The sequence below is a fragment of the Gymnodraco acuticeps genome, unplaced genomic scaffold (genome assembly GCF_902827175.1).
Source record: "Gymnodraco acuticeps unplaced genomic scaffold, fGymAcu1.1, whole genome shotgun sequence".
Taxonomy (NCBI): Eukaryota; Metazoa; Chordata; class Actinopteri; order Perciformes; family Bathydraconidae; genus Gymnodraco; species Gymnodraco acuticeps.
This window is the reverse complement of record NW_022992074.1, coordinates 1-127,709: the sequence shown is the minus strand read 5'-3', so window position 1 is coordinate 127,709 and position 127,709 is coordinate 1. Positions and strand designations below refer to the sequence as shown.

Genomic DNA, 127,709 nt, shown 5'->3' with positions numbered 1-127,709 from the left:
TGAATACCACCCTCATGTTTGCACGATAACTATAAATCCGCCAGTTAGCTTAGCACAAAGACTGTCAACAAGGGGAGAACAGCTAGCCTGTCTCTGTCCCAAAGTGTATTTCCCAAAATTGCAGACTGTGACTAAAACATTTACATATCCTAACATGTGTGTTTTATTCAAAGCAGGAATTGTTTGGAACAAATGGCATCCACACATGTAAAGTATGCATTTAAGATCAAATAAGAAGATATCTTTTGATCCACATATGGGAAATGCAAGTGTCTTAGCATCAACAGCAACAAGGGGGGAAAAGCACAGGATTGGACCAGCCTTTTAATTCACACAAGGATATGAATATGAATATGAATAGTAATAGAAGTAAATAAATGTAATGAAGTGTAAAAACAATTACAGTATAACTTAAAATGAAGGTGTTTATATATATATACAGACATGTTTAATTATGGGTGTGTTCAATATATGTACATTTAAATTTGGATGTGTGAGTCCAGGTAGTTACATTATGGTGCACATACAGTGCAGGTTGTCAAGAGTTCATGGATTTCAATGATGGGGTCAAGCCATTATTGTGGAAAACATTTTTGAAAAAAATGTATGCAGTGTGTATGATTAAGAGCTAAAACGTCTCAAATCACTGGTTGGCTCTTTAAATGTTCACCCACACCAAATCATGGCATCATATCACCCCGGTCCTCAAAGAACTCCACTGGCTCCCCGTTTCACACCGCATCCACTACAAACTCCTGGTCCTTACAAAGCCCTCCACCATCTGGCCCCCCCTACCTCACTGACCTCCTCATCCATCTACCCAACCCCCTCGTTCCCTCAGATCCACCTTCAGCCGGTTTGCTTTCCATCCCCAAGGCCCAAACTCCGGAGCTTCGGGGATAGAGCCTTCTCTGTGGCAGCCCCGAAGCTCTGGAACTCCACTCCCCCAAGACCCTCCGTGAGTCTGAGTCCCTCACCCTGTTCCAGTCCCGCCTCAAGACTCATCTCTTCAACTCTGTCTATCCATAAGCGCGCGTGCCCCCCACCGCAATCAACTTCCTCCTGACTGCCCTTTCTGTTTATCTTATTTTATCAGTTTTATTCATTTATTGTTTTGTGTTTTTGCCTGTCCTTGTCTGTATACCCTCCCCCAGACTGTAACGCATCTTTGAGTTAGAGAAAAGCGCTATAGAAATATAATTTATTATTATTAAATGGTTACCTTCTCAAAACAAAGGCAGTAGTGTCTTTGAAATTATCTTTCTCAAGTGCAAACATCTCTTTCCAAAGTGGATTAACAGGAAGGGGATTCAACTCTATTTTGGGAACTGTCCTTTGTGTCTTTGAAGCAAAACATATCAAGATGGATGTCTGACAATATTGTGGAATAGAAAGCTGGAAGAAAATGCAATTTCATAGATTAACTCCCAACTGCTGAATTTTCTTCTCTATTAGCGTGCTGGAACAGATGACTCCACCCTGATGAGGATTATGGTGTCGAGGAGCGAGATAGACATGTTGGACATCAGGACCTGCTTCAAAAAGAAATATGGAACGTCTCTTTACACCACCATCCAGGTACTGAAGTTATTATCAACCTTTTTAGGGTTTCTACACGTTCTAAAAGATCCAAACCTTCAGAAGAAAGTAAATATATTTCTCCAAGACGTCCACTCTCTTCACAGTTTTCCCCTGATGCTTTAAAATTGCCCATCGTTCCCTCTGCATGATTTAAAACAGCAGCTGGGTGTTCTACCGTTCTGCTGCTAATACACCATTCATGTCAGTGCAGTGATGGAGTAAAGATTAGTCATTTACTTTAAATGCCTTGTGCAGCGTGATGAGACTGAGATGAGATGCTATTCACAAGAGCTGAAGAGAAATTAATCAATTCTCCCGGGGCCAGATGTTCCTGCAATTGTGAAGAATGATTTCCATCCTCCTCTAGCAGCAGCAAAGACTACAAAAATAATGTCCATTTTATTATAGCAATTATTACTTCAAGTATTCCTTTCATTTTTCACAAGTAGTCATATTTGATAGAGGTATTACTCCCAATGATGCCATTTCATTCATTTCTTATGATTTGCGTCTAATCTCACTGCTTATATTTTAAAATGTAATTCAGGTGTAACTAATAACTGTGGCTGCGCTTCATTTATATTTCACAACCATGGTGCAGTGCATGATGGTTTTCTGCAATTGCACGCTGGCTCCTTGAAATGAGTCATTATTAATGTATTAGTTGCACCTGTGCTTTTCATTCTGTGATGAGGTACCATATTAACACACATCCTATTTGTTAAACGCTTTCACATAAACTAACTATGCTGAGTGCCTGGAAAAAGAGAACGTGTGTAAGCCAAAGTCTGTCGTTTGATGTAATTTAACCCACATTACTAATACTTTACATCCAACATGACATGAGCGCAGAATAACACAAATGTCTGCTTTGAACAGAAACCCTTGTTTTCACCAATTCCTGCTTCCTTACTCTCCACCCACTTGACTGCCAGCTTCTTCCAGATACAATAAGCTTAGAGAAGGAAACCAATCTTCTTCCATTCATAATTATGTCAAATAATTCATAACAATATTACCAGCTGCTGAGTGGGAAAACCAGGCCCCGTCACATCATGTAGGGTTTGTGGGAGAGACACTGAGATTTTAGCCTTTTCAGACCATTTACATCAGGGGTGTCAAACTCAATTTCATCGCGAGCTACATTAGCATTATGGTTGCACTCAAAGGGCTGGTTGTAACTATATTAATATATATAAAATAATGTATTATATTACATTATTGCCTCTGAATTGGATTATTATCGGATAGGGTAATTACTAACTACATTTGAAAGCAGAAGTCCAGGGCAAATAATTGCAAGTCCCTTCAGTGCGCATGTCACAAAACGAGATGCATTGTGGGACATGTAGTTTATGGGCAACCTGCTTCTGTAAAGTGGCATGTAACCGTATAATAAACGTTTATTAAATTATATTCTTTGCAAGCTCTTGCGGGCCACATAAAATGAAGTCACGGGCCGGAGTTTGACACTCCTGATTTACATGGACACAAACCCACTACACACTACAGGGACGGGAACATCTCAAAAGGTATAATATGATATCCGGTATAATATCAGACATTTGCATTCGATTGACCGAATTTAGAAGAACCTAGGTTTGGTTTTGAATCTGGTTAAACACAAACTTCTTAATGAGCTAGTTAGCTACATATTGTTAGCATTTACTGAGCCTGCGTGGGGGCTGTGATGGTTTGAAGGGCGAGGGATTCAGAGATGTGTGACAAAAACATTAATTATTTATATTCATTTGTCAGACACATTTGTGAAAAGCTACAATGACAATTTGAGAAATGTGAGATTCAGTGTCTCAGTCAAGGACACTTTGACATGTGGGGAGGAGGAGCAGACGATCCAAACACCTGAGACACAAACGCCCACACACAGAAAGAGACATTGTGGGCATGGAGGTGTCATTGAAAAAATACCCAAAGAGCATTTAAACAAAAAAGTAAACAAAAAGATTTACTAATACTAAGAAATACTTTATTTATTCATGATTTTGAAACTAACATGTACATGTTGTACATTGCACAAGAGTCAACAAATAAAATGTATTAAAAAAATATATAACGTAAAAAAAATAACAATCAGTAAATGCATCAACAGTAGAACAATTCATATCTATAGAATAAACCAAATAAGTGAGAATAAACTAATAGACCAACATTTTACTCTTTATTAGGATACTACAATATTATATCTTTATTAAACAAGGACCACGCACAAAACTACTTTAATCTCAGAGAGAAAGATTACATGCCAGATTACATTTCCTTCTGCAGTCCCTGAAATTGCACCTATATAGTTTACTTACATTACACAGGTGCCAAAAACTCAAATTAGATTGAAAATAACATGTGATATATTGATCCTGAGTTGATTTAGTAAGTTGAGAGGAACCTTCAGAATTGTATAACATGCATAGTAATCAGAGGTGGGAAATAGTAGAGTACAAATACTTTGTTACTGTACTTCAGTACATTTTTCTGGTATCAGTATTTTACTCTTACTTATTTTTCTGACGACTTTTTACTTTTACTTATATTGTTAACACAAATACCTGTACTTTCTACTTACATCTTCAAAACAGGCTGGTTACTTTAGTTTTAATCTGTTTGGTGGCGGGATCATTATTCTTTAGAGTCATTGCGTGCCTATTGATTTGAACACGATCCGTGTATCCATCATTTCCTGGTCTTCTCTAAAGAAGAGGGACCAATGAAAACGTTGCCGTTGTTCAGCATGGAAACATTCATTAGCTAACAATTACATTATTGTTCTATTAATATAAAGGGAGGTCAGGTACTCTTTAAAACAGATGGTACTTTTCACTTAAAGGTCACATGTCATGGCCATTTCCACTGATCATAATTCCATTGTTGAGGTCTACTAAAATAGAAAAATACTGTGCAATTTTCCAAACTCACATTGGTTTCGCATACAGCATCTCTGTAAAGTATGTGTATTCACTTTCTCCACTAAACAGCTTGTTGCAGCTCTCCACTCCCCCCCCCCCCCCCCCCCCCCCCCCCCCCCCCCCCCCCCCCGTGAGCCCAGTGTGCTCCGATTGGTCAGCTCGGCCCCTCTGTTCTGATTAGTCAACCACCAGAGAGGCTCCGCCCATGTCTAACAGTGCTTTTTCGGCTGTGTAAAAAAAGTTTACTGTCTGAGTATACTGTCTATGAGTATGTTGTGTGTGAATGCAGACATTCTCCTGCTATGAGATACATGTAAGGCATCTGCTGACATTGGAGTTGATATACAGTATGGAAACGCTAGCAACTTAGTTAGCCCTGTTAGCACTGTGTCAATGGCTTAGCAGCCAGAAAAACGTTTATCCATTTACACAGTCGTGGTAGATATACCTTGTTTGTTTTAAACATCATAAATACACAAACAACAATAAATACTTACAGGTTGTGTACCCGAATCTCCCGCTGGTCCAAACAAAGTAGGAACAGCATCGTCCTTCAGTAACCTACGCTGTACATATCCGGTATGAATCGCTCCATGTTTTGTGAAGCTATGCTCCGTGAAATGCCGCGCACACAGTAAAATACCGGCTCGAACATCTGAAGGAACAGTGTTAAAAAGGAATGTCAACCACTGACTTTGTCGTGGTTCTGCCTTCGGTAAGGCATGCATTGAACATTTCCCCTCACAAGACAGGAAACAGACCCTCGTTGGCATGACTGGATACAGTTTTGAACTGAACCTGAGATTCCAACAGTATATGCTAGGCTGGCAGAGGGTGCGGCCATAGCTCTGGGCGTGGCTACTGGGTGCTTCTACGACACAGCACCCAGGAAGTAAACAATGGACAATGACGTTTCACCAACGAGGCGTTTTGGGGAGGTATTTTCTGTTTTAGAGTTTTACTCGCTACAGGGTGTACTTTGAGGATTTTGACTCTGCAGACCGTTTACATGCATAAAAACCTTCATAACACACAAGGGGACGGGTAATAACCGGAAAAGCATGACATGTGTCCTTAAGTACATTTCGAAGCCCATACTTTACTTTTACTTGAGTAAAGAAGTTTAGTCAGTACTTTTTTATAAACACAAGTATCTGTACTTCTACTTGAGTAAAGGATGTGTGTACTTTGCCATCTCTGATAATAATGTGTTGTTTTGCAGGAGGACACAGATGGGGACTACCAGAAGGCTCTACTGTACCTCTGTGGTGGGAATGATTAATGGTGTTTTATGTAGTCTAGCAGCACTGAATGATGAGCTGCTGCTGCTGCAGGACAAAGATACACATGTGATGAGGTTATTGATCTGGAGTTGTTGATTCTTTCTGACGTTGGCTTGCTATTGAATTAGTGTGAATTACCCCCTTGACGTTTTTGAATTATGACAATATACGTAAATCTTCATGAACTGCAGTTAAAGTCTTACATTTGCTTTTGGTTTGACACATACAGAAAATGGCTCAATGTCGTGTAAAGGCTTTGTTTTGAATATAGTCAATAAAGGTAGCTATGTTGAAAAATATAAATATTTGCTCATTTTTTCAACACTTCCTCCTGTTTTTGAATAAAAATGTACAGTTGTTTGTAATACTCACAGCGTGTGTAAAATGCAGCTTACAAAACACAATACTGATGCTGAATTATTAAACGTGACATTTCCACAGCTCTCCTGCTTTCATTAATTACAAATGAACTGCTGACTTGGATTACAATATCGCTGTCAGTGATCAATAAATAATGTGAGACTTTTGGATATTTGTTGAGCCATATAAAGACATCCACTGCCTCGATGTCTTTCTGCATGAAAAGGCTCGATGTCAAACAAATTGGTTCTTTAGAGCAATAGATTTTGTTGGAGTTGAACCACAGGATGGCAGCAAAGTCTGCATTTAACTTAATTCACAGGGACTAAAGACTATAATACCACCTAATTGAATTATGTTTTGTATGTTGCATTTTTGTTTGTCTCTCAATGTCACGTTCTGCTATTTCGAAAAACATATTTTAAAACTTGTTATATAGAAGAAAGAGACGGTTACTGTTAATCTGTGTGGTTCTTCCCGCGTCCAGGAAAGAGATGCTTAAAAAGGAGACTAAATGGAGTCTCTGAGATTGTTTCAAAATTGGTACTTTAATTAATAAAAAGCGTGGTAAAGTCACAAACAGGATATTGTTCGACAGAAAAGCAGCTGTCCCTGGCTCTCGCTAGCAGAAAAAGAGGCCGAACCCCTCAGGTCCGGTTGTTTATATATTCTCTACTGGCTCCTCCCTGCGGGCCGGCTCTCCAACGTTTTAATGTCCGTTGTTACGCATATCAGAGGTACGTACGGAAGAGGATTAGGGCCACATAAAAAAAAAATTTGTGAGGATTTGAAAAAAATATTATTATTTTTTGTTCTGAGAAAAAAGTCAGAATTCTGACTTTAATCTCAGAATTCTGACTTTAATCTCAGAATTCTGACTTTTTTCTCAGAACAAAAAAAAAAAAAATTATTTGGGAGAAAAAAGTCAGAAATACCGGTAACTGTCGAACCAGCTTCACTGCGATTTACACATTGCAGTAGGCAACAATGGAGGACGTGAGTGAATTTCTGCGAGCCAGAGGGGTCCAAGAGGAAACCATATTGCAAATGGAAGAACAAAAGGTGAGTTATAAATATATAAGTGTGTTTTGGGCGTTCGTAAAAACAACGAAAAGGCGTTAGAATATGAAATGCAGACATTGATGAGCTAGCAGCAAGTGCATTAGCTTATATGCTATGGCTCCCCCCATCTAATTCAGTAAATAATGGTTTAGTTCGTTGACACGCAAGTTTGTGCTTGTTGGAACAGTGGCGACTAACCAAGAGCAACAGCCTGGTGGTTTTCATGTTTCTGTAGAGAAGATTTCATTAAGTGTGTTTAACAAGGCAGCTAGCAGCTAGCTGAGAGCCTGACAGCTACCGCTCACCAGCCTGGCGGGGAAAAACCATGGGAAATACATATCGCCCAAACTTCTTTTTGTTTGCCATCATTACTTCAAATTATTTTTGCCTGTAACAGTTTAGAGATCAGTGGTCAAAGTACAACGCAAGGAGGCAGTTGCTAATTATATTCCCAAAATTCGCCCAGTAAAACCCCTCTCGGTACTGTAGCATTGTTACCACAGGGGTTTGGGCCATTGTCCTTGTATCCCACAATCACAGAATTATCAGCATATGAATATGAATCCTGCTGTACTGTCTGAAGGAGATTAAAACAGCAGGACAGTGTTGGTAATTGTATCTAGTATCGCTGCGTATCATGTCAGTCTCTAACGTTAACGTTACTGAAAGCTGCCGTTGGTGGGCCGCTGGCTCTGGCATAGGTGGGCCGTGGACTTTCACAGCGCCGGTACCGCATCCGCCGCCGCAAACACCCGCCGTTGCGAGGCTCTGGTGGCTCCGGCAGGTCCGGTGCAGCGGTGCTGTGAAAGTCCACCGCCGTTGCGAGTCTCCGGCTGTAATAATCCACTTTAAAAACACTTTTAAGGGTTATACTTATGTGAAGGTTATAAACTTTAGGGTAACCAGGGAAACTAGTAGTTTCTGTTTTTTTCTAATAAAGTGACAACAGTACCATCATGGCAAAAACTGGCTTTTTAAGGGTTAATATTCTGAAAATTAATGAATGTTTTGTATTATGAACAGGACTGATTTGGTCTGCGAAATGGCAAAATAGTATATATCTATATATAACGATGTACAAGGGTTGACAATAGTTATACAATGTGCACAAACTTCATTGTGTTTTCTTTTCTTTCTTCTTTGCAGATTGACAGCGACGTCATTGGTCTTATGGATGATGCCACTCTTCAAAAATACATCCCCTCCTACGGAGACCGAATAGCCATCTTTAATCATTGTAGAAGTAAAAGGCCCACATCAAAGCGAAAAAAAGGCCTTTATGAAAGACTGAGGGAAAAAATGACAGTGAGATCGGAAAGTTCTCAAGGAAACGCATCAGGTACAGAAACAAGAAAAACACAGACAAAGAAGCTGAAAGCCACAAGAAATATTGAAATAGGCTGGATTCACAATGACACTAACACAACCAAACAAGTAAGGGCAAAACAAGGAGGTGGCACTAGAAAAATTAAACTATCAACTAATGCTGGTTTGAATGAAATCCTTGAAACAGGAAAGACACTATTTTTTCCTGATGGAATATCACCTAAAGGACCTGAATCAGAGTTCGACTTTGAGGTGTGGGATTTTAAACAAAACTGCCTTACAGCTGAAACATGCCCTTCAATTAGCACAATGTACGAAACTGTGCAAATGACAATGTTGCGATTTTACATTGCCACAAAGCGAAAACCTTCTGCAAACGCTGACAGCGACACAGTTGAAGAGACTTCTGAGTTTAATCTTGTCTCGGGTGAAAAATGACGACTACACAGATGTCATTATTGTTTTGGACGACATACAGCGATCACTAAACATTTCTAGTGATCCTGAAATCACCTTTGGTCCTCATTTCGGCATCGAGGAAGATGAAGAAGACACACTCATATTTGAGAATGTTCCTGTCCCCGCCAGTCCACTTGAGGCAGAGAAACAACTAACAATCACTGTACATCATGCAAACACCCTAGCTGACATGATTACTGCCTTTTCTGATGCAGAGATTTTAAACAAATCATTGAATGTGAGGCGCATTCTCCCAGATAACAAGGAAGAAGCAGGCAGTGGTTCTGGGGTACTGAGGGATGTTCTCAGCTGCTTCTGGCAAGAATTCTATGAGAGATGCACACTTGGGACAACAGTTAAAGTGCCCTACATTCGCCATGATTTTCCTGCTGAAACATGGAAGGCAATTGGAAGAATCCTTTTGAAAGGTTACCAAGATTGTGAATATTTCCCAAACAAACTTTCACTGCCTTTCCTTGAACAGGTGCTGTTTGATAATGTGTACAGTGACCTCAAAGCATATTTTATGCAATTTGTGAGCAGCCAAGAACGTGAAGTTTTGATGCAAGCGCTGACTGATTTCACTGCAGTTGACACTGATGACCTTTTGGAGGTTCTCGACAGCTATGGCTGTAGAAGGAAAGTCAGCGCAGAGAATCTTCCTAAAATAATTGAAGAAATTGCCCACAAAGAGATGGTCCAAAAACCAATGTTCGTTATTGACTGCTGGAGGGAGATTAACCATCAACATCTCAACCTCAGTCCAGAGGCACTGACTAAGTTGTTGTCTGACCTGCAACCCACCACAAAAAAGTCTGCAAACTACTGAAATTTGATGTTGATTTGACTACAAACCAAAAAGAGGTAGCAAATCATCTGAAAAGATTCATCAGAGAGCTAGATGAGAGTAAACTTCAGAAGTTTCTACGGTTCTGCACAGGATCTGATCTCATTGTGACAGACAGCATCTACGTGGGATTTGAGAAAATGACAGAGTTCACAAGAAGACCGATTGCACACACATGTGGGAATATTCTGCACATAGCTGACAGCTATGAGAACTTCCCAGATTTCCGTTCAGAATTCAATGCAGTTCTTGAGAGCAATGTGTGGGTTATGGACATTGTTTAGACTCCAACAACAATAACCAAACCAATCCAAACTGTTAAGAGTTTTTCATGTTCGAAGTAGTTGTGCAGAATTGCAAGTAATGGTGTGCTATACTGTATATTTGGGAAGCACTTCACCAGGACCTTTAATAGTTATAGAGAAGTCCAGCTGGCCAGAAGGGAGCCCATCTTTCACTACACAAACTTGGTGGTGTGTTCACAAACTACAACAAACTTGCATATTGACTATTATTCTCCAGTTGCAGAACACAATCCTGACTTGACAGAAATGTAATTTGTTCATGTAATTCAAGACCTTTTAATACTGCTAAGATGTTTAAGGATTCAAACAAGAACAGTGGCATGCTTCATTGTTCTTATATGGAAACAGACAGTTGTAAAATACAATGTACTGTTTGCTCCCTCTTACTTTTTGTGTACATTGTAAAATGATATGCCACTTACCCAGGTGAATAACTTGTGTAAAAGCATGAATGTGTAACTAACCCCTTATCTGACCATTGACTGGAATATAAAGTTGCAAAGCAAGTGCCTTGTTCAAAGCATACTTGTTTATTTAGAACATATTTTATACTAGTGTAAAAAGTAATTAAGACATGTGCCAGTGCAATAACAATTATTAAAGTATCCAAAAATAAAAGATAGGTTTTGTTGCACACAACAATGCCTGCAAAACAGATGTTGAGACTTAATACAATTTACCTTCAGAATGTCTTTCAGTATCAAAGCAATACTTGCAATCTTAGTAAAAAGCAAACAATTGTAATCATAACTTCTCATAACTAAGATAACTGGTAGAAGACTAGTTCAGTCTGTTTATATGCACATCTGAGAGGTGTGTGTGTGTGTGTGTGTGTGTGTGTGTGTGTGTGTGTGTGTGTGTGTGTGTGTGTGTGTGTGTGTGTGTGTGTGTGTGTGTGTGTGTGTGTGTGTGTGTGTGTCTACTTGTTTAGAAGAACCAACCAGTCCACCACTTGAAACTTTAACAAGACATTTGGAATCAAGGCAATGTGACACCTGAGGAAACATTTGATCATACAACATTTTAAGCATTATTTTTAAGATATTTGTTCCGTTTCTATATTTCACATCTTGTTTATTTAGAACATATTTTATACTAGTGTAAAAAGTAATTAAGACATAATCTTAAAATAATGCTTAAAATGTTGTATGATCAAATGTTTCCTCAGGTGTCACATTGCCTTGATTCCAAATGTCTTGTTAAAGTTTCAAGTGGTGGACTGGTTGGTTCTTCTAAACAAGTAGATACACATACACACTTTCCCTATACACACACACACACACACACACACACACACACACCTCAGATGTGCATATAAACAGACTGAACTAGTCTTCTACCAGTTATCTCAGTTATGAGAAGTTATGATTACAATTGTTTGCTTTTTACTAAGATTGCAAGTATTGCTTTGATACTGAAAGACATTCTGAAGGTAAATTGTATTAAGTCTCAACATCTGTTTTGCAGGCATTGTTGTGTGCAACAAAACCTATCTTTTATTTTTGGATACTTTAATAATTGTTATTGCACTGGCACATTACAGGCAGATATTTGTTCCGTTTCTATATTTCACATCTTGTGGATCAACCAATAATTTAAAAAAAAAAGCAAAGCAAAAGGGCTGTAATTTTCCGGTCATCCTTGTGCGGAATTCTCATGTTTTGTTAAATGTTACTTTTAACATTGAAATGTAAGTTAAGGTTACATTGTGAATCAAATGTATTTTCTTACACCACATTTGTATGCAGGCCTTCAATTGAATGTTGATAAAGTTTCCTATTCTTATGGGTATAAAGTGATTGAATAAATAAGCTTTACAATAGTTGTTCCAAGACTTCTCTAAAATATCTTATAGTAATTCATATTTGACACTAATGTGAGAATTTAATTAGTCATGTGGCATTAAAAACAATGATAAAATAATTGAAAATTCATTAAGAACACTACCATTCTGTTTATCTATGCTTTGAGTTCTTGATGCCTTTTTTACAAATGTGTATTTAATTGTCTAGAAATGGTATCCTTTATTGTCTTAATAAAGTTAATTGTTTATTTTTGCCAACACTAGGTTGTAATGTTATGGTGATACAGGTAAAAGACTGATGTATATCAATACTGAGAACATATGATGAATACTGCACTGACATACTCATTGTATCAGCATTGGATCAAATGTGCTCCTATTAGTATGAACTCACAACCAAGCTTCCCAAAGTCTGTTCACCTCAAGTTATTACGGCTAAATTGTTTCATTGAGTTCCGAGAATACATAAATGTAACCACATTTTGAAATATAAGTAATTGAAATAAATAAAATGTGTTACTGCATAAAGACAATCTGATCCATTTAATTAATGTGTTATGCAAAAAGGTGTGAACGATGTATCTATTGCTTAAATCATTCAATTTGTGCTTACACTTTTGCAAGAATGTGATCAGACATTTTTAGTAAAAACAATGGAGTTATACTGAAAAATTAACATGTTCATTATTGTATGCATGTGGCAATCAATAAGTCATTCTAAAGTGATGTTTGTATTCACCAATAAAAGGCACTAGCAGGTTTGTTATGTCAGCGAATGGCGTTGTTATCCTTTCTTAAAGGAGGAAGTTTGTCCAGTGTAAGCAAGGCCTTCTCAGTTGCAGCAAACTACATGGCAATATTCATGACTGGTCCCTTACTGTTTTTAGAGCGCACATGAAATAATCTGGCAACTGAGTGAAAATTAGCAATCAGTTGTTACCATTGTGTAACACATGGTACATTATTTGTGTATACAATGTAGAAACATGTAACAAAGATTTGGCCCATACATACAGTAGGCTACCATTAAAAAAAAACTGTTGAAAAGCTGTAAAGAAAAATGAAAATAGTGTTGAGAGACAAACATTTAAGGAATACATGAAATACCATTGACTATGATTTTTATTGATACATTTTTGACTAAATAATTACTTATTTTTTAAGGTCAGTTTTGTCCTGAACAGTATTTTGTGTTTTGCATAATGACATGTACGCTACATGTACCATTAATCAAATACTTGTCGTCGTATTTCATCTCGTAACAGGATGTATAGATCAGCTGCAGCAAATGGATCTGCTGGATCATCCCATCCGTTTTCCGCCATGAGTAGACAACACAGTTCAAAAACAGTTTCATCGCACGGAAACTGGCCTTTGGGAGTACACTCTAACATACACAAATTGACCTCCTCCATGGCAATAGGTTTGAGTCTATCCTCAGCACTGTGCAACTCTGGGAATGAGTACATAATCACTGGCCGACCAGATGCTGTGTCATCAGTTGATCTTGGTCTGATTTTGTGGGAATTCCAGGTGTTGACCACTTCATCAAGTTCATCCTGCATAGAAAAAAAGCACAGTAAATGTAGACGACATGTCTTAAGAAGCTTTCGGACATAACTTCTACCTGTCTAGATGGAGGCTGAGGTTGCTGCAATGTCCACGAACATAGTGAATTATAATATTATTATTACTCATACTACTTTTATTAATGACTAATCTCAGAAATAAATAAAATATTTTACCTGAACAAGATTAAGGTAACAGAATTGGATAAGACTTTTGTCCAAAAAGTCTCCTGTGAAGTGGCCATCTTCCTGGAGAGTTTGGAACAGGTTCATCCAGAACTGCGCACTCTGTTTGCGGAGTATACCCCACCATCCTTCAATGCGCTGGTTTGCTGTGCTTCTTCCATAAAGGAAACTTCTCTCCCCAGCAAAACTGTCTGGGTGGTTCCTTCGCAAAAACATCTGCATTTCTTCAACAGAAACATTTTCCGTGCCCCTGTCTGCACGAATCCTCTCTGGACATCCACCTATACCTGAAACTGTTTTGATAAAGTAACTTGCAACTACTTTAGGATCACTGTTTGTGATATAGGCTTCCATCCATAACACATAGCGGCTAAAACCATCTATACAGCCGTTGATGGCAATGCCATAGGGCTTTAGTTTATCATAACCATCCATGTGCCAAAGTGCATTTGGCCCTCTGCATCTGTACTGACGTCTTCTCAAGCGGTGGGCTCGTCTTAATTCCACACCTTGTGGATCAACCAGTTTGATGATGCGTCTTATGCTATCTTGTGACACAACAAGGCCCTGTTGAATTGCACGGAGATGAAGCCAACGGTATCCCTGCATCTGTCCATTAGTCATGATCTCATGCTGTACAAAAGCTAGCACTTCCTCCAAGTCAGACTGGTTCTTCCTCCTGAACAGGTTAAGTCTTTTACAAATTCTCTTTAATGTTCGGACACTAATTACAATGTGATTAGTGTGTGCCAAAATAGCAAGTATTTCTTTGTTACTTAGGGAAAGTCTGAAGTATAGTTTAATTAAGTCATCCAAATCTGGCTCTGCAGGCATTGTTGTGAGCAGCGCAGCAAACTGATGTAATGCAGAATATAAAGAGGACAATTTGGTATTCGTAGGAGGGGTTGTAATATGGCAGTTGAATTGTACATCAGACAATAACGTTGCTTTTAATCTGCAAAAAAGAAAAGAAAATATATTGTTTAAATATTGTAAGGTTAAGACTCTTCTTCCTATTTTACACAGTATATGCTCAGTAAAAGTGTCCATTACGGAGTACGGATCTTATTTATCAGGAACACTTTATATGCAGGAACACAAATCCTACCTTTAATTTAAAGCCAGAAAGTGTTAAACATTCTTACTGTTAACCTCACTAACTTGTTTCATAAAATGCGTATATATAGGCATTGTAAAAAAATACGCATTTTATGAAACAAGTCTAGAATGGAGTAAGACAGTTGTGGTTGTGGGCCACAACCACAACTGTCTTACTCCATTCTAGACGAGATGATGTTTGAGATGTTGATCATTTTGATGGTTAATAGCCTTCTGATTGTCAGCTAGCTGCCTTGTTAAACACACTTAATGAAATCTTCTCTACAGAAACATGAAAACCACCAGGCTGTTGCTCTTGGTTAGTCGCCACTGTTCCAACAAGCACAAACTTGCGTGTCAACTAAAAAACTAAACCATTATTTACTGAATTAGATGGGGGGGGAGCCATAGCATATAAGCTAATGCACTTGCTGCTAGCTCATCAATGTCTGCATTTCATATTCTAACGCCTTTTCGTTGTTTTTACGAACGCCCAAAACACACTTATATATTTATAACTCACCTTTTGTTCTTCCATTTGCAATATGGTTTCCTCTTGGACTCCTCTGGCGCGCAGAAATTCACTCACGTCCTCCATTGTTGCCTACTGCAATGTGTAAATCGCAGTGAAGCTGGTTCGACAGTTACCGGTATTTCTGACTTTTTTCTCCCAAATAATTTATTTTTTTTTTGTTCTGAGAAAAAAGTCAGAATTCTGAGAAAAAAGTCAGAATTCTGAGATTAAAGTCAGAATTCTGACTTTTTTTCTCCCAAAAAAATAATTTTTTTTTTCCCCGAGAAAAAAGTCAGAATTCTGAGATTAAAGTCAGAATTCTGAGATTAAAGTCAGAATTCTGACTTTTTTCTCAGAACAAAAAATAATAATATTTTTTTCAAATCCTCACAAAAAAATGTTTTATGTGGCCCTAATCCTCTTCCGTATCTTCCGTACAGAGGATACAGACATTGTACATTCAATATATATTTAAACACGCCTTTTTTCCTCCTTAACTCTTTCATGACTTTTCATTTAACACATTCTAAACGCTGTAATCAATACTCCAAAAATACAGGAAATACTTCACAGCAGTTTGGTTTTCAGTCGTTCCAAATGTTGTCGCATGCAACCCACATCTGTAAACAATAACGTACTCAAATAAACTGTACCTTCATTTAATATCCAACAATAATATCTCGACGTCTATAGTTGTAGTGTTGAAATCAGTAGGTTTCGGTGTGCAACATCATATCGCTGCTAAATTCACCTCTATAGGAAATGGTATATTAGCCTCATGCTAAATGCTAACCGGAGATGAAGGATTTTCAGAATAAAAGCTTAACAACTGGTTGTGCACAAGAATTTCTGGTTTTTCAGTATAAAACAGCATTTAAACTGAAGGTACATTTAAGGTACATTATGCCATCAAAACATTGATTTTAATTTCTAACATTACCAAAGTAATACAAAACAATTAAAAGGGATAACTTTCGAATGTTTCCTTTTGGAAACCTTTCAATCGGAGCTGTAATTTCAAATAAAGTTCTGGGTTTCAGAAGTAATTGTCTTAACAGGACATCTTAGTTTTAAGACATTAAATAAGAAGCTATTATTTAATCTCTGGCTCTAAGTGTATTTACCTACCACACTCTTAACGAATATGGAAATCTAGGCCTGGTTTTATCCTTATAATGACTTGGGGCCCCGTTTACACGGGAACGCAAATGAAACGCAAACAAACCGAATTCAATATCAAAAAAGTCTTCCGTTCACGTGTAATCGGCTAAATAAACGTGTACGTTCACACGAGACCGCTCTACCCGCTGGAGGCGCTGTAGTACATATGCCAGGCCTGTAAGTGGCGCTGTACTTCCGCCACAAAATACACCAAAAGCAGTGAAGAAGACCCCCGAGCATGGTTGCCCGGTTGCCCTTCTGTTTATTCTCCGCAGTGGATTAAGCAACATGTAGTTCTCCATGTCCACTTGTTGCTGATGGTTGTGGTAGAGGAGCTGTAGATTTCGCACTAACGGCCCGTCCACACAGCGGCGTGCGTTGAAGCTTCCAACGCTTCTGCCCATTCACTTTGAATGGGGTGACGTCACTTTTAGCCGAACTGCATCGTGGGAAGCGACGCGGAGCGTGGCTCGCTGCAAAAGTTGAGCAATGTTCAACTTTTGACGCCTCGGCAGAAGCGTCAGCCAATCGAATAATATGCCAGTACAAGCTCTAGCCAATCAAACCGCTGCTTGTGTGTCAGGGGCGGGAGATTCATGTGATTGGTTGTTGGTCGAGTGTCAGACACACCCGCCGGCAAGCGTAAACGCACGCCGTTGTGTGGACGGGCCGTCATATCTGTAGCATGGTCAGTAGCAGCAGCTACTGACCATGTTACAGCAGAGGTGGGGAGAGGCAGGGCTATGGCTTCATCGTTATCAGGAAATGATCGTATAGGGCGTACACACAGAGCCGTTTGGCCCCCCAGAGCGTTCCGTCCGCAGATCTATCCAGCTTGGGACCCGTTATCGTTTTAGCGGTCAATTTCCGCTGTTCCATTACGGCCTCGTGTGAACGAACGGGCTATACGAAAGAGAAAAGTAGCGGATACAACCCGTTTCGTTCCCGTGTAAACAGCACCTTAAACACAGGCCTATATGTCAGAAAAATTAACCTGCATGGGTATTTATAGATGTCTCTGTGATTTATAAGCCTCTCATTATGTTCATTAAATCTCTGCCTGCCAGACGTTGTGCTCCGTATTCAAAAACCACCTGAAGGTTCATTTGGAAAATGTTTTCATGTGTTGGCATGTTTTCCCTCAGAGGCTCATGTGCCCTTTTGCAGACATGTATTCCCTCAAATCTTACTGCAAAATGATGTTACCTTTACTCTGTAGTTATAGGCATTCTGGTAAGGAGCTTTTTTATTGCAGCTAAGCTCGTGTGTTTTTATTTCATTATGAGGCACAACATGAGAATGATGTTTTGCAATTAATGCATGTATATGGCAAAATCAACAAACAAGTATTCTGAAATGTATTTAAACCAAACTGCAATCCAGTTAAAAAAAGAGAAAGATGTATGTTAACATTAATTAGTCTTAAAAAAAAAGGCAAATTAACTTTTACATGTGCTTTTAACGTGTCTATTCATAAAGGACTTCCAGAAATGTCCACAACATTGATACAGGAAAAAAAACCCTCATGAATATTTAAGTTTTAATTTATGTATTTACTGTTGGGTGCTGATAGCAGTCCTGTAATTGAAATTAGCTTAACCTGCTGAGTCAAGCCATTCCTGTTTTTAATGCTTCCTGATTGGACACATTTCAGTCATTCTTAATGAGCAACTTGATCAGAACCAATAACAGTGTTTATTGGTTCCTGCAGAAATTCCTATCTTTTTATTGAATCAAAAAAATAATAAAAACGGATATTACTTGATAAGTATAGCTTTCAGCGGGAGCAATAGTCAGGATCTGAACGGTGCTGTAATTCAAAATCCCTATAATAAGTCTGCAATATCGCTTGTTGTTGCAGTTGTTTAATCGATGAGGATGACTCAGGGTTTATGTGGCCAGCAGCTGTCTGTCATAAATCACTTTGTGCTCATTTCCACTGCAGGAAGATGCTGTAATCCAGCCTCCAGAGTCACATTTAATTCTCAAATAGAAGATAAAGATGAAGTAGTATCCTATTACTGAGTTAAGAAATGTTTTATGACTTTGTAAACTACAAAAGACAAAACTAAAGTCAAACGGTCCCTTCAATCGTGGACTGTAGTTGGCCTCTGTGGACTATTTTCATCTAAAATGTGTAAAGATGTATACTTTAAATACATTTTGAGTGGCCTTTGCCAGTTTGGGGATATTACTCCACAACTTTGCAACATATAGACAAAAAAAAAATTGCTTCTACTCCTCATTATAGAACTAATGATGTTAAAACATTTTTTACTTCTTCAAAGAGTTTGAGGTGATTTTCTGCTCTCTTCTCTTCTGGTTGCTTGGGCTATACCAGCCACCAGCTTCACACGCTTATCAGTCTCACGTCACGCTAACAATGTAGCCTAACATTTGGGGTGTTTCATTAATTCTCTTCAGTTTGTAATCTTGGCTCCAAAGAGAGTAAAGCTCTTTATGAACCAAATGCCCTTTCACTCTCGTACAAAGCATTCATAGTAAGCTTGGTTGTACACACATACAAATCTCCTTAGTGTCAGTAGTGCCGGATTGTGTTGACCAATGCCCACCTTTCTCAGCCAATCAGGAGCCACAGGCGGTCAGGCCACCAACATCACCAGAGGAAGGATGCTTTGACCAGAAAATAGGGCATGGAGAGGTTTTTAGTGGCATAAATTGCAACATTTGAAAAAATAGCACTTTGTGCAAACTGGGATATAGAAATAACAATTACATGTTGGATACTTCACTTATTCACAGAGGGCTTTTTATGATTGCTGGTACTCTTGAGTGCTCTTTGGAATTGAAACAGGAACAGCTGCTCATGTTAATCAACGTGATTTGTCCCTTCTTTAGTAAAAAAAAGAAAGAAGACACAATACAATTTTTACCAGGTATTTTAGATACACACATTTTAGGATAACATATCTACATTGCAACTTTAATAGTTTTGAGGATTTTATAAGCACTGATAAATCTCAATGCAGTAACCATGCTTCGCCACCTGTTGGCAGCAGTACAAGTAGTTTTAGTGGCACACACAGCCACTTAGAAAATACATACATACTTATAGAATGCTACAGTTATTAATATTTTTATAAATTGGACTAATAGCTTTTAAAGTTAGCTTTTTAAATTGTGTTTTAAGTGTGCTTGACAGGTCGCTACATTCACAACGAAAGTACGCTCAGTGTTGCGCATGCGCAGAGAGCCTGGTGCTCTGCTGAATTCTGATTGGCTGTTGACGAGGACTGTTGTTACTTCTCATAGGCCTGACGTTGGAGTTTCTTTTGAAGCGGATAATGACGGCGGTCACCAACACTACGAGTTGGATTATGTTCTACAACACATGTTTTTAAGTCTATTTTAAAATATATTTTAAATCAAACCCTGCCGTGGGAATTTGTCCTTTATGAACCAAACTCCTGATAAAAAGAACTAGATTTAACGTGTAGTGTTTCTCCAGGACGAAGTGGCTAACTGCTAGCTTGCATGTGAGGGCTAACATAGCATTAGCATTGCTTCCCGTGTGTTTTATTCCAGAACAACGCTTTCAAGACCTCGGACACCGAGAGGATTACCAAATATGAAAACAGAAGGACAACGCGGTAAAAATGACCTTTCTTCCACATTGGAGACTCAAATGAAATGGAGCAGTTAAGTGAGACAGGTGAGTGCTCATTCGAATTGTCACCTGTGGTAAAGTGTGGTTAAAATGTAACCAAGTTTATTAACTCAAGTAGTGTGCTTAAGGGCTATCATGAGATACTTGAACTTTGCATAAAGGTCCCATGTCATGGCCATTTCTACTAATCATAATTCCATTGTTGAGGTCTACTAAAATACATTTATATTGTGCAATTTTCCAAACTCACATTGGTTTCTCAGCATCTCTGTAGCATGTGTATTCACTCTCTGTTTTATAAGCCTAACCCTAAGCGGCTTGTTGGAGCTCCTGCCCCCCCTCCCTGTGAGCCCAGCGGCCGTCTGCGAGACAGCGAAACCCAGCCCGAATACACACACCCGCAGCCTGGCTGGGCGTTTGAGTGTGTGCTCACCAAGCGGCAAACTGTGGGGTAGAGCCGGGAAGCCAATACGGAAGTGCCACACACTGCAGTTCATACATGGGCCGCTAGGGACTGGCTGCAGAAAGGAGCAATTTCCATAGACCCCATGTTAAAATGCCCAACTTTACAGCAGAAAAAAACATGTTTCTACCCATGGATGCAATACATATTATTATCGATATAGTTAGATTCCACCTTCATGATTATGAATCTGTGAGTGAATTGTTTTCTAACACGACCCTTTTATTTATATGAGGTCTTAAAGGTTTTTCATAAATTAGGGCGTGGTCACTTTGATGGCACTGTCAGCCAACAGCAACTTGTCCACTCTGCTAGGCTACAACCATAGAGGCTACAACGTTAGTTAGTCATAGTACTGTACTTGACCCTTTAGCTTTAGCCGTGTTCGTGGTGATTGTGCCTTTTAGGGAATATTGTTACAAATACCAGACAATTAAAATGTCGTGCTGTGCGCTTGAATGTACTAACAGAACTTCCAAGAAGTCTAAAATGATAATATTATACATGTTAACCCCGTTCGCAGGTGTTTGTGTGCTTGGTAGCTTAGCTTGTTACTTATTAGCCAGCTAAGGATGTAACCCTTTATGCATACATATACATTTTAGTTTATGATTCAGCCTTGGGTAAGACTTTTATAGTCTATGGCTATGACGCTCATAATGCTAAACGGGAGCAAATGTTAAATGGGGACCCGATTATCCCAGTGGTGGCCGCCGGAGCTAACGGAGCCGCAGGGGGCTAGCTCCAGCCGGCGTCCCGGAGCTAGCCCACTGCGGCTCCGTTAGGTCCGGGCGGTGGAGTCCGTCTTTTCTCAACGTGTGAATGACAAGCATTAAGAATAATAAAATATAGCTAATTCTCTTGCAGATTGTCTCATTTGATTATGAATGTAACGTTTATATAGGGGTACTACACTGTTAGCAGTAACTTGGTATGCATGTATTTCATGTTAGCTTAGCTTCTTAGCCTGAGCTAGCTCTGTTTACTTCCAGTTCGGAGGCAGCAGGTCCCGCCTCGGCTCCGCCTCTTTGCCCTTATTTGGAGCAGGCGGGATTAGACTCTGACGTCACAGTCGAGCCATTAGTGGCCGACTCCGCCTACTAAGGGCTTCACGGCAACTCTGCAGAATCCTATGGGTGACGTCACGGACACTACGTCCATTTATATATACAGTCTATGGTGCTCACACACCGACTCACAGCCTCGCCGTGTCCCGCCGTCTCAGGGAGGAGAAATCGGCGGAGCTGCAGCTGAGAAAAGATCGAGTGTGTGGACGTGAGGAAGTCCGCGGATTGGTCCATTTGCACCAATCCACGGACTTAATGTAACGGCTCCGCGTAACAAAACGGCTCCACGGATTGGTCCATTTGGGTATGGGCACGTCACTGTACCCAGGAAGAAAAAGAGAAATCTCCAACGAGGCGTTCTGGGGTAGCATAGACAGGTATTTTCTGTGTTAGAGTTTTACTCGCTACAAGGTGTACTTTGAGGGTTTGTGACTTTGCAGACCGTTTACATGCAGAACAACCTTCATAACACACAAGGGGACTTGTAATAACCGGAAAAGCATGACATGGGATCTTTAAGTATTTCTATATTATGCTTCTACTGCACTAAATAAAAAACAAAACAATATACTTTGTACTGTGGTAGAACATTACAGGACATAATTCACTGTGATAAAGTGTGTGTTGCACCACGGACCTGTTAGAGAGTGTACCAGGTGGTTGTTATCATTCTAGCCTGAGTAGCGTGCCGTCTATGCAAAGTATTCTACCCTGCTGTAAACTTAAATGGAAAATAAAGTGTGGAGTTCCATACTCAACATGCCGCCTCCGACTCCCATTCATCGGCTCTACAGTACTCCCTTTTATCCACTTACTGAGGCATGCAGAATGTGGACCGAGGGAATAACAATAGCTGCTCATTCAAATGTCACTGAAATTGGTCCGAGGCATTCAAATGATTGCATATTAAATGTATTTAGTACATTTTTATTCCCATTAACATCCCTAATAATATAGTTTTTTCTCGGTTTACTTGCGTTTGAAAAGGACAGTTGGCCCCTAATGTGAAATGATTTCAATAGATTTGAACACTGACTTCAGTCCTGTTGTTTAATCAATTTATAGTTGTTAACATAATAACTAATAGGGTTTTTTCTGTCTTTTTGATGGGATGTGTATTTACTAATAGTCTGCTTTGCCTCACATTTCACAAGCTGACCCACAGAATCAAAGTCTTGTGTTTTCAGTTGCTGCTGCTGCTGCTCAAAGTCATGCTTGAAAAGAAAACTCATTCCTTTAGTTCCTCGCATTCCTGCATATATTTTACGACTGCCCTCTAATTGACTTTTGGTTGCAGCCACATTGCTGCCTCATGTCCCCATTAAGGGATTGTATACATGGCCCAGAATGCAACCTGCTGAGAGTCTTTGGATTTTGATGGATTTCGGCTGTTGGTAGTGCATTATGATGGATGAAGCTAAAATCATCAAGAATGAGTCATTCCCCTTTCTCAAATCACAGCACGTCCCCGAGGCTGCTCTGTTCTGGTCTGTTGGAGCTGTGGGTGGAGAAAGTATGTCAGCCGCTTCCCTAAAAATGTCTCTCTGTGATCTCTGAAGTGAACATTTGTACTGACACTTGTCTGATTTAGCGAGATCTGATATCACATTTTGTTCTTTTAACTTCAGGACTTTTTTTTCTTGTTTCTTGCCCTTATTTTCCCCACCAATGATAGAAATAAGACTCATACACATGGGATACATTTCATTCTGAAGGCTAACTCAAATTAAGGGACAAGAGAGTATTGCTACACCTTTTCGAAGTAACCCTTAGGTCACGAACAAGTCTGATGGTACAAATAAGATGAAGTCACACATGAATAGCTGATGCAAGTGAATCTTAACCCCTGAACAAATGAATGAATCTACTTTATCATTGTCAGAGATGGAAAGTAACTAAGCACATTATTCAAGGACTGTACTTAAGTAACATTTTGCAATACTCCACAATATTAATAATAATAATAATAATAATATATATTTGTATAGCGCCTTTCAGGAAACCCAAGGTCGCTTTACAAGTCGGGTAGGGGGGGGGGAGTAGGGGAAAAAAGGCAGACAGGTTAAGGGGGTGGGGGGGGGAAGTAGCGGAAAAATAAACCTATTAAACTAACTATACAGTGGCGAAAGCCTTGGTAAAAAGGTGCGTTTTGAGGGCTTTTTTGAAAAAAAATATGATATTGATTTGATATCTTTACTCAGTTATATCTAAGAGCGATAGTGTCTCTTATTATTATTTTAAATTCAAAAGATATAATACGTTTATGAAACTGAATCCATTGTTACAAAATAAACTACAAAGGCTTTAACGTAGCATAGTTATTAACATTTGACTAATGCAGAAATATTTAAGTACTGCTGCTTACACATTATTGAATTGATAATACTGATCCGGTTATATAATATAATGATGCTGACCGTAGCCACGCTGCATTATGAGTACTTTTACTTTTGATACTCTTAATAGATTTGGTTGCTATTGCAATTTTAGGAAAGACATGTCACATTTACTGTATTTTTCTCAAATGTAAAATGCAGTGGAAATGTTATAATTGCCAACCTTGAGTTGGATTTGCCAAATCTCTATTATTGTTATCATTATCTAATCCAAGAACCTGCTGCCCTTTGACCTTGATTTAGCAAGTTGAGCGTGTGGGAATTCAGAGGCTTGTCAGTGCCAAAGTATGCAGGCCACGGCTTTCTAAAAAATCTCACTCCCTCTGGTTAAATTACTGTGTAAATACCCAACACGCACAACCTTCTAATCTCCCACAAGTACGTTCAGCAGGACTCTGCACACGCATTTGGAAAAAAGAGACAAGAGCTTGGATAGACGCAGAGTTGAAATGAAATGGGTATGCTGGGAAACACATGTATTTGTATGTAATTAGATTAAAGGTATCACCTAGAGATCGTCTCAGTGTTCATTCAACTATTTTCTGGATTATTTGATTAATAGTTTGGTCTTCAATTGTCAGGAAATGGTTTGTCTAAGACCAAAGACTTTACTACGCTTTAAAAACAGACGAGCATTACACCTCAAAGGTAGAGGGGCTCAGAACAGCATTGTTTTGTAATTCTGCTCTAATTGTTGCAGCTGAAAAGGACAAGATGAGGCTCTTTTGACTAAGACATTTTTTGAATGAAGGATACAGTTGGTATGATGGAACATACATTCCTTTAAAAATGAAATGACATACACATCTGATGTTTAGAAACAAAACTTGCCATAGTAATCAGAACTGTAGATTTCTCCCAAATTGACCAGATCCCAGAACAAACATTAGAGAATACTAGAAAAGTGTTTATTGAGGGATAGAACATGTGGAGAAATATGTCTATACAAGCAGCAATGATCTATAAAGAATGTTTAATAGAGACAGGTCTTAACGTGATTGCATATATAGCTGAATCTATTTTAGGTCCTCACTTTCTCAGCAATCAATATCCTGCACCATAGTGAAGAAGAATGTGCAGAAACTCGACCAGGAGTCGTTGCAGTGCTCCTCCGCCAGCTTCTTGTGACGGGGCTGACAGGATTTGACAGCTTTGGGTTCTGTTGGCCGTGATTCTGAAGGCTTGTCAGTCTTCCTCGGGGTGTTATAGATTCTGAAATGAGCCTCTCGGGGAGCTCGTTTGCACAAACCTGTCCTGATCAATGAACTACTGTCCTTGCACAGAGTCTTCTGCTTCTTCAGCGACCGGGCGATCTGCTTCCAGTAAAGTTTGACATTTGAAACGTACTCTGGACAGACGGTCGGATTGGCGACATATTCACAGCTGAAGCTCCGGCCCCCCTTCTTGCAGCTGACACCGAGGATGAAGACCTCCTCACCCGTTGCTGCCCAGGTGCACTCAGACTTGTCTTTGGTCACCATTTTCCCCTTGATGGGCTGTGTAGGGACAGATTTAGTTTGGCGGCTGACCTTCAGCTTGTCCTTGTGTTGTCCTCGCTCGGTTTCCCTTCCCCGCCGTCCATGGCTTTTCTGGCAGCTGCTCAACATCAGCTGATGGGAAATACAAGCCAGGACCAGCAGGATGGCGACATTGGTGAGGAGAGCCATGAAAGCAGCACACACAGTCCTGCAAGAGGATCAATTAGGATTTAGATACGACCACAATCCCTTACTTTCCCTTTGTTAATAATAATCTTTATAACCCTCTATTAGACCCTTGTGCTACGCGGAAATAAGCAGGTTTCCCTCCTAAGTTTTGTTCGAGAATAGCATATTTTTAGGCAATTTAAGACGATGAAATGCATTAGGAAAGACATAATAAAAACATGAAGCAATATAAGTCTCATATTGGATTTTGGATACAAATAAAATGGAAAACAAAAATAAGCTATTAAGGAATACATTTGAATAATAATGAAAAGTATCAGTGCAAGAAATATAAATGAATAAAGAGATTGAATCCTTGATTTTTAGGATGAAACAATCTGAACAACATGTGACTTGAATTTAGTGATTGTTTAGAAAGTCAATACTACAACTACTCTTAGTGCACCAACACACCGCTTATAGTGATTATAATGAGACATGGATTTGTATTGTAGCATATAGAGCATTTTAAATCACCGTCGTGTTATAAGAAGAAGCACGCACTATAAATCCTAATACTATACTAATTCCAAAGAGATTAGTAATCAGGGATCATTACAGAGTGAGCTCAGATAAAAACTGATGGCTAAACTTACCTGAAGTTTTCAGAGTAAACTTGAGTTTAAAGTTCCAACACCTGAGAGCTGAGAGTCTCCTCTGCTTAATGTACCTGCAGCCACAGTACACTGCTGCGGAATCAGCCCTCCCCTTCACACACTATGCATGATTGGACGGCTTGAGTTCAGTCATCTAATGAAAGGGTGGTCCTTTAGAGATATCCTGCTATTCTGATAAAGCTTGACTGTGTTACCCCAAACCATTATCAAAGCTTCTTATGCAGATTTTGTAACATGTTGATTTAATCAAATAATGGAAATTGTTCACTTTAAAAGAAGCTCCAAATCAGATCCTGCTTTGCAACCAATCTGTGTCAGAGTAGACTACATGTCCTCACTGTTTAATGACATCTAATTTCTGTCTGTCTTCGTTCTTCATCGAGCACATTCAAGACTTACAACTTTTGGAGACACCTACCAGCGTTATGTGAGATTTCAAGACTTAAAATGATCTGTTTTTGTAGATTGTGCTGCCTGCTTTAAGAAGTCCCAGCTGCTTTTACGATAACTTCACTTTTAAGGCAAGCAAATGAACTCTTGAGTCGTTTCAAACTGTAACTCCGCCATCTGTTAGAACAGTTTACTAAAGATGAATACTGGAAATATCTTGAAAGAACCAGATGTTTTCTGTAGGAGAAAATCACTGATTGAATTTAGTGATCAGTTTAACTGAAGCAACGGTGACATCTAATGGTCAAATGTGGTGTTGCATGAGGATGAAGATATTTTAAAGGTCCCATGTCATGCTTTTCTGGTTAGCTCCAACAAGCCGTTTAGGACAGAGAGAATGCACATACTATACAGAGATGCTGTGAGAAACCAATGTGAGTTTAGAAAATTACACAATATAAATGTATTCTAGTCGACCTCAACAATGGAATTATGATCAGTAGAAATGGCCATGACATGGGACCTTTAAGACATTATGATATATATATCACATACAGTGTATAGCAGCTGTTTTCAATATTGACACTCTTTTGAAATCAAATCTCACACATTTTTCATCAAAATAAGCAAGAAAAAAAGTTGATCAACACAGAATAATGGATCATAATATTTATTTATTTAATAAAGATATTTTCACATTCATTATATATTCCCTCAAATACAACAGTACATAAATCACTATCTTATCAGACCTCTGCTCTTTCCCAACAATATAATATTAAGTGATGCACGTAGATTATACGTAGGTAACCGGCTTACAAACGAATGAGTGAAACCAGTAAGGCAAATGTGTTGTTGAGAATGTTTTTGCAGCAGGAGGAACCTTCTCACAAGTCAAACTTTACATTTCATACTTAACATATATAACCATAAACAACAGCAGTACCGTCTCTTGCTCTGGAGAGGGCGCTACAGTTCTTCCACAATTTCAACCAGACTGCTGCTCGGGTTTTCCCTCCAATGATGGCTGGTATAATCAGACAGTTGAAGTTATCTTCATTGTAAATCTGTGAATGTAACAGAGGGGAGAAATGCATATAAAATTGCAATCATTTGATGCTTTCAGTTGTACATTATTTGGATCAGTAGTGTACTCTCTCTTTAGTCAAAAAACAACATATAAGTTTGGGTTATTGAAGGGACCCGGACTAATGCTGCTTACCTTCCTCAGTTTTTCCGAACCAAGCCAATAAAGTAGGAGCAGATGCCTCGAAGCGACCTCCAGCAGTACTGCTGAGCCAGCCTCTTAGCGTTGCTCTCCACAGGTGGTGTCAGAGGTTGTGAATCGGTTCTCGCTGTGGGCTTTGCTTTGGGTTGCCTTGCAGAATCGGGTCTTATTGGTTGAGGTTGAGGTTGAGGTCTGGCAGGCTGTGCGGCTGGTTTTGCCCTCGTTGGAGCCTCCGGCGATGTTCTGGAGAAGGAACCGGTTGAGAAGACCATTTGAGACTCATCGCCTGCCTTCCTGCACATGTGGGGTTTGATCTGCCTCGGCCCCAGGCAGGCGTTGTGCAGTTTTCTGAGGCCCCACATCATCTGCACGAAGTAGTGGCGAGGGTTCTTGTTGTAGCTGCCGCAGGTGTGAGGCTGTCCAATGTACTCGCACCAGTAGGAGCGCTGCCGGCTCTGGCACATCAGCCTCAGCCGTGTGTAATCCCCCTGACCCGTGATGGTCATGGTGCACTGGTCCTTGGCCTTGGTGTTGAATTGAATGGGATTGTTCCAGATGCTTTGTCTGTTCGCAGTCTGAGCCTCGGCTGACCAAAGGCAGCAGGCGAGCGGGAGCAGCAGAGCGCTGACCTGGGTCCACATGGTGTGAGACTGATGCGGAGTGTAAGAGGAGGAGAGATTGACTGCTCGAGCTGACAGTCCCTCCTGCTATTTATTGGCCGAGCAAGGAATTCATGTTGCGAAAAAAAGTGGACTAAACAAAACATATATGGGAAGAGGAGGAGGCTCCATCAGCTGTCTGGAGGAGGAGGAGGCTCCATCAGCTGTCTGGAGGAGGAGGAGGAGGCTCCATCAGCTCTCTGGAGGAGGAGGAGGCTCCATCAGCTCTCTGGAGGAGGAGGAGGCTCCATCAGCTCTCTGGAGGAGGAGGAGGCTCCATCAGCTGTCTGGAGGAGGAGGAGGCTCCATCAGCTGTCTGGAGGAGGAGGAGGCTCCATCAGCTCTCTGGAGGAGGAGGGGGCTCCATCAGCTGTCTGGAGGAGGAGGAGGCTCCATCAGCTCTCTGGAGGAGGAGGGGCTCCATCAGCTGTCTGGAGGGAGGAGGAGGCTCCATCAGCTCTCTGGAGGAGGAGGGGCTCCATCAGCTGTCTGGAGGAGGAGGAGGCTCCATCAGCTCTCTGGAGGAGGAGGGGGCTCCATCAGCTGTCTGGAGGAGGAGGAGGCTCTATCAGCTGTCTGGAGGAGGAGGAGGAGGCTCCATCAGCTGTCTGGAGGAGGAGGGAGGCGGGCTCCATCAGCTGTCTGGAGGAGGAGGAGGAGGCTCCATCAGCTGTCTGGAGGAGGAGGCTCCATCAGCTGTCTGGAGGAGGAGGAGGAGGCTCCATCAGCTGTCTGGAGGAGGAGGAGGAGGCTCCATCAGCTGTCTGGAGGAGGAGGAGGCTCCATCAGCTGTCTGGAGGAGGAGGAGGGGGCTCCATCAGCTGTCTGGAGGAGGAGGAGGAGGCTCCATCAGCTCTGGAGGAGGAGGAGGCTCCAGCAGCTGTCTGGAGGAGGAGGGAGGCTCCATCAGCTGTCTGGAGGAGGAGGAGGCTCCATCAGCTGTCTGGAGGGGGAGGAGGCTCCATCAGCTGTCTGGAGGAGGAGGAGGGGGCTCCATCAGCTGTCTGGAGGAGGAGGAGGCGCCATCAGCTCTGGAGGAGGAGGAGGCTCCATCAGTTGTCTGGAGGAGGAGGAGGCTCCATCAGCTGTCTGGAGGAGGAGGAGGGCTCCATCAGCTGTCTGGAGGAGGAGGAGGCTCCATCAGCTGTCTGGAGGAGGAGGACTCCATCAGCTGTCTGGAGGAGGAGGGGCTCCATCAGCTGTCTGGAGGAGGAGGAGGCTCCATCAGCTGTCTGGAGGAGGAGGGGGGCTCCATCAGCTGTCTGGAGGAGGAGGGGGCTCCATCAGCTGTCTGGAGGAGGAGGAGGGGGCTCCATCAGCTGTCTGGAGGAGGAGGAGGGGGCTCCATCAGCTGTCTGGAGGAGGAGGGGGCTCCATCAGCTGTCTGGAGGAGGAGGAGGGGGCTCCATCAGCTGTCTGGAGGAGGAGGAGGCTCCATCAGCTGTCTGGAGGAGGAGGAGGCTCCATCAGCTGTCTGGAGGAGGAGGAGGGCTCCATCAGCTGATCTGGAGATGAGGATGAGGAGGCCTCCACTCAGCTGTCTGGAGCGAGGAGGGAAGGGCTCCATCCGATGTCTGGAGAGGAGGAGGCTCTATCAGCTGTTCTGGAGGAGGCGGGGAAGAGGCTTCCATTCAGGCTGTCTGGAGGAAGGAGGAGGAGGCTCCAATCAGCATGTATGGAGGAGGAAGGTTTAGGAGGTAGGAGGCTCTATTCAGCTGTATGGAGGAGGAGGAGGGGCCTCCATCAGCTGTCTGAAGGAGGAGGCTCTATCAGCTGTTCTGGAGGAGGAGGAGGAGGCTTCCATCAGCTGTCGGGAGGAGGAGATGGAGGAGGCTCCATCAGCTGTCCGGAGGAGGCAGGGACCACAAACTGTTTACAGTAATGCTCGTGTTCACCATGGTGATACGTCATCAAATTACCAACCTGTCCCACATAAAGAAAAACAAATGATGTCAATTTCATCTTATAGACCATTTTTCTTCTCTGCACACAGTATAGTTTTCAGAAATGTTCCCATGTCTGCTGAGTACATCTCATTTAGAAAGTAATGTCTGGAAGTGCGCTCATGTAAACGAGCCTTCAAGTTCCTGTTTTTAAAAGGCAGTTCTAGCTCACAACCATGCTGGGTACCCTATCATTTCCTTCCCAAATATAAACACAACCACAAAGTAACGTGTGTGGAAGTCACAATGGCAGACTAAATTCAGTGTGGAGCGTGCAAAGTCATTTTGTCAATTGAGAAATAACAAGAAATGTCTGTAAAAGACCAGGGGTTTAGCGTGTGTGTGCGGTTGGGTATGCTATGTATAACGTTGCTTTTTTCATTTCCATATAGAGAGAAAGGTCCCATTGTGAGACATGAGTGAAAACTAATTGTAGCGTAGGCCGACCATGAGTAAATTAATGTTTATGGATATACAGTAAAACCAAACAAAAACAATGACAACCTTTTCTTACTATACAGTACATTCATTTACTTATGTAAACATAGTAAGTAGTCTTCCATTCAATACTGTATTTATGTAAAATGCATGGTTTTTTACAGCTTGGAAAGAGGGGGGTAAACATCACAATGGTTCCTTCTGAAATGCACACGTATAAGAGTGGCACAAAACATGTAAATACTCAATGAAAAGCATTTCAAAATGATGTGTATTTATTTGCCCCATAGTGAATTTCACCATCAGGAGTGTTATCACCATTATAGGATGAAGTTTTTCCTTTTTTTTCTGATATAAAATTCTTAAGCTCCCATCTTTTTCTAAATACAGAATCAGCAGTGTTTCTCATTACTCTTCTGTAACCTACCCCCTGAGAGTTTTGTGTTCTCCTGCATATTCACCGCACACTTTATCCGATGCCTCTTATCTTCCATCCATCTTCTCCCGCTTATCCGTGGTCGGGTCGCGGGGGTAACTTTCTTTTCCCTGGCGACATCAACCAGCTCTGACTGGGGGATCCCAAGGCGCTCCCAGGCCAGCGAAGAGATATAATCCCTCCACCTGGTCCTAGGTCTACCCCTTGGTCTCCTCCCAGCTGGACGTGCCTGGAACACCTCCCTAGGGAGGCGCCCAGGTGGCATCCTAACTAGGTGCCCGAACCACCTCAACTGGCTCCTTTCGACGCGAAGGAGGAGCGGCTCAACTCCGAGTCCCTCCCTGATGACTGAACTTCTCACCTTATCTCTAAGGGAGACGCCAGCCACCCTGCGGAGAAAACCCATCTCGGCCGCTTGTATCCGCGATACCTTATCTTATTGAGTTTAAAACAGCTTCTATCTATTCCTGTAAGGCGCTGTTTTGTGTGGCTGCTCTTAACATAGGACAATAAGCTATGAAATAACAATACAAATATTAATAAAACAATAACAATCCTGAGAGTAGACGGTTTTGTGCTTTTTAATATGCGAGTACTTTTCTCCAGAGCCCATTATAGTGCACATTATTGTAGGAGCCATTGTATCCCTGCTCTTAGTGTAAAGCTCTACCAGTACAGAATCTCAGAAAACAAACATCGCCTATACCAAAATGTACAACTTGTTCTGAATTGCAAAAACAACCATTCTACCGTAATGTACAACTTGTGCAAACTGGGAAATAACCATTTTAAAAACAGTGACTGATGTGCAAGTAAACACATACAAAATAGAATTTTGTCTGAACCGCTGCTTCTGTTTTTGAATGTTTTTTTTGTTTGTTCCTTATGTGTGTTTTATACAAGCCTACTTAGAAGTAGGAATGTGGTTTTTCTGGTGGTGTTTATCCACACGCTGGCTGGTGCAGAAGGAAACCTCAGAACGAAGCCTATGGAAGAAGATAATCATCTCCTATTGAAAATAGCTGACCAGTAATGCAACCAGTGGGCTCTGGCCCGAAGTGGCAGCGCCACAGAAGAATGTGCAGGATTGTGTTAAAGTTTTAAAATACACTATGAGCAGGATGTCTCATTTTTCCAGTGCTGCAATGTGACTAAGAAGTACGTTTACTCAGGTCTTTAATTAGGTGTTAAGTAAACCCTGCTACTTTAAAACTGTCAAATAGTTTACTTTATACATCATTACATTTAATTGATTACTTTTATTTACTTTTCATTTTGATAAATCATTAACTAAAATACATCGTCAACAATTACATGATACATTTTTTGCATACACATTCGAGTCCCACTTATGATCAACTTCTTCCACCCCTTTCTCTGACTACTATACAGTCCCTTTAAATAGCTTATCACTATTTTAATTCATGTAGCCTTAAATATTTACAGTTTGCCAATCTTGCTTGTATTCAAGTGTGCTATGTTTTTTTTGGTACTTTTCCACAAATATTGCATTTCTTTTTTTATTTCCAAAAAACGCACTTCCCATTCAAGACACCACACTTGTTACGTTGACAGAACCAGTTTGGCATTGTTGTGAAGGCACTAAATGAAATAAAAACAAAACAATGATAGATTGAATTTCAAAGTTTATTCACAATTTATACACTCTCTCTTCGTCCCCCCCACATAAGAAGTTCCTCTTCAGTTGCTCCATCAGTGCCTAACTTTAGAGCATCACTGTTCAAACCTTTCTTTGATGTATCTGAAGGTTCAGATACACAATACCGAGTTTTAGCACTTAAAGTAAAATCACACCATTGATCTCCCAAGACGGGTCACATACAGATGCTATAGCGGACAAGAATGATGGCCTGTCAAAGTGAGCGCACTGGTATTTAAAAAATGTCCATCTTAATAAAGAAATAAGTAAAAACTGTCATCTAAAGACATGCTTTAGATTTTGAATGATCTTAGTAAGATTTTCACATTAAGACTACAGTATGCAGCATACTGCTTATGAATATTTAACGTATACAGTCGTGTATATGCAGTAGTTTATAAGTTACTGTATGTAGAACAAGAGAGCTAGCTAGATTTCTAGCTGTAGATACTGGGGGTGTTTCTCAATGTCGAGTACGCTTGCTTGGTAGCACATGTCTTCCGAGTCACTTGCTTCAGAAGCGAGGCAAGAATACTTCCTGGCATTCGGAAAACGAAGAGTGGAACAGGCGAGCAAGTGTGCGTCATATGAGAAGCCCCGCCTTACATTTTCCGCCACATATTTGGTGAAATTGGTCCTTGTGCAAAGCATTGTGGGGATTTTAAGACCGCGGAGTCTACACATGTGCCACTATTTCAAGGATGCTACGTCATCGAGTCCCGCCGAAGGACCAGGATGCTTGGAATTCTACAGAGGCCGGCGTCCTTCGTTGCGGGAAATATCGAGGCTGCACATGTGTATCCGCGGTCTTAAAATCCCCACAATGCTTTGCGCACGGACCAATTGCCAAAAATGTTGGCGGAAAATTTAAAGCAGGGCCTCTCATGACGCACACCTGCACACCTGTTAGCCTGTTCCGACCATTCTTCGTTTTCCGAGGCTAGGAAGGATTCTTGCCTCGCTTCTGAAGGACCTGACTCGGAAGACATGTCCTACCAAGGAAGCGTCCTCGACATTGAGAAACACCCACTAGCTACCTAATGTTAAGTATTGTGATGTCACAACTTTTATCCCAAATTATGAAACTTATTCCTTTGATAATTTAAACTAATGAATGAGTTAAATTAGTCAGCTGTCTTACGAATATTACCAAAATACAGTTTAAATATTAAATTGTTCGAATTAATTTCATGTTTTTCACAGTTTTTCTTTCCTTGGATAAACTTTAAATCATATTTTTTATATTTTAAACTCTTACATTTGGTACTCTTATGTAATCACTGTAGGTCGCTATTGTCTGGTTAGCGTATACAATTAGCTAGACCTGTACAATTCAAGCTTTCCATGTTAAGATGGATATTTCTTTTCGACAGTGTGCTTCGACACCATCCACCGAGTAAACCAGAAAGCATTCTTCTGGTTTTCTGATATTTGAATTGTCCCATGAATGGATTGTCTAAATCTAATGTGTAAACATTGCGGCGAGGATGTGACCACAGGACTGGCTTGTCTAATACGTTTTATCGATAAGAGTTCGGCATATTTCTCAACCAACATCATCAAGATATACAAAAATAAGAAATAGCTCTTGAATACATTCACTCGTACAGTATACTGTGAATGTATCCATAGCGACAGTGGGGTTTAAAAAGCACAAATAGAATATGCACATCATTTACTAAAGACTGAGACCTATGGTAAGAAAAATAATTTGGCTTGAGAAAGTATTTCTCCACTTTAAACATATCATCACTATGAAAGCAAGAAACATCTCAGTACAAGTGTCATGTTAGTGAACTCAACATGATAGCTTGTTAATCAATTCATCCGCTAGGGAACAATCTATAAGCCTGACACTTTGTAATATATATATAAACTAACTTTATGAATTAAAGGGAAAATCCACCTCAATGCTTACACTGTTGGTTAAATTATATTTAATGGTGCATTTTACCGAATTAGTTGAGTATCAATGGTACTCATTTCACTAATGCCCAAACCAGGATTTCTTAAATGGAGGTATGCTTTTCAGCTGTCTAAAAGTGTGGTACCAAATGGTCCCAAGCTAAACCTGAGGGGTCCCAAGATGATAAACATGTAACATTAAAAGCAAATGTTTCCCTCTACTGTGATGAATGAATGCATCTGAGCATGGAAATCCCTCTTTGGTCAAACTTCTGATATTAATATTGACATTTTCAGTGTAAGAGCATCCGTGGGTTCATTTTCCCTTTAAGAAAGGACCATATCTTTAAAAACAAAAACTGCATGAAACACACTTCTGAAAGGCAACCAGTCTTTTGCAAATCCCCACAACCAGCAGTGGTGTCTGGATGTTTTGTAATATTGTAAACATTTTGTTTTAAAGTCATGCTAAAGTCTTTCATATTAATCACAATATATATCCACCTGGGACCAACTTGTCTATTTTAACCGCCTTATTTCTATCATTCAGTTCTCACTCATAATGAAACACTCTGTGCCATTCTCAACTAAACACATTGGATTCATGTTAATTTGCACATTACATTATTAGAGATACGACGACTGTTCCCCTTTTTAGAATAAGCGTCTTTTGAATGTGATAGATCCATCCTAAGAGCAGGAGAACAAGTTCATCTAGCAGCTCGCCATGACCTTCAGATGACCTTTGAGTCCCTGTCTTCTTAAGCACAGACAAGTACATTACGATGACAGGCATCACCGTTATTGTCCACTCGCTGAATGTATTCTTCAGCTCAGTTTTATGTCTGAACAAATGTAAACGCAGACGCAGAAATCCATGGAACAAGCCTGGCTCAGATTGGTTAAGGAGACGTTTGATGTCCTGCAGGCAGTTTCTTTGAAGGGGAGCAGGCTTCTGTACCGAAGGCTGTGACCTGCTTGATTGAGGAGGTTGAGTTGATCACTAAAGATAACACAAAAAAACATTGTGTGTTCTTTTGTTGCAAGGAAACCAGCTTCGATTGAACTTCTTCTGGTCCGAGGCCTCGTGAAACAAACGGCTTGAAAAAAGAAGGAACAAAAGAAAGTTTTGATTAGTAAACAAAAAGATACCAATATATCCAGGCATTGCTCCACTTGTGTACCAAACGTTTTACTGCTTTGCGTAACTCTTCATGTCAGTAAATTAAAAACTTATGAGGTAATATCACTTTTTCTCAATAAAACACCTCGTCCCAGAGTTGTTCATGACTTTGGCAAGATTTAACACCTTTTATCTATTTTTATTTCTAAAATGTAATTAGTCAAACATACTTACTATGGTGTGTTTTAGTTCCAGTTTGTGATGGCACTAGAAAAACAAATATTTCCAAATAATTAATTAGATTCATAGAACATTTTTCTTTTTTTATTATGGAGGCTGTGGCGCAGTGGGTAGTGCGTTGGTGTTCGGATCAGGGGAGCACAGGTTCAAACCCCACTGCAGTCAGCATGTCATTGTCCCTGGGCAAGACACTTCACCCCAAATTGCTCCTGTGGGGATTGCCCACAGTATTGAGTATGTAAGTCGCTTTGGATAAAAGCGTCTAACAAGTCATGTAATGTAATTAGCATAACATTATTTTCTTTTGAATTAACCAGGAGATGAATGTAGCGTTGACTGTTTTGTGAAATAACAGACATACGAGTGCAGTCAGTCATTAGTCTTCACTAATGGTTAGAATTTAAATAACTGTGTGGTGCTTTTTGCAACTGAAGAAATGTAACCTTTATTATATTAGTCCTATACCACCTGCTGTCCTCTGGGGATAATGCATTTCCTTACAGATATTCAAATGTATGTATTAGAAATATTCCAAAATGTTTGGGAGTAACCTTGACATTATGCTATTTGACGTTCAGTAAAATAATAAAGCAGTTTTTAGAAGAAAACATACAGTATTTTCAACCAGCATCAAACAAGGCAAAGGCATTAATGGTTCATGAGTGATTCTAAAATTGGCAACCCTCACCATGATGGTTTTCCTGCAAAGTCACTGTTAGCAGAACAGCACTAAAACAAGCTGTGAAGAAGTGTTTAAGAGTTTGGTTAGAATAAGTACTAAAAATAACTAAGATTAAAAACAGGAGAGGGAAAGATGATGTGTTCATGACAGACGAACAGCGGGACGAGATGATGGCTGTGCAAAAGAAAGACTAAAGATTGGAAGGAAGGAATTACATTAACAAGTGCAAACAGAGGTCTGACGCAGGTTTCTGTACCTTTCAGGAGCCAGAGCCAGAGCCGGCTCTCTGTCACCAGTCGATGTGCCTCGGAGGAGCCGAGGCCCGCGGGAACCTGTTCATAGTGTCATAGGTAGGGATGCTACCAAAACACACACGGCAAAACATTAACAGCCACATCAAAAAACGTAACAACCGCTGCTTGGTTCTCTTCTTTCGAGAGAAGCAGAACGAGTGGTTGACGAGGCAGAGAGCAAAACAGCTTATGAACATCACGATGGATGAACTGTATCCTCACTTTAGGGGCAGTGAGTAGGGAGTTGTCTTAAAGTATACAATGAAGTTTACATTAGTGGGGTTTGTTGATCAATAGGGTTTACGAAAGGATCATTTAACCAGGTTCTACAAGTCTGGCTTCCAAAATGTTATTCACTCACTCCGGTTGTGTGAATGTGACCACTTAGCTTGTGTCTCTTTACAGGTTAATATCAAATATTAAGGAATACAAATGAATGGAGGGTGAAGTAAGTGTCAGTGTTTCAGTAGCAGCCGTTTTAACCTTAGCTCAAATGAGGTTGTGGATACATGGGGTATTTGTGGACAGTGATTCTTAATTGTCATTCCAACATCTTGTACTCATTTTAAGATTTTATATCTTTGAAATGTTTTACAAGTAAAGACCATAAAAATTGCCCAAAAACATTTTCTCTTTGGATTTTTGCCTTCCAGCTTTTGGAATGAAACCCAAGTTCAATGAGTTTAAAAGATTACGCTGAAGCGAAGATGTTTGGTCCAGCTGTTTTGCTCTCTCCCTATAGCTTCTGTTACAGTCGTCTCCTCGTCCAAATGCAACTTGAAAATACACAACATGCAGTTAGACCTTTTGTTAATAAAGGAGCAGCGTTTGCAGCATCACACCAAAGCTTGACATGCTTGCCTCTCTCTGAACAAAATGATCAGGTGTGCATTCGGTGGGTTTTGGCTCACTCTGAATGAGAAGAAACAGGAAGGTTTTTCATTCCACATGAACATACAGAGCATGCAGTAGGTTAGTAGATTCCCCCGAAAACAACACAGCAGAACATAGCGAAAGAAGATGAAGAGAAGTAATGGTAGCAAAAATATTACCATGAAGACTCGGTAAATAATTTACAACAGCAGATTCCTCTATTCTCATTGCTTTGCATTAAGTACGGACATGGCTAGCTTAGCTTAGCATAAAGACTGGCACAGAGAGTACATATCCCGGCTGTCTTAAGATAACAAATATGATTCCCGATGTTTTGTCTTGTTAATTCATCTCTGTTACTCTAACTGTATTTGCTAAATGTCAATATGCTAACATGCTCACAATGATAATGTTAACATGCTGATGTTTTAACGCGTTTACTATTTTCCCATCTTAGTTTAGTGTGTTAGCCAATACAGTGGCGGTTCTAGACGAATTTGACTGGGGGGGCCCACTGGGGGGCCAGTTATATCAGAGGTCAGTGTTAGAGGGGCACTGGCCCCCCTAGAACCGCCCCTGAGCCAATAAGTGTTGAGTATTTTGCGAGTTTAAAAGTCAAAAGACCATTAAAGTAATTACAATTCACCCTAATGTGTGCATTTCATGGATGACATTTCACTACAAACCACAAAATGTAACCGCATTGTTGCTATAGTTAAAAAAATCCACTTAAGAGAGGAAAGTAAATATGCATATTTCTGAAATTGTCTAAATATATATTTTTTATTCCTCACAAAATCTATTTAATTCTGAAAGTAAAGTAAAGTACTTTTTTTATGAAAATACTCTTAACGTCTTACATATATTATGTTTTTCTAATAAAAGCTACCATTACTTGTCAGCTTTGTTGTTATTGTCAATTAGCTGACCACCGCGCGTGTGTGTGTGTTGTACGTACGTGTGTGGTGTGCGTGCAATGAATCAACTCCCTCAAAGGCATGCACTCGTCCGTCATAATGCTTGTGAAGAATCCCACGTCCCCAGGCATGCCTCCACCTCCCATAGCATGCAGTAACAGGATTATTTTAAGGGTTACCTTGTCATCATAGGATTTGGGATACCTTGTGACCTCTCACTATGATAACCATTATTACCAATTTCCATACTGAAAACAAAATGTCGTATACAAAAAAAGGGATGAAAAATGTAATGTAAGAGACATGCCGATCAAAGCTTTGTAGTAGAAATGCCTATTTTCCAAGTCATCAAACTTTTCAAGAATGTTAAGAGATAAATATTTTTTGGAGTATAAACTATAGTGTTTTATTTACACTACAACTTACAAAAACAGGTGGACTTGTAAGGTAATGATTGCAAGAGCCCTTCTTTAAAAGGTAAGGGGCACTTCTCAAAGGTAGCACACGACAAGAAGCCACACCATCCACCCATAAGAGCAATTTCAAGCTTAAAAACGTAAAACCAGCACCAAGAATTTAGTAAACAAGTCTATTTACAAGATCCGGAGAAAAGCACAGAGTGAGAGAAGTTGAAAAGGAGAGGGAGGTGGTTTAAAAGTCTTACGTTTTCATGGGCATTGTCTCAATGCTATAAAGATACACAAAAAAACAACATAAACATTTGATTGAAATGTTGAGCGATGGAAATGCACCACAGACATGTGACCCGGCACAGATCACATGACAACTGATGGAGACATTGCGTGATGTTTGTGTGAAGCTGGGATTAAACGAGAGAACAGAAGGTGCACGAAGAAGAAATGTAAATTGACAAATGTGTCAATGTTTCTTTGTAAAGTGCCAAGTGCTTGACAGAGAGGGATGAAACAATAAAAAAAAAGATATGGAAATCGTAGAAATGGTTATCACAAAGTAAAATGCCAAGTCCCAGAAACAGAGGAACTACAAACGGGAGAAAAGGCAGAAGGAAATACATCAACGAAAACACATTATAGAAGTCACTGAATCCTAAACTCAAAAGTGTCTAGAGTGTGAAGAAGTGTAGATTTAAAAACGTGAATCAATTGAAGTTCAAATGATATTCAAATGATTAAGAATAGTGCGTCTATTATACAACTACACACTTAAAAGTAAAATTCCTCTTTCTGCAGCTTAGCTAGATATAACTTGCAGAAGGCGGGAAGAACATAAGAAGCTGGAGAGAAAGAACCATCCACAGCATATTCAATAATATCAATTGTAAAGACTAACACTGTCTTAACGAGATTCATCTTTTGCAGATTAAACTATAAAATAAATGTATGCAGCTGTAAAGGAGTAACACATATTCCTACTCACTCGTCGTAAACGTCCTCTGTGTCCATCCTGCGGTAGAACTTTGCTAGTTTCACAGCGAGGAGGATGCTGGGCAGCAGGAAGAGAGCGCTGCAGCCAGGCCCATCCAGAAGGTGTTCTGTGGAGAAACAACCAAACCAATAGTATGTATATACTCGCATTTTAGACTCTGTTACTAACTGTATATCTGTAGACTTGGTATGTCTTAAATGTCCGGTTAGGATGTATTAGAACGAAATCTAAAATGAAAATTGTAAATAAGCAATCTGTATGTAAAAAACCACCTGTATGTAAATTGTAAATAAGCCATCTGTATGTCAATGTCTTATATGTCTTAAATGATATGATGAATTAGAAATGGGGGACCCTGATGTAAACAAGACGAAAGTCTTTCTCTGGTCTGCATCCCCTTAACAATTGTATGTTTTGAGCTGTACTGTACTGTACCCAATAAGCTGTTAATACACTTTTCAATCAATCAATAGTCCAGGAATTTAATTGTGATAAGTTATAAATCAATCAAAGTCATTTACCCAGCAATTATGCCCAATTTCCCCTAGTTATAAGAACAGGATTTGCTTCTTTCTTTGTCGTTCGTGATGATTTAAATTCAATATTTTTAGGTTTCAGAAGTTTGTTTTGACAAAATAGTCATATGTATTGATGCTATATTAGGCCTACATGTTAGATGAAGTTTCAGTGCATAAAGAACATATCTCCAGAAGGATGCACGATCAATTAAATTGTTAGCTTCAAACAAACTGTTTTCAAATACAGATGTAAATTCACACTTTTGCCAACTTTGCATATTTTTGATCTACCTGATGTTAAATGTAGGATACACAAAAGAGTTATGGTGCACCACCCTGACCTCTTTAAACATCACATTTAAATGGTTCTTTCTCCCCGATATTATTACCATGGAGTCGACCACAAAACTGCAAGTAATGATCTCCGCCGTGTCCAGCATGTTGCTGAAAGGCTTGCACGGTGCGACCTCTAAGGCCAGCTGCAGGGAGAGAGATATAATCAGTCAACACAAACACATCAGACTCAGACTGTCTAATTCTGTTTGCAGCTTCAAAAGATCAAATCCTCTCTTGGTGCCATTCAGTACTTACGGAAAGTCTAGCTTCTCATTGCACAATAGGTCCGAGTAGGTCCTTGTACTTTAAGTGTTCTCACAAAACTACAAAAACATTGTGATTGAAATAAAAATGTCCTATTGACAGCTCTAAGGAAATACTCCAGGCTTCAAACGTGTCTTTCCTCTTGCTTTTTTACTTTGTTGTGAATTCCTAACTACGGCCAAAACGAATGAGCCACAAAGCAAATTCCTCCATTTATAGAGGTTGTAATTGTTATATTGGTCTTCTCTGAATTGACTCATGTACCATGCAAAGTGCATTTCTCTCTGTGTACTAACACTGTTCGGTTTTGACTAAGTCATATAATAATGTAATTCTTCAAGTATACACCTAAGATACGTTTATTTTGTATACTTAAATATGTTTTTGATAAACCTATAATGGGTTTCTACCTCACCTGCACATGTATTTGACTTTTCTTAGATTTAATTTTACTCTTCATGACCTTTTTGTGTTTTCAAAATGTGCAAATAAAGCTAACAAATCAACACGCAAACACTTACTGAGGTTTTGACCCACTCTATGTATTGATTGAAGTATCCAACAATGGTGGCTGTGTATTTTCCCGTTTCCTGTAATAGATCAAGACAAAATGTGAGGTGCAGATCAACAGAACATATGAACAAAGTAAGGTATCCATGCGTTACCTGATTGATTAATTGTGTTGCATTCTGGGAGATGAGGTACTGGGCCGCTTCAATCGCCTCCAGAACTGCTAAAACTTTGTTCTGCAGGGAAGAAATTACAGATTTAATCAGTTTTGACTTTAATTTAAGCCTGTATTTCTGATTTATACTGAAGAGCTTGTTGGCTTACTGGCAGGTCTGAAGCTGTTCTCTCCAGGAACCTCATACTCTGGTTCAATGCGCTCTTTAAAAAGACAAAGAAACAATTTAACACCAGAAACCTGAAAAGTCGGGGGAAACACTTAGGGGCCATTTACACCAGAGAAACACAAAGGGAGACCAGGTAATAACAACACTTGATGAACAATATTCTGCTTTTATAACAAGCATGCTGAAGATTTTTGTTCCAAAATTAAATATCCACATTGCAAAGAAAGAAATTATGAATATTTTCTTGATTTTCACAGAAATGATGGAGAACTGAGTTTTTATACCAAATGAATAACTGGATTAAACTAGCATTTCTTTTCTTAAAGTGGATATCACTGAATATTTTGGTACAAAACCATGATTAACACCATTGATTAGGATATGTTTATGTATATACAAACACAAGCACACACAATATCCCACAATACCACTCAGAATGAGATTTCTCAGATCTGTGAGATACAATATCTCTAAATGATCCATATAATGAATGGGGACACTAAATACATGGTATGGACACATTTCAGCTTACCCTCGCTCTAACATATTTCTTGAAGTGGAAAGTGGAAAAAGAAAAACACAAGAATCTGTTGTAAAAGTCGTGTTGAAGCGCGTCACTGTTTGAATGTCCAGTAGCTGTAAAACCCTGAAGTTATTCAATATTATAGTATTGACAGGGAAAATTACAAATGATATTTAATGTGTTTTTCACAACATGGGATGATTGAACGTGGCCTGAGGGTCAAAACACTCCACGTTTGATGATATGAATATGTTTGTCCAATATGTAATCATTCCCTTGAATTAGCATTAGCCCATGGATAACACATCAATGACTGGCCGTTTCTCAATGTCGAGTAAACCTGCTGCAGAGCCACTATTTCAAGTATACTACGTCATCGAGTGGCACCGAATGCTGGGCATTTAAACAGTCCTTCGGCGCCACTCAATGACGTAGTATACTTGAAATAGTGGCTCTGCAGCAGGTATACTCGACATTGAGAAACGGCCTCTGACTGCATTCTGAAGTCGAGTTTCTTTACGACTACTTGAATGAATTTTTGGGGCAGCTTTTGGCAGTGAAACAAGCTGTGAACACATCACTTTGTAAAATGTTTAGCTGCTAATTTACACACATTCAACATTAGCGATCATTTAGAGTTGTGTTTCTGGCCACCTGATGAATGTATATTAGTCCAAGTTCACTCTCTTGTTGCTCTGTTTTTGGCCCCCACCATCTCGCCGTACTATCATAATACTGCTGCTGTTAAGCCTGGACTGTTACATTACGTACATGCAATACTGTTTTCTACCTTTTTATTCTATGAACTTTGTCCTACACACGCACATCTTTATTTGATATATGTATACAGAGCTATAATTACAATTATAATAAGGCTTTGCTGTATTGTAACGTTACGGGCCCTAACACCAAAGCAATGAGCTCAAAGACATTAAAATGCTCCCTCCAAGCAATTCTCTGACTTTGTCGCTATCATTTTTATATAAACAATAGTCATTTGATCTAGTTTTTATATAGATATATTTATATTATTATCAATATTATTTAAATTCTATTTTTGATTTCAAATCTGTTGGGCAGGAGTTGGCAATTAATAAAACATATTTTTTCTTTTCCCAGTGTGTCCCCGAGCAACCCTCCAAGCTAAGAATTGTTAAGAACGTACAGCACTTGCCCTCACAGCAATAGTAGAACAAGAGCTGTACATTTTTGACAAGAAAAAGCATCCCTCAGTCGCACACAACATGCCCCGCGGCATTGCATTGCTCTCTGGTCTTTTAAGGCCACTGTGGTTAAGAAATGTGGTCCATTCCTCTTCAACACTGACTGCCAAACTCGACAACATTCTAACGAGAAAACTTCTAGGTTAGCAAATATTTTCTACCCTGATATCGTGCCAGTTCATTGTTTCCCCGTCGTAAAACAACTGATTTAAGCCACATATTTAGATGGAAAATACAATAAAAGCTGCTGTTTTTGCAACGTTTTTTAGCGATTTCAGTAGAAAAATAATAATGAGGCATTACCATGGCCTGCTCCATGGGGATGACCTGTTGAGCGTGGATCTGCCGCAGAGTGCCGATGTGACCTTTCAGAGAGCTCTGCAGACCGCCTCTGGGCTGAAACACACACACAGGCGGAGAACCAAGTTAATCTAATGATGTATCTCTAAAGAAACATGTGTGTATGTTAGCCTTAAAAGTGTCAGCTAAATGTAATGTAAAGTATAAAAGCACCAAGGTGTTCTTACCATGAGGTCTGTCTGCGCCTCCAGCTCTCTGGCATATGTGAGCAGGTCCATCACTGTAACTCCTTTGTTGACCTGAAGGTACGCGGGTATAAAGAGAGGAATAAATAATCTTCTTTCAATGGTAATTTTGGAGGGCAAAACACTTGGAGATATCATCCATTATTAGCTGCATACTGTAATAAAACACTTTTAAAAAATGACTTCATTTTGTTGCTTTTACATTTCAAAAATCCCACTGCTCCTTGGAATGACTGTTAACTTGAGACATAATTAGCCTGAGCTGCTGTAGTAAAAACACACATCAATAGGGCAACGTTGAATTTTAAAACCACTTCACTGCTCCAGTATTTCCTTTGGAAGCAAATGCTTAAGCACTAAACACTTATTAAACTCAGAGGCAATCCATGTACTCAGGAGGTACAAATAACTAGAAGGAATGAAAACATAGTAGTGGCTAAATATTAAATAAAAAGCCAACATGGTGCTATCACTACATTATGCACAAGATCAACTCAGTGTGTTTAGCAGCAGAGAAATGTTGTCTCTATGTACCAGTTTGTGATTAAAACCACAATATTTAAAAAAAGAAAGGAACTATTGATCATCTGAATAATACACAATCTCTTTTTTTTTAACCTCCCTACACTCAATTGTAATTAATTTGCCAAAAAGTAAAAGATTATTTAGATTAAATGTTCTATAGATATTGCAGGAAATGGCCAAGACAAGGGTTTTGGAAACTTGCATAATTGTAAGGATCCTCTCTGTAATATATTTCTACTAGAGTTGCTCTCATAATACACTATTATTATCTAAGTTTAAGAACCTCAAACCTCTCCTCCTGACTGTTGAGAGTGAGTTGTGAATCAGGACAGGTGGTGCACTTGAATGGAGTCCTTCAACCTCTTCTTTGCTCTCAGAAGAAATACATGCGAGTGAACCTGACAGGTAGTGTCGAAGAAGACGGGAGTGCCGAGTCCCGGCTTGTTCCTACGCTCTCTCTGCCTTGGCAGGAATACTTTTGGATAATCAGGCTTCAGTGATGCTCAACAGAACCCAGTGTACTGTGTCAGGTCACAGCTCCTATTGGGTAAAGCATGGCTGCCTGCTGTATGTTAACTGACAGCCAGGGAGGGGGGGGGGGTTTAACAGACCCTTAGGAACCATGCTATTTCTGGTAACAGTCCTTTAAAGTACATATACCATTATAGTATATGTATAGAACAATCTGTTATCAATATTTACCCTGGTCTTTCATTGAACTGGTATGTATAAAGAGATATCACTAATGAATTGACGTCAGAGCCTATAGTGGTAGAATGGAAGTACATTTACTCTTAGTACTTACAATTTGAGGTACTTTTACTTTACTTGAATATCTTCATTTAATGCTTCTTTATGCTTTTACTCCACTGCATATCACAGGGACAATGTTCTTTTTATATTTCACTTAAACTTGCTAATTACACAAAGGCATCAGTGAACAAATATTCTACTACTTTTCACAATGTGGTATATTGCTTCTTTTACTAAAGTAACGTTTCAGAATATTTCTTACATTTTATATTTGACTTTTACTTTGTAATTTCCAAACAGATCATATATAGTTATTATGTGAATGTATTTTTCTGTCTTCAGTTCATTTGTTCTGTATTTGATTTTGAATCATGCACAGTTTAAGTGTGATCTGTCTGGGATTATACTTATTACGTTTTTGAATTAGATAAATCTTTATTTCTCCTAAGAGAAATTGTGGTGCAGCAGTTCGATTACAAAGTAGCAAAAAGTTCATAATAAGAATCCAAAATGTAAGCATGGCAATTGTAGCAGTTAACGGTTATTAGGGGTGCGTAAAAAAATCGATTCACATACGAATCGCGATTCTATCTCTTTTCCGATTCAGAATCGATTCAGAAATTCCAAGAATCGATTCACATTTTTCAGTTTTGCCGCTACGCTGTTTTCCATTTTTTCTATGCCGTGAGCTCCGTAATGTCCCGCTAACATGGCACTTAGACTTTATGCAGCATCAAGGGAAACACACCAGGAAATCCTCTTCACTCTGTCCGCTCTTCATGCCTCACAGGGCAGACTCCTGAGCTATTTTGAATCACGAATCGATTGTGAATCAAATCGTGACCCCAAGAAATCGAATCGAATCGTGCACCCCTAATGGTTACGTTATGCATTATGTGTCACCTCTTCCAGGTAGTCTGCATAGTTGATTTCTGACAGCCCTGCGTCAGAGAAATCCACGAGGTTCTGCTTCCCCTCGGCCTCCAACAGGATTATTTCCCTCAGGTCGATCTTAACGCTCTCCAGCTGACTCACCACATCCTTAGTGAACTGTGAACAAAAAGGAACCGTTTTAACAGAGACTGCATGTAAAACACTACGGCTTGATTATGTTATTTTACATTTTGGATTCTCAAATAGTCTTAACATCTCACATCTCTCACCAAGGTTTCTATGTACGTCACAGTTTTAGTCTTTGAACAGGGTGAATACATACAAATTATTAACATAATGATAGGCCTACAAAAATGCTAAGCAACAACGTTAGTACTAGGGTGACAAACTATTTTAAAGATGTGGTTTGGATAGTATACCAGAATTACGTTTCTTGAGGTTGTTTGTGTGGACAAATCATTCTTGTAACTCTTAAAGGTGGGGTAGGTAAGTTTGAGAAACCGTCTCGAGATACACTTGTTATATTCCATGGAATGCTCTTAACATCCCGATAGCAATGAATATCTTAAGTGCTTTGACAGCCTTCCATCTGTGCACAAACTTATCTCGTGCCCTCATTGGTCATATGCGCGTTCGTGTGTGTTGGAGGAGGAAGTGGCAGATTTTTTCCGGCTATGTATTTTCAAATTCTAGCGCACTCGAGCTGGTTTCTCCGAAATTACCTACCCCACCTTTAATTGCAGTCCTTATTAATGCATAAAGCACTTTTGTTGAAAGTTGCTAAATGAATGAACAAATTGGAATGCATTTCTTACATTTCTTACCCAACCAAGTTATTCAACCAAGAGACGACATCTATTCCTGGGCAGACATGAAACAACATTTCTACAATGACCTTATGGGCCAATAAGGGTTTATTGTATTGTCGTTTATGAAAGCCATAACCATAAAGAGATCCATGGTGAAAAATATGATTTTCCAAAAGGCTTGAAAAGTAATATGTAATTTCAAGCTTTTTTATGGCACTTTGAAGAGAACACAACAAAGATGTTGGCAATGGAGATGTTTGTTTCCTAAAATGTTTCTCTTAACTTTACCCTTAAATGCCGAAACAGGAGTTTACCCCAAGGCTGACAATGGTTTGGATTTCTCAGAATAGTCATTGTACTGAGTTATTTTTTTCTTTAAAAGATGGAATTCATTTAAATGTGTTATCAGTTAATCAATTTAATTGGCAGATTAAGCTACACAAAGGGTAGTAAAGTCAGAACAACCTTAGGCCCCGTCCACACGGAGACGAAACGGGTACTTTATCGTATAGACGGTTCGTCCACACGAGGCCGACACAGAGCCGCGGAAACGGAGCCCTCAAACGATACACTTTGATAACGGTGGGTAGGTCTGGGGAAAAAAGGCTTGCGGCTCCGTGTGTACGCCCTATACGATCATAGCCCCGCCTCTCCCCACCTCTCCTGCTCACCCGCGCATCATTGCTGATGCCTTTCGCCAACAACAACAACAACAACAATGGCGGATCACGGGGTTGCGTTCGTGCTCCAGACGCTACTGACCATGATACAGATGTTAGTGCAAAATCTACAGCTCCTCTACCACAACCATCAGCAACAAGTGGACATGGAGAACCACATGAACTACATGTTGCTAAATCCACCGCGGAGAATAACCAGAAGGGCAACCAGGCAACCATGGCAACCATGCTCGGGGGGCTTATTGGCTGCTTTTGGTGTATTTTGTGGCGGAAGTACAGCGCCACTTACAGGCCCGGCATATGTACTGTATACTATTTTCAAAAGCTAAAAAGACACCAGAGACCACTTTGGATATTGTTACTACGCAAGGACAAGTACTTGAAGTGGTTGACTGTTATAAATACCTTGGTATCTGGCTTGACGATTGCCTCTCTTTTAAATTTCAGGTCGATAATCTGCTTAAAAAGCTGAGGTTGAAGCTAGGTTTCTTTTTCAGAAACAAGTCCTGTTTCTCACTTGAGGCCAGGAAAAGGCTAGTCTCTGCAGAGGTCGCGTTAACCGAATATTTTCCGTCTATGACGGATTTTTTTTAACAATGACGGAAAAATCTGAAAGCAGTCTGTCATTTTGACGGATTAGAACAAACTCGGAACAGCGCCAAAGTTTCCCTGCAGCGAGGCTCCGGTGTTAAGCATGCCTGCCAAAAAGGAAATGATACCGTTTCCAAACCCAACTTTGCCCTACAAATCATTGAAATGTCTGTGAGTTTTGGCTTTACGCTGTGCGCACTCCCGCGAGGTGCAGTGGGCATGCATAACACGGCGCAAACGGTTCACGACTGTGCTCTTTCCCCCCCCCCCCCCGTTGACAGTTCTCTCTCTCTCTGTAAAGGCCGACGGGTAATACTGAATTTTGACGGAAATGTTACGATCCTGTCCGTCAAAATGACGGGCAGTGAAAAAGTCTAGCGCAACCTCTGAGTCTCTGTAACCTTTTTACCTGTGCTGGACTATGGTGATCTGCTTTATATGAATGCACCTGCTCATTATCAAGTTAGATGATGCCTATCACAGTGCACTGAGATTTGTTACAAACTGTAAAGCACTTACTCATCACTGTACCCTGATTTGCCTTCACTTACTGTACGGAGGCTCAGTCATTGGTACATGTTCATCTACAGTATAAAGCCATGTTGGGTAAACTCCCATCTTACATCTGCTCTCTGATCACACAGAGAGTTGCAGGTAGCTATTGCCTGAGATCACATGATGTGGTCTTGTTACATGTGCCAAGTGCAAGGACTGACTTAGGGACGGAAGCTTTTATGTGCGCAGCTCCTCTTGCTTGGAACAGTCTTGAAAAATATTTGAAACTGAGCAAATTGGTTCCACTGCCTGTTTTTAAAGCTCAGATAGGTGCAGTGATACTTGATACTGTTGGTACTTGTCAATGTCTTTAGGTATGTAAATGTAGCCCTGTAAATACGAAGTCCTTTTGTGTTATCTGTTGTTTTATGTTCATGTTGTAACCTAGTTGCTGCCATGTTGGAAAGGTCTCCCTTGAAAAAGAGATCGATGATCTCAATGGGACCACCTGGTTAAATAAAGGTTTGAATGAATGGAGGACTACCCTACCAACACTTTGGCTATTTCTAAATGTCTGGTAAGCACTGTTTGACGATTACTGTTAATAATGTTAGAAATGTTAATATGGTACGTTTAGTTATTATGGGACAACATGTATTGACAACAGGTGAGCATATCATCTGGTATGCATTATGGTGAAGTCAAAAGGTCTCTCTCAAAGACCAAGAGGATATGATACTAAGAAGGTCTGATTAACATGTTATGATAATGACACTACAGTACCATCAAGCTGAAGAACAACTTTATTCACATCTCAACCCCCATTAAAGAATTAGACCAATATCTCTATAATCACAGTGACTTGATTGAGAACCATGTTTCACCATGGGAATGTAATGTATGTTGTTGCTCAGATTGAAAAGAAGGGGATATTTTAATGTGGAATAGACAGCTATTCAATATCTGAAAAGATGAAATAATTTCAAAGATCCAATAATGTTTTAAGCATGTTGCGACTGTTCATTATGGGTAAATGGGAGCTCAATATTTCATAGGATTTTTCACTATAGCTTTTGCACAAACAATTAAATAACTGACCTACTGTATAGTCTTTTTTTGTTTCCCAAATCCTATCATGTAGGATGACACACTTTGGGAAACTTGCATCGTGCCGGCATTTAATGAAGATAAATGACCAATATGCAGAAAGAGTGCCAGCTGTTGTTTTGGACAAGCCAAGACAGTTTTGCCAACTGACAGGAAAGTACTGAATGTCTCAGGCAGGCAGGAGTTGCTGGCTCGCAGCCAAAAAGAAATAGAAACATACATCAGTGTAATGTCTCAGGCGTACACTGAGATAAGGGCTGAGGCATGTCAAAGCTATCGGCCGTCAGCACAGACTTTGTTTTGGCAGCAAAGAAATCATTAGGTAATGCTAATTAGATCCTGCAGCCAAGGATGAAGATTTCTGGACACTACATCACTGTTAGCTACATGTTCAAATTGCTTAATTCTACCTTTGGTTTGAGAATGTAGTACAATGCCTTCTTTATTGTATATTCTGCCAATACTTTTGTTACATGAAGTTGCAGAGTATAGTATACCTTACAACACCAACATAGATTCAGATAAATCAAAACTACCTGTACAGTACAATATAGAACTCCCTTAAGGCCCTGTCACACTGTCCCGAAATTGACACCCGATGGACACACGATAAAGGAAATGTTCAAATTCGGCTGTGATCGTAGCAACATCGGGACATTCGTGAGGGCATCTTAAGCCATCGTATGACCGCCGGTGGAGTTTCTCAGGCTCCGGCAGCAACTTCGTGAGCGGCAACTTCGTAAGGCACTCGTGAGGACATCTTGTCAAATCGTGTCATCTTCGTGTTATCATCGGTGCATTCACCCTCACTCTGATCGGGGCGAATGCCCGATGGCACCGATGATAACACGATGCCCTCACGATGGCCTTACGAAGGGCACAATTGACACACGAATTCAACACGAAAATGAACCTTCGCAAGGTCCTTCGGCAATTTTTTGGCATGCCAAAGATTTTGCCACCGCTCACGAAGTTGCTGCCGGAGCCTGAGAAACTCCACCGGCGGTCATACGAAGGCTTAAGATGCCCTCACGAATGGCCCGATGTTGCTACGATCACAGCCGAATTTGAACATTTCCTTTATCGTGTGTCCATCGGGTTGCTTTATTGCACAACAAAATCATGTAAATATATTATGTAAATAACCCAATTTGTGTTCTGTGAAACTAAAAAGGATATAATATATTATTTTGAAGGACAGTTGACAGGAAGTTGTTGTTGTTATGGAAACAACATTACGGAGAAAACGTAATATTTTCTACATATAACGACGGATAAAGTAAAGAACAAAGTCTGAAGATATCAGTACAGTATCATAGTACTGTAACATAATTGTTTTTGGTACTTTCATTGCAGTTGTATGTCTTAAATGTAATGTAAATGTTGCCTTCGTGTGTGGTTCGGGGCCATCTTCGTGCGAAATTCACAATTCCATATTCGTGTGTCCATCGGGTGTCAATTTCGGGACAGTGTGACAGGGCCTTTACCGAGTGCTGATAAAACATACATGTATTGAGAAGTATCTTGTTTGTACATTTGCCAAATAAGTGACACCAGAACTTGTTGAATCGTTTGTAACTTGCAAATACATCCGTAATCTTATACTTGTATTATAAAGATCTAGAGGGTTATCAAGAATAACTTTTATCCAATGACCTTTTCCCTCTCTGTCTGTGTCTGTGTATTCTCTTGTTCCGATTAACCCAGCCAAATCTTTTTTCTTGTTTTGTATCTATATCTACGCCGGGATCCGGAGTCGAGGCTGATCCTCTTGCTGTAGTCCTGTGTCTTGGATCCTCTATCCTGAGTTCTGGATTAAGTCGTGGACTTCGGGTCGTGGCTGAACCTGTCTCTGCGGTCCTGCCTTGGGTCTCGTCATGCTGCTTCCCTGATGGCTTCCACAGGATTGTAGCTGACATCCTCGTGGATTCATCTTCTTATTACAGACACATGCATTTCCTAACATTCGGTCTATATGCTGTAAAATGTATTATCTCTTGGATTTACACACGGCATCTATTGCACGTCTGTCCGTCCTGGGAGAGGGATCCCTCCTCTGTTGCTCTCCCTGAGGTTTCTCCCATGTTCCCTTTAAACTGTGGGTTTTCTCTGGAAGTTTTTCCTTGTACGATGTGAGGGTCTAAGGATAGAGAGTGTCGTTTTTCTCATACTGATATTCTGAACAATCTGTGCTGTTGTATTTGCTGTAAAGTGTCTCTACTGTAGGCTATTTTTATTTTATGTACAGCACTTTGGCTCGACCAAACATCGTTTATAAATGTGCTATATAAATAAAACTTGATTTGATTTGAAAGATACTTGGTTAGTCACTGCATATGAAGGAATGTTTTAATGTTGTGTTTTGAGTTTACTGACCACTGTAGAGTTCAGGAAGGAGGATATGTTGAAGAGTTTGTCCAGACGCATGGCTGAGTAGATGCCTTTGTTCTCTTTGCAAGTACTAAGAAAGACACGGACATAATGGAGAAAAAGAAGAAAAGAGAGAGGAAATGTCAACTTAATCGTTTTTCATTGAAAACATTTGCTGCCACCAAGTGAAACTGACTGGAAGTACATGACATTGGCATGTTCCCTGACAGAAAACATTGTACCGTTACACAAAAAGCCTGGAATATTTGCCAAAATAACACAGATAAATGTCCCACGATAACATTAGGCAGCTGCATACCATGTAGACTCACATCATGTACACAGTATTAGCACTGCTTGCTAATACTGGCAAAGAAAAGACAAGTCAAAGAAACACTGCTCTATTTGGAAGTATATAAAGACTGCCATCCCCTTTACTGAGCATGCAGCTTCTCACTGAAAGGAGATGATGAAAGCTGATGTAACCACTGAGAAAGAGGCTGAAGAAAAGCAGCACAGATATTGTAGACAAATGATGCTAATTAACTTCTCAAGGTTAATACATTCTCTCCTTCTCATTTGCATCCCCATCAAAGGATATAACATATTCAGTTGCATACTTGATGCCTGACACAACGCCTGCGCCAAAACTAAATTATAAGCAGCATGTTGTTCATCCAGTAATTCCACAGCTTATTATTGAATAAATTGTTTGTTTTTTCATTCATTTAGCCGTCTAGTCAGATCTCAATAGGAAATGCAGAGAAGACAGATGTGGAGTAGGTTGTGAGGAATATAATAATGTCCTAAGGATTGCTTCTGAAAGGTGGCAAACATTAAACGGTCATCTAAATACATAAAAGTTGTTCCTTGCCTGTACAAGCTCTCTGCTGTCAGCTCCAGGTCCGAGTCGTTGTACATGTAGCCCGGGATGAAGTTCTTCCACTCTGGGTTGACCAGATATGGCGTGTCCACAACCTGGTGGATGAGAAAGCCAGGAAGAGGAGGAGTGATCAATAATTATCATAGCAAGGAAATAAAACAATCATTAGTGTGGCCTGATTAAGTAAAGGCTAGGATACTTCAAGACAAACACTCAAACCCAAACAAAGCGGCATTCTTGCTTCACAATTCCTGTATTTAGTTTTGTAACTAAAATGGAAAATTTCTTGTTACAATCCATTTATTTCCTGGCAGTATAGCTGTGGTAAAACTAAATTAAGTCATTAAATACGGTCATAATGGTTGAACTAGTCCGAACTAATATTTTTGTATCCAGTTGGAGTAAGAAAGGCTTTATGTTGATGATCCCTTTATTACACCTTTTTGAACTGAAACAGCAAGAAAGCTGAGAGAGGCACAGAAGGAAATGATACCAAAATAATATTTAAACCATTTTTCTGTTCTTTTGTTCCGGCACTAATAACCCATACATTTATTTCAATGCTACGATCAGACATATATAATTTTAATAGTTGTTAGGTCAAATCCCTAATGGAGATACCCTGTACATTTTCTTCCTGCACATTGAAGAGTTCTGAATGTGCTTATTTTCCCGGAGACTCCTGACTTGCCTTGAAGACTTCTTTGGTGTGGAAAGGCTCACAGAAAAGTTTCTCCATGTTTCCTCCAAGCAGGAACATGACAGTCACCACTCCCATCAGCACCAAGGAGAAGATGATGCTGAACCCAACGCCGCTGTGGAGGAGAACACACGGGCTGTCAGGTACAGAAACAATACTGAACAAGCAGAGATGGAGGTGTAGCAGCACTGGAATGGGTGGAAAGAGGGGAATTAAAAGGATCAGCGGAGGTTTCATTTTGATGTGAATAAGTATCTCAAATTAGATATAAAATAAGACAAAAATCACGACATCTAGAATACTTTGTCAAAGCTTTATGCTTCGAAATTCAAAAACATTTGTTCCCCTTTGTATGAGAGCCTTTTAAATCCTAAATACGGGATTTCCTTATCATGTAGGAAACAAATACTGTTCGAGTAAATTACCGTATTTTGCCTTAAACAATGTTATGCACTAAAGTTATTGTTTTCTGGTTCTGCATTCAATAAAATATCTCGGTCAACTTTGTTCCTAAATGCACTTTGGTTCTTTTCCATGACTCTGAATAAATCCTCTGGTCTTTACACTTTTCTGAAGTACTCTAGCTTATATGTACGATAAATCGTAGCAGTAGTTGTGGCAGAAATAGAAGTTGTTGTTGAGAGTAACTAGCACTAGCACTAACTAGCAATAAATTGAACGACATTTCTAGCAGTGACCTGAACCCTGGCATCATCAAAGATTTATTTTTCGACAAAAACCTCCTCCTTCAGTTTTAAAGTTCACTCACGCCACGAGCATGGTTCCTCCTGTGTTGGAGATGCAGCCTCGTGTCGTAGGTGAGGCGTGTTTGTCATATCCCAGAGTGCCGCACAGCAGGCCCAGGTAGTTGAAGGCCAGGACCAGGACCACCATACAGCACAGAGCAATACAGCCAATCCACCTGCCAGCAGCAGACACACAGTTAGATATTTCACTGTAAGAGGCCTTAAAATGACAAAGTTAGGATGGAAAATGTGTTTGAGTAAGACAAGGAAGCCAAAGCTAAAAACCAATTATTATAAAACGGCACATAAGCTTGATGCAGGAAAATAAAATGACTCCTAAATTATCTTAGATTTCCCTCGAGTGCACTATTTTAAACTGAACTAATGTTGAACGCATATGAATATTTCATTAATGCAAAATATTAGGGCAAGCTTTTATAGCACACATTACTTGTACTGTAGTTCCTAAAAGGAGAATGCTAGAGAGCAGAAACCTAAAACACAAGCATTGACACAGAGCACATTTCTGTATTTACACTTTAAGGTATGTTTTTCTTTCTCTCTACCTTTGTTTTACTCTTACAGTTTTAAGAATAGGAGATGAGTTCACCTGTAGAAATCCAGTTTGTCAATTTCAGGGTAGTACTCCTCAATCTTGGCATGGGCATGGCTGATAGCGATAGTGAAGTTGGAAAGGCAACTCTGCACAGGGAACACTTTGGAGAAGCTGCTGATGTTATTTCCAATGCCGTCCATCAAACCTTGCACACCTGAGAGACACAGCCATCAATAATCCATCAGTTTCAATAAAAACATATATTAAGATAATAGATAAAGTAATAAAGCCGCCAGCTACACTTCCAATTGAACACACTTAAAGACTGGTTAATATTAAATTATTCAACGTTACACAAATGAAAGATGGAGTGCATTTTAAGTTGGACTTGATTTTAATTGGAAAGCTAAGTGTGAATTCTAACTTAAAATATATCTTATGTTGCGCAAACTCTCAAGGTAGGAGAATAAAAGAGTTGTACGAAGAAGTAAAACATCTCAGTGGTTTATTTAGGTGTAGTCACAACTGAAATGTTTGGCTTTAAGAAGACAGTTTAGTCGTGTAAAATAACACTTACTCTCAACAACACTTCTGGTCTGTTCAATCACCATATTTGGTGTGTCGTTCAAAGAGGAGTAGCCCTGTGAGAGAAAAAAGACAAAGTGTTTGAACATGGAATTTTTGGTCCATTTTGTTCCATTGTTGGAAAACACTGACTGAGGCACAAGTACACAAACCACCTTAAAAAACGTGTTGAAACAAGCACATTCAATAAATCCCAACGAGCCAATAACATGACAATGTAAGAATATCTATAGATTTATGTTCTAGGTTCACCTTCTGGACGATCGCACTGAGGTCCGTTCTCATTACATCGTTCATTTTTTCCAGCTGATCGTTCACTTTAGGTAGCTGAAAGACAAACAGACACAGAAGCAATTATATACAGTTCACATTCACAGAGATACATCAACATTTTATAATCAACAACTCTGTCATCCCTGTCCTTTCCCTAACATACATTAATGCTAAATGAGTTTGTGTAGACAGTATTTCAAGATTCGGTTGTAATTAAGTTATCAGACTAATGGCTCGAACATTGTTTTCGTGGAGGAGCAAAATCCGAATAGTTCAGCAACCATTTAGTAAAATTCAATCAAATTCAAAGTCAACTTTATTGTCAATATTTCAGTTTGTGTGTACAGACAAAGAGATCGAAATACTGTATCCCACAATCCAACATACAAAAATGCACATTTATACATATGCATACATTAAGATAAAAACACAACAATCAATATATACAAAATAACAGTCACTTCAATATCTTTGGAATTAGTGCAAGTGTGTACACATTTTTTTGTAGTACAGTGAGAACAAAGTCATATTAGCTCTGAGTTTAGTACCCGTGTGAAGTTGGCTCCGATCTGCAGCTGGGAAAGGGACTGGCGGATGTTTCGGCACAGCTGGGCGGAGGTGGCGTCCGACTCCTCGTCGTGGCAGCCCGGGTCGCTGAGCGTTCGGTTGATGCTGGTCCGCACCAGGCTCAGATTGAAGTTGAGCTTCCCCGTTCCTTCCTGGAGAACCTCCAGACCCATGCTGACGTTCTCCAGAGCCTCCTTCGTCTCTCGCATAGCTGATAAAACAAAACACTCTCTTAACACAATTTTTCCTCCCAAAAAAGTGAAAAAATAGAACAATAGAGGGTCATTGTCCTTGTTTTCTTTAGAAATGTGTTCTTTCACATTTTTTCAATAAGTTGAGCCATTGTTGATACAGCTGGATTGTGAAGCATAATCTATTCAGTTCCTCATTAGCCAACCTATTTTTCAAGGTAACAATTTTAATTAAAAACAGTTGTTAGAAATGTTTTTAATGAGATCCAGCGGCAAAATTACTCATAAGGACAATAATGATTACTTAATGACTTCATAATTAACATTTGATTTAAATCTTTAAGTTCTGCCCTGGGAAACTACGTGTAAATGTTATACTAGGAAGTATGTTAATTCACTATTATTTTCAAAGAGGTTAAATAACTTTTTTGTCAATGTTTCTGGAGGATTTTTTGTTTTACTAATCAAACAGATTTAGCGGCCAGTAACAAAATGGACTCTGAGTAATACTGGCTCATGTTACACTTATTATTAGGACTAGGCCTGAGCCGAGAATATCTTACAGTTTCATATTCAATCCCTGGAGTTTGTTAGGTTTGGCATATAGAGTGTGTCTGTGTGAATCTCCTGCGTCTGAAATTGGACTCTTCTCTCGCCAAACAGCTTTCGGCAAACAATAACCAAACAGGAATGCTTTAATGTGAATTTGTTGCCATTTCTTTTGGCAAGTTTTCCCCTGCAATTGTTGTATGCATCACAAGACAACAGCCAGTGTTAGTTAACAATCAAAGAGAAGCCTGCAGCAGACCTTTAAAATGTAACAGGATAAAAATGCAAAAAACACTGGCATGCACATTCATAACAGAGATACAAGAGTGTTGGAGGGGAAACAGTGTGTGTACTCAGGTGGATGTGCTTAATGCATTATAACTGTTTTCTCAAATTATTAATCTTACAAAGCCCTAGCAGTACGTCTGATACAACACCGCTATTCATACCGGATACTTTAAATCTTTGACTGACACAACATAGGACACAAACTTAATTTCCAGTCATCTGCAATCAAGCGTTTTACCACCTTAACTTTCTGGATGATTGCTGAATGCTTGTTTCTGTTGTATTACAAGTCTGGTTGATGAATTTACAGGGAGTGTGCTGTCATATTAGTTACATGTAGTTAAAGCACTAGGACTTGTCAAACAAACACAACTTTGTATGCTCACTTCACAGCAGGGAAACACAATTGGAGAGAAAAGGGTTGTGATTTTGGCAAGATCTGGTGATGCCATTAACTTAAAACTGCACTAAGCAACACTGTGAGACATATTGGTTTATATATGTACATCATATATCTTCATTACAACAATTGATGTGGTGAAAGCACTCAAAAAAACATCTGTGCTGTGTGTTGGTGGTGCTTTTCACCTTTAGAAATCAATGCAAGTTTACAAGTCTGTATGAGATATATCTTTAAAGTCACAAAGTGGCACTGATATTGCTTAACATCATTTCTGGATTGCGAGTTCATAAAACCAAATATCTTTAGTGGCGTAGTGCAGTTTTAATTTAGATGAATTGCTTGTTGACGATGCTCAGATCCAAGTGCTCAAGGAGGATCACAAGGGAACAAATCACAGGAGCAACACTGGTGTCACAAGGTCAGGGGTCACATGATTGTGGGTAAATTCTCCAGTTACTTAGTTACTGTTACCTTTGATGACTCTCTCGATTTTCACTTTATAAAAAAGCATAACATATACATGTTGAACAAGTAAAAAAGATAATTACAAGTTACAGCTTTTATTAACTCTGATGTTTAACATTGATCTCCATGAAAATGTGTTTCCAAAAAACATTACTGTATATTGTTTTCATGGCAGAATATGACAATCTGAACAGGTGATTTCGTCTCAAATAGACTTCCAAAAAGTGTTAGAAAATGGCTGTTTCTCATTAAATACAATGAACACAATCAAGTATTTCTATATGAACACATATGATGAGTACCAAAGTTATGCAGACATTCAATAACCCAAATGTTAGCCTTTCTCTTAATGTTTTTAACCCTTAGATGCACGAGTGACTGGACCCTGCACTCTTCCATAAGTGGGTCAAAAAGGACCCGTATTAGAATAATATGTGTTTTTATGCAATTTTTGTCATTTTGATTAAGAAGAATCACTTGTATAATATTTAGTATTATATTTTGGTTCACGCTAGAAATATTTTATATTTAATTTTCACTATTTATAATTTTAGACATTTTGAAAAAAAACGTTTGGAACATATTGTCCCAAAGATCTCCGCTATTCTGAGACCCTCACAGTATTCCAGTCCCTTTTCAAAACGCATCTCTTCTCCTCGTGTCTACTCATAGCCCACCCCCCATCAATCCATGCCGGTTGATCAAGTTTGATAGTCCTATACCCCCCCCCCCTTATATTGTAAAACGATCCTTGAAAAGCCCTATAAAAATATAATGTATTATTATTATACTGACAGGTTTCAGATCTTGCTGTGTAAAATAATCTTCCTGAGAGGTGTCACTTGTGATGTAGTGTGGTCCACAGTGAATGTATTCCTGACAGCCACAGGTGATAAGAATCAAAGGTTCCCATAGGATCACATAGAAAATGCATGCGGGTCATTTTTGACCCACTTATGGAAGCTTTTTAATACAAAAACTACACTTTCTTAAAATGTACATTTTAAATTTGAATGGCATGATATCCAAAACATGTTTTTTGAGGAATAGCTGGAATATGAAAAGATAAAAAAATGTAATTACAAAGATACTTCAAGAAAACCACCTCACCGGGTCAAAAAGATCCCCACTTATGCATCTAAGGGTTAAATGAAATTCCTGAAAAGTATGATTTTTCGTGCGATCTAACAGATATTTGCCCCAAAGATTGCCATACTATATTCAAAGACATTTCCTTATCATTGTAAATATAGTCTTTGTGCAACAATGGGTTACATTTGATATAAAAGCTAGGTTCTTTATGTCACTTGATAACATTTTGCATCAGTGTCTTGCAGCTGACAATAACCTGATCATATCGTAATAAAGAGGAAATGAAAAGTAAGCAGTCGTACCTCCAGCCATATTGAGAACTCTGTCCAATGCAGGATGGACCTCCTTATCCAGCTGATCGTGTATCCTTCCACCTAATAATGGACCTATATCTGTAGAGAACGCAGCATCAGATCAGCAGAAGAAAACAAACAAACAGTCCCTTTTGTTTATTAAGTTCATGTGTAACTTAAATGCCTGCTGTACTATCACAAAAGTAGAGATGAATACTCGAGAGATCCTCTATAACAGGCACTGCTTTTGGTTTCTACACCTTGTTATGTCATAAATCTGTTATGAAAACAAATCAAGGACAGTAGACAGTGAATTCGGATAATAAGCATGATATATGACCGAGAGCGAGAACTCAGTGAGTCGTTTCTGTCCTCTGAATTTACCGTCAGAGGCGCAGAGGAGGTCTACTTACTATCTAGGTCATAGATGACTTTGTTCTTGGCTGTGGCGTATTGGGATATTAGGTAATCAATTTGCTGCAAACAGGAAAACACAAGAGAGCAGAGTGTTACAAATGGAAACAAATGAAAATTAGGTTATTAGTTTCGTCATAGACGGCAAGAAACACTCGAAGCATAGCACAGTGTCATTTTCAGTCAGAATGAAATGGAGAAAATTACCTAATATACAAAGGACCATCACGACAATACAAACAGTTCCAATGCAACACCTATAAGTAAAGTAAATGTCAAAGCCTGGGCTCCTCAAGTTATTTTACTAGCTAAAATGTCCATTACTAGGAGCTTTATTCTCAAACCAACCATCTGCTGTCTGATCCATGGTTCTGTTTTACAATGTATTTTATTGTAATTTAACATGGTTTAATATTGCGTTGGCGCTATAGGACACAAAGCAAAGAGAAAATCCAACCGTATCTTCTCCAGAATACCACTTTACATTACTGTCTCACCATTGGCGTGTCATTAACGAAGGTGTGCAGGTCCCTCATGTTGCTGTTCACCAATCTCCGGATGTTCTTCACCTGAGAGCTCAGGTTCTGGTTGGCAGCGTAGGCACACAGCACTCCGATCCTAAACAAAACCACAAACACAGTGACCTTTCCTGTCTCCATTAACCACTGAGTGACCCTGCTGCTTCCACTTTAATCACCACAGTGAGCCATGGGGTGGGTTTTACAGAACAGGGTGATAACATGTGATCAACAGTAGGGGTCAGTGTGCACTACCATTTACTTTTTACATTTTCTTTCAAAACTTCCACCTGAATGCACCTGTGGAATGAGCCTAATGTCCTTGACAGACAGTTTTTGTAATCACAGTAATATGCAATTACCAACACAGATAAAATGTGTCCAATCCAAAATGAATCCAATTTAAAGGTCATAAATGTGTGTTTTTCAAAATGATACGTAAGCTAAAATAATCTCACATACTTTAGCAATCATGCATTATGACTAAGAGCACAACATGATAATGCTGCCTTATATTATTAACCTCCAGTACGAGATGGGTTGGTTGTAATTTCTGCATTTTCAATATAATCGATACATTTCAGGACGATATTTGGAGGAAATTAACTCAGATAGAAATGTGTGTACATATACAATAAGCACTGAAGCCCTATCTATATATCTGAGGAGCCTGGGTTGTAAACATATTCAAAAGTAATGTAAGTACACAGAATTGCACAAAGCAAACCATTAAAGTGAGTGTCTTGTATACTTCAAACAGACCCGAGTAGCTCGGTACAAGGCTTAATTAGCTAGAGCAACATCAAGAGAAAGACATCCCATAATATTAAGCCGTTTCTATGACTCATCCCAGCTGAATTATTTTGCCTCAGCATATCCCAGCTAGCACTATATATCTGTTTTATTACTGCATGTAAGCATGGATGGGCTCTACGGGTTGATTAACTTCTGAACAGATGGTCAAAAAAACGTCTGTACGATGGATGGTGAAGCAACACTCTGACATTGCGGTTGTATAACATAGTGAATCTCATTTATAGGAACGCTTCAGTGGAATAAGCCGCTTTATGAATGATGCAAGATGACTCGCAGAAAGGAATAACACGAGGACTGACTCAGAGGATACTGAAAAGGTTTAGATCAATGGAGATGAATCGGGCTGTTGTGACTCACTGTATAAGAAGGCCGAGGTCTCTGCATGTGGACCTGTTTATCTGTGCTTCTGTGGAGGCATGCACAACAGCCTGTGTGTGTGTGTGTGTGTGTGTGTGTGTGTGTGTGTGTGTGTGTGTGTGTGTGTGTGTGTGTGTGTGTGTGCGTGTGTGTATGTGAGCCCACAGAGGATGCAAAGTGAGGTTATGCCCTATTCATCGTCCTGTTGTTAATGTATGAAGTAGACCAGTGGTTCTCAAATGGGGTTACGCGGACCCCTAGGGGTACGTTGGAGTACTGCAGGGGGTACGTGAGATTTATGTTAATGAATAAAATATAAACAAATATTTAAACAAACTACTAATAGAAGATTCAATACTTTATTCAAAGGTTTACAGTAATTCTGGATAATAAAATGGGAACAATAAACGGGGTGCTCTCTTTTCCTCTCCCTCGCTGAACCTGTAATAAGTGACCCGACAGTAAAGAATAAATATATGTATAACTAGTTTAGCTAGTTCCAGAGTAGATAAACTAGCTAAGTGTGTTCGGTCTAACTCTCAGTGTATTTTGCTTTGCTCACCGGTCCGTCACAGCGGCGGAGCTGTGATCATGCAGAGCTGCGTGTTCTCCGTCAGCAGCAGCTGATCTGATCTCTGATCCCTCTCTTGCGTCCGGTTAGACTTCTCTCGCGTTTATGTCCAAATCTATCAGATCTAGCTAGTTCTAGCTAATGATATGACTGCCTGCTTATCAAAGGACCTAAACAATAAGCGTTGCTTGGCAACGGCGTGTGGCCGCAAAGTATAGCGCAGCATTATGCATATGTTTATATGAGGGGTCAAAATCCCATGCTCATAAAATGCTCATATATCTTTTTCTCTTCATTCCCCACGCCCCAAAACAAATAAATAAATATACCAATTTTAGGAAAAGTAACGAGCAATGTGGGTTTTATATTAACAGAGTTACACATATTTCAAAACACAAAGTGTAAGAGCTGCAGTTTGCCTCCCTGTCAGAATAACAAAGATCCTCAGTGAAGCACAAGCCCATATTTCTCACTAAATTGTACAACTTATTAAAAAGATCAGTTCAAAGCAACTAATGTCGTCTTAGTGTTATTGCATGATGTTAAAATTGGTTTGCCATGAATTTAGTGATGGATTGTAAACATTTGAAATGTAGCATTTAAGTGTTTCTCAGTTACAAGGTTGTTGTTTTAATACATCAGACACTGATGGTGCAGCGCTGTACTGTACCTCTTTATATAGGCTTTTCCCCCTAACAAATAGTTTTTGCGCTGATCAGGGGGTACATGGCTGAATATTTTTTCAAAGGGGGTACATTATTGAAAAAAGTTTGAGAACCACTGAAGTGTGTGTGTGTGTGTGTGTGTGTATGTGTGTGTGTGTGTGTGTGTGTGTGTGTGTGTGTGTGTGAGCAGTCTCTACTGTGGGAGTCTCTCTTTGTGGATGTAACCCTTTTAATCCAAACCTGCAATATACTGCAGACACGTTTTCACAATGCGTTTTCATACACCGCATGTGCAAAGTATTACCTTCGTAATATAGTAGAGTATATTGATGATGTAACACCAGATCAGAGTCAATATTAAATACCCAATCACATAGCAGTAATCAATCATACAGTAGATTTGAGTATTATAGGGCTCATAATCGTTCTGCAGATTTTTGACGTTTTTCAGGTTCGGTGATCATAACACTTTTGAATTAATTTCATATCCAAGCAGGTTAAGATAATTATTTTACAATGATATAAAACAGCTCTTACAATGAAATGTAGGCTTGATAAATAACAGTTATTACTGATCTTGTTGCACACTAAACTGAAATGTCAACCAACACTTTTCAGTTAATACTCGCACAGCATAGAAATCAATAAGCCACAGCTGAAAACCTGCTGGAGTTGGTTAATCAATCACCGCTAATTAGTCTTAGTTAACAATTAGAAGGGCACTCAGGGAGAACAGACAAGGCTACATCCTATCTCCCGATGGTAATGGAAGTGAACATTAATTTGTGAATCAGTCGTGATTCTTATCTGCTCCAAATTGTAATGGGTTCTTCCTTGGCTTATGCTACACTCTTTTAACTAAGTTTCTTGAAGATCAGACCTTTTTTTCTTTTGTAAACTTATTACAAACAAGAAAGAAGACACTTGCTTATCCATCCTTGTAAAATAACCTTACATTTTTGTCCTTTTTAACAATTTATTAGATCTGAGAATTGGCTGCAGAAGAGCGTTGTCGCGTTATATTCTCTGACAGTCAAATGAGACATTGTGAATTCATTTCTTCTTCTCTTTCTTTAAATCGGTAGCTGTTTCGGCAGCTGAGTCACAACCTGAATGTCAGAGGGTCTTATCTGGTTAAAAAAATGGTTGGCACGTATTTAAAGTGTTTGCTACTTGTATTTAACAGGCTTCAACACGCATTAGCACAAAGAACAAATGTTACAGGATCGCGCGCTGCCCTCGAGAGAAACTCTTTTCAACAGCGTGGCATCAAGCTGCGCCTAGTCTCCAGGAACCCGTAATGATGTTTGCCATAAATAGTGAGCGGGCCGACACAGAGTAAACGCTGTCGTCGTATAAATGGAGACTTAATGAGAAACTAGGCCAAACAACTAGGCTGGGACACAGACAGTGAAGTGAAGTGGAGCCATCCGGAACCAGGAGAAGATTCAAAATGGCCACTTTCAAAACAAAAGCCTTTTGTCAGACACTTCTCTGCCCTCCTTCTGTCTCTCTCTCATACACAAGTACACACTTTCATAACCCTCTCTTTCATTTATAAATCACACACACCTTCTGACTCACTGTCCGTCTCTGTTTGTCTGTATGTTTATCATACTTTCCTCTCTGTTTCTCCAGCTCTTTCTCATTTGTCTTTCCGCTCCGGCTCGTCTGTTTTCATCCACGTCTCTTCCCCTAAACCTCTTTTTCTCATTTTCTCTTGCTCAAGACTTGTTTTGTACCCCTCTCTGATTATTTTACCTCTCGTGCTTTCTTATTTTCCTTTTTCTCTTCTCTTCCTCTGTCTCCTCTTTTGCCCTCTCTTCCTATATCAACCTCCCTCTCTTTTGCTTTGTCTTTCGCTCACTCCCTCTCCCTGCCGGTGTCCAGCAAGGTCACTGGAATCCGCAGGCAAACAAAGACTCATTGAGAACAACGCCAAGCGCTTTCCAATGAGCTGTGTAGTACACGGCTGTCCGCCTCACTTTAGCAAAATTGAGTTTGGATTTGTCTGAGTGTGGTAGAAGAGTTTCAGAAGTGGTGACATCAAATCGGGAGTTAAGACAGAATGAAACACACATTTGTGTCTCATTACAAAATGATCAAACAAACTCGAGATGACATGCAGGGAACGCCGGAGTGATAGAAAATAGTTGAGCGCTGCTGTTGAGTGAATTTATGTTAGAAAACCCATTTCTCACTGATTCCTACGGATGTATAAAGAATACAGGAAGCATGTCAGACTGCTTGATTACAGACGCACTCCCCCTGCTGTTCTCACCTTCATTTCACCTTTAATTATGTCTTTTATATCACATATTAAATAGGGCTGCTCGATTATGGCAAAAATCATAATCTCGATTATTTGGGTCAATAATTGATATCACGATTATTAAAAATGATTATCCATTTACTTTGAAAACATACATTTAAACTTTTTTTTTTGAGGAGTATGTTTTCAACAGTTGATTACCATGAACTTTAAGAATAATTCAACTGAAAAACCAATAAAAAAAAACTAATCGTTTTATTTCGATTATGTTGTTTTCATAATCGTTGCAAGCCAAAATCGTAATTGCGATTAAAATACGATTAATTGAGCAGCCCTAATATTAAAGAGAAATGTTACAGTCCATCCAGTTAAATAGCTTTTGTTATTAATTAAGCAATGCTATACATCTAACTTGAATACAAGTGAAAGGATTACAATGCATTACAAAACGTCTTTTCATTACTAAACTTGAGCTGTGTGACTGTGAAAATACGAAAACGTTAGTGTACTTTTGATGTATTTAACCATGCTTGTTTCCAACATGTTGAATAGTAATGTTCAGGTAGAAGGTGGCCTTTTTAAAAACCCACATAACAGCTCCTCACTTTGTGAAACTGAGTTTTGTCGTGCCGCTTCACCACATGTCTTTGTTGACAGCAACTCGTAAAACTGACCCTCCAGCTCAAACTGTGGGCACTGAGTGCACCGCCGTATGGCTGCCTGTTGATAATGTGCCTCTTATTGACCACAGGGGACAATTTAAAACGCAGCGGGACGAAGATTTACCTCTAGCTACTCAGTAAAAGGGCTGTGATTCCTGGTTGAGCGAAAGCCAAATGACACATGAAACTGTGCCTTAGGGTGTAAGCCCCACAACAACAGATGAAGAAGAAGAAGAGCAATCAAACTAGTGCACTGCCCCAGTATGTAGGCCACTACTGGGGGCTGGGCAGTGAGTGTTACATGGTCTGGTGGCTCCATAGCTTTTACAAACTCCAACAATGCCCTGCATTCAGCCTGAATGTAGTTGCTCGGCTTGGACAGTTGCCCTACAGTCCCTCACTGCTTTCACACTGCTGGAACTGTTTACTCTTATTATCCTATCACTCAGGAAGCACATGAAAGATGTAGTTATTGTACAAACTAAAGTAAATAATGTAGCTATTGCGGTTTCTTTTTATTTAATGTGCAAAACTAGGTGCTGTGCAGGAATGCCTTTTGCTGCAATGCCATAACAACATTAGATTCACATGTTTAAACATTAAGCATTTGTGTGCCAGCCTGACCTCAGTGACCTGTATTCAAAAGCTTGTGAGCTGAACACATATATGATAACCTAGCAGCTTGTTTAGTATGTGAATAGGGTAGTGAATCAGCTTATTCCAGAAGCAACTATAACTACAAATTGGAGTGTAGGGCCGCACTAATGTATTCGGACATATTTAAACTTCCACGCAGTTTCCTAAAGACATCAAACGTCTTATTATATAATAATTGTGTTTCTCAGGAGCAGACCAGTGGCAATCACACACGTATTATTGTGTAAATAAAACGTGATAGCATTAGCAGCAGCTAGTAGCAACTATTTTTATTATTAGGGTCTGAGACCTAGGTCGGCGAAGACCCTATTGAAATCGGTTGCCATGGTAACAAAATGGTCGCCGTGAAACATGGTTTTCTCATAATTCCAGTTAACATGCTCCAAACGGCACACAACTTCACAGGTTTGATAACGATGCAGCCCTCAACACAACTAAGCATATTATGGGGTGTCATCAAATGCCGTTGCCATGGCGACAGATCACCCACCATCAAACACAATGTTTGTGTTACTGCTGTAACTCAAAGACATTGTCCGATCGGCCTGAAACTTCCCACGTTTTACAACGTCCGAGTCCTCGAGACACCTAGACACACACGTCGACGTGCGGACAACAGCCTGTGGAGCGTCGAAGACCCGCTCAACGCTGCTTGCAGCTTTAATTTTATATTGTAATTTAAACAGTCTTTCATTCACTATACACTCCCATCAAATGCCACATTCCACGAGTCCCTTTTAAGTTCAATTTCATCACAGTTATACCTCTGGCTAGCTTGTTTGTCTTCCACTTAATAGTGTTTTCTCCTCGACTAGCCATTGTTATATCCCTTTTATAGCGTCTCTGTTTTGCACTCATTTCTCAGAGCCAGAGTCTGAACTCGGCTCTGAGCAGCACGGTGTCCCATAAAGAATTTAAACAGACACCGAGTAGTTTTGACTTTGGGGATTTTGCTCTGAAAACCCAGTAAAGATAACAGTGCTGTTTTGATCAGTTTTCGTAAGTTTCTGTCTGAAACCTGGCAGCAGTGGTCTGATGGGAGAAAACAGAACATTAACTCCACTCTAAACAGTCCAGGAATGATATGAATACTAAACTCTGAACCAAACAGCCTGTATGGCTCAGAGTCGTGCAAACAGCCAAAGACGGTCACTTTAATACAGTAGTATCTTAAAAAGCTCCTCTAAAGTTCATATTGTTTCATGATTAAACTTTAAAACATACAGTCAGAGGAAGTGTTGCAATTGATTTAACAGCTGGAACAATGTAATGCGATGTCTAAACAAGATTAGACACTTTTTATTTTCAAGCAGAAAACTATTTCTGTATGTCACCTCACAGATCTTCTCCAGCAGGACTCAGATGAGGGTGAAACATGTGATGTTTTGGTGTTGTTGTTTTGTTTATTTCCGTTAACTGTCAAGTGGGAACTAAGTATTTTTTGTAGTACGTTTTTGTGTTTCTCTTATTATCCTACGATACTGTTATGTTTGGCTGTGAATAAGAAATATGAAGACCATCTATTTTTTTTTTTTGTTGAAAAGGGCAGGTCATATAAGATTATTTTCTTCTCCCTGCTCCTTTTTGGTCAACGGTGTGTGTTCACAGAGACACTAAACAGATTGTAAACAATTATTATACATAAGTTGTGCATTCCATGAACGGAACAAATACAAATGAAATGAAATAAACTCTGCATGCACTTGCAGCCTTCCTCTTTTTAGCCTGAGGCACATCTGTGCAGATCCCCTCTCAGTCCGCCTATTTCAATTCAACCCTCTTTCACATAAATGTCAAGGATTTGCAATTTGTCTGTGGTGGACTCTGTTATTCAACTCATTCATTGGAGTTCAGCCTCTCTGCGCCCCCTTTTTAAACTCCGGTTTTCCAGTTTTGTAACTACTGGGTTCAAGCGAGGATGTGAGCCGCTGAGCAAGAAACGTGTCAGTATAGATTTCTTAAGGAGAGAGACAGGGATTACTTTGAGATATCAAAAAACAGATTTGTTCTGCTCAGGTAAACCATCCCTGGATTGATTGAGGTTATGAAAATAATTAACCTTTCAAGCAAATATTAACCGTGGGATTTAAAAATAAATGTCAGCTGTACAAAACAAAACAACAAGGAATAGCTGTGGAAGGAATGCAACTTCATAACAACTTCTTGCACTCTATTAAGCCTCGACTTATCAAACATGTTTTTATTGAATCAGCTTTAATTTGCATTTAACTAAGAAGCTCTCTGTCTCTTAATACAAGAAGGAGGACTGTTTGTGAGGAAACCTGAAGTTCTGTAAAGTCAGAGACTCGCTGAATCACAGTGATTGGTTTTAATGGTTCGGTCTATTTCCCATTCAGTCGGCTCAGCGCGGAGCAAACACGGCCCGAGGCATGAAACTCACGACTATGCACAGAGAGAACGAAATGATGGGTACGAATTCATCCCTCATAAACATTCAAAAAGCGGTTAGGATTTTCCTTAAAAGATAAATAAAAACAAACCCTTCTCAATCCCTCTCTCAAAATGTTACTGTTTGCTTTTCAACTTGCCGATTTTAGGACATTGTTTCGCCTTAGCCTCTATTAAAAGGTCAGGACAAGGTGCCAAATCCTAATCACAAATACAAAACATAGCTACGAAATGGCGGACACAGCAGGAGAAATTGCAAATATAGCAAGGCAAAACTGCTGCAACCAAACAAATCATACTCATTCCAACTTGACATTTAAGGAATAGGAAAAGCGTTGTATGCCAGTTTTTGTGTGGGAAGAAACTTATGCATGGTTTTAATGCAGGCACGACGTTTGTACATCAGGCCCATAGTCACAGATTTTTTCTCATTGATTTCACAGCTATTCGTATTAATGATTGCAATCAATGTGATTCCAAGGAGGGTGTGTTGAGTTTTGTTCATTGCATATGTTTATCACAAGATCAATGTGGAGTTTACACAGTTACTGTAGGAAAAGATACACAGATATGGGATTATACAGACTGAAGAGTACAACATGTATGGTGATAACGATCAGTTCATCTGTCTTTCAAAGTCCTGTCAAACTTGCAGTTTTAAGAGAGCTGTAAGTCCAATATGCATTCTCTCAAGAAACATGTCCACGTGACTTTAGTTTCCAAATCATTGTAAATGCCACTACCCAATATTGTTCACCTTGTTCCATTTTGAGTATGGTTGAAATCGAATGAACTTTAGGTGTGACCTGCATCCTGGGCTGTTTGACCTTCTGGCTGCCTGCCCATTTTTCATTTTCACTGCAAATGCATTTAGGCAGTACGTTTTTATCATCAAATATCAAGAGCAGCAAATACCTATTACCGATTTGTAAAGGAGTTTCTTTCGTTCGTTTGGTCTGCTTGTTAGTAGGATTACAAATAATCTAACTTGCCTGATTTTCATGACACTTGGTGAAAGGGTGTTGTAGCATGAGCCAAGGAAAGAAACCATAACTTTACATAAATGTTACGAGTTCCCTTCTAGTTTATTAGATGCATAATTTAAATGAATTTGTGTGTGTCATTAACTGCACAATTGATTCTTTCACCACAATACTTTCATTCAATGTCATGGAGAAGTTGATTGATCTTCTCCTACTGCATAATGAAAAAGTGTCACTTTAAAAGTCTAAATGAGTATCTACTTTAAACTCGGAGTTTAGATGAAGATCGTGAACAAGTAGAGTCATTCCTTGTTTCTGAGAATCATAAGGATGATTTATTTTGTCTGGACATATAGTACTTTACTAATATAGAAAGACAATCACCAGAGATCCTAAAGATGAGTGAACAAGGCGAGGCGTGTGGCACAGTGGGTTGTGCGTTGGTGTTCGGATCAGGTTCAAACCCCACTGCAGTCAGCATGTCGTTGTGTCCCTGAGACACTTCACCCCAAATTGCTTCTGTGGGGATTGTCCACAGTATTGAGTATGTAAGTCGCTTTGGATAAAAGCGTCTAACAAGTGACATGTAATGTCATGTAACAAAAAGCAGAAGCCAGAGCTGGAAAGAAGAGTTGCGATATATTTTTAAATCTGGCAACTGGACATTTATCCCTCAATATGCTTGCCACAAAGTTAAAAAACAGTATCAAAAATAAATGATGAGAAAGGCATCTGTATTAGCAATGCTGCTCTTTCTAGGTAATAAATCCCCCTAGCCAGTTGTCCATAAGATAGAAACCACCTCTCAGCCGTACGTCACTTCGCCTTCTCACATATTTTCCCTCTCCTCTGAAACAATGTGCCTTATCATCAACACAAAGGTCTCAAATACATTCAAAAGAAGCCCTGACCGAGCTGTGAACATCAATTAGTTTCACTTCGTAGAATTCCTGACTATTGACTATTTGGTGTATTGATTTGGAGCGAGCACACTGCGAGAACCCACAGACCGTGAAAGACACCACGATGAGGAAAAAATGTAATTAGTAAAAACTAAAATGGATTTCAGCTATAAATCAGAGAAAAGGGAAACTTTGAATGATCGTCTCGCCGGGAGATGTGATCAATTATGGGAAATTCTGACAACAAGCTCTCCAGTTAATTAGCAGTGGTTTGTGAAAAGCTGACATTTTGTGGTGTCTGCAAGCTGGGTAGCAATCATAAGTGTATTGGGTATCATGATTTGTAGAAAGGGATCTGAGCTGAGATCTGTTTAGTTCATTAGAGGAAATTTAACTTGAAATTCAACAACTTGTCATCTCCAAAATAAATGATTCAGGAATGCGGAGAGCAGCCGTGTTTTTGAAAGGGTTTCAAGACGGAAATCTCAACACTTCTATTGATCTTCTTAAAGCTATTCTGAATAATTTACACTTAGGTACTTTATCTTCTGGGCACATTCGTGAAACTCCTGTAGATCAAAAACATATGAAAATGTATCTATGAATAAGGCAGCTACGACAGTATGAAATGAAGCAAATATATAAATTCTTCTACTAAATATTTGGCTATTTTTATATAGAACTTTTAGAATCTATTTGATTTTTTACGTGTAATCCCCTTTCCCCTATTCTTTTTGCTGCAGCGGCCCCCTTGAGTAAAGTTCTGTCTCATATCTTGGGGTTAAAATAAACCAATATGTTAAACCAGCAAACTTCTCCATAACTCGGATTTGTCATGTCACATTTTTTTCCATCCCTGTAGCTTGACATTTACATGTATTCAGAAAGTGACATCTTCATCGTCTGTGACAGAGTGAACTTCATCTCAGTATTAATGAATCCACTAAAAATAGCGCTGGATGTGACGACTCCCCGGAGAGGCTGCTAACAGAGGAAGAGGATGTTTGCTTGTGTGTCTCTAAGTGACTAATTGTGCGCTTGGTTTTGTGTTTCGAGAAAGATTGTGTTCATGTATTTGTGTCAGCAGTAAGTAGGTGAACCTGTGTGTGCTCACTACAATCAGTTAGCAAACAAACACTGTTCAATAAAGCACCAAATACCAGTTATTTAAAGTTATTAAGAGCTATAACAACTACAACATTATAGAAAGCAAAATAGAGAAGTACAATCCTAGCAGTGTTTACAGTGGTCTTTGGAGTTTCTAACTTCAAATGTACATACAGACGTGTGTTTCTAGATAGATTTGACATTAGATGTATTTGTCTCTAGGCCGTAGCCGCTGAACTCCTGCTTCCCTTCAGAGAAATAACAAGAGGACAAGTAAGGAACATTTGTTTCTACTCGTTAATTGGGTCACTTTATTAATAATTCAGCAGAATAATGTGCTAATAACTCTTGTCACATTATTAAGAGACGACCTACTGTGTGTTTCCCCCTAAGCCCATACAGGCTGTAAACTAAACTCACACACAGATTAAGGGTTTGGCTACCTCACACGTTATGTTTTCATCAGAACTGGCCCAAGGCAGAATACATGATTTGATCAACCCTCTGATTCTGCTCTGGAGGTCTTGTATTGCAATACAATTGTAACACTCCCTATGCCACCTCTAAAAATACCGGATAACAAACAATATCTTAAAAAAAGGGGCTTTTTAGATCCAAAATCAGCTGATACGAGTTTTCTAACATGTAAATTGCTTAATATAATACACAGCACTGAACAAAGTCTGAATGCCTACAGACACGTTGTCTCATTTCAAAGCATTTGTTAACCTGAGGAAAACAACTACTTCAAAGGCATTGTGTGGACATATTGTCTTATTTCGGAATACGCTGCACAGCTCCTTAGAAACTTTTGCATCATGTTGCTCTCCTATTGCTTTATATGTAAAGTTATGTTTAAATATTGCATTATTGTATTTATGCAGTCCATTATGAAACAGCTCTTCGGCATGCTGGCAGCGCTTTCTTCCTTTCGTTTTTACACAACGGCTGACTGTTGTTTCGCTTCCACATGAGGTAAAAGTATGACCTCTAAAATGCGAATATTTACCAAAATGTAAACCTAATATAATCCTTTTTTGTATTTGCTTACATGATTTCTAAGATGAGTTCTTGTGTCTCTGTTAGCTAGAAGGTAAAGACTGAATATTTCATATTTCACATTCAAACTGACTGAGGTTTAAAGTGCAGGCACTACATTATCATTAATTAGACTCCTTACGATTAGCATGAATTACTAAGCCCATAATGTTAAGACCTTTTGTGTTAATAGCGTTGGACACCCTGCGACTGAAATAGCTTGCTGAAATGCATTCTGGGTAACTACATGAGGCAGGGGTCTTCCACTTGGCCGGAACAGAGGGAAGGATCTTTCATTTTATCATTATAAATCAGGCGTGTGGACTCTGGTTAGTAGAGACTGAAAAAGCTGCTGCTGTGGATTTAATAATGTACGGTGTGACATCTTCATAGCTGGCAGGCTTGGTGCAACATGCCATTTACTACACAGTTCATGTATGTATGCATGAGCTGAGACATGATACGTTAAACACATGCTGAAGTAACATGGCTCATCTGTGAAGGCTTTGCACAGTTGGAGTCTATGAAAAAACTGCATGGGCAATTTAAGGTAAATGTATTTTGTGCCATACAACGTTTGATTTTGAGGTTTTGTATTAATGTCAGTATAAGTGCTTGTATTGAGGTGGTTGGCTCTTGTGTTCCATGTGAATCCATCCTCACCCAAAATTAAGTTTGACTCACATCTGTAACTTCAGTAAAGCCCCTGTCACACTGTTCCGAAATTGACACCAGATGGACACACGAATATGGAATTGTGAATTTCGCACGAAGATGGCCCCGAACTTGGACAACGGCCAAGCAACAGCCGAAGCAAGTATGCCTACAGAAGGCCACACGATGGCACCTGAACCACACACTCCGTCATGTTGTTTCCTTAGCAACAACAACTTCCTGTGAACAGCGTAAACTCGCCTTCAAAATAAAAGCATCTAAATAAAACAGGAAGTTAACCTAAATTACATATAAGACATACAACAGCAACGGAATCAACAAAAACAATGTAATATCCTTTTCAGTTTCACAGAATACAAATTGGGTTATTTTCATAATATGTTTACATGATTTTGTTGTGCAATAAATGCAATCTCGATGTCATCGTACTATAATACGATGGCTACACGACGGCATTGTGAGGGCTTCACGTAGTCGTGTTGCCTTCCTAAGATAATCGGGCAGCTTCTTGTTTCCTTCGTATTGTCTTCGTGAGGCGAAAAATGCCCGATGGCGCTGACGATCACACGAAGTAAAGGCGAAGATGACACGATTTGACAAGATGCCCTCACGATGGCCTTACGAAGGGCAAAATGGAGACACGAATTCAACACGAAAATGAACCTTCGCAAGGTCCTTCGGCCATTGTTTGGCATGCCAAAGATTTTGCCACCGCTCACGAAGTTGCTGCCGGAGCCTGAGAAACTCCACCGGCGGTCATACGATGGTTAAGATGCCCTCACGAATGGCCCGGTGTTGCTACGATCAGAGCCGAATATGAACATTTCCTTTATCGTGTATCCATATGGTGTCAATTTCGGGACAGTGTGACGCGGGCTTTAGCAAAAAACATACTTATTTTAAGCCAAACAATGATTTTATACAGAACCTAACCAGGTAGTTTTGTTGAGTTAACGTCAACCACATGTTTTAGTCTGGGAACATAATCTGGGACAAAATATATCTGTATGCAATGAAACTGCAGTTTAGTTTTATTGAAATGAAACTGCAGTTTTATGGGAATGTAGCTTTGCAGGTGAGAGGGTTGTAGATTATATAAAGTTATACTTGGATTTCATTGCAAACAAGCATTGTTCAACCCTATGGACATCAATTTTCTCCAAAGACAATACATATATCAAGGTTACTTTTAATCAAATGTATATAAATGTGTGTTATTGATGCACAAGACATAGAATTCCCCATTTAATGGAAAAGGGCAGCCATGAAATGAACAACTGCAACACGCCGGTCGAAAGATATACTGTCAGACAGTGTGGAATAAAACCTTTAAGCTACTTAAGAGGAGTCCACATTCATTCATATGAATGCTGATGTTCACTTATATGCCCAATGTTTTGGAAAAGTTGGGTTATTTAGGTTCACTACTGCTGGATTCACCAGACATAACCATGACAAGCCTGCATCCATTACTGCTGCATCATTGCTGATATCATTATAACAATTCCAATTCACTTCACTCTAAACTTGTTTCCAAATGGCAGTTCGTGGGTGGGATGTCATCTGTGATGCTAACACACGTCACTTTGAGTTTCCTACTACATGTTTCACATTTGTTTGGCATACAGCTTTGATGTTATAACATGGCATAGTAATTAAAGGATTAACCATTCCCTCTGCAATACCAAATTATCTCCTGAACTTCACATCTGTTGTGTGTTTGAAAACAGGCCTTTTTTTTTTTACTAAGACGTTTAACAGCCATAGCAGTTGTGCAGGACTGTGTGCATTTTCAGCATGACTTGCATCCGTGTGAATCAAATCCCTACAGCTACCGCTCTGACCCAGTGAACATTACTTATTCACGTTTTAAACTACGACTTTTTCGCACTTCCTCTGGGGTTTGACCCTACCACCATCGGAGTAAAGGGTCATTCAAGAGTGTTTTTCTCTTATCATCTCATGCCCTGATTCTGTCATAAACCCCATATAAAATATGATATAAGCCTTATATAAGTATTTGGAAAACAGTTGAAGTACTTTCCAAATACTCAAAGATACCCACAACATATTTAGTGTTATGTTATTATTGTAAATGGGTCTGGTTTAGATGCAACTCTGTTACTTGGATGTATTCAAAAATGTATTCACTGCAATCATGTCGCATACAAAAATGTATGTTTTATCAATCAATCAATCAAATGTTATTTATGAAGCTCAATATCACAAATTACACTATCAAATTCATAAAGCATGACTACAGAATGTCCAAAATGCACCTAAAGAGATTTGTTCTGGGGTTTGTTTTATATCAAATAGATTGGCAGAGTGTGTACTGGGTAGCTCACTTAAAATTAACTTTTCTTCACTTGCGTAATTTTTCATAAATGAACATCCTGTCCTTCATAAGATCTATACTTATTGTTGACAGCTGTACTGAACAGTATGAACTACCACAGTGTCCAGGTCTGGTAAACATCCTTGTGTTTTCGGCACTTTTACTCTCCTATCTCCTCCTCAGCCACTTCATTGTCCTCACCTTTATGTGGGTGTCTTTAACTCCTCCTAATCTGATTTTAACAGTTCTTGAAAAATCAATATCACCCCCGCCACTCCTCAGTGCCTCGCTGTCAGCTTTCTAGCGGCGGTAAAAAGCAGTCTGACCCTGCAGCTCGGTGCTCATCCCTCTCCTCTGCCTGTAATTGCTTCATTAGAGCCTCTGCAGCCTCTCTGCCTGGTAGCTGGGGAGATTTAATAAGAGCTCTGAGGATGCTCTGAGGATGCTCTCAGACTCTCACGTCTCGGCTTCTAAGATATTGCCCTGGAATTTCTAATAGCCTGGTTCCGTTCCAAGGAAGACAAAAAGTCAAAGAACATCAAACTAAGTACACTCCTGGATCCCTGCAGTCCTCACGCAGCGCTCCCCGACCTTTTGTTCTGTGGACCCCCGTGGGTAATGCCTCTTCTACCGCAGAGACAATGAAACAGATTATTTTCTGAGAGATGAGTTTCACTGACAGCCAGATTATAGGCTTGTATAGAAAAAGTTAAAAAAACGTGTTCAGCCAACCCCCTTATACATTTCCAGCAGTTCAAGCTGGCATATCATGACGTACTTTAGAAGTTTCCACCACTTCATTAAACAATGATAGGAATGTTCCCATATGACATATGAGCACTGAAACAGGTTTTGCTTGCTGTTATCATTTCTTGAGTTTATATTAGATTAGATTAAGAAATCTCCATGTAATGAGTTATTTTTAGGTCATGAGATCTTCGAAAGTATTGTTTTTCTTTTGCTTAAAAAATACTTCAGTGAAGGCATACTTACAATAAGAGGGACTTTTCTAGTGCAAAAAAAGACTTACACTTTAAAATATACACATCATTTTAGACAGAAATGTGGATTAAAAAATACGTATGTCTGGCTCATCTGAACATTATCTGTTTTAATGTACAGTTTTGTACTTACTGATGAAGTTAAAACTCAAACATTTTCAGCCCACTCCCTTACACATTTCCCTTATCTTGTGCAACTTGAGCTGGTATATCATTACTTACTTTAGTTTCCACCCCTTCATTAACAATATAGGAATGTTCCCATATGAGCACTGAGACAGTATTTGCTGTTATCATTTCTTGAGTAATTTGTCTGAGTGATACTAATGAAGTAAAGAAAGGATTGTTTTTCTCTTGCTTCAACAATTCTGTAGAGAAAGCATACTTACAACAAGAAGTACAGGTGGATTAAGAAATACTCATGATCTGTTGCGGCTTTTTAATGTTCAGTTTTGGTCGGCAGAGAACTTTGATTTAATGAAACGAGTCTGGAGAAAAGTTTCACAAGATTTGGCAATCATTTCGATACAGGGTTAATGTTTTTAAAAGCAGTTGACCTGTTTTAAGTAAGAACAAAAGGTCTATTACAGTATAAGAGCGTCCATCCAGAATATAGTTTGAGGTACTATTTATTAAATCCCTAAATAAAAAAAATTCACCACTGTTACGACAGTTTGACATTTTGGCAATGTGTGCAATAATCGCTGTGCTAGATTCACTGCATTCCCCTCTGGATAAAGTATCAGCCAATTGCTTAAAATGTGCATATTTAATGACAGCTGTAGCAGTAATATAATAAACCCTTACGGCAGAAGCAGTAGGTCCTTCAATTATTATACAAGAAAGCAAAGGAGAATATTAAGGTGTAGAGGGGACAGCCAATTGAAACATAAAATACTTTGTTATATAAAATAACTGTGATTAACTTCTGTATCGTGGGGAAGGGTTTTGTTTCTCATTCATTCAACATGAACCCTCTGCAGATTATAGTGACCAGTGCCGAATGAACACAAGCATGAAGGGTGCTGCCACAGAGTGTCTACAGTAGGACTTTACTATATATAGCAAACAGCATGGGGGATGGGGAAAGCTGATGACTGTGTGTGTTTGTGTGTGAAACTCACTCACAAGATGACCAGAGGGGAATGTGTGCACTGTGTGTTTCGGCCTGAATGTGTGCATTAACACCGCACTATAAAAGATGGAAGTGTAGCTTGCATTTAACTCTATTTGTACAAACACACAGAAAATATTACTACTACAATTGATCATGTTACGGTTTTATTAGCCTGCATTAACTTAAGCCAGGTGTAGTGTTTAGTTTTCACTTTAACAGTTCCAGTTTACTTCCCGTAGAGCAGTGTTTCTCAAACTTTTTCACACCAAGGACCACTTAACCAATAAAAAAACACTCGTGGACCACCTAACTCCACAAATATCCAAAATCGCATCGTTTCTCTAGAACAGATTACAAATCGCCTGAAAATGGTACAAACAAGTGGCCGCAAGTGTGATGAAGGTGTTGTACTGGGCTATATCATGCAATCGAAAATGAAACTTTAGCGCGCTCCATTGCGGAGATATTCCCACGAGAGTGCGGAAAACTTAAATGTATTTATTTATTTAAAATGTTAAATGTTACCAATATACTCACGGACCACGAGGGGGCGCTTACGGACCACCAGTGGTCCGCGGACCACACTTTGAGAAGCACTGCTGTAGAGGATATTAACAAATCGCAAAACACAGGTGAAATCATCTCTTGGAAGATTTCTGTCACTTGTTTCAAGATTGAAATTTCGAACCATATCGTTTGTTAAAAACCTCCATATTTAACGCCTTAAATTGAAGCGTTACGGAGCCTTTTAGAAAGCAAGAGTTCCTGTTGTACACTCAGATGTAACTAATGCAGTTTGATATAAAAGCCTTAGGTCCTGCCTTCATGGAGGTTATAACAATGACTCCATCCCATTGCTATCAAAAGAGTATAACACAATGCAGTTCATCATACAATTACTACTACAATTGATCATGTTACTGTTGTATTAGTAAGCTAGGTGTAGTGTTTTGTTGTTGTTGAAGAAATGCCGTTCTTACCTGTAAAGCAACGTTATAAAATGCACTTTTGAAATGCTGATATACTGTAAGTAGTGAGATTGTGGGGGATGGGGAAAGCTGATGACCGTGTGTGTTTGTGTGTGAAAGTCACTCACAACATGACCAGAGGTGAATGTGTGCACTGAGTGTTTCGGCCTGAATGTGTGCATTAACACCACACTATAAAAGATGGAAGTGTAGCTTGCTTTTAACTCCAGTTCATGTGTACATATATGTGTCGTACTCACGTGATGACCAGTGAGGTGGAGAAGAGCAGAGTTCCCAGCAGGCCTCGTCGACAGTCTGCGTTTTTCCTCTGGCGTTGGTGCATCTCGCCGCCGCAGTTATCGCAGCAGCGGCACATGCAGAAGAAGATGCCGATTATCGGAACCAGAACGGCGAACAGCAGGCCGAGCGCCGCACAGACTACGAAGCCGATCTCATAGTAGATGGCCTGGGGTCAGCAGGGGAGGAATGAGATGAAGAATAAAGGAGAATTCATTAAAGGATATATAGGAGAAAGGTGGTGGACATGGACATTAGATTAAAGGAAAAGGGGGATCAGAGGCGGAAGATAAAAAGGGAGATTAAATAACAAGAGTGTAAAATGGGGATTGTTGAGGAAAACAGAATTGGAATGAGGTGGGATAGAAGAAAGGATAGATTAAAAATAAAGGCATAAAGGGAGGACACACACAAGGAGGCAGAGGATATTTAGAAATCTAAAAATATCTGGTCGGATCATCCCACTGCTGGAAACTCTCTCTGTACTCCTTTGTCCAAAAGGGATTTGTGGGTAAACAATAAACACATTACGTAACACTACTCATTGCTAGAAAATCATTTTTTAATAGTGCTCAAATACTACAAGCCAATTCAAACATTATGAAACAAGACTCTTCCTTGAAATTATGGTATGGCAATGCTTTCCTCACACACACCATGCTGCAAGCTGATTAAGAGCAATAGTAAGCCAAAGGGTTTTTACATACATTTCTAATAAGCTGCAATAAGCGCTGAGAGGATAGCGACACATGAAGGATGATGGGGACAAAAACTCAAAGGAGCCATTCATGTTGCGGTTTTTTCAACTCTAATGAAAGGGGAAAGGCAGCATTTCTGATGAAAAACCTGCTTCAATAGAAATACACTTTAAGGCAGTTACTGTACTGCTCTACTTTCATCTTAAAATGACAAAACTGCCCATTTGGTACAGCACCTGTTAGACTGCAGTTCATCTGTTTTTTAATAATTCATTTGAGGAAGTCGTGGAAAAAAGGGGCACATTTTCACTTTACCAGCTCTAGTTTATTTCCCATAGAGGATATTAAGAAATGGCAAAACACAGGTGAAATCATCTCCTGGACGATTTCAGTCACTTGTTTCAAGATAAACATTTCGTACCATATCGTTTGTTAAAAACCTCCATATTTAACGCCTTAAATCGAAGCATTACGGAGCCTTTTATAAATTCCTGTTGTACACTCAGATGTAACTAATGCAGTTTGATATAAAAGCCTTAGGCCCTGCCTTCATGGAGGGTATAACAATGACTCCATCCCACTGATATCAAACCCTTCTGAGTTTAACACAATACACTTCATCATAAAATGACTACTAAAATGTATCATGTTACTGTTTTATTAGCCTGCATTAGCTTAAGTCAGGTGTAGTGTTTTGTTGTCATTCAAGAAATGCCGTTCTTACCTGTAAAACAATGTTATACAAGTTCACATGCACTTTTGAAATGTTGATATTTGTAGTGTTGTTACGAATAAGGGAGCCGTTTTTTGGGTTAAACGGTTAGTAGAAGTTTAGTAAGATCAGAGAGCTAGTACGTTTCGGGGATTAAAATGCATGGACTGAGCCTGGTAACAAAGAAGTAAGCTTAGGGTCATCGGCCTGTCATACATGATAACTCTGTATTTCTATAGTTTGCCCTATATGATTGCGTTTGTCTCTGAATAGTCAGCACATCACAAAGTCTAAGAAATCCCTCGACTTTGATTGAATATTAGAAATATTCAAAGTGACTTCTTTGAACTTCCCCCTGATATACTGAGAGGGTGAATTGCTGCTGTTGGCAGGTCCTCAGTAGAGCCTCACCTCCTCTTGTCATGTACCACAGTGCTCCTGCTTAATCTGCCCCTATCTCCACCACACTCAGCACAGCTTTGGAAATTGGCAAAATTGAATAGGGGATTGGCAATTCCCACACCGCATGTAACTTGTCACAATGATGTTCAATAGCTTCTCGTAATGAAAGGATCAAAGCGGGGCTGCTATCATCGCTCCTGAATGGACGAACTGCTCCCCCGGCTGATTCACACTAATCTTAATCGCCTTCATAAGTCAATGACCCTGCGGCTTTTTTACTTTTTTAACATGAAGGGAGAAAATAAATGGCTTCTGAACTCGGCAGAGAAGACTATTCTTCTCTGGTTCATTCCTTAAATCTCTGTGCAAACTTGGAAGTCTCAGCCGGTTAGCATAATCCAGCCTCTAAACGCTTGTTTGGCTGAGTGAGGCTCCTGGCTGTGTTCAAAACAGAGTTTACGAGATGTAGGAGGAGAAACACTATCAGTCACACTCTTTATGACCTTAAGGAATGAAATCATACATGACTTTAGGGTCACTGGAAACAGAGAGACAATGAGGGAACCCGAGTTTCCCTCCATCTAAAAGCACAAATGTCAAACCCGTTTTTAGGACATTTTGCAAATATGAACGCTTGCCTTGTTATTCTGCTTCTGGGCCTTGCTTGTTATTGGGTGTATTTTCACAAAAGAAAGGTTGTTTTTTCCACCGCCACTCTTTCAGGGCTTGCAGCTCTGACTATTTTTGGACCATAGCTTTGTCTTGGCAATTGCCCAAAAGCAGAAGGTGACCTTAAAATACGAGCAAACTGGAGGATGAGGTGGCATCATCATGAGTGGTGAGGACAGGCAATTCTCAAATTTGAATCAGATGTAAATCAAAGCAGCACCCTCAAGTCCTGCTGAAGTGTCCTTGAGCAATATGTTGTTACCCTAAACTGCTCACTGACTGCCAGATAAATGCTGCAGAATCCACTGTGAATGAATTAACATCACAGTTCTTTGTACATGTAGTGCTTCCTGTTTTGATTCATAATGGTGGCTCAGATCTTGGTGCTTGATAAATTGGACTGGATGCCACTCAGGAGCTACAAGAGGAACATGACATATTTATGATTTTCTAAGTAGTGAAGAACAGCAGCAGGCCTTTGATCACAGCTGGACTGTTTAAACCCACTGTTAGGAGGCTTTTATTTAAACCAAGATTACACCCACATTTCACTGATTAACTTGCGTTACACAATCAGGGAAATTGCCTGCTCTAATTATGGTTAGAAATCGTCTTTTTAAGCCTGATTGCTCTGTGATGCCTTTATGTGACATAAAGAGGATGGTCAAGGCTAATTCTTACTAAACAATCAAGGTTGCAGTTACTTTATTAATGACAATGGACTAAGCTTTTGGGATATTTATTGAGATCATACTTGGACCATCCTTTTTTTTTACCTTTGTTGTCAGTTTGGCTCTGGAATTACAGTCTTTAGAAAACAGCCACAGGCGTGAATTTAGTTCATTTAAAAAGTTTCACTACAGAATCGAGATCTGCCAATTCAAGTTTTGTATTGAAGCAAATTGATTGTCACAATTCTGCAGTTTGTAAACATCGGTTGGTAGTTTTTAAGTATTGATATTGTAACTACAACATTTCCGGAAGCACTAGAAAAAAAGATTCCCCCTAATAAAAGCTGTACGGAGGCGATTGGATATGTATGGCTTTGTTTTGGTTATTTCTGTGGCTTCATTGCAAACTGTGAGTCAGTTGGTTCAACAGGGTTCATACACTTTTTCACCAATGATTTCCAATGATTTTTCAATGACCGTTACCTAATTTTCAATGACCAAAACATGACTCTTTCTCAGCGGTACCACTGAAAATGGTTTATTTGAAAATGGAACAGGAAAATAAGGTCTGCATATGAAACCTGTTGTGCCTATCTAAAACAAATAAAATAGGCTTACTAGCTTCTACACGCTAAAGCAACTAAAATCTCTCACCAGCAAAACACCTCGACAGTTAAATTCCATTTTACGTTTCATTACTATACGATACAGTATTTATTATCATTATAGTATTACTATTTCGGCGATTAGATAAAATATAAATTATATTTGATGCAACTTTAGTTACATTTCCACGACTTTCCAAAACTTTGGGAAAAATATTGTTTTCCAGGGCCTGGAATTAGCATTTTGAATTTCCATGACTTTTCCAGGTTTGTAATGACCGTAAGAACCCTGGGTCAAGGTCAGTATGGAGATGTATAATACTGCAAAGAGTTCTGTCAACATCGGCAAGCAAAATATCAAGTGTGCGTGTGTGTGTGTGTGTGTGTGTGTGTGTGTGTGTGTGTGTGTGTGTGTGTGTGTGTGTGTGTGTGTGTTCATGTGTGTTTCTCATACTTGCGTGGATATTAGAGAAAATACTGCATGGACGCAAATTAGACGGCTGACCAGCAGATTTCAAGCTATTCTGTATGAACATGTATGTTTCTTTAATAGTTCATAACACATTTAACATATCTGCTTTATCATAAGGCTGACAAGTTCATTTTGACACTAATGCAGTCAAAAAGGTAGAGATATTTAAGGATAAATTGCCAAACCCATATTGCTATTTTTCCTTTAGGTTGACGGTAATATGCTGGTTTTTGATACACGCTCAGCAACCAAGTTTGGAAATAAAGGGAAATATTTAACAATTATCATAACCCAGGGGAGTTGCAGACCATGACATTGGTGTTACACATGTCATTTGTCAAATAAATGTCACATTGTTGCTCCTATGAAGCTGATCTAAACCAGAACTCAAATGAGACACAAGCTACAGATTAGCATAGCTAACTAAATGTCGATAAGGTGGATAGGGGGGCTGGGTGAGAGTCTTAGGGCTGCACAACTGATCCCAAATATATTGAAATGATAAAATGATGAAATAAATGAAAGTGTTGTAAAATCTCAAAAAGAATGCAACATATAGTTTATCATTTTGTATCTGGAGTTGTGCAGCCCTGGTGACTCTGGACAGTGGAGCATGGTGAGGAAGGGGATGGGTTTCACTATAAGACCAGTGTGCAGACTTTACCTGAAGAGTCAGCACTATGTTCTCTGGCTGAGGGAGGCCAGAGCAGAGCAGATCAGATGAAGAGGGCATGCAGAAGACAAAGGCAACGCAGCGTCAAAGAAAGAGCCAAGCCACCAAACAAAAACATGTGGATGAAATAGAACAACAAAGACAAATCAAATGATTGAAAACTGGCATGCATATTCACATAGTAGTTGCTTATCGTAACGCTGCACAAAGACAGCAAATCATCCCGTTATTGAGAGGAAGGTAGCCTTTTGATCTCAGGGACTATCAAAGTTGTTCCTAATGATGTCACTCTAAATTCACAGGTTGGACCAGAAGCAATTACCATTTTTTTCAGATGTGGCAGTGAAAGAAATGGCCTTGCCTTGGCTTCTAAAAGCTATTAAAGCCTGAGACTACAGAGTATCTCAGAGGTACATTTCTTCTGTAGTTTTATCGTGAATTGCAGCTTCCAATCAGAAAAACATAATGCAATAAGGCAAAGGGAAAGCAAAAGAAAAACAACTTGAAGTTTAACACACACAAGGTTACCTTTTGGTATTCCGTCTGAATGGCGCCAAACTTTTCCTTTGCTAGCTTGACAAGAAGATCTGCAACAACAAAGAGAAAACACATGAAGAGACCTTTGGTTGTTTTTCTATATCCATTACTGCAGTATATACTATATCTATACTAACACAGTGTATAAGAAACACTAGGGTCACTAAAATCAATCAGTCTTGCGGATAAGTATCTTGAAAATGAACGACTCTGCTTTGGTCAATAGTCCAAAGTTTGTGTGTTTATTTTACAACCCAATTTCTGGTGTATTTTTTTTATTCGGGGTGTGTTTTGAGACTTTTCCAGAAACAGGAACAAATACTAGATTCTTTGTTTTCATCTATGACAAGAAAGTTTCAGGAAGCAGCCAATCGCTGCGGGTCCGCAGCCAATCGCATCTATCCTTCTTCCCTCTTTGGTTTAGGCAGGGGCAAGTCTGACAGGATGACAAGCTTTGGTATTTATTCCTCTCTTGACATCACGTTAGGATCCTGTTGATATTCTGCTTTCCGGGTCTCAGAAGAAATCACAAGGAATCTTTCCTACAGGATTCTGGGATGCTGGATGTTAAAGTCCTTGTATTTGGCCTGTTTTGACTTTTGAAATGCTAAAAGTTAAAATTGTATCTTAGCAAAAAATATCTTAAAATTCAGATGCCTTTAAAAAAAAGAATTAATCTTAGGTTTGCTTTTTGTGAGACATGGTTCTTGGATGATGAAGCCCATAATGTGGGGTCTTTGATAAACCATCTGACCATTTACTTTCCCATGCAACCCAGAACTAACATGACGACATTCAATAAAGGGAATACTTGACTTGTATACATGATTATAAAAGGGACATTTGTCAACCTTAAAATGTCAAGTTATTTTCTTAATGAATAAACATAATTTATTATACATAAAGTATAAGTACGACCAACAATTCCTCATTAACTTGGCTGGCTATACACTGGTAGGGGCATGGGCGTAGGAAGCATCCTCAATGTGGGAGGGACAATTTGACAGGCGGTGTGGGCAGGTGGTGGACCTCACCTCCTCTAAGGGCAGGGAAACTGTGGCGCGCATCATTTTACAACTAAAGACACAGCTACACAAAAAACGCAGCATGTGTACGGCTCATGTGTACGGCTCTGAGAATCTGCCTTGGTACAAAGTAGCAGTGAAAACATGGTACGGAATTTTATTGATTTGGGCATTCTCTCAATAAGCAAGTGGAATGGATTTGATAATGAAGCACTGACACAGCGCTCTACAGAGAGTGGCGAGTGGATAGACCGATTCACGGACTTTCCGCATAGTAAAAGTGGGGGGGTCTAAACTAATCATTTTAAAAAGGTGGGGGGGACTTGTCCCACCCTCATATAATGGCTGTGACGCCCATGGGTAGGGGGCACACTATGATATAGGATAGTGTCTGAAGAAACAACGCTCCTATTGTTTGAAATTATTTTTCAGTAACATCTCAAATACATTCAATCCACTTAAAAAATGGAAATCCTTGAGGAAATCATTAGGCAACAACCCAAATAAACCTATCTCCTATAAAAAGCTGTAGGTCTCAGTTCTCCTTCATCCACACCTGAAGCAGCGCTGTGACTCATGTTTTAATGATGACAGAGACAGCTAGTCTCCTCACAGGCAAACGGCTTCCAAAAATAAGATGCAAAAAAACACAAAGGCAGTTTTTCCCTCCTTCTACAATGCAGCCTTTTTTCTACAACGGAAGAACACATCCTTCAGGGAAACTGTTGACAATAATTGTTTTAATTCATCACAAAACAGCCTGATGATCCCTGCGTGTTACTGAAAGAAATATGATTTGTTTTAATAAGAGGGCGCTCCAGGCTGATACTTCACCTACTTGTCATCGCTGTTTAGGAAAAGACAAGCTTATCCTTTTAAGCAGTTATGTCTAATTGCCTTTATTTTAACATTTACTAATGCAGGATTATTTGGCCGAGAGGGCGTTTTATGTTGTTCTCATACTTGACCTGCTACAAACACACACACACACACTTATGCTGGTGTTACAGAGCAAAGCAGGTGCAGCAGGTGCCTTGCTCAAGGGCAGTTTGAAGTGTTGTTATAGTGAGCGATCAGCTGAAGGTAGTGATACACATTTCTTGCCAGGATTTTCCCACCAAGTTTGAGAAACACAGGTTTCTAGGTTAGTTCCTCCTCCCTGGATAGCTGTCGTCAGCCACTATTGTGCGTTTTTTAGCTGTAAAATGATCCAGGCTTTTTAGAAAAAGATGAGCCCGGCCCAGCTATCATATTTTATTGTTGTTTTGCCCCCTCTCTCTCTGTGTGTTTCAAAGAAGCCCCTGACCTTGTTGTGAAGGTGTTTTTAAATTCCCTTTGTTCCCAACAGCATACAAAGTGTAATGTAGTAAACACGGTCTCTACAACTGTACAGTAAGCCTTCAGGCCTAAACATTGCAGAAATATGTCAACATTTGAGATACACTGCGGAAACAAATGTTGCTGACCTCACAGAAAGGCAGAGGGTTCTGTAGGGAAAGATGTCAACTTCGAAATATGTGGATTCAAGCACAGACGGAACAAAAGCAAATCACAGTTCAACCCTTATTTTTGGGAGTATATCCTAGCATTTAGAAACATTAGGAACATTTTAAATTCTTTTGGTGCACTTTTAAAAGAATCATGAGTCTGAACCCTGCTTCCTTTAGCAATACAATCTCAAATAAAATGGCCAAAAATGAATAACTTTTCTATCATAGAACACAAAGAAGAGCAGAAATCATCATATTGAAGAAACTGGAACTGTACTTGTTAAATCCTTTCTGCTTGAAAAATGACTTAATTATTGAAATAGTGGGTTTTGCATTTGTTGCAGACTCACTTTCAACAGATGGGCTTCCTTTCTGCTCTGATTTAAATCTAGTTTGATAAGATTACACTTGAATGTAAAGTAATTGCCATCTGGATCGTAATAATTCAATGTTTTCTCACTGTAAACGTTTTGTTTCAAGGCAGGAGCTGTTGGGGTGTTCATGTACCTCAGTGAGAAGTCACGAGGAGCATGGATGGGAATACAAAGCGTGGACTCTGGGGTTTGAAGGTTTTCTAGCTTCAAGTCAGCTTTTCAATCTTCAATATTTCATCAAGACCTAACCTTTCTCTCAAATCAAATAAGGGCTAGCCAACGCGTTATCAGCCGTACGTTTTCTAGGAAACTTGTTCATCAAGGCAAATGAGTTTACACCGTATTGATATGAGACACTGCTGCAACTCAGAGTGAGAGAGGAAAGAGAAAACACGAGTGTATGTGTGTGAGGACCGAGAATGAATGAATAAAGAGAAACCGACATAAAATAAATCCACAGGTGACGGCAGTTTGTTGTGCCTCGTGAGAAATGTTTGTACGACAAAACGCCTATCTCTGAAAAATGCATGAATGAACTTGTCACTGCTGGAAGCATGGAGGAATAAAAGAAGCAGTGAAGGATGGAGGGATATAGGAGCGAGGGAGGAGAAAGAAGTGGCAGGGGGAATTAGAGAGGAGAGAAAGACAAGAGGTGAAGGAGAGAAAAGCAGCGAGGAGAGAGGGCTGGATTCAATCCAACCTCCGTTTCTTGTGAGCGGCGTCTAATCCCTCTCCATGAACGTAAAGCTCACTTGCTGCTAGTTTTCCACCCACATTACCTCTCTCCTCCCACCCTCTCTGCTGCCACTCATCTTTTTAAAAGCACATTGCATGTATTAGTCAGGATGCTTTCACCCCTCTCCATGGGATCTCTCTCAGCAAAATGCATACAAAGTGTTGCATGTACATGTTTGAAAACATTCATGTATGCATAGCAGAGGCCAGCTGCCGTAGCGTCTCAGCTCTAAAGCGATGTTGAGGTTTTACAGCAGAGTTAACGAAGCTTTGCAGAGAGCTCAAGATAAAGCCCAACCTGGCGAGATGAATTTTTCATTAGTTTCAGTAGAAAGGAGTTTCTCGCCCAGAGGAATCCTGCCGCTCTCTGTCTTAGTTTGGCTTCTCGGTGTAAGAATAGCAGAGAAAGGAGACGTTTTGAACAGAGAGGTTTTCTGGATAATAACTTTATCTGAACAAAGTTACTTTCTAACTGCAGTTTCTTTATTTGGCCTTAAAGTTGGTTTGGTGGTTTTTTTCCTGCTACGTTTTTTAAAAGAACATTAAATAAACCAGCATGTTTGGGTTCAAACAGATTTCTAGAATGCCCTTCAGACTTGCATTGCTTTGTCTAGTAGGATGTTCGTAGGTGTGCTTCTTGCTGCAGATATGAAAAGATAAACAACTCGACCCTTTTTATTCACTTTTTTACCCAGAAAGAAATTACAGAATTCCGAAATGCAATATTTAACTTCGCACATGATTAAGGGACATTATGTCAACCTAAGATTCAAGTTAGTGTCTTCAAGTTTGTATATTTTTCTTTTAAACACGAATAATTCAGCCAGCATGTTCAGTTTTGTGTGATCTTGTGCGATGCTGACTGCAAGGAGTCAAAACAACTCCACGTAACCTTGTCTTAGCATTAGCACGGCTTTGTCTGCACTCAAAACACATCGAAAATACCAAACATGATCAGCCCTGACTAATTGATTTTCTCATGCTTTCCTGATGTCTGCCAGATAACAAATCCTTTTCTTTGTGCTCATAAAATATGCATTTTTTCCTGTAGTTGTTTTTAAAATATGCAGACACACCTCACACACACCTCACTGACACCCGCAAGCCATGCCAAACAGCATCCACTTGAGTTTGACTGTAAACATCAATTCAAAGCTAAGGCTTGTGCTTTAAAAATGTTTAAACAGTGTATCACAGCTACTGTTAAAACTGCTGTCAGGTGCCATGTACTGTATTTAGACAATGCAACATCCATAGTTACTGTACACGGTACCATAAGACCTTGTTATTAATTGTCTTAATCAAAGATACAGAGCAAACAAAGTGCAGTGTGTGACTGGTAATCCTCCCAGCCGCCCCTCCCTCTGGGTGTCCATGGAGATGAAGGCGATTAGCGCCGTGGATTAAATGATTTGACAGTATGTTCAAGCTCCCCCTTAAGCGAGTGAGTTAAATAAACACACTTGTCCGTCGATGCATTGATTTTGAGGAATAAGTACAAGCAGAATGGCATTCAGCTACACCGCATACTGTGTCTTCAGAAGAAACTGAAAATAGCAGCTATGCATGATTTTGGTTGCATTTTTGGGAACACCTGAAATCAATTTGAACCTAATAATACAGCAGCATGGACACTGTAGCTTTGTTTATTTAAATCACTCAACAACCAACAAAAACAGATGAAAAAACAAATGTTAAAACTGACTTTTATGTGATTTTATGATCTGAACAAACCATTTAGAAGGTTTTTTTCTAAATTAAGATGATGTTTCTTGTATTATTATTATTATTATTATTATGACATGCCGTGTTTTCAATCCATGTTTCAGCTGGCCATGACTCGTTTTTTACATCAGATTACTTATCCTTTGATTTTCCGCTGTGGATAGAGCCTCAGATGTTTTTGCGATTCTCATAATGAAACTGCTCTGAAATCATTTTCACCGCAACACTAGCTGACGAGTTCATCGAGAACCAAACAAGGAAATGTTAATTGTCCACTGTAATGTATGGCGTATTTTACCGGCTGCCATTTCAAATAAATCAAGGCATCCTATCCTATCGCTCAATGAACTATTCCCCCTGACCAATTGGATGTCTGCAGTGTTTAGACTCCATCTTTTAGTATCTGTCCTTCTGCTTGAACTTCAACTGAGTTTGTAGCAAAAAAAGTACAAGGTAGTATCCAGAACATGTGCTAATGGAAAACGCATGAAAAGAGCGTGTTGAGTTGAGTACACTTGAAATGAACATTCGGCAATAACGTTTCAGCTGTAGTTCTGGGATGTTTGTTTTAGAAACATCTTATAATTGAACGGATGTCTTCTACGATTCAGCAACGAGGACTTTTTCTCATGACGGTAGTTTTTACTGAGTGGGCTAGGAAGAGGGATCTCTGGCTGTTGCTACGAGGCGCTCGGTGTCAGGACATCCTGTGCTTGTTATTGAAGCAGAGCTGTTGAGATGACTGACCTTTTGTAAAGGCTGCGCTGAGGCTCCAACAGCATAAACTATTCAGGAATATCATGTAACATACCGTCTATGAAAAGCCAATAACCTTCTCCCTGTGGGAGATAAAAGCCTTTTCAAATAACTGTCACACAAAACAGGTCGAACTGACAATGAAGCTTCCTGGTGGGGGGTGAGACAAGTGATGAGTTTTAAAAGGGCGCACAAAGCACATTCCCACTGGAGTGCTGAAAAGAAAATACATTCTGTACTGAAGATACGTTTGTACCTTTCCTTTCTATACCAGTCACTATATGGACAAACACATACTGTCTTCCACTTCTTGTCGTCTATACTGCGACTTTGAAAATGGGGCTTATACCAATTAGGGCTGTACCCGAATATCCGAATATCCGTTCGTTGGAGTACTATTCGGGTTTCAATTTCCTTATTTGGATTTTTTCGTTTTTTTGAATTGATTGAAATCTCCAATATCAACGTAAGGGCTTGCGCCTCTTCGGGGGGTGCTAACACTTAACCATAAACCTTTATCGTTTACTTTCTCCGTCTTTATATGTAGATATTACTTTTCTCCGTTAATCTCCGTCACGTTGTTTCCATAGCAACAACAACTTCCTGTCAACAGCGCTAACTCTCCTTCAAAATAAAAGCATGTCCATAAAAAATAGGAAGCCAAGCCAAATTACACTTAAGACATACACAACTGCAACGAAAGTAACAAACACAACGCGATATCCTTTTCAATTTCAAAGAACACAAATTGGGTTACATTAACAAATAACTATAAAACAACAATACTGTAGAATAACAAAAAGAATGCCGTGAATAAACTGAAATACACCTATTGAAGCGGTTCGCTGCTGATTACTACGCACCCCCCACCCCCATGCGGGCCGAATATCCGAATATTCGCTGCTGATTACTACCGAATATCCGGAGCCCGAAATTTTTAATTCGGGACAGCTCTAATACCAATACCGCCTTTGAAACATTTGAATTTAAGGTTTTTTTAGTGCAGTTTTTACTCACTTGATTTCAATTCAGGACAAACTAAAACCCTGCATATGTTTTGAAAATGTAAATACTTAAATGTTTCTTTGTTATTCTGTGCGTGACGCTCGTTAGATGGTATCTTCATCTTGATCAATCATAGATGCAGCTTTATTTATAGATGGCACAACATAAAACCTGAATCTGAACATATAGTCTGTTGTACTTTGGTAGGAGACTTCAAAATATTAATTTCAGTTGATAAAATAATCCATTTGAGAGCTGTGCGGATCATTACTCTGTTTATGGTATCATAATTGATAAATATTGATATCAAGCAGTATATACCATAAATACAGGTTATTACAATTTAAAATAGCATTAACAAACACTAAGGAGGATCCTCCTTGAAAATTGATCAATCAGAACCAGAGATATAATATTTTTTATTTATCAAGCTCGAAATTATACTTTTTAACGCAATTATTTTCCTTTAGATTGTGGTATAGTTAAAACATCCACCAGGGGTACAGAAAAACCTTAGTGTTAGTGGAGCACCTGTTGACAGAAGAGAGAGAGAGAAAGTGAAAGCCATGCTGCTGCACTTGGCAGAAGAACATTACTTCCTTCTAGACCAGGGGTGTCCAAACCTTTTTCACTGAGGGCCACATACAGAAATATATACGAAGGGCTGGGCCGCTCACTAGAGCTATACTTACTGCCTTATCAGTTAAGTTATAAGTTAGCAAAATCAATCAAATGTAGGTAAATTATGCTTGATAGCCTGCGTCACACTGTCCCGAAACTGACACCAGATGGACACAAGAATATGGAATTGTGAATTTCGCACGAAGATGGCGCCGAACTTGGTCAACAGCCAAGCAACAGCCGAAGCAAGTACGATGCCTACAGAAGGCCACACGATGGCACCCGAACCATACACTGTTGTTTCCATAGCAACAACAACTTCCTGTCAACATTGTAAACTCACCTTCAAAATAAAAGCATCTAAATAAAACAGGAAGTTAATCTAAATTACATTTAAGACATACAACTGCAACGAAAGCAAACAAACTGCAATTTGTGTTCAGTTTCACAGAACACGAATTGTACTATAATACGATGGCTACACGACGGCATTGCGAGGGCTTCACGTAGTCGTGTTGCTTTCCTAAGCCAAAGATTTTGCCACCGCTCACGAAGTTGCTGCCTGAGCCTGAGCAACTCCACCGGCGGTCATACGATGGCTTAAGATGCCCTCACGAATGGCCCGATGTTGTTACGATCAGAGCCGAATTTGAACATCTCCTTTATCGTGTGTCCATCTGGTGTCAATTTCGGGACAGTGTGACGCGGGCTTTGAGAAACACAACAGCCTAAATCTCAGCTTTCCAGAGGGTTTACTTTATTTAGTTATAAGACGTGTTAGCAGCTCATTCCTTAATTTTTCCCAACTTTAATTGACAGAATTTATATGAAAAGTGGGCTTTTTAATACTGTGTAATATATTTGTACATTTGCATTTAAGAAGTACAATATATGACAAGCACACGTTAATTTGTGGGCCATATTTCATTATAGTTCTTAATTAGCTGAAGGCCGTTTCAAGATGGACCGGGCCGCATTTGGCCCCCGGGCCGTAGTTTGGACACCCCTGTTCTAGACTCTATTAATGCTGCTGGTGTCAGAATTGAAGCTTATTTTACATCCTCAGTTATTTTAGGATGTTCAGCAACACAGAACATGAGTTTAAACAGCTGATGGAAGAGAAGAAAGTGTAAAAGAGGAAGATACAGAAGGCAAGACTGCTGAAGAGGAAAAAATACATCTGGTTTAGGCTGAGACAGATGGTCACAGAAAAACAGAAGAGAGAAAGTAATCACACTTAATGTCTTAATGCGTCTGTTTTGTTGTGTGTGTGCTTGTGTGCATTTCAATAGTTACATGCAATGACTAACTATAAAGTCCTGCCTACTGCCTGGATTATTTGGTATAGTTTATGAAGCTACAAGATACAAGTTGTTTGTTGTACCGCCACCAAAACCTTCGCCTTAAGTCAGAGAGAGCAGAACATTGGAATAAACATGGATGCATCACAAAAATCGGTATCGGCAGATTGTCAAAATCAAATGATCGGAATCGGATCGGGAGCAAAAAAAGGTGATCAGGACATCCCTAGTCCAAACGTAACGGCTCCTCGTTACGTTACGTCACTATACCCGAAATACGTCACTATACCCAAGAGGTAAACAATGGAAAAAGAGAAGTCTCCAACGAGGCGTTCTGGGGAAGCACAGACAGGTCTTCTCTGTGTTACGGAGCGTCCACACTACAGCTTCAAAAAAAGCTTGGAGCTGAGCGTGTCTGAAGCTTGGGGATTTTATTCGAGCAACGAGACCAACAACCAATCACATGAATCTCCCGCCCCCGACATACAAAGCAAAAAACCCCGGGGATTTTATGCGAGCAATATATATATAAACTCCCCAAACAGGCGAAAACCTACCAGTTTCACCCACTGTCTCTGCCACCTCCCTCCATGCTTGGTTCCTCCGGTTTGTATCCCGGTAGGTGAAGAGGGTCTGGTCATACAAAACCGGGTGATTTGCTACGGCGATAATTAGTTTCTCCTCCATCTTATTTTGAAATATAGAAATGAACGGCGGGATATCTCTCCCAGCTTAGACGCGGTTTGATTGGCTAGGGCTTGAGCTGTCAGATTTTCAGAAACGGGATTTGATTGGCTGGCGCTGGCTACTCCGGCGTCAGAAGTTGAACATTGTTCAACTTCTGACGCCGGAGACGGACCGCTATGCTACCCACAATTCAGTTCGGCGAAAAGTGAGGCAACGTGACATCACCCCATTCAAAGTGAATGGGCAGACGCGTTGGAAGCCGTTTTTGAAGCTGTCGAAGCTGTAGTGTGGACGGGCCATTAGAGTTTTACTTGCTACAGGGTGTACTTTGAGGGTTTGTGACTCTGCAGACCGTTTGGGGTGCCCAACCTTTTTTGAACCGAGAGCTACTTTTAAAGTTACCAGTCTGCCGAGATCTACCAGTCCAAATAGAGAGGCGTAGCCATTACTGACAGCCTACTACCAGGTAAATACACACTTCTACTTGTATAAAACTGACCTTTGTACGATTAATACTCCATAAAAATACTGCAGATCCTTTATCTTACCTCTTTCTAATCTACACACATACAGTACAAGTATTTAACTGAAGTTACACAACAGTGTTGTTGATACAGAGTTGGAGTTTATTCACACGTCACATACTACAGTGGGTAATGTATTCAAGAAACATTGAACAGTGCTGCCACAGATGACACAGGAAAAAAAGAAAATACTCTGAACCCTTTATTTGCCATTACAATTAGGCTTACTAATAAGACAACTCAGATCTGAAGCTACACAGGAAGCTGCTGCCAAAGTGCAATAAAAAAGACAACATTAATAGAATCAAACCCTTTTTGTTGCATTTTAGTAGAGTATAAAAATAAATGCCTTTAAAATAGGATGCAAGCAACACTAGTTTCTTAACCTGAATTGATGATAGACTATAATCAATTTAAGTTTGCATTCTTATACCATTTTGTACAATAATTATAATGAATGAGTTCAAACAAACAAAAACTTACAGCTGATTAATAACGGTATCTAACTTGAGTTTGTATTATATCAAAAACCTGTTGAAATGCTACTGTTATTTTTACTGTCCCTAAAAAGCGCGTCGGCAACCTCCAGGAATACTTCTTACACAACTTCGCCGTCTTTGAAATACTTCATGTGTTTCACAAAAACGTGACTGACACGATAAGATGCTATGGTAGCAGCCTTGCTCTTGTTGTTGGGCCTGGTGAAAATGGACTGCTGTGCATTTAGCTGTCCTTTCAGGCCCCTCCCCTTTTGGAGCGTAGGGCAGGATTAGGAGGGAATTCCGTCTCGTAGCGTTTGTGCACTGTTTTGAAATGCCGCTCCTAAATTACCCTTCTTCGATAAAGCTACGCTCGCATTGCAGATGAGACAGATGGACTTTGAATTGGAATAGATACAAAAATAATCATCCTCCCACTCGGAGTGAAAATTATATATTTTGTTTTTTTTTGCTTCTGCCATAATTGCGGTCTTGTGTGTGTGCGGACTGTCACTCCTGTTGACACGGACAACGTCAGAGAACTAGTGCCCACTGCCCACCAGCCACGCCCCCACACATGGGGTCACGCCGGCCAATCACAAAGCTTTGGTGCGTTCAAGTGCATTATTCTGGCACAGGAAGATTATGTTATAGGACATTAACGATAAAACAGAATATTGTTGTTCTATTTTTAGACACATCTCGCGATCGACTGGGAATCTCGATCGCGATCGACTGGTTGGGCACCCATGGTTACCATGCATAAAAAGCTACATAACACACAAGGGGACGGGTAATAACCAGAAAAGCATGACATGGGACCTTTAAGAAAAAAAAGGTGGATCCATATATAGATATGAAAATATATCATGTGATAGTTTAGTGAAAAGATGAGGATTAAATTGATGTCATGGAAACCGACATGCTGTGCTTTGCAGTATTTACTGACAGCAGTGCGGCTGGAACTGCTCTTAAAAAAAAAAAAAATCGTGGACGAAATTCCAATCAACTTAAAAGCCAGTAGCCGAATCAACAAAACTGTAATATTCTCCTCACTAAGCCCCGGGAGTTGTATATGACAACACCCGTTACTAACAGGCTTATTATAAAAATAAATAAGTAAGTAAGCCTGGCTATGAGATACACTTCCACACCGGAAAACTTCATTCAGCTGCTCTGCTTGTAAGGAGTAAAGGCAACAAAGCAGAGAGAGAGTTGGGGATTTTTCCTGAATAGAAAGACGGTGTAGCTAACTACGTGGATTCTCCCTCACAAAGTTATCCGAGGACACACACAAATACAAACCAGGGAGAGCTTTATGTTAAGAATTACATTCAGCAGGAGTAGTAGCACTAAAGCAGACAGGAAACTCTGCTCGGCCTCTGCTTTGCTTTTAGACCAAGGCTTTGCTGCTGCTGTACATTTTGTATTCTCCTGTGTAAAGACCCTTGATATGAACACATTTTATTTAAGCTGATATATTCAATATTTTGAACAAAATTGGATTAAATGACTACATGTATGTGAAAGCGATCAAATATATTGAACAGTTCACGTTTGCTTTACGGTACATTTTAGCGTATTTTTGTTTTGGTTCGACAGCCTTCAAATGTACTGTTTTGGTTCAGTCGCTCTGCTCTTCCCAGCTGTGTTGACAGATTTGGCAGGAAAACAAAGCATTGATAGCAGTTAGCAGTACGTTAGCGACTATCAGGTGAACATAGTGGAACATTTAGCAGCTGAGAAGCCATAGCAATCATAAGGTTAAAGGAGAGTGAATGTTGTAAACACTGTAAAGCTGTAAACTGTTGTTAAAATGTTGTGTTCACAGCTTTACAGATACTAACACTACAGTGAGTGTGCCTACAGCAAAGCATACTATTTCAGAAATATTCAACACATGGGAAGGGAGTTCATGGTTTTAGAAAAACACAAGCAGCAACACAGGTTTGTTTGGAGTAAACAAAGGCACCAATTACAAAAGAGAGCAAACATAAAACTTCTTAATTAGAGAAAATGCAAAGTACCACCTACACTGTGTGGCAGTTAACCAACATCATTACAGCAATTAGAGCTCAGCAACATAAACTAAAGTGTGTTTAAACAGAATATTTCAGCTTTAATAACGGCATATGTCTTTTCAATATGTTTAGCTGTGGAGTGTTTTAGTACCCAGGACGCCTTTAACACCGTCTGTAGGTGCCATCAGTCCTCAGGCTGTGATCAGACTTTTCTCAAGCTGCCGATGGGAATGTCTTGTAACAGAAGGATCAGAAAACCTGTGAGAAGCATTTTCTCCATCCTTGTTGCCATGCAACAAAGAAAGTTTCAGTGTTTTTAGATAATGGCTTTGGCTTGGTGTGTGTGTGTGTGTTTTACTAGAAAAGCCAAGCCAAGCCAAGTAAAGGCAGACATGAAAAATGGAAGAAGAAGAGAATTATGCAATACATGTCTATAAACGTAATTATTTAACATATTAATCTACCAGGAATACAAACTGAACTACAACGCAGTTTTTGTCTATGTAAGGACATGTGTGATTTGCCCACTACTGCATCAGCTGCCTTCAACCCATACCGTCTGTGATATGATGAAGCTGAGCGCAACACTTTCTTAAATTCAATATTTTCTTTCAACAGTGATAAGATGAAACTATACAAAGATCTATACTTAAGAGAAGTTATACCAAAAACACAAAATCAAACCAGAACAAAATAAAAACACACTCAAAATATGTAGACGGTATGATGAACGCTTCTATTGACATATTAGGTTTTGAAAAAGTAGAAAAAAAGAGACCTTTCTAATTAAGTTCTGTATTGGTATTGTTATCACTAAAGCACAATAATTGGTACTAGTACTTACAAAATACCCAACCCTACTTAAAGTCAGTGTGGACACTTATTTGTAAATTATTTTATCCACTGACTTCCATGTATTTCTGTAATAAAACACACAGAAAATAACTCGGTTAAATATATGATTGTATGAAACTGAGTTGAAGAAGCAGCAGGATTAGGGAGGAGGGAGCTGGGTAATAAACCATCGCTGGAATGCAGTTAATGGGTTTGGGAAAAGTTCAGGGAGTGGGAGAAGATGATACCGGTGTGCGTTGATAAATGACTGTGGGCTGGAGAAGGTTAAGAGGTCGATAACTCAAAAACTGTTTTGAAATGAATGATAAAAAGATGTGAGGTTATGTATATAACTGTATATAATTAACTATATAAAGCATTTTAGATTGTATTTCAGTTGCTCTGCAGACAAACAGTGTATAGTTCGATCTACATTAAACCTTTTCTGGAGTATTTCTGAGTTAAACCCATTTTATTGATGCTGTTTGGGATTAAATCTAAAAACATCTGACCCAAAATGTATTATACAACGTCGGGATATCTTTACTGCTGCCATACTATTTCAGTTGACTGCTGTAAGAGTCAATGGGGTCTTAGACACCTTTTGATTAACAGGTAGTTTCTCTAGAAATGTCAGTTCCAGTGCGCCACATGTTAAGTTAAAAATACTGGCTGTCTTACTTTGCCAAACATTCTTGTTAAATAACTGACGAGCAGCGTGATTCACTGTGAGACTTAATTCAAAATAGCACATCCTACACGCACACTTCCTCCCACTTTTTCCTCTCCTCAACAATGAAGGTCTTGACACCTGAGATGCATCTGAGAGGTAGTGACATGATTAACAGGATATGAAAAAAATGGTCCTCCCACACACAGCTCTGTGCTCCTTTTTGAAAGTTTCTAATCTTTGCTTTTTCATTGTAAGATAAGTCATTATTTTTACTTCTTAGGCTTCTAAAAAGTAGTGTTTTAACGACCAGCGAAGGACAATCACTCTTCCTTCCTTTTAAAATTTAACACATGTCACATATCACATGTGGACGTTGATTCATTTCAGAGGTCAAAACTGTTTCAGAGATCCAGGTGAAGATAATTAAACATTTTTAGATGTAGAGAAAACATTAAAGGTCCCATGTCATGGCCATTTCTACTGATCATAATTCCATTGTTGAGGTCTACTAAAATACATTTATATTGTGCAATTTTCCAAACTCACATTGGTTTCTCATACAGCATTTCTGTATATTTATGCGTATTCACTCTGAGGCTGAGTTCCGCGGTGTCTCGCTGTCTCGCCGACCCCACAGCCAGCTCACACTGTCCCGCTCCTCGCAGCAGCGAGCCTCGCAATGTCCCGCCGAGTGTGTTTGTGTGAGGAAGTCCGCGGATTGGTCCAAACGTAACGGCTCCGCGGACGTAACTATACCCGAAATACGTCACTATACCCAAGAAGTAAACAATGGAAAAAGAGAAATCTCCAACGAGGCGTTCTGGGGCAGCATAGACAGGTCTTTTCTGTGTTAGAGTTTTATTCGCTACAGGGTGTACTTTGAGGGTTTGTGACTCTGCAGACCGTTTACATGCAGAAAAACCTTCATAACAACAAGGGGACGGGTAATAACCGGAAAAGCATGACATGGGCCCTTTAAACTAAAGGAAACAAAGGGCTGGTGATCCATGTGATGAAAACAAAAATCCAGGACGAAACCAATTTGGATAATCTTTATATAATGAACAAATATAAAATATTAAGTCATACTCATTAATGAGGATGTTTTTCATTTAACTTAAGGACGCATCAGTTCCTGTTTTGGTAAATGTCCTCAAGTGAATGTGAGCATGTTAGTGACTTGACATTTAACTGAAAGGTTTCCGATAAAGGACCAAGTGTTTTCTGTGTGTGTGTGTGTGTGTGTTTGTATCAGAGCTCACTTCCCTTGAGCTTGGTGTAAAACACCTCTGACTAACAAACAGTGTTACCATAGAATCTGTAACTATGGAGAGAGAATCAGGCTTAGCCACACACACACACACACACACACACACACACACACACACACACACACACACACACACACACACACACACACACACACACACACACACACACACACACACACACACACACACACACACACACACACACACACACACACACACACACACACACACACACACACACACACACACACACACACACACACACACAGGGTGGAAAGGCATTTCATTTAAAACTGTTAATCTTTTAAGTTAATGAAACTGTAACAATGTTCCCACCAGTGACCTTTGCAGGATTAAACTGAGTTGATAGTGTAGCTAATAAAGAAAGTATGAATTGGTCTTAACCTGCCACGAGAGAGTTAACCATCACATTTCAATTACAAAAAGGAATACCCCTGTGGTTGTATTCTCTTCGTAGTGTTAGTTATAGATGCTAATATATGAAACAAGCCATATTTTTCTGTATACATGCGTAGTTTATATGTGTGGGAGTAGGAGGAGAACTTAGTAAACAGCTGAGTCTCTTGGCTACATTTACAGCTGGAGTCCCACACTCCACTTAACTCTGTTTTTCACAGGAGCCAGATGAGCACATGACACACACATAGAAAACATGCACATCCCTTTTCACATGCAAAAATACATCCATGATATATTCCAGTCTGCACATTGAGTATGTTAATACACTTGGCAGCCTCCCCTCGAGTGTAAATCACACTGATGGGTAGATAGTGAGTGAGATGCACACAGACACATATATACAAATAAATCCGTGCGACATGGCGACAGACACTAATAAAGAACGTTATATTGCACAGTGACTTCAATCTGCAATCTTGTCCACTGACTGAGAAATGGCAATATGAATCCACTGCACAGATGCTAACAGTAAAGTCTGCTGCGTGTAATACAGTTTATTTCTCAGCCCCATATGAGATGATTTGTATTCTGCAGATGGTTGTCAATTACGGTACTCTGTCAAATTAAAAAGGAAGGCTCTGACATATTTGTATCTCCATTGACATTTGTATATTTTGTTCCAGGCTTCAGGCTCTGTTGTGCTGATTTAACTGGACTTGACAAGTTGTTACATCTTGAGAACATTGAGACCAACATCAGCTGGGTTTTCCAGGTAAATTGCTCACACACTGCTTGATGAATCTTGACATAACACACCATAGTATGCCTTTCTCTTTTAGAGATAGCACCATGCTAAGGTTAACCAATAGGCATCTGACGCCTGGTTCAGATACCCATCAAAGCGATTGCAGGATTGCATGGGATTGGAACTGGGAAAGCCTTCAAGGAGTGCATTTTCAAGAGTGTGTGTCCTTATTCCCATATGTATGATTCACAACGTCAAAATCCACCAAAGAAAAGAAGCAACAAAATAAACCATAGCTATTCAAGAGGGAGCCACGAGGTCAAACTTTTACCACAAGTGTTTCTGCACAGGTATAAAAACACGTTTAGGCCTACAGTATTTTAAGGTGTCCGAAAATGACAATAAAATAGCGGTTTGCATCGCGTGTGAAGCAGAAATCCTGCAGCTCCGCCCGCTGTGACGGACCGGTGAGCGGAGCGACACACACACTAAGAGTTAGACCTAACACACTTACTGTAGCTATTTGATCTGCCTCTGGAACAAGCTAAACTAGTTATACATATATTTATTCTTCACTGTCGGGTCACTCATTACTGGATCAGTGAGCTGCATGAGATACTGACGGGCTGTCAGGAGAGAGAGAGGGGAGAGAGAGTGGGAGAGAGAGAGGGAGAGAGGAAAAGAGAGCGCTTCCGCTCATTTCTCCCGTTTTATTCTCCAAAGTTAATATAAACTTGAATAATGTACTTCATTTGAATGTAATAATTATGTTGGTTGTTATTTGTGGAAGCGCCAGTGAATGTGCCCCATTAACTGAGTTTTAAAACATCACTTTAAATGGAAGATCCCCATAGGCTCCGGCCACTCGATCAGATCGGCATCGACCGATACTGATTCCGGCCCCAAAATTGATGATCGGAGCATCCCTACTTACAACAGTACGAGCCACATTGGCAGCTTTAGAACAAATCAATTTAGTTTTAACGAACTTCCTGAACAAATTGTGACAAATTCAATCGCTATGAAGTTTGGATTATACATTATATGAATATGAATTTCTGTCCAGTGCTTAAAATAACTGAACAATCAAGTAAATCAAGTTTTTTTTGAGGACATAGCAAAACATTCACCAAACCAATCTTGGATTTTGAATCTAGGTCTTCTGGCTACAAGCTTTCTAGGCTACTGTAATATTCAGGCTAAGAGGTCTTTACGTCCAGAGGACAAAAAGCCATTCAGTCTGGTCAGCATGTTGAAGGACAGACAGCCCAGAGGATTGGCTCTGCAGACTGACCCGGTAAACGCCGGCCCAGATTATCATCAGATAATCGAGGCTGAAGCCAAGCTGCAAGGTGACAATGACAGACAGGACCAGTGACCTGCAGACCAACCCACACTCTCACATCCACCTGCCGACGTGCAACATGAGAATGGAGAAGTGCTAGTTCATTGTCTGGCCAGAGCTTCCTCAAGATGACTGTGCAAAAAAGTATTTTCATGCACATTTTAGCCGTTTAGCTGATGCTATCAGTGATGTTACATAAGACGAAGAAGCCTTCCTGTTTTTCTTGTACCAGCCATATGTACAGTACTGAAGACACACTCATTCTTCCTGTCGAACAACAGGTAACAGAAGGTTCAATGAAGATAAATCAATAAAGGGCAAGTTGTGATCAAATAAAAATGAAGTATGAGTGTAAGGGAAACTTCTATGTAGCAATGCAGTGGGAGTCACCGACTCAGGAAAGAGACACGGGAAGAGCAGGAGCTTTGATGTCAAACACTGATGGTTTATTTGGAGCTTCGGCCGGAGAATTCACATCACAAGTCCAAGAGCCAGAGGTTCTGACTTCACGGTAGAGTTGCCACGTCAATTCTGGAGCGCCTCTCTCTCGTTAGCCCATCTAACTGGTTTCGCAGAGAGTAATCAACATATTTGAGAAGATAGCCTAAACAGTTGGGAATGCTGAGTCACTTGCGTCTGACACTTATGGCCTCGAAGATTTCACACTTTGGAGTCCACAAACACAGAGAAGGAAGTGTCCCAGTGTACCCACAACAATAAACCATCTGTGACCTAGGGTTGCCCGGTCATAGAATGGGAACAACAACATTATGGCTGAAGCAGCCTATCTCCTTAAAGGAGATAACAGACGTCAGGGTTGGTCATGCACGTCATATCTAGGAGTCTAGGACAATTATTTCCCTAACAATGAGTACCATTGATTTTTCCCTAGGTATTCATTTAGGTCTATACATTGTCAGCAATAGTAAACATTTCTATCCTACTTCCTAAAATACCAATATAAGTCTATATTTGAGAGGCTGAAAATAGCATTTTTATTGCCACTCCTATAAAGAATTATTTTAATCATAAATCGAATATCAAACGAAATAAATTCTGGGATTTCTTTTTGCCCATCTATTAATCGTTCCCAATTGTTGCAGCTGTAAAGTACCAAAACGTATCTATACAAATAAGCAGTACAAATGTTGATAAACTCCATACAATGCTCATTCGTATCCATGTGATGAAGTCAACCAGGGCTGCGTAGTAATACACTTAATACATATTTTCTAAGTTAAGCATACTTGTCATTGAGAGCTTTAAAAAAGGCGAGTGAGTGCCTTGTTCCTGTGACACATCCGACTCAGGGGAAATGTCTCTGCACGCTGACTGAACTCTACGGTCACTGTGAGAAGGTGTGGCGAGACTAAGCGGCGCGTTGAAAAAAGAAGTCTGTTTACAGTAGTCATCTCCGGCGTGGGCATTGTTGACCCCAAAAACATCTGCAATTACAACTCAGCTCGTCCCAGTGTCGGCCCGTAGCACCGGGCGCTGCTGCTGAACCCTCCGATGAAGCGGAAGAAGGGACGGAGGATGCATGACTGGCCCTCCGTTCAGCGGGACGCAGCCTCTCGCTTCGCCTCGCATCCTCTCTCCTGCTTGGCTACCCCGGCCTGACCCAAATCTGACATCCCTGAATGAGATGGGCTTTAGCAACACCCGGGGAAGTGTCAGCTCTTACTCCAACACACTCTGTATTCCATTCCTTCTTTCTTGCTTTTTGAGTGGATCTCGTCGTAGTCTTCGCTGAGTCATTCATGCTCATGTTAGCTTATTTAGCTGATGCTATTGATAATACTCTAAGAACATCCATAACATTCACCTATTTGCAACTTACAAATTATTTATCACTTGTATAGACTCTTATGGGACTACTTCTATTCTATTTTATTGTATTTACTTGCACTATTTTATCTGTTTTATTGTGTTGAACCTTTGGAGGAGCCTGTGACCTAAGACTTTCATCAACATAACTACACTGTAGTTACAGTATGTGTAGCTAATGACAATAAAAGCCTTGAATCTTGAAATACTCAAGACTAAGAAGCCTTCTTGTTTATCTTGTACCAGTCTTATGTACAGTACTGAAGACACACTAATTCACTCAGCTTTCTGTTGAACAACAGTTAACAGTAGGTCAAGTTAAAATAAATTGATAAAGGGCGTATAGAGTACTGGTGCCCCTAGTTTTAAGTTATGATCCAATTTATACTAAGGAGTATTAGCGCTGTATGAGAACCCTATTTGCCATTATTTTCTCTATTGATTAACCTGCTGATTGTTTACTAGATAATCATTTAGGTCTATAAAATGTCAGCTTTAGCAGCACCCGGGGAAGTGTCAGATCTTACTCTAACACACTCCCTTTTTCCTTGCTTCTTTAAGCAGATCTCTTCAAAGATGTTCTTGCTTCGGTGACCTTTTGATTTCCCTCTCTTCCCACATCTGGCTTTGCTACGTTGCTCACCTGCTCTGTGAGATAGCTGGGAGCTTAAGCTAATGGTGGCATTATAATATTACCTTGAAATGTCTCAGACTTTCTACAATCGTAATGCCACAGCTCTTATCTACTCTTACTTAGTCCGATGATGTGCCAGCCTCTGGTGGAGCAGGCTGTCTAAATGAGATGCATCACAGACTCCAGGAGCAGATTGTTCAGTGTATTGATCTGCTTCTTCCTCTTTATACTGTAAAACACACCATCCATCTTCTCCCGCTTATCCGTGGTCGGGTTGTGGGGGTAGCAGTTCCAGCAGAGAGCCCCAAACTTTCCTTTCCCTGGCGACATCAACCAGCTCTGACTGGGGGATCCCAAGGCGCTCCCAGGCCAGCGAAGAGATATAATCCCTCCACCTGGTCCTAGGTCTACCCCTTGGTCTCTTCCCAGCTGGATGTGCCTGGGACACCTCCCTAGGGAGGCGCCCAGGTGGCCTCCCTAGGGAGGTGTCCCAGGTGTCCTCCATCTTAATTTTCCAATAAGCTTTTTGTTGTTCAGCTGCTCCTGTTTTTGTTTTAGCTCTCATTTAATCAATTTCTTCAAGCACATGCATCATTTCAATTTGGTAACATCAATCCAATGTTAGGATATACATGTGTCATCAGGTGGTCTGTGAATTGTAAGTGGTTTGTGTAATTTGAAACGTGTGTGTGTGGACTTGTCACATATTTAAATGGCTGAATAAATCAGGATTGAAGCGTTTCATTTACAACTGGCCTCCTAGTCTGTCTGAGCCTTCGGAGAGACTAATCCCAGATTTGTGGATCCATTTCAGGAGTAACAACATGAAGCCAGGGGCTATTTTCAAATCCTTTCCCAGGCCTGGAGCTGCAAGCGAGGAATTAAAGTGCCGCACAATGTTTCCTCTTTGTGTTGTGATTATGTAGCGTGATCTTCTCTAACAAAGATAGGGCAGCAGGAGCGTATATGTAGAAATAAGCTGTGTGAAGGTGTGTGACGAGAGACATTACCAGTGTTTCTCTCCTTAAAGCCCCTGTCACACTGTCCCGAAATTGACACCCGATGGACACACGATAAAGGAAATGTTCAAATTCGGCTGTGATCGTAGCAACATCGGGCCATTCGTGAGGGCATCTAAAGCCATCGTATGACCGCCGGTGGAGTTTCTCAGGCTCCGGCAGCAACTTCGTGAGCGGCAACTTCGTAAGGCATCGTGAGGGCATCTTGTCAAATCGTGTCATCTTCGTGTTATCATCGGTGCATTCGCCCTCACTCTGATCGGGGCGAATGCCCGATGGCACCGATGATAACAAGATGCCCTCACGATGGCCTTACGAAGGGCAAAATGGACACACGAATTCAACATGAAAATGAACCTTCGCAAGGTCCTTCGGCTATTTTTTGGCATGCCAAAGATTTTGCCACCGCTCACGAAGTTGCTGCCGGAGCCTGAGAAACTCCACCAGCGGTCATACGAAGGCTTAAGATGCCCTCACGAATGGCCGATGTTGCTACGATCAGAGCCGAATTTCAACATTTCCTTTATCGTGTGTCCATCGGGTTGTTTTATTGCACAACAAAATCATGTAAATATATTATGTAAATAACCCAATTTGTGTTCTGTGAAACTGAAAAGGATATAATATATTATTTTGAAGGCGAGTTGACAGGAAGTTGTTGTTGCTATGGAAACAACAACATGACGGAGAAAACGTAATATATTCTACATATAAAGACGGAGAAAGTAAAGAACAAAGTCTGAAGATATCAGTACAGTATCATAGTACTTTAACATAATTGTTTGTGTTACTTTTGTTGCAGTTGTATGTCTTAAATGTAATGTAAATGTTGCCTTCGTGTGTGGTTCGGGGCCATCTTCGTGCGAAATTCACAATTCAATATTCGTGTGTCCATCGGGTGTCAACTTCGGGACAGTGTGACAGGGGCTTTAACAACTAGCAGCCAAAATGCAAAATATCGTTGCACTGATTCTTAAACACAATAGTGCAGAACATTGCAAGATTATGTCCCTCCCTCACAAAATGTTTGTGACAAAAACACAAATTACCATGCCAGTGTTTGACATATAAAAAAAGGCAAGTCAACACAATCTGGCTGTTTATAATGTGTCTGTCTCTATCTTTTAATAGGCCCTTTGTTGATCAATGCATCAAGATTCCAATGGTATAAGTATCATCACTGTGCGACCAAATCTCGCGACAGCGAAAGCAAGCAAAGACAACACACAACTTCACTTTGCGTGGCCAAAACGACAAATACGTCTTATCTTTGCTGTTTTTCTGATCAAAAGTTGTGTTCAATGGCATTCAAACGCATATAAACGCTGCTGAAGGTTAATCCAATGTCTCTGCGTCACTATGAAATGATTACTGATAATCCATCATAACATTTATGTCAATAAGAGTAGTTTTCATATAGAGCTGCTATGAGAGCTACGAGAGTATGAGAGCTTCCAGTTTTGGGCATGCAGGCTGCGCATCACTCTCATTCACCAATGGGTAATGTTTAGATGGATTTTAGGAACTTCCCCTCGATTCTATTGGCTCTAACGGTTCAAAAGAGGTGTCAATCATCAAAATCGACCGATGGGTTCCAGAGATATGGAAAATCCATCCAATTGTTTTTGCTGAACCTCTCTAAAAAGGTCAAAGGTCACTTGTTTTGCATCAATCTTGATACAGGGTACTTATATGTTATAGTTTGGATTCCTAAAGCTTTTTGTCTACTATCCCATCATTCAAGGGTGGTTTTCACTATAAGTAATTTTTATTTCTTTTGAACGGACACTATAATTTAATTTGTTTTACTATTTTCAATCTGAATTTACTTTAAAATAAAAAAATCTATATTGATTCTGACTTTTCTACATCCAACTCACAGGTTTATCGTTGCTTTGAGAAAAAAAATGATTGATTTTCCCCTTTTAGAAGTGAAGATACAGTCAATTGTTCTGGGAATGTCATTTTCGAGCCTGAGACCTGAAAAACAGGCTCAGGGCTTAACAGGTTAAACGCAGAAAGTGGCCAACCATCACATTGTGATATTGAAATATTTGGAAAATGTTCACAAATCTACTTCACAGTTAATCCTGGACAGACATAACATGAGAGACTGTAGGAAATGAACTTAACAAGTTGAGTTTCTGGTAATGTTTTGTATGACTTTCACGTCCACCATGAAAAGGAGAAAAAACATACTTGTGGAGTCAGAGTCATGAAATAAGTCAAACATTGGATTTGTTCATTTAAAATGGTGATATTTTAAGTAAAAGGTTTGAATCACAGTCTCATCTACATGTTGACTCACTGAGAGTAATGTTCTTTAACATGCATAACCATCTATTTCCTATTCTGGTAGACATTACCCTCTTTGTTGCTCTTCTGTTACCTTCTGTACAGTGGAGAACAAGCAAATAAAAACAATGCGGAAATCCATGTAATATTTAGTGCATTGAACCCTTTATTTATAGACAGGTTTTATGAAATGTTATGATGTTAACCTGATGCATGCAGAGACATCTTCAAATGGTCAATGGCCAGCAGTATATTATGTAATAGTAGTGCGCTCCTGCAACAGTGAGAGATAAACGATGGAGCGTTCAGCCATCATTTTGTGGCTCATATTTCTGGGTAGTCAGATTTTGAGATATTTTACAAATTGTGTGTCAGTTCTTGGATATTAATCACCTGCGATGGCCTCTACCTCTGTGCTGCAGTGACACATTGCTTCTGGTAGTACACATGCATTATGTTGTCGGCTGTGTGTCCTGCAGCGCCTCACTGTCAGAGCGCGGACATGACTGCATGTGACAGAGGAACCATATACAGCACTTTCTGTCGTGCAGATAGGATCTGGCAAGGATGCAAAACCTTGGAATCTGCTTATTTATAAAAGGATGTTTTTTCTATTTTGTAAATGCATGTTGTTTGTTTATACCGTACATTCAGGATCTGTGGAACATACAGATCATAATGATGTCTGTCTGGTTAATTAGAAGACATCGCTTTAACTGTCCTCTTGTGCTTGAAGGAATCCTCTCATCTCATGTTGGTTAGTAAAAGATGGAAGCTGATAAAAGTTGAAGGTACCACTTTACAATAAGACTACCCTTATAAAGGATTCATAAAGGGGTTATAATTAGGTTATTAATTAGGTTGTAAACACTTTATTAATCATTAAGAACCATTTATAAACCAGTTCTAACAGTTTTCATACATCAACACAGGCTCACTATTTGGCAAGATAACTAAGCCTTACATTGGCTACTTAGCGAGAATCAACTCAGTGAGCAACAGATACCAAGGATGCTGGCTGATGAAGAAGCTAGTTAGCCAACATAAGGCTTAGCAGTACAGATAAATGTGGGCTCACTATTTGGCAAGCAACCGGTCACAGTCGCCCTGTTTATCTCATGTCTTGTAAAAGCTTATTAATGACTTATAAAGTGTTCAAAACCTGATTAATAAATTAATTACAAACTATTCGTAAACGCTTTATACTGTAAGGGTAGTCTTATTGTAAAGTGGTACCCAGTTTAAATATTGAGCACATGAACGCCTTCCTCACATCGGACATTTGTGCCGTTAGCCTCAGGGCTGCTATCCAATCCTACAGAATAATATAAAAGCTGCAACATGATCCGTTTTTTTTTAATAATCATGATTTGTGGATATAAATAAATATGCAGGACATAAAAACGTTGTTAATTAATGTGAATGTTCCTATGGGATGAACACATGCAGCATAGAGTAACATTGAGAGTAATGGGCAGCTACACAGCACCCAGAGCAGTGTGAGGATCTGCTGCCTTGCTTAAGGGCACCTCAGCAGTGACCGGAAGGCAAACTGGCCCCTCCACTCTGTTCTTGGTCCTGTTCCAAACCAAATCCCTACAGACTGAGCTACTCCGCCCCAATTTGTCATCTAATGCTGGCACGATTTCAGCCTGCCTGAAGACAGAAACATGAAATATTAAATATGCATCGAAAATGTTTTAATATAAAAAGTTAGACTGTCCTCCCAAGATATCGTCCAAAGAAACAAATTATATCACAAATAGTTAGAATAACACAAGTGTGGACGTTGCTGAGCTGAAATCTTGGGGGTTCAGTCGTTTTTGGAGCGATGACAATATATATTTACCTTCAGCAGAATCACTAAGAATTCAACTTTTAATTTGAATCATTTGGTCTACAAAAATGTCAGAAAATAGTGAAAAAGTCCATCCAAGTTTCTCAAAGTACAACATGTTGTCTTAAAAGGTTTGATTATTCAAAAATATATACTTTGATATAGTATAAAACAGAGACAAGTAGGAAATATTCATGAGATAAACACTTTGCTATTTCTTTGCACGAAAAATATCTTCAACAATGAATCGATTAGCAAAATAGTGGGATTGATTATCTTTCTGTTGATCTCTTCCTCAAATAGCTTTAATTGCAGCTTAAGTTCTAGTATCATGTTCAAGGGGCTGCAGTAGGGTTAACTATGGACATTAAACCTTGGAGCCTTAAAGATTTCTTCATGTTCAATAACTAATTATATAGAGTTACTGAATCCAGAGGAATAGAGTGGAGGTCAACTGAGGATTTCAGCTATCTGTTGCCATGACAACTTGTAAAACAACCTCAGAGGAGTGAACAAACAGCTTTGCAGTGTCTTTTTGTCTCCTTTTACCCAGAGGCCTCAGTGAATCTACTTAAACTGCCAAAGCCATCTGCGCCCATCCGTCCAGAAGAGTGTGTCTATATGCACGGTTCAAAGAGGCCTGACCTTTCAACCCTCGGTCACCGAAAGCATCTGAGCTCCCACTGCATGGAAGAACATCTACTCTGAATAAATGTGTTGGGTTGCATTCCAATAGTCCATTTAGCTTAGGAACCTTCCTAACGGAGTGAAATGACCCGGAAGTCCCTCAGTGGCAGCCATGATAAGTGCCGTTCCAATTCTCCAAATGAAAGGAAAGGAGGTTTCAAACTTCCTTTATAACCTCCTTTAGCTTAGGAACCACTGGACCTCCCTAACCGAAAGGAGAGGAGAAAATGCTGCCCCACAATGCATTGCAGCCGCAGCATTTGCCATCACAACAGTCGGCCGTTCACGGAAACAACTGATTATGACCGAGAAATGATATCATGAAAGTTACGGTGCTTATTAAGCATTTTAAAACGTATGTGGTAAGTTACCAAAGTGCTTTGTTCTGAACGTTCATCAGTATTATAATCAAAAAGAGAAATATGAACGTTAGTTTTTACTGAAATGATCAAATAAAGTCAACATCTCACAGTCTTTACTGAGCTGTGTGGGGTTTGTTCAACTTTTAAAAGATCTTTGAATGGTGATATACACAGTGATAGATGTTAAGGACTAACGTTTATAATAAATACATTTGTATTGATTTTAAGATATTTTCATACAATCATACGTATTGGGATCATTTGTATTAATGTGGACCGGAGGGAGAGGGTGACGAGCATAAGTTTCACTTTCCTTTTTTATTTCAATTCCAACTTTGGTCATGAAGAATATGTTTCTCTGTTGTCCACGTTCATAAAGCATAAAACAACAGCATCAGAGCACGGTGCAGAGTCTCTAGATGAGTTTACAGGAGTCCCTCGTTCTTATTGAACATCCATGTTGTAGTCCGCTGTATAGAAAACTGTAGTTTCCATGGTTTCCCCACAGCAGCAGACGCACATTCATGTGGCGCATCATAAACACGTCGGAAAGTGAAAGTGCATTCGGATTCTCTAAAGTACCGCGGTCTCTTCTCCTAAATCCTTTTGAATTCTCCTATCCACTATCCCTTAACCCCGTGACGTTTCACTCAGAGGTCAAGGAATAGGAGATAGGGTTAGAATTTAGGAGCTGATTTTTGGATTATCGGAACGCAACCTTGGTATCTTTCAGACTTAGGTATAAGTTGCACACCTTTGCAATGAAGTGATCTGGGCTGTGATGTATCGTCAACTATTCTCATTGACTGTATTGCTACAGTATACTGAGTACTACGGTGTTTGATAATGAGATCAACAGAACCAGTTCATCATCTCAGCACACATGGTTCTGCTTGTTTGTGATGTTATGAATGTAGATACGACTTAGATATGCAAATCATTATGATTGCAAATTCAAGCCCTATTGGGGATCATCATCGCATCCAATGGTAATTTGCACAGACTCGCCCGCTCTCTTAACTAGACAAATGTTTGCAACTGGCTGGAAAAATGCTGCAAGATAATGAGTCATTTTTTGGGACACTCCCAACTCTGATTCCCCCAACTTTCCACTGAGATGTTAAAATGCTCGGTCAGCAACACACTGGCTCTGAGGATCCTGCTCAAGGACACTTCAGCAGAGCAGATGCTTGCTGTCATGGGGCTCGAGCTCTGACCCTACAGTTGAAGGACACTCGCTTTAATCACCGTACTGTATCAGAGCCTGCAGCCTTAATCAGTCGTCCATTAGCACTATTAATAACTCATTATCTATCACCAAGACTTTTATTCTGGATTTCTGGTGCCCTGGAGAGTCGCTGTGATCGAGGTTAAAACACCACAACCTCTTCTTATATCTGCATGAAAAGCACTCCAAAATGAACATGTATGCACCAAGTATTCATAGTCGGGAAACTCAGTATTTGTCGTATGAATTAAGAGCACCACACAGATTCATTGGATTGTAGTTTTTCTCCACAATTAGTTCTTGATATTTCCACTTCCTGCTGTAAAATGCTAAAAGGCACCGTGTGCAGTCTAATCCACTAACAGTGATTTGCCATGCTTGTAATGTGGCTCTTGTTTAGTTTAACGGGCTATAATGATGTTAATAGGCTTTCGGAATAGATTATAAGCAGAATTATGGTATCGTCTTCCAAATTGGAGAACTGCAGCATGTGAGTGTAAACAATAATTAGTGAAAGGGTTTTGGATTTTTTTAACACAGCCACGTTTTAGGTAGAAAGAGCCGTTCTGGGGTTTACTTTGAGGCCGTATTAAATTGAGTTCTTAAGCATTATGTCACTTTTATTTAAAACTCAAACTATGGATTATTTCCAGCATGTTTTAACTTTGATTTTCAGGTGTCTAAAGTCAGAGTTCCCCTTTATTTTTTTGACTTAATGGATAGAAGATGGCCAATGGAAACACTGCTACAGCTCTGTTTGTGAACAGAAATGTCTAAATATTTTATAATCCAAAGTAGTAAGATGTATGAGACTACTATGTTGCTCATGCTGATCACTATTCATTGATTATATAACATTACAATGTGTTTAAAATGTCCTCAATTTAAGCTCTGGGGCTCCAGCTTTGGTTATTTAACAGTTGCGTTGTTAGGGACAGTTCCTTCATCTTTAGCACATTGAAATGTCAAACTCATTATCGACACGTTTTCCATTGAGGAGCCCGATTTATTAAAGAAATGGGCCATGACTGTTTTGTGTGTAAGACACTGCGGATTTAATAATACAACACAACTTAATCGCAAATGTCCTCTAAGAAGTGAATGGGTCATTTTCCAAGTGGCTTTCTTCATCTGCTCTGGTCTTCAGCGCGACGTGAGCGTAACCGTTCTCAACTTTCTTGCTAGATTAAGCGACTTTTGGAGCTAATGCTAATTTCAAAGCGCTTTTTCAGGTGCTCAAAGACGCTTTACAGTGGTGATAAAACGAGACAAAATAGAATAAAAAATTATTAAAAACAGCAACAAATATTATAATAGAATTTAAAAAATATTAAAACAACATCATTCACAAATTAAAAGCCAGTCTGAAGAGGTGTGTTTTGAAAGTGGGGGGGTCGGTGCAGTCTCTGATGTGTTGTGGAAGGGAGTTCCAGAGGGTGGGGGCAGCGATGGAGAAGGCTCTGTCCCCCTAGAGGGTGGGGGCAGCGATGGAGGAGGCTCTGTCCCCCCAGAGGGTGGGGGCAGCGATGGAGGAGGCTCTGTCCCCCTAGAGGGTGGGGGCAGCGATGGAGGAGGCTCTGTCCCCCCAGAGGGTGGGGGCAGCGATGGAGGAGGCTCTGTCCCCCCAGTTTCGGAGCTTGGTTCGTGTGGGGATAGAAAGGAGGTTGGCTTCTGATGAGCGAAGGCTGCGGGAAGGGGTGTGGTGGTGGATCAGGTCGGTGAGGTAGGGGGGGGGGGCCTGGTTATTGAGAACTTTGTGTGTTAGCAGAAGGATTTTGAAGTGTATTCGTTGACGGACAGGGAGCCTGTGCAGGTTTTGAAGGACGGGGGTGATGTGGTCTCTGGAGCGGGTGTGGGTGAGGAGGCGGCCAGCGCAGTTCTGGATATATTGCCGTTTATTTAGAATGTTGGATGATGAGCCATAAGGGATGCTGTTGCAGGAGTCCAGTCTTGAAGTGATGAATGCGTGGATGAGGGTTTCAGCAGCCGGGAAGGAGAGTGAGGGGCGGAGGCGGGCAATGTTTTTTAGATGGAAGAAGGCGGTCCTGGTGATATGGAATACTGTCATTGTTAGGGATGTGTCAACACTGGGTTGGGTTCTTCAGTTGAATAATGTTTCAAATGTGGCTTTATCTTGTTGTTTCTCCAAAGTAACCTGCATTCAAACTTTAATCTTACATGTTATTTTGTGTGTAGATTAACGAACTTCAGGGCTTGCTTCATGTTAAATCTCAGCAAACATTATGCCGGTACACAACCATCTTGAAAGAGAGAGAAAACTGAGTAAATACTCAAAAGTTTGACCTTCACTGTAGAGATTTATCAGCATGTATCCTTAGAAAGGCTCACTCTTTGTAGACATGTCTTCCTCTGAACATAAAATACATTAAACCAGAATGTGTACTTTATAATTCAATTAAATCTCTGCTTCGCCCTTGGTTAGAAATCTTTTGAAGTTTTCCTTCTCAAATTTCTCTCATGTTTATGTGTCCTTCACTGAACCCCAAAGTCCCTTTATGCCTCTGTGCGGTGGAGAAAAAGCATTATCTTTGATGAATCACAAACATGGCCTGAGATGTTAAACTCTGCAGCTGTTTTAACCTCGATCTCTGGTGCAGCGAGACACTCTTAAGGTGGAAACAAAAACAGCGGCCATGAAAGCTGCCGATGGGTTTCCCTGGCAACTGTTGCTCGTGTTGAATGGATGCCAGCCTTTCACCGGGCCTCTGTTATGTCGGTGTGGCTTCTCCAGCGGAGGGAATACAGACACTAATGAGAAACAGGGATCTGCTGTGTGACGGCTGCTGGCTTCAGCCGCTCTCCCACAGGCACGAAATGATACTTTCCTAACTGCAGAAGGAGCTTCATGCACCTCTATTCCCAAGAGAGGGCTGACATCTATCAAAATGAACATGTGCGCGCGCGTGTGTGTGTGTGTGTGTGTGTGTGTGGCTGTAATGTTACCGTCTTTACTGCTGCATGCGTGATGTAAAACCATCCTCTGACACATTGTTGTTATTTGATTAGCAAAAAAAAAACATATATAAGAATATTCAAATCGTTCCCAGTTAATGGCCAATGACCGGACAACCGATTTGTAAATCGCTGCATCGGTTTTATTATAACTAGTTTGTGTAGAGTAGAGGATGAAGACATACAAATCTTTGTAGCTAAAGATTAGAGATGTGTGTGTGTCCCTGTTCAAGTGTACAAATATCCACAGTCAACTCACTTCCTGTAAATCAAACTGTTCGGATCCAAAACTAAACTCCCGCTGACGATGTGAAATGTTTTAGTATGCGTGTTAAGCATAGGTGGATTTGCATTGCCCCCCCTAGTGGCTGAAATATGTTACAGCATTACTACGTCTAAAACTGTTCCAATACAAATATTTCCTATATCAATATTTTAACAAGGTAGGACACTGGTTAATAATATTGTAGCGTGTTCAAGTAACCAAGGGATATAGTAGTTTTCAAATAAGTACAAGATGTGCAGTTATGATAAGTTGTACAGTTATGTAATGCACTGTTGTTGGGGGGAGAGACTGCCCCTTCCATATGAGTGTGTGTGTACGGCGGGCATGAGGCGTGCATGATGGGACGAGTTGTGTTCGTATGTGGAAAAGTCATACTCAGTGAGGTGAACGCTGGCTTTATTGCTACTGTATCCGTAGCACCCCACGCAATAGTTGGGACTGTGTACTGACGTAAGTAAAAAAGGTTTGCCCCCCCAAGCGCAAATGTCAAACTCTGCCTATGGTGTTAAGATTGGAATACATCTGAAGACTTACACAAGACTATAAGAACATTATTAACAGTTTCTTTCAGTCTTTAAAAATACCTTTCCTCCCTTCAGTGTGATTCAACTAGGGCAAACAACTGTACCTTATGTAACCAAAGTTAGAGTAAACTCAAACTAGCATCTCCAGAATTACTCGGGCGATATACTGATAGGATCCAAAGGAGAGTCCAGACTAAAACATATTTCAATCCTTTCTCGGAATTTATAATTGAAGGCAGCAGAAGTTTATACCTAAGAGATTCACTCGCAGAAAATAAGGATGGTCATTAATTATTGCTGAGCCGATGCCTGAGAGACATTTAAAGACATTGCCTTTGATTTTGTAATTTTCTTTTGCCATTTTATTGACCAAATGATTAATCGAGAAATGAAAAGGCATATCAATCAAAGAGGAAATCTACCGTTGGTTGCAGCCCTCCACTCTAGCATTGAGGCTCTTTCGGTAAATGTCTGATCATTCACAAATAAAGTAATTAATATTCACGTAGAGGCCACCCATGCAAAGAATGTCAATTAAACATCCTGTTGAAAACCAGCAGAGTAATGTGAATCATGTTTGTAAGGGATTATGATCCTGTGCATCATCCTGTGTATTTACCATAGACTGTTTATATTAGTTATAGACATTTAGCTTTTGTGTAGTGTGGGTGACTCTGAGGAGGCGCTTCCACACTGCGGTACAAAAAGCAGAATAAACGAGAATGTGTCACTGCTCATTCGCCTCGTGTGGGTGTCGTTGACAGACGAGAGTTGCTTCTTTGCTAATAAGACCTCCTACGAGTGGGGGGGGGGGGGGGGGGGGGGTCTTTGATGCAGAGAAAGAACGTGTCAGTCAGTCACTGCATCAAACACTCACCAGATTATAAAGGCGCTTCACAATATACATGTCAGCCAAGACAAGAGGAAGGGGTGTCGCTAATTACAGCTGAGTCGTTTCTGGGGTAAGACCAAGAAAATCAGGCTGAGTGTTTCATACAGGTAGTTCAAGGGCTGCTCAATTCATCGTATTTTAATCGCTATTACGACATCATCGAAATAAAACGAATATTTTTATTTTATTTGTTATTTCAGTTGAATTATATTTAAAGTTCAGGGTAATCAACTATTAAAAACATACTGTTCAAATATTTTTTTCCAATAAAATGGATGTTTTCAAAGTAAATGGATAATCGTTTTTAATAATCGTGATATCAATTATTGACCAAAATAATCGAGATTAGTTATTTTGCCATAATCGAGCAGCCCTAGTTCTGAGATATTGTATTAAGCTGTTTGAACTCTGAGCTTAATTAGATTTTGGTGCTCCAAAACTTTAAAAACTGTGGACTCAATGTTTTTTTTAACGAAACAATACCCAAGCACTAGTTGTTTCCCTTTTTCATATTCGAAAGCTTTCTACCACATTACATGTTAAAGGTGGGGTAGGTAATTTTGGAGAAACCAGCTGGAGTGCGCTAGGATTTGAAAATACACAAAATATCATCTGTGGAAGCCGTGGCGCTGTAAAAAGCATTGTGGTTCATTTTGATCTTCCTATCTGATTTACTGCAGGGTGCTGAATTAAAGTTAATTCTTGACCTTGACAGCAGCTTGACAAAGTAAACTAAAAGTCAATTTACTGGAGCTTTTTAAGTCAGTAGACCTTGAGTCGGGATAGTTTTTCTAAAGGAAAAGAGTAAGTGCTCTGGCGGGAAACAGCTACCAAGCGTAATGTCCAATTTGAGATGTCACCTTGGACTCTGTAATGTTTTGATGCATTTTGATGCATTTTCCACTGTTTTCTGGCACTTTATTGACGATTTGTAGTCTTTATATCACAGTATTCCAGATGTCATTGCGAGAAGAACTGTTAAAAAAAGAGAACCTGTCTGCAGTGCCATTGTTTGTCTGTCACTATACTTTAGAAAGTGACGATGCTGCCATGTTTTGATGAAGTGTCTCCTTGATGGACAACACTTGTTAACAAGAACCATTTTTGCAGTTTTTTCCTCAAGGATTCAGTGAATCATTCTTCAAATGTCTTCTGGAAGAGGCTAACGGTTCACCACAGGCTGAACTGGAGAACCCGCCCCCACACCCACCCAGCCTCCACAGGGCTCTGACATCTGCACCTCCTCCAGTCACAGACCACTGGAGTGCAGATCCTTTCCTCCACTTGTCTCATAGATTTGAATATAACTACCAAGTTATGTTTCCCAACAGAGGGGCTTCCTGTAACATGTAGTTATAGAAATCCCACTGTGGGAAGGACACAGATACCCCTCAACAAAAACAAACCTGTTGGGAACCGGATACCCAATCAGGACTGCTGCTGAAAATCTTCACCTGTTTCCACTGAACACTTCTGAATGTAGCACCTAAGGGTTGGCTTACTTAAAGCAAATTCAGTAGCACTGAAAGCGAAGTACCTGCAGCATCTTGCTATTTTGAGTTTTTTCCGTCATGGTTGAATGCACCCATTGAAGGTTGCTTTAGACAAGAGCATCTGCTAAATGTGCTGTAATGTAATGACCAACACTGCAAGTCCCAGAGACACGACCTGAAACATCTCTGTCTGTTTATCCTGCTCGTATCCACGCATGCATGGCTGCTGTTAATAAGCAGATGGCCTTACGTTAGAGTCTGATGAACCCAAACATAATAATGAACGCCAGTCTTTCTAATCTAATGAATGACAAAACTACAGACATGCAAATGCATCTGAAGTAATGTATTCAAACCAACTGTTTCCACATGACTCTCCACCGTGCATCAGTTGGTAGGTTTATGATGGAGATCCCTCCGCGGGGCAGTGGTCTGCCACTGGGATTAGACCACTGGTGACAAACTGGAAACTAAAAGGCCAGCAACATATGGCGCAGGGGTTTATGGGATTACCCAATTAACAAGGTGACTCAGAGAGCTGCTAATCTGCTAAATGTTCCGACCTATCTGGACACAGACAGTGACGCATAGAGGCCATCTTTTCAGCATCCAGCAATTAAGCACACACACACCTCATGTGTGTACAAGCAGTCAGCTCTAATTGTATTAAATTAGGATTCACTGGGTGTCTGGGACAAACATTCACTCATCCGGGCAAAAAAAATTGCTTGAAAAAAGTGAGCACGTCACGCTGTCAGTGAGAGCTTCATTAATTGTAATTATCCTGACAAAGTGCGTCGCGAGCACACACACCACCTCAACGCGCGCTGTCAGATCTGCGCGCAAATCAAAACGCGCGCTGCAGGGACGTGACGCACAAGTGGAGTCCGCGAGAGGACACATTTACACACAGAGGACAAGCCCGATACCGTCCGTAAGAAATAGACCCATTTATGAGAACTCTTTTCAAACATCTTTCAGTTTTGGTGCTGTGGAAAGTGACAACTTGGTAGTACAAATATAGATTTGAGCATCCCTTAATATTCCCGAAAAAAAACAACATGCTCCACTCTCCGGAAAATGTTTGTGTTAAATCCCACATGCAGATAAAGATAATAGTATGCATTTTGTATTATAATCACATGTAATTCAATTAGACCGATGTATACTATAGGCTACTAGTTAGACATGTCAACGATTGTACATAATCCGTAAATAACTGCAATACTTAGTTTACTATCACCTGCTTTCACACCTTTCCCCTCTGTGGGACGATTAAAGGTATTCTGATTCTGATAATGTTCCCAAAAGTGAGCATCCATCGCATCCCAGCCTGGATTTATCCCTCTGTTTCTCTGACTGATTGAGGATGCTTCTTACCTTCAGGGAATTCATTGGGCTGCACCACATACAGGAACGCCTGCACCAGGTGGAACAGGATGCCTATCGGTCCCGGTTCGTAATGGGCCAGAGTCTCGTAAACTCCTGCAGGAACATAACCGAAATCCAACTTTCCCGGAGGAGGGAGTCTCCGCGGCTCGGTCTCCAGCTGGAGTTCTCCGGAGGCTAGAAACACGGCCAGGAGGAGCAGCAAGACCCCGGTACTCCACATCGTGCTGGGGTCAAACCGGACCTGTAAACTGGGGTTAAACTGAAGAGAGAGATCTTCCTTATCGGAGAGGAAGCGGAGGCTGAAAAGTGTCCAGGTGGATCTCCCGCAGCTTTCTAAGTCATGCTGCCGGCGGAGAGGCTCCTTCTGAGCATCGTTTCCCCGGCTGAGGCTCCTGGCGGTCGGACTAACCGGGTGATCTCCTCCCGTCTCCGGTGCTCTGCGGTAGGTCCTCCCGAGATGAGCGCGCCTCTTCCACTCCAGCCTCGGTGCGCACGGGGCTGCGCTGCGTCACGGGAGCGCGCCTCCGTCACTTTACACCGGGGAGGAGGAGGAGGGAGGGTCCGGGGAGGGGGGCTCCTCCTGCCGGTGAGAGAGGGCGGAGGATGTGCTTATATCTGATAACATTGGTTGATAGTAACAAGTATTTACTCAAGTAGCCTTTTTGATAAATAAAGTGGAATTCTTTGCCGAATGATTTAAAGGGCTGTAAGAAATGTGTGATGTTTAAGAAAATGTATAAAGAAAGCGTAATTAGACAGTATAAAGTTGACTTTTGATTGTGTTCTGGTTTTATGTTTCAGCATTTGTAAGCAACTGTGACTGAAATAATATTGCTTTTATTTTACTTTGTTATGGTTATTTAATTGTTTTTAAGAAGGGGCAGATAAAATAAGATGTTCTTCTCCCTGCTCCTTTCAACCATGCGCTATATACAAAAAAAACATTAGTAAGTGTATGTTTTGTTTTAAAATAACTGCTATAAACAAATACATGCAGTTTTCAAGTACTTCTACTCCTGCTACCTTTGTATTACGACTATAATCCAGAGGCAGGTATTATATGTTTACTCTGATATTCATTTGATAACTTAAGTTACATTTATGAAAAAAAAGGCAAAAAGGTCTAGGAACAAAAAGCGAGCTTTATTTAAAATTAAAAAAAAGAGCTGATGAACAAATCATGGCATGAAACAAACAGATAGCACATGGTAGCAACAAAGCAAAAACTGACCGTGAGCAACATGGAGGGAGACAGGAAAGAAAATGAACCAACAAGGAACACAGGGGAAGACAAGACTAGATACAAAGAGGGGTAATCACTGGACAAGACACAGCTGGGCAGGGGAGGCAGAAACACAAGGGCAACAGGTGAACACAATCAGACAATCAGACGCAGGAGGACAAACACAGGAAGGAAGACAAGACACAGGGAGAACAGAATTTCAACATCAAATCATGACAAGACAGACAACTAGGATTGTGACACTTTGAAAATAATTCATATTCAAAAATGAAATACTGCATCGTGTTACTTACCATGTATTATTTTAGCACATTAAGGCAACTAAATAATTAATAATCACACTGTTATATATATGTATACATTGTTCTGAAAATAGGCCGTTGTGCAGAATAAGTACTTTTACTTTCTGTACTTCAAGAGAATAAAAATCGCTTTTAGTTTGATAATATATAAAAACGCAAATCTGAAGAGTTACATTAAATAAAGTGAATCATATTTTTCGTATCTTATGAAGTAGAAGACTAAAATGGTTATATTCACAAAACTCAAATACAGTTCTTGAGTAAATGTTTTCAGTAATGTTCCATCCCTGCTTGTAAGTTCTCCAATGTACTTCTTACTCTGCTTCATCTATCTCTAGTTTCTTTACAAAACTGTGCAGTGGTCCTCAGGCTTTACAGTATTTCACTTCCCAAAAACACACTACCTCTCTCCTCTCCCATCAACAGGTGCTCTGTATTCAGGACCTTCAACCTCCCCGGACAGAGGACACCTGAGGAGCGCTGTGATTGGTCGAGCCGTGGTCAGGTGGGCTCTGCTTCTGTCTCTCTGCACAATAACATCACTGTCCTCTGCAGAGCGCGGGGCCCCGAATCCTGGAGACAAGGGGCCCCTGTCTGTAAACCTTTGATCAGCTATTGTGAGCACCTTTATTCACTGAAAACACACACCACACACACACACACACACACACACACACACACACACACACACACACACCACACACACACACACCACACACACACACACACACCACACACACACACACACACACACACACACACACACACACACACACACACACACACACACACACACACACACACACACACACACACACACACACACACACACACACACACACACACACACACACACACACACGGTTCATGTGCTACCTAAACTGAGGGGGTAATAATGTGCTTTTTACATCCTGCTATTAACAGTGTATCAGGTACCAGTAAAACATAAGTGTGAAGAACAAAGGAGTAACTATTGGACATTTTGAGGAATAGATTACACTTTAAAAGGGACAGTTCACCCCAACATATAATACATAACATGTTCCTCTTACCTGTAATGGTATTTAAGTCAGAAACAGCTTTATTGGTTTACACACACAGTGAATTTGCTTTGGTGTATAATGGTGAATACATTAACACATTAAGTGGAATTAAGTTTATACAAAGAAGTAAGTACAACTAGAATCTGATAAACCACTCCAACATATACAGCAGTAAATCAGAACATCAGATTGTTCTGCTGTGAGTTGCAGTGTTGGAGATCTCTGACTTGGATTTTAATCGTCAAGGCGACAAAAAATACCGTGGAAAACTCAACAGTAATTACTGGACTCTGCACTGGGGAAAAGTGGTGTAAACTGAACATATTCTGCAAAACATATGAAGTCTTTACTGTACTGTTTTAATAACCTAGTTTTAGTAGGTCTAATTATTACTCCCTTGTTCACCATGTCTCGTTTTCTTCTTCTGTGTTTTAGTAGCCGTCAGAGGCGATAAGAACCTTATTGGTACTTATTTTATACAACACTATTACACTGTAAACCAATGTACTCAGGACATTGCCAATGCTCTCTCTCCTCATTATGTTTCAAAGCAATCTGCATTTAAGGGATTGTTGTATTCTCTTAATTAGTTCCTGCTGAAATGTATCTTCCTCTGCATCATCACAATGAAGTGAGATCTTTCTGAGCTCATCCTCAACATCTGTCCGTCACGCTGGACCCTCTCCAAGTATTGCTACTCCTCCTGCAGTACTTCCTGTACGCTGAAGCTGCTCTCAGTGTTCAGCGGGTTGTAAGGAGATTATCACACTGAAGAAGTCTGCTGCAGATTTACTCTCCCTGACCTGAAACTGCTCAGCTGAGCGTCTCCGCCTCGGGACAGGTGAGCTCCTCCATGGAGTAAACCCCACTGACTGCCAGTAATAAAATATATATATATATACGTTTATAGCTGCTCTTTGTGTCCTCTGTAATCCTGCATTTGGTGCACTTTCTGAATCAGGAAATATGTAGAGTTCTTTAGTTTGACTCAATGTCCACTTACTAGTTTCATCTGAGGTTTTCACATCACACGTGAAAAGAGTCAAGGATTATTTATAGAAAGCCAAAACACAACACAAGTAATGTCATACATTTTTTTAATTGAGCGTGTCTAGTGCATGGCCGTTTCTCAATGTCGAGTATACCTGCTGCAGAGCCACTATTTCAAGTATGCTAGGTCATCGAGTGGCGCCGAAGGACTGTTTAAATGCCCAGCAAGTCTGCCTGGGCAGTAGGTCTGGACCAAATGTATTTTTTTCTTTTATATTTCAGATTTTTTGGAGGTTATCCAATTAAGATTTGTAGGTCTGTTTCAGGACCCACCCTAAAGAGCAACTGAACAAATCTTCAGACAAAATCCTTAATTAGAAAAAAGAAATTCTCTCAATTTTCAATAATAGCTTCTATTATTAAATGAACTTTCTCTAATGAATTTGATATAACTCCTCAGTTACATCAACACAAATAAATAACTAGACGACACAATGGTTGTTAAATAGCTGGTTTCCACTTAATAAAACAAATATAGTAATTTCCAAATTCTACATTTGTATCCGATGTATTCATTTAGTTTGTCTTTTTGTGAACTCTGAATGTTGAGGATCCAGACAAATGGCTCGGACCGATTCCAGACTGCAGCTGGGGAAGAGTACATTTTCATTTCATTTCAAACCTTTATTTAACCAGGTGGTCCAATTGAGGTCAGTAAAACATCCTGAAGATAAACGTTAGTCGTGGTTTCAAATCTGTAGTTTGTTTCATCGTGACTCCAAACCAGGAAGATAACTAAACCGCAACAAGTCTGAACACAAACGTCTTCTGATGATATGACTTCAAAGTGTTAAAACCACACACTTGTAAAAACCAACTTTTATTCATTCAAAATTGGGCATTTTCATACAATATTGATCGAGGTAGGAATTAAATAATGAACCAAGCAGAAGAAATAAAGCAGGCAGTGTAACGGACCAAACACACACAAAGCTCTGAGGAGAGTTACATATTATTATATCACAACTGCAGCTCCTAAAATAGAACAATCCTTCTTATTACAATGGTAATAATGAACATCTCTCCAAATGAACTCTTAGCATGTGTTCCTTTATATATAATCTTTCTGTTTAAAGTCAAATCTGACAACTTCAAAAACATATGACTGTGTTGGATTGTGTTATTAACAGAGTAGAAAACGAATTAGGACATTTAACTTCTGCGTAGATTATTTAAAATGTTGTTTGTTATATTTATCTGTATAGTTTAGCTAAAACGGCTGCAAAGTGTAACCTCGTGAAGTCGGCATGGCACCACGCGCTCTGTAACGTACCATTAGTTATTAAAGCGGATAAAAAAAGTCAGTTTTGACACTAACTAAATATGTGGCTGCTGCTGGAAATGTATGGCCTCAAAGTCAATTGTAAAACTGTTTTAATGTTAGGAATAATACATTATGTTGCGCTTAACTACAGACATGGCTGACGAGTGAAAGCTGGAAGATACACCTGGTCTTTAACATGTATAGATTTTACATAGCAATACAAGTTTCAGCCGTAGCAAATCAAATGTAAAACACACATGCAAAGGCATTTTGTTTTGGAAATATTGCTTCTGTTTTTCTGAGATGTAAACATTAGAACATTACTCCAGAGTCAAATGAGAAACGTGACCCGTCGTATTTAAGACAATACGGTCCATCAGTGCAAAAGAAACAACGTCGATTCCTGACCAAGTGAGATGGTTTCTGATCGTCTGGAGTCTAACATACTGAGCGATTTGAAGAACAGATTTAGTGTCGGCCGCTTCTAATCAAACGGTTAGTTTTGTACTGATGAGGATCCTTTAGTGACGTCATCTGTAGGCTGTGTGAAGGAAGCGCTCTCACTCACACACTCCATCTAAACGTGTCGGGAATAAAACGTGCTTTTAAATGATTACGGCCTTAGTGGGACTGGGGTTGTGATTTCTGAGCTGAGCGGGTAATAGAGCGAGCATCATATATAAGATATAAATATTATTATCAGTGTGTGTGTGACTGCTCAGGGATCAGTTTTGGCTTTGCCAATAATAAAACAATAAACGTTGTGGACCCTCGTCATGTGGTGTGCACAGTTTGTGACTCATTTATTAAAAAATTATTTGTTTATTTTTCCCGTAAGAGCAAAAAAGTGAACTTTTGCAGTTACTCGTGAAACAAAAGGCAGACATTTTGTTTTTCTTTCTGGTTTCTTGTTTTTTTTCTTTTTCGTAACTTCTCTAATGGATGTAATGACACTTTGTGTGGGTCACAAGCCTCAGGTTGGGAACCTTTGGCTGAAGTCCATTATTATCTTTCCAGTACTGAGCCGAATCCAGATGTAGTGGACCTCAGCGTCTGACTCCAAAGGCTCGGCTGTTGTAATATATAGCTTTAAAGACGCTGTTGTTTCTAATTGTGTGGATGTATGATGACACCTGATGAATACACTTGTTAAGTCAGGTGATAAGGAAGTGCTCAACGAGTGAAGAATGATTCAAGCGTTTCCTTTAATGTCAGTTTGTTTTGCTGAGCGATTCGAGACGTTTCTCTCTCTGCTCTCAGAGCTGCTCAGACAGGAAGTGCTCTCACACCGTTTCTCACACACTCACACCTGCACACACACTCCTCACACTCCTGACAGTTCCTCCTGAGCTGCTCGGTCTCTCTGCTGAAGTTTTCTTATAAAACTTCTCGACTCTTCCACAGCAGCAGGATTGTCATGTTCACAATAACTTTCTGTCCTGCATCCTAATATATATCTCTCTCTCTCTCTCTCTCTCTCTCTCTCTCTCGTCTCTC

The 127,709-nt window shown here is 39.9% G+C and overlaps 4 protein-coding genes and 1 long non-coding RNA gene across 6 annotated transcripts; 1 reads left to right on the top strand and 4 right to left on the bottom strand.

Annotated features, from left to right (window-relative positions):
• The first annotated feature begins 1,447 nt into the window (after positions 1–1,447).
• LOC117537166 lies at positions 1,448–6,088 on the top strand. The gene is made up of 2 exons (XR_004567685.1): positions 1,448–1,578; positions 5,725–6,088. It is a non-coding gene; the product is annotated as an uncharacterized LOC117537166 (long non-coding RNA).
• A 6,964-nt stretch (positions 6,089–13,052) lies between these two features.
• On the bottom strand, positions 13,053–15,444 carry LOC117537169. Of its 2 annotated transcripts, XM_034202310.1 has the most exons (3): positions 15,324–15,444; positions 13,694–14,657; positions 13,053–13,507 (listed from the first exon to the last, which is right to left on the bottom strand). In XM_034202310.1, exons 2-3 carry the CDS (start codon positions 14,534–14,536, stop codon positions 13,175–13,177), a joined length of 1,176 nt encoding a protein of 391 aa, XP_034058201.1. In that variant the 5' UTR covers positions 14,537–14,657; positions 15,324–15,444; the 3' UTR covers positions 13,053–13,174. The 2 variants fall into 2 exon arrangements, with proteins under 2 accessions (XP_034058201.1, XP_034058200.1); XM_034202309.1 differs by lacking the exon at positions 15,324–15,444 and having other exon boundaries at positions 13,694–14,883.
• Positions 15,445–24,789: 9,345 nt separating this feature from the next.
• Positions 24,790–26,420, bottom strand: LOC117537168 (fibroblast growth factor-binding protein 1-like). The gene is made up of 2 exons (XM_034202308.1): positions 26,332–26,420; positions 24,790–25,715 (listed from the first exon to the last, which is right to left on the bottom strand). Exon 2 carries the CDS (start codon positions 25,694–25,696, stop codon positions 25,067–25,069), a length of 630 nt encoding a protein of 209 aa, XP_034058199.1. The 5' UTR covers positions 25,697–25,715; positions 26,332–26,420; the 3' UTR covers positions 24,790–25,066.
• Positions 26,421–27,461: 1,041 nt separating this feature from the next.
• fgfbp2a (fibroblast growth factor binding protein 2a) lies at positions 27,462–28,636 on the bottom strand. Its single transcript, XM_034202306.1, has 2 exons — positions 27,965–28,636; positions 27,462–27,809 (listed from the first exon to the last, which is right to left on the bottom strand). Exon 1 carries the CDS (start codon positions 28,609–28,611, stop codon positions 27,970–27,972), a length of 642 nt encoding a protein of 213 aa, XP_034058197.1. The 5' UTR covers positions 28,612–28,636; the 3' UTR covers positions 27,462–27,809; positions 27,965–27,969.
• A 5,201-nt stretch (positions 28,637–33,837) lies between these two features.
• Positions 33,838–122,570, bottom strand: LOC117537167 (prominin-1-A-like; the record flags this gene model as incomplete). The annotated part of the gene is given in 31 exon segments (XM_034202307.1): positions 33,838–36,111; positions 36,369–36,401; positions 37,313–37,415; positions 39,319–39,387; positions 39,804–39,827; positions 40,538–40,634; positions 40,637–40,652; positions 41,454–41,543; positions 42,186–42,254; positions 42,330–42,410; positions 42,499–42,552; positions 43,051–43,068; positions 44,568–44,660; positions 44,792–44,863; positions 46,991–47,137; positions 53,040–53,124; positions 53,908–54,011; positions 54,608–54,731; positions 55,386–55,538; positions 55,973–56,132; positions 56,496–56,559; positions 56,756–56,830; positions 57,325–57,554; positions 60,634–60,723; positions 61,038–61,101; positions 61,536–61,656; positions 80,355–80,560; positions 85,285–85,311; positions 85,822–85,880; positions 121,299–121,890; positions 122,542–122,570. Coding segments are annotated over 28 exon segments (2,694 nt in total). The 3' UTR covers positions 33,838–36,111; positions 36,369–36,401; positions 37,313–37,345.
• Positions 122,571–127,709: the final 5,139 nt, after the last annotated feature.

What these genes read in the sequence shown, in the direction of transcription:
- LOC117537169 (XM_034202309.1), bottom strand. Translation starts at nt 14,752, where the DNA reads ATGGACACTTTTACTGAGCATATACTGTGTAAAATAGGAAGAAGAGTC. An exon ending in GTTACCTTAATCTTGTTCAG is followed by an intron (nt 13,508 to 13,693) that starts GTAAAATATTTT and finishes TTTTCTATGCAG; the next exon opens with GATGAACTTGATGAAGTGGT.
- LOC117537168 (XM_034202308.1), bottom strand. Translation starts at nt 25,696, where the DNA reads ATGGCTCTCCTCACCAATGTCGCCATCCTGCTGGTCCTGGCTTGTATT.
- fgfbp2a (XM_034202306.1), bottom strand. Translation starts at nt 28,611, where the DNA reads ATGTGGACCCAGGTCAGCGCTCTGCTGCTCCCGCTCGCCTGCTGCCTT.